The following is a 144,179-nucleotide window of genomic DNA, read 5'->3' as shown; positions in this document are numbered from 1 at the left end:
AGATCATTGACAATTCTTATACCAACACTTTTATTTATCCAGTAGCTGTTGTGTTATGTAATTTGAAATAACACAAACTGCCACGTGATGCAGTTTTGAGTAAAAGATGCTCCAGACTTTGAAGTGAGTTCAATGTGTTTTATTGAACTATTAGCACAGTTGAAATTGAAAAATTGAAAATCGCTTATTGTCACAAGTAGGCTTCAATGAAGTTACTGTGAAAAGCCCCTAGTCACCACATTCCGGAGGCTGGTACGGGAATTGAACCGTGCTGCTGGCCTGCTTGGTCTGCTTTAAAAGCCAGCGATTTAGCTCAGTGTGCTAAACCAGCCACTTTCAATGAGTTCCACTGCTCATCTAAATGTAGTAACTCAGTCTGAGTTACCAGCCTTGCTCTAAGCCACATGCTGAGGTGCGATGCTGAGGATACACCCTGTCTCACTCTGTAGATGTTGGTCTGTGGAAAGAGGCGGGGTGTGAGACATCAAAACTAATATCTTGTTTTAAATTAGTAGTTGCAAAATGTGAGAGGAATTTTTTACTGTGCAGTTATAATTTTTGTTAATTACAATGAAACATAATTTATTAATTGCACACTTAACAAACAGCCATGAAGGTAGACATACCTTTATGTCATTCCTCTGGTCTGTTCCAAATCAAAAGCATTATAGTGAGAAGAAAATGGTAATGGAAAGGAAGAAGATGACTTCATGATAAAAATGCAGGAAAATGCCTAATTTCTAAAAAGCTGAAATACATGTACAATCAGGTAAAACTTTCCTCATGCAGAGGTATCTGTGCTATTCCATAGTTAACTACTATCACATAGGTGGTTCTAGATAAGATGCTGCCACTGGTGCTTGGAACCTTGGAAGAAAAATTTGAGTACTCCTGTTTTCAAGTACAGCGGTCCTGATCATAAGAAACCTGCTCCTAGTGTTGTTGAGGCAGCTAGTCGTAAAACTTTGTGCAGCCTTCTCTTTTCAATGAATTTGACATTCTGTAGCACCAAACCTGCTGCTAGCTGGCTGACTGCATGCTTAGCAAGGGTTCAAGGAGCATCGTGATTAGCACGTAGTACAGCGAGCCTACATGTCTGAGAGGCAAACTGTTCCTCTTAAACGGAAGATGCACTCATTATACCCGAGCTGCTGTGGAAGAATTGGCTACAAGGAGAATCATGGAAAATAGAGGACCAGGCAAGAGAGAGAGAACCCTCAGGTTTTCTGATACAGCATAAGAGGCATTCCTACACGAGGTCAAGGGAGGAGGTTTCACCAGGGGACCAGAAGGCCCACAAGGTACAACCTTAGAAAGGAATGACAAGAAGCGAGCAGAGAGATAAATTCCCATTCTGGCCCTGAAGATCTGGCAGTAGTGCCACAAGATGGTCACTGACCTCATGCAGGTGACCAAGGTTAGTGAATGCAATTTCAGATGACATCATGTACCCACCATACCATCAATGTCTCCCACTGCTCAATGTATCACAGCCCCATCACTCATCAATCAATAATCAGGATTCAGGCCTAAAACTTAAACACTGCAAATCACCCTTACATGCCTTCCATGCTGGCAGCCTCCGAGCCCTTGTTGCTGCTTCCACAAACCACCAGCTATTCAACCATGACAGGGACATCACCCAAACACATTGCAACATCATCATTGTCATATTTTTCTCTGTCTTGCATGACAAAATGTCCATTAACGGAGGAAGCCAAATTCGTAAGAGACTGGCATGCTTGTATCATCTTAACCCTCTGGAGGAGCTGGTGTTCAACATCAAGGGACTTGCTGTGATCGATCAGGATATTCCTCCCTTATTTCTCTTCTCAACTTTCACCTCACGCTCACCTTGCTTTCGGCCGTTCAGTGAAAATTTTAGATGCTGCAACCATGGATCTATCACCTGCCTACTACTCCATTCCATTCATCCCAATAACTCCCCTTCTGCATTTTTGCTTTTAGATATTAAGCATTGCCACCTCATCAGCCATTGCAGCTTCATTAGGAAGGATGAGACCAGCACCAGACTTCTGACGAAGAAAAACCATCTTGTGATTTGATACCCACACCACCAGCTCAGATTATGGTGCTGCACTTGCTTGAGAGGAACCTTTGCTTTGGAATCAGCATCTAAGTGGTTTAGCGATTCCCAATGTGGAGAGCTGTCGAGGACTTTGGCTCCAACTTGGCACAGGGCTCCACACAGCTTTGTATCCCATCCTTTCCACCATGGAAATGCTGATTAAATCCATACCAGCACCTGTGGATCAAGCAGTGTTGGAATATCTGGCGGCTGGTATCTCAGCTTCCATTGTAACATCGGTGGAAGCCACCCAATCTTTCAACGTTGTAGGGGAAGCTCAGACTAAGGTCATGAGATCCATACTGGTGCCCATTACAGGCTCAGACTGCTGCTGTCTGAGCTGCAGATCTCAGTGCTCCACGCAACATGCAGCCCAACAGACTACACTGATTGCTGAGGCACAGCCCTGGAGAGTGGCAGTGGCTTCATGGACAGGAAACCTGCTGTTGCCTCCCACAATCACCGCATTCATGTTCCTACCACTCTGCCAATGTTTTCATTGTTGCCTTTCAGTCAGCTAGCCCAGACAGGTGCTACCCAGGCTGAGGCGGTACATTGTGAAGGTGAACCCTGAAGGACCAGAGCTGCTCAATGACATCCTGCAAGGCTGACTGCAAAATTAGCAGTATTCCACCAGCTGTGCTGTAGCAACTGACATACAATGAAAACTGCAGATCGTACAAACATTGATGTTTTGATTGGGCCTGCAGCCTCTGGATCACACAAAGGATGACACGGGATATAAGGCACAGGAAAAGGAAATTTGCCCAATCCAGTCCACATTTATGTTAAACCTAAGCCTCCTTCCATCTTCCTTCATCGAAATCAACCATTGAAACCATCCGTTCCTTTCACCCTCAGATACTTGTTCAGTTTCCCCTGAAATACATTGGGCGGCATGGTAGCACAGTGGTTAGCACAGTTGCTTCACAGCTCCAGGTTCGATTCCCTGCTTGGGTCTCTGTCTGTGCGGAATCTGCACGCTCTCCCCGTGTCTGCAGGGGTTTCCTCCGGGTACACCGGTTTCCTCCCACAGTCCAAAGATGTGCAGATTAAGTGGATTGGCCATGATAAATTGCCCTTAGTGACCAAAAAGGTTAAGTGGGGTTACGGGGATAGGGTGGAGGCGTGGGCTAAAGTAGGGTGCTCTTTCCAAGGGCCGGTGCTGACTCGATGGGCTGAATAGCTTCTTTCTGCACTGTAAATTCAATGATACTATTCACTTCAACCACTCCCTGTGGTAGCCAGTTCCACATTCTCACCACTTTTTGAGTAAAGGAGGTTCTATCTGATTTCTTGGTGATGACTCCAGTTTTGCTCTTCCCCACAAGAGGAAAATATTTCTCTGTAACCATTCTACCAAAATCTTCCACCATTTTAAAGATCTCTCTTAGGTCACCCTCGGCCGTTTTCATAGAAATAAGAAAGCCAGTCTATTCACCCTTTCTTGAAATGTATGTCCAGGCATTTTTGGTATCAAACTTGTAAATCTTCTCTGCACACTCTCCAGTGCCTCGATTGGTGACGAGAACTGTGAACTTGGATTCAATGTATGTTTAGCATAACTGACCTATTTTTCAATTCTATCCCTCTAGGAATAAAACCTTGTGCCTGGTTTGGTTTTGTAATGGCCTTGCTAACCTACGGTACAACATTTTGCTGATTGCTGTATTTGACCTCTGGGATCCTTTTGTTCCTCTGCACCATTCAGACTTACAGCTTTTAAGTAACATGTACTATAGTTATCGCTGTTGAACTCTGTTTTCCAATTATTTATGCCTTCTGAAAGTTTATTAATGCCCTCCTGTAATTTGTTGCAGGTCTCCTTAGAATTGACTATTCCCCCTCAATTTGGAATCATCCACAAGTTTAAAAATTGTGCTTTCGGTTTGAAAGTCCAAGGGCACGACTCTGCCAAAATTGTAATTTTCGGCGTAATTGGCGGGGTGTTTCTCGACGGCTACATTGGTGAGATCGAACTTTTGCCGAAAATGAGACCCCCACAAGCACCTCGTCTGATTCGCCAGAATCGCACTTCAGCATCTCGCCACTAACATGGGGGAGTTGCTTTTAAACACTCCCTCATCATCCATTCTCAGTCAATGCACAAGCATGGCAGCGCACAGACCTGCTCCTCGCTTTGGGGATGCCGAACTGGACAGGATTTGCGATGCTGTGAATGAGAGGCAGGGCATCCTGTTCACTCGAAGAGGTTAGAAGACCAACAGGAGGGCCACCAATACGGCTTGAGAGGCAGTGGTAGCGGCTATTAGTGCGGGCAGCATGACCAGCATCCATATCGGAAGACCAACAACCCCCACCGAGCTGCAAGGGTAAGTTACCACCTGTCTCTTGACATCAGTTCCACCTGCCACCCCTCAAATTCCCCCCCGGCCGTACTCCTCTCTCCCGTCCCCACAAATCACTGGCTCACACTTTGCACCCTCCCCACAATTGATCTTCGTGCTTGTTCCTCAGCACTCCCTGGCACCCACCAGCTCAACTCATTCATATTCAGTTCGATGCCCACATATGCCACCTACTATAGACCCCTCCTGTTTCATCAAGCATGTGGCTCACAAAGCCCTCACTTTGTCCCCGCAGGAGAGGATAGCCCATAATAACGGGGAAAGGATAAAATGTGGGCAGAGTTTCAGAAATCAGAGTCCTCGTTCCCGATAAGGAACGGGCCCTGGAAATCATGGGGTTATCCGAGGAGAGCCCAGTCACCGGAAGCGAGGTCAGCCTGAGCTGCAGAGGTCAGGAACCACTTCCCCTTCACCCGATTGGCCTGTCTCAAGTGAAATGTTCATGTGAGACAAAATGATCCTTCCCCTTCACTGACCACATGTCCATTATCTCGCAGGATCTCTATCTGATGGGGTCAGGTCATGAGGAGCTGTCATCCGCACCAACACCTGCCACCCAGGAGACAACATTGAAGGAGACCTCCAAGGAATCCACCATTGAGCAAAGACAGCTATCACCTCCCACCTTCCACCAGTGTAGAGACACACACTTTGGTGGGCAACATCAGTGGACAGGCTTCTGGAGCTCACTCTGGTGAGCACCACATAGATGCACATCAGGTGGAGGCAGGAACATCCAGGGCTGTCAGAAGTTGGAGTTCTGCTGGATCCCAGGACTTTTCTAAGTCCCAGTCAGATGCCGATGCTCTGGCGATCATCACAGAGCTGATGCAAATGATAGGACACCGCTGTGAGATTCAGAAGCGGATGTCGGCAGCATTCTAAGGTGTGCATAACCAAATGGAGGAATACCAAAGGCTAGAGGCGCATAGGGGGTGGGGGATGCTGACAATGTGTTGCACCAAGGCCAACACTGCTAGGGTGGTGGCCGCAGTGGAAAGTCCGCAACATGAGATTAGCATCTTGAATGGTGGTGCACAAGACATGGCTCAGTCTGTGACGACCATGGCTGACGGCCTCAACATCATGTCCCAGTCGCTGATGGACATGTTTCATATGCAGGTGGACATTGCTAAGGCACTGCATAACATGTCCCAGTTACTGAGGGATGTGCCCCAGATGCAGATAGACATTACTGGGGCACCGCAGAGAGTGGCCCAGTCACTGAGAGGATTGCTGCTAGCATTGACACCATGGTGCAGACAACGGGGAGGCGCCAGGACTGGCACAGCCAGATCACGCAGAGGCGTCTGGAGCTCAGTCCAGCTGCCCTTTTGTCCCGTGGAGACCCCTCTGTGCCCTACAGTTACCCTCAGGGAGGAGGAAAGGCTGGAGGCCAAACCAGGGCCTGCCACCAAGGAGACAAGGGTGGTCTCCAGTTCTTCCAAATCCACCTTCCTGACACCGACGCATCTCAGGGGCAGAAGACAGAACGGAGTGGCATGGCAATGCCAGTGACATCGTGGGCCGGTGCCTTGTGGCTCCAGGACCTCCAGAGGCGGTCCACCAAGGGCATCAAACGCCACAGGGGACAAAAGGCAGCAGGTTGCTTCCACCTCCGATGTGTATTCTGGGGGCACAACTAGACATAGCAGTAGACCACATAAGATCAAGAAGATTGAGGGGCACTGAATGGGCACAGGGAGTCATGGGGGGAGGAGGGGGTGGGGGCACTATGCGCAGCGAGGGGGAACGGAAATGTCCAATGTTCACGATTAAAACATGTTACACCTGATACATGTGGAGTCTCTGTCACGTTAATCTTCACAGCAAGCCTGCCAGCACCGCCATCCACTGTTGCCCTCCACTGCTCCCTCTCTCCAGTGTGCAGAAGAGGTCCTTTGGCCCATCCAGTCTGCACCAACACATGAAAGACCTGACCTGCCTATCTAATCCCATTTGCCAGCACTTGGCCCATAGCCTTGCATGTTATTATGTGCCAATTGCTCATTCAGGTTCTTTTTAAAGGATGTGAGGCATTCCGCCTCTACCCCCATCCCAGGCAGTGCATTCCATACCGTCACCACCCTCTGGGTAAAAACGTTTTTCCTCAAATCCCCTCTAAACCTCCTGCCCCTCATCTTGAACTTAAGTGCAGAAGAGGGCACCCAGGTTGATAGGGTTGTGAAGAAGGCCTATGGAGTGTTGGCCTTTATTGGTAGAGGGATTGAGTTCCGGAGTCAGGAGGTCATGTTGCAGCTGTACAGAACTCTGGTACGGCCGCATTTGGAGTATTGCGTACAGTTCTGGTCACCGCATTATAGGAAGGACGTGGAGGCTTTGGAGCGGATGCAGAGGAGATTTACCAGGATGTTGCCTGGTATGGAGGGAAAATCTTATGAGGAAAGGCTGATGGACTTGAGGTTGTTTTCAAGAGAGAAGAAGGTTAAGAGGAGACTTAATAGAGGCATACAAAATGATCAGGGGGTTAGATAGGGTGGACAGTGAGAGCCTTCTCCCGCAGATGGAAATGGCTAGCACGAGGGGACATAGCCTTAAACTGAGGGGTAATAGATATAGGACAGAGGTCAGAGGTAGGTTCTTTACGCAAAGAGTGGTGAGGCCGTGGAATGCCCTACCTGCTACAGTAGTGAACTCGCCAACATTGAGGGCATTTAAAAGTTTATTGGATAAACATATGGATGATAATGGTATAGTGTAGGTTAGATGGCTTTTGTTTCGGTGCAACATCGTGGGCCGAAGGGCCTGTACTGCGCTGTATTGTTCTATGTTCTAACTTGTGTCCCCTTGGAACAGGCCCTTCAACTAAGGGGAACAGCTGCTCCCTATCCACCCTGTCCATGCCCCTCATAATCTTGTACACCTCAATCAGGCCACCCCTCAGTTTTCTCTGCTCCAGGAAAAACAACCCAAGCCTATCCCACCTTTCTTCATGACTTTTTAAAAAATACATTTCGAATACCCAATTAATTTTTTCCAATTAAGGGACAATTTAGCATGGCCAATCCACCTACCCTGCACATCTTTGGGTTGTGGGGACAAAACCCTCGCAAGCACAGGGAGAATGTGCAAACTCCACACGGACAGTGACCCAGAACCGGGATCGAACCTGGGACCTCAGCGCCGTGAGGCAGCAGTGCTAACCACTGTGCCACTGTGCTGCCCTACTTGATCTCACGGTTAACCACTCGGCCACTCTTTGTATCATCCGCAAACTTACTGATCCTACCCTTCACATAGTCATCTTAATAAATGACAAACAATAGGGGAGCCATCACAGATCCTTGTGGTGCGCCACTGGACACTGCCTTCCAGTCATAAAGCAGCTGTCTATCATCACCTTCCATCTCCTACAGCTAAGTAAATTTTGAATCCACGTTATCAAGTTACCCTGCATGTGCCTTCTATATAAGCCTCCCATGTGGAACCTTGTCAAAGGCTTTGCTGAAATCCTTGTAATCTGCATCAACTGTACTACCCTCATCTCCAGACTGGTTACTTCCTAAAAAATTCAATCAAATTTGTTCGGCATGACCTCCCTCTGACAAAGCCATGCTGACTATTCCTAATCAAACCTTGCCTCCCCAAGTGGAGGTACATTATCTCCTTCAGCATTTTCTCCAATAATTTCCCTACCACTGATTTGAGAGTCACTGGTTTGTAGTTCCCTGGCTTATCTCTACGACTTTCTTAAATAGTTGTTCTGCAGTCCTCTGACACCTCCTCCGAGGCCAGAGAGGAATTACCAATTTGGGTCAGAGCCCCTGCAGTCTCCTCCCTCACCTCACCCAGCATCCTGAGACACAACTCATCCGGAGACTTGTCCACTTTTAAGCCTGCCAACACCTCCAATGCCTTGTCACTCCCTATGACAATTTGCTCAAGAACCTCAGTGTCTCTCCATGAGTTCCTTATCTACATCCACATTCTCTTGTGTGAAGACAGATGTGCAGTATAACACAAACATATAAGATGCCCATGATGCAGAGTCTGTTCAGAGAATGGGTGTGCGCACGGTGTGAGAGAAAAGACAGGAGTCAGACTTTGGCATAATCTGAGGAGCATCAGAGCTAACCTCACAGTGAGTTGTCATCACTGCCTGCCTTGTATATTGTGTGGATAAGTGAAGGGCATCTGAGCACAGCTGCCTGATGTTCCCGGCAGAGGTCTGGGATCTGGGTTTTAGGGGCTCCTGATCTGACCAGGGGTGAGTGGGTAGAGCAAGGTTTGCGAGCACAAGAGGCTCACTGGATGGTTCTCTGAGAGAAGGCAGGACATTCATGACAAGGGTGGGGAGGCTTGGGGAAGTTGAGGGTCCTGGGATGGAAGCCCTAACTGATTGTTGCTCTCTCTCCTTCACCAATTTTTTCCAAATCTAACTTTTTTTGCTGGAGTTAATCCCGTGGAGGCTGCCCTCATATTTCTTATGGCAGCTGAGGCATGGAGAGGCCATAGAAGGCAACAGCAACAACAAAGTCTGGAGGCGGCACCCCATGGGCATACCCTGAAGACCCGGCTCCCCATCAGGTTGAGCAGGGACCCAGAAGGATCCCAGTAACTTCCCGAGGTTGGTCATTCAACTGACGGGGACTGTGTGTTGCAGAAGACTGCAACTCAGCAGAGAGGCAGTGCAGCACTTGTGCCACGTCCTCACAGCCTTGGCACCCCCTGGAGGAGGAAGATACCTTTTGTGTTTGGTCCCTTGTACTTTTGAAGTAACTCACCAAACACTTCGATATGTTCAAACCAGGATCCTTCTGTTGTGTCTCGTGTGGTAAGATGGCAATTTGTTGCAGAGCACGTTATCATGGAGTCTTGCTACTCCTCTGGAACTGACACAGAACGCTGACCAACTGCATATATGTCACTCAATCTTCTTCTGAAGATGGCCGGATGTGTCTCAATTTATATCCGGGTCCCAAGTCACATGACCTTGGTCTGGAGACCGCATGGTGTGCCTGTATCGGCACCTGCTGGCTGGAGGTTGCACACCATCCAATTACGATTTAGTCCATAGGCATATCACCACAACACCATCTCCCGGTGGCATTGAAGATCATCAGCAATCACCATCTCCAACAATCTGTCCTGGTCCACCCACATCGATGCTACGACTAAGAAAGCACAACAGCGCCTATACCTTCTCAGGAAACTAAGTAAATTTGGCATGTCCACACTAACTCTTACCAATTTTTACAGGTGCACCATAGAAAGCATCCTATCTGGCTGCACCAGAGCCTGGTATGGCAACTGCTCAGCCCAAGACCGGGACAAACTACAGAGAGTTGTGAATACCGCCCAGTCCATCACACAACCCCACCTCCCATCCATTGTCTACACCTCCTGCTGCCTTGGGAAAGTGGGCAACATAATCAAAGACCCCTTCCACCTGGCTTATTCACTCTTCCAACTTCTTCCATCGGGCAGGAGATACAAAAGTCTGAGAATGTTGTGGAGGAGAATGCTGAGACCCAGGCTATTAGAATAGATGGCATTGAGGTACGAAGGGAAGAGGTGTTGGCAATTCTGGACAGGCTGAAAATAGATAAGTCCCCGGGGCCTGATGGGACTTATCCTAGGATTCTCTGGGAAGCCAGGGAAGAGATTGCTGAGCCTTTGGCCATGATTTTTATGACATCATTGGCTACAGGAATAGTGCCAGAGGACTGGAGGATAGCAAATGTGGTCCCTTTGTTCAAGAAAGGGAGTAGAGACAACCCCGGCAACTATAGACCGGTGAGCCTCCGTCTGTTGTGGGTAAAGTCTTGGAGGGGATTATAAGAGACAAGATTTATAATCATCTAGATAGGAATAATATGATTCGGGATAGTCAGCATGGCTTTGTGAAGGGTAGGTCATGCCTCACAAACTTAATCGAGTTCTTTGAGAAGGTGACTGAACAGGTAGACGAGGGTACAAAGAACAAAGAACAAAGAAATGTACAGCACAGGAACAGGCCCTTCGGCCCTCCAAGCCCGTGCCGACCATACTGCCCGACTAAACTACAATCTTCTACACTTCCTGCGTCCGTATCCTTCTATTCCCATCCTATTCATATATTTGTCAAGATGCCCCTTAAATGTCCCTATCGTCCCTGCTTCCACTACCTCCTCCGGTAGCGAGTTCCAGGCACCCACTACCCTCTGCGTAAAAAACTTGCCTCGTACATCTTCTCTAAAACTTGCCCCTCTCACGTTAAACCTATTCCCCCTAGTAATTGACCCCTCTACCCTGGGGAAATGCCTCTGACTATCCACTCTGTCTATGCCCCTCATAATTTTGTATACCTCTATCAGGTCGCCCCTCAACCTCCTTCGTTCCAGTGAGAACAAACCGAGTTTATTCAATCGCTCCTCATAGCTTATGCCCTCCATACCAGGCAACATTCTGGTAAATCTCTTCTGCACCCTCTCTAAAGCCTCCACATCCTTCTGGTAGCGTGGCGACCAGAATTGAACACTATACTCCAAGTGTGGCCTAACTAAGGTTCTATACAGCTGCAACATGACTTGCCAATTCTTATACTCAATGCCCCGGCCAATGAAGGCAAGCATGCCGTATGCCTTCTTGACTACCTTCTCCACCTGTGTAGCCCCTTTCAGTGATCTGTGGACCTGTACTCCTAGATCTCTTTGACTTTCAATACTCTTGAGCGTTCTACCATTGACTGTATATTCCCTACCTGCATTAGCCCTTCCAAAATGCATTACCTCACATTTGTCCAGGTTAAACTCCATCTGCCATCTCTCCGCCCAAGTCTCCAGACAATCTAAATCCTGCTGTATCCTCAGACAGTCCTCATCGCTATCCGCAATTCCACCAACCTTTGTGTCGTCTGCAAACTTACTCATCAGACCAGTTACATTTTCCTCCAAATCATTTCTATATACTACAAAGAGCAAAGGTCCCAGCACTGATCCCTGTGGAACACCACTGGTCACAGCCCTCCAATTAGAAAAGCATCCCTCCATTGCTACCCTCTGCCTTCTGTGGCCTAGCCAGTTCTGTATCCACCTTGCCAGTTCACCCCTGATCCCGTGTGACTTCACCTTTTGTACTAGTCTACCATGAGGGACCTTGACAAAGGCCTTACTGAAGTCCATATAGACAACATCTACTGCCCTACCTGCATCAATCATCTTAGTGACCTCCTCGAAAAATTCTATCAAGTTAGTGAGACACGACCTCCCCTTCACAAAACCGTGCTGCCTCTCACTAATACGTCCATTTGCTTCCAAATGGGAGTAGATCCTGTCTCGAAGAATTCTCTCCAGTAATTTCCCTACCACTGAAGTAAGGCTCACCGGCCTGTAGTTCCCGGGATTATCCTTGCTACCCTTCTTAAACAGAGGAACAACATTGGCTATTCTCCAGTCCTCCGGGACATCCCCTGAAGACAGCGAGGATCCAAAGATTTCTGTCAAGGCCACAGCAATTTCCTCTCCAGCCTCCTTCAGTATTCTGGGGTAGATCCCATCAGGCCCTGGGGACTTATCTACCTTAATATTTTTTAAGACACCCAACACCTCGTCTTTTTGGATCACAATGTGACCCAGGCTATCTACACCCCCTTCTCCAGACTCAACATCTACCAATTCCTTCTCTTTGGTGAATACTGATGCAAAGTATTCATTTAGTACCTCGCCCATTTCCTCTGGCTCCGCACATAGATTCCCTTGCCTATCCTTCAGTGGGCCAACCCTTTCTCTGGCTACCCTCTTGCTTTTTATGTACGTGTAAAAAGCCTTGGGATTTTCCTTAACCCTATTTGCCAATGACTTTTCATGACCCCTTCTAGCCCTCCTGACTCCTTGCTTAAGTTCCTTCCTACTTTCCTTATATGCCACACAGGCTTCGTCTGTTCCCAGCCTTTTAGCCCTGACAAATGCCTCCTTTTTCTTTTTGACGAGGCCTACAATATCACTCGTCATCCAAGGTTCCCGAAAATTGCCGTATTTATCTTTCTTCCTCACAGGAACATGCCTGTCCTGTATTCCTTTCAACTGACACTTGAAAGCCTCCCACATGTCAGATGTTGATTTGCCCTCAAACATCCGCCCCCAATCTATGTTCTTCAGTTCTCGCCTAATATTGTTATAATTAGCCTTCCCCCAATTTAGCACATTCATCCTCGGACCACTCTTATCCTTGTCCACCAGTACTTTAAAACTTACTGAATTGTGGTCACTGTTACCAAAATGCTCCCCTACTGAAACATCTACCACCTGGCCGGGCTCATTCCCCAATACCAGGTCCAGTACCGCCCCTTCCCTAGTTGGACTGTTTACATATTGTTTTAAGAAGCCCTCCTGGATTTCCCTACCACTGAAGTAAGGCTCACCGGCCTGTAGTTCCCGGGATTATCCTTGCTACCCTTCTTAAACAGAGGAACAACATTGGCTATTCTCCAGTCCTCCGGGACATCCCCTGAAGACAGCGAGGATCCAAAGATTTCTGTCAAGGCCACAGCAATTTCCTCTCCAGCCTCCTTCAGTATTCTGGGGTAGATCCCATCAGGCCCTGGGGACTTATCTACCTTAATATTTTTTAAGACACCCAACACCTCGTCTTTTTGGATCACAATGTGACCCAGGCTATCTACACCCCCTTCTCCAGACTCAACATCTACCAATTCCTTCTCTTTGGTGAATACTGATGCAAAGTATTCATTTAGTACCTCGCCCATTTCCTCTGGCTCCGCACATAGATTCCCTTGCCTATCCTTCAGTGGGCCAACCCTTTCTCTGGCTACCCTCTTGCTTTTTATGTACGTGTAAAAAGCCTTGGGATTTTCCTTAACCCTATTTGCCAATGACTTTTCATGACCCCTTCTAGCCCTCCTGACTCCTTGCTTAAGTTCCTTCCTACTTTCCTTATATGCCACACAGGCTTCGTCTGTTCCCAGCCTTTTAGCCCTGACAAATGCCTCCTTTTTCTTTTTGACGAGGCCTACAATATCACTCGTCATCCAAGGTTCCCGAAAATTGCCGTATTTATCTTTCTTCCTCACAGGAACATGCCTGTCCTGTATTCCTTTCAACTGACACTTGAAAGCCTCCCACATGTCAGATGTTGATTTGCCCTCAAACATCCGCCCCCAATCTATGTTCTTCAGTTCTCGCCTAATATTGTTATAATTAGCCTTCCCCCAATTTAGCACATTCATCCTCGGACCACTCTTATCCTTGTCCACCAGTACTTTAAAACTTACTGAATTGTGGTCACTGTTACCAAAATGCTCCCCTACTGAAACATCTACCACCTGGCCGGGCTCATTCCCCAATACCAGGTCCAGTACCGCCCCTTCCCTAGTTGGACTGTTTACATATTGTTTTAAGAAGCCCTCCTGGATGCTGCTTACAAACTCCGCCCCGTCTAAGCCCCTGGCACTAATGAGTCCCAGTCAATATTGGGGAAGTTGAAGTCTCCCATCACCACAACCCTGTTGTTTTTACTCTTTTCCAAAATCTGTCTACCTATCTGCTCCTCTATCTCCCGCTGGCTGTTGGGAGGCCTGTAGTATACCCCCAACATTGTGACTGCACCCTTCTTATTCCTGATCTCTACCCATATAGCCTCACTGCCCTCTGAGGTGTCCTCTCGCAGTATAGCTGTGATATTCTCCCGAACAGGTAGCGCAACTCCGCCTCCCCTTTTACATCCCCCTCTATCCCGCCTGAAACATCTAAATCCTGGAATGTTTAGCTGCCAATCCTGCCCTTCCCTCAACCAGGTCTCTGTAATGGCAACAACATCATAGTTCCAAGTAGTAATCCAAGCTCTAAGTTCATCTGCCTTACCCGTAATGCTCCTTGCATTAAAACATATGCACTTCAGGCCACCAGACCCGCTGTGTTCAGCAACTTCTCCCCGTCTGCTCTGCCTCAGAGCCACACTGTCCCTATTCCTAGTTCTCCCTCAATGCTCTCACCTTCTGACCTATTGCTCCCGTGCCCACCCCCCTGCCATACTAGTTTAAACCCTCCCGTGTGACACTAGCAAACCTCGCGGCCAGGATATTTATGCCTCTCCGGTTTAGATGCAACCCGTCCATCTTATACAGGTCACACCTGCCCCGGAAGAGCTCCCAGTGGTCCAGATAACGGAAACCCTCCCTCCTACACCAGCTGTTTAGCCACGTGTTTGTCTGCTCTATCTTCCTATTTCTAGCCTCACTGGCACGTGGCACAGGGAGTAATCCCGAGATTACAACCCTCGAGGTCCTGTCTTTTAACTTTCTGCCTAGCTCCCTGAACTCCTGCTGCAGGACCTCATGCCCCTTCCTGCCTATGTCGTTAGTACCAATATGTACAACGACCTCTGCCTGTTTGCCCTCCCCCTTCAGGATTCCCTCTACCCGTTCGGAGACATCCTGGACCCTGGCACCAGGGAGGCAACATACCATCCTGGAGTCTCTTTCACGTCCACAGAAGCGCCTATCTGCACTTTGACCCTCCCTTCTGAACATCAGAGCCAGCCGTGGTGCCACTGCTCTGGCTGCTGCTGTTTTCCCCTGATAGGCTATCCCCCCCGACAGTATCCAAAGGGGTATATCTGTTCGAGAGGGGGACAACCACAGGGGATTCCTGCACTGACTGCCTGCCCTTTCTGGTGGTCACCCATTTCTCTGCCTGCACCTTGGGTGTGACCACATTTACATAACTGCGATCTATGACGCTTTCCGCCACCTGCATGCTCCTAAGTGCATCCAATTGCTGCTCCAACCGAACCATGCGGTCTGTGAGGAGCTGCAGTTGGGTACACTTTCTGCAGATGAAGCCATCCGGGACGCTGGAAGCCTGGTAGAGCAGTTGATATGGTGTATATGGATTTCAGTAAAGCGTTTGATAAGGTTCCCCACGGTAGGCTAGTGCAGAAAATACGGAGGCTGGGGTTTGAGGGTGATTTAGAGATGTGGATCAGAAATTGGCTAGCTGAAAGAAGACAGAGGGTGGTGGTTGATGGGAAATGTTCAGAATGGAGTTCAGTTACAAGTGGCGTACCACAAGGATCTGTTCTGGGGCCGTTGCTGTTTGTAATTTTTATAAATGACCTAGAGGAGGGCGCAGAAGGGTGGGTGAATAAATTTGCAGACGACACTAAAGTCGGTGGTGTTGTCGACAGTGCGGAAGGATGTTGCAGGTTACAGAGGGACATAGATAAGCTGCAGAGCTGGGCTGAGAGGTGGCAAATGGAGTTTAATGTAGAGAAGTGTGAGGTGATTCACTTTGGAAGGAATAACAGGAATGCGGAATATTTGGCTAACGGTAAAGTTCTTGGAAGTGTGGATGAGCAGAGGGATCTCGGTGTCCATGTACATAGATCCCTGAAAGTTGCCACCCAGGTTGATAGGGTTGTGAAGAAGGCCTATGGAGTGTTGGCCTTTATTGGTAGAGGGATTGAGTTCCGGAGCCATGAGGTCATGTTGCAGCTGTACAAAACTCTGGTACGGCCGCATTTGGAGTATTGCGTACAGTTCTGGTCACCTCATTATAGGAAGGACGTGGAAGCTTTGGAGCAGGTGCAGAGGAGATTTACCAGGATGTTGCCTGGTATGGAGGGAAAATCTTATGAGGAAAGGCTGATGGACTTGAGGTTGTTTTTGAGAGAGAAGAAGTTAAGAGGAGACTTAATAGAGGCATACAAAATGATCAGGGGGTTAGATAGGGTGGACAGTGAGAGCCTTCTCCCGCAGATGGAAACGGCTAGCATGAGGGGACATAGCCTTAAACTGAGGGGTAAAAGATATAGGACAGAGGTCAGAGGTAGGTTCTTTACGCAAAGAGTGGTGAGGCCGTGGAATGCCCTACCTGCAACAGTCGTGAACTCGCCAACATTGAGGGCATTTAAAAGTTTATTGGATAAGCATATGGATGCTAATGGCATAGTGTAGGTTAGATGGCTTTTGTTTTTTGACTTCCCATGTCGGTGCAACATCGTGGGCCGAAGGGCCTGTACTGCGCTGTATCGTTCTATGTTCTAACACGCATTAGCATATTCAAAAACAGCTTCTTTCCCACTGTTACCTCCTAAACGACCCTCTTATGGACCGATCTGATCTCTTCACACATCTTCTTTACTAAATAATGTCATGATATGCAAACATGCAACCAATGAACACTCTGGATAGGACACAACCAATGGGCAGTCAGGACACTCAGAGGTGGCATCACCACAAGGGGGCATGACATAAACACTATAAAAGGGATGAGGCATTCACACCCTGCCTCTTTCCACAGACAGACATCTAGAGAGTTAGACAGGGTTGATCAGCAGCATCACACCCCAGCACGTGGCTTAGAGCAAGTTGGGACAGTTAAATTGAGTTACTACAGTTAGATTAGCAGAGAGTCAAACTCATTTGAGAACTGTGTTAATAGTTCAATAAACACGTTGAACTCATTTCAGAGTCTGGAGCATCCTTTAGTTAAGACTGCATCAAGTAGCAGCCTGTGTTATCCGAAGCAGCATAACACAAGTAGTACTACACTCCTCAATGCTTCACCTGATGCCTGTGTCTTTGTATTTAATTTTGTGATGGGAGACAAGGAAATAGCTGAGGAACTAAATAAGTACTTTGCGTCAGTCTTCACAGTAGAAGACATGAATAATATCCCAACAATTCCGGAGAGTCAGGGGGCAGAGTTGAATATGGTAGCCATCACAAAGGAGAAAGTGCTAGAGAAACTAAGAGGTCTAAAAATTGATAAATCTCCGGGCCCAGATGGACTACATCCTAGAGTTCCAAAGGAGATAGCTGAAGAAATAGTGGAGGCGTTAGTTATGATCTTTCAAAAGTCACTGGAGTCCGGGAAAGTCCCAGAGGATTGGAAAATCGCTGTTGTAACCCCTCTGTTCAAGAAGGGAACAAGGAAAAAGATGGAAAATTATAGGCCAATTAGCCTAACCTCGGTTGTTGGCAAGATTCTAGAATCCATTGTTAAGGATGAGATTTCTAAATTCTTGGAAGTGCAGGGTCGGATTAGGACAAGTCAGCATGGATTTAGTAAGGGGAGGTCGTGCCTGACAAACCTGTTAGAGTTCTTTGAAGAGATAACAAATAGGTTAGACCAAGGAGAGCCAATGGATGTTATCTATCTTGACTTCCAAAAGGCCTTTGATAAGGTGCCTCACGGGAGACCGCTGAGTAAAATAAGGGCCCATGGTATTCGAGGCACGGTACTAACATGGATTGACGATTGGCTGTCAGGCAGAAGGCAGAGAGTTGGGATAAAAGGTTCTTTTTCGGAATGGCAACCGGTGACGAGTGGTGTCCCACAGGGTTCAGTGTTGGGGCCACAGCTGTTCTTTTTATATATTAACGATCTCGATGACGGGACTGGGGGCATTCTGGCTAAGTTTGCCGATGATACAAAGATAGGTGGAGGGGCAGGTAGTATGGAGGAGGTGGGGAGGCTGCAGAAAGATTTAGACAGTTTAGGAGAGTGGTCCAAGAAATGGCTGATGAAATTCAACGTGGGCAAGTGCGAGGTCTTGCACTTTGGAAAAAAGAATAGAGGCATGGACTATTTTCTAATCGGTGACAAAATTCATAATGCTGAAGTGCAAAGGGACTTGGGAGTCCTAGTCCAGGGTTCTCTAAAGGTAAACTTGCAGGTTGAGTCCGTAATTAAGAAAGCAAATGCAATGTTGTCATTCATCTCAAGAGGCTTGGAATATAAAAGCAGGGATGTACTTCTGAAGCTTTATAAAGCATTAGTTAGGCCCCATTTAGAATACTGTGAGCAATTTTGGGCCCCACACCTCAGGAAGGACATACTGGCACTGGAGCGGGTCCAGCGGAGATTCACACGGATGATCCCAGGAATGGTAGGCCTAACATACGATGAACGTCTGAGGATCCTGGGATTATATTCATTGGAGTTTAGGAGGTTGAGGGGAGATCTAATAGAAACTTACAAGATAATGAATGGCTTAGATAGGGTGGATGTAGGGAAGTTGTTTCCATTAGCAGGGGAGACTAGGACCCGGGGGCACAGCCTTAGAATAAAAGGGAGTCACTTTAGATCAGAGATGAGGAGAAATTTCTTCGGCCAGAGAGTGGTGGGTCTGTGGAATTCATTGCCACAGAGGGCGGTGGAGGCCGGGACGTTGAGTGTCTTTAAGACAGAAGTTGATAAATTCTTGATTTCTCGAGGAATTAAGGGCTATGGAGAGAGAGCGGGTAAATGGAGTTGAAATCAGCCATGATTGAATGGCGGAGTGGACTCGATGGGCCGAATGGCCTTACTTCCGCTCCTATGTCTTATGGTCTTATGGTCTTATTTACACTGTGTACTTTTTGTACATTGTGTATTTTATATACATTGTGTATTTTATGTTTGCCCTGTGTATTTTCTTTCCCTGTACGAATGATCTGTCTGAGCTGCACGCAGAATAATACTTTTCACTGTACCTCGGTACACGTGACAATATCCAGATCCAAACCTGATGCACAATCAATGACTACTAAAGCGAGGTTGTAGTCCAAATGAGGCTTTAATAAGCTAGATTTTCCCCCAGCAGCTCAGGTACAGAAAGAAGGCTGCTGGGGCGGCACAGGCTTTATACCCCGCCTTGCAGGGCGGAGCTACCATACAGCTTGACCAATGGGAAACATACAATATCTACCAATGGTGTTCCAGCATTACTAGGTACCATAATACCTCTACACAGACTACCACAAAACCCAAATCCAAATCCAAGATCACCACAGCCTTCAACATCTATGCCATTGGGTCATTCCAGGGTTTGAGCGGAGCCCTGTGCAGCATTTCCCAATCTTCAGCCCACAGTTGCAACCGGGAGGTTAAAGAGGCTCTGTATGACCGGGCATCAGACTATATCACCTTCGAGCTGTAATAGGCCCATCAAGAGGCCCGGGCTGTAGGATCTGCTGCCATCGCCGGGATACCCCAGATCCAGAGGAGATCAATGGCACGCATTTTGCACTGTGAGCACCTGGGCATAGGGGAATGTCCTATATTAACAGGGAGCAATTCCACACTGAACATTCAGATGATGTGCGACCACCGCCTCTGAATTATGCACTTGTGTGCTCGCTACCCCAGGAGCGTGCATGTCAGCTACATTCTGGGGGCACTCAGAGATCCCTGGTGTCTTCGAGGACCACTCCATGATTGTGGGTTGGCTTGTAGGGGACAAGGGACACCGGCTAAGGTCATGGCTGATGAGGCATAAGCCCAAGGCTGAGACCCGTTATCTATTTTTTTAATTTAGAGTAGGCAATTATTTTTTTTCCCAATTAAGGAGCAATTTAGCGTGGCCAATCCACCTAACCTGCACATCTTTGGGTTGTGGGGATGAAACCCACACAGACATGGGGAGAATGTGGAAACTCCACACGGACAGTGACCCAGGGCCGGGATTCGAACCCGGGTCCTCAGCGCCGCAGTCCCAATGCTATCCACTACGCCGTATGCCACCCTTACCCGTTATAATGAGGACCACAGTGCCACCAGTGCTGTCATTGAGCAGTGCACCAGGCTGTTGAAAATGCGATTCCGATAACTTGACCTCTCTGGCGGGTGCCTTGCAGTACACCCCGCAGAGCGTCTCCCGCTCTGTGGTGGCCTGCTGTGCCCTCCACAATCTGACACACCAGTGGGGCGATATGTTGGAGAAGGAGCAGGATGAGCAGGAGCGACATGCGGCCTCGTCCGTTGTAGAGGGTGCCATCTCCGCTACTCCACTACTGGGCCGATATCTGGGGTTTGAATGTCTGTGTGTGTCTCTCTCCAGCTGGCACTGAAACTTCAGAGGCCAGGGGATGTCGCACTGGGACACTTCCACTGAAGAGAGCACTGATTCAAGCCTGCCGTTTATTCCTAACCGACAGCCTGAGACTTATATCACACAGATCTCCAGACCCCTACCAATACCCAGGTGATTCTCTCTCTTGCCGGTGGTGCAACACCCACCCGGTTCCTACTCCACTAGAGTAGCTTTCCCAAGAGAGAGAATAGGACACTGCTGTTTATTTCCTAACCAGCAGTCTGTCCTGAGTGAATCGCTCAAGATGACCCTCGATTCTTGAACCCGGAATTAAGGTGAGGAGTATTTTAACAATGACTTGGTCAGAGATCGCTGGTGAAAGATTGAAGAATTTAAACGACTCCAATTATCATCAAATCAAGGTTTATTGCAAAACCCAGGTCAAAATCATCAACAGAAGAAACACAATAAAATCTTATGCTCTAATACAAACTAAGTCTATTCAAAAGTAATATAGCGGACACAACGAAAATTCTTATGATTACACAGTTTTTAGCAATATCACAAGGCACAAAACAAGTTCCCTTCCCCAAAGCCTCAACCACTATTAAAGTCAAGGGAGTTTCGCAAGCTGCTGCAGGGTACTTACGGTCACAGGCTGCAGAGGTCAAGTCAGGGGTGCAGAGGTCGAGCCAAGAACGAAGAGCCCCCCAATCGAAAACACAGCCCCTTTTATATTGTTTTACCTGGCTTTGTTCTGTGATCGGCCAGCCCCTTTTGCATTGAAAAAGGTAAGATTTAAAGTTCCCGCTGGTCCCGCCCCCTTTGAGCCGGTCAGAGCTGTATGTTTCCGGGTATTCCTCGCAGGTCCGCCCCTTCCAGCTAGGCAGACCTGCGCGATTTGAATTTGGCGCTGGCTCCGCCCCCTCCTTCCAGTGAGTTTCTGCCGGTAGCTTCTGTCAAGATTGGAGTACCTCCCCCAGGTCCGCCTCCAACTTGGTTTTTTCAGACCTGCGCGATTTGAATTTGGCGCTGGCTCCGCCCCCCTCCTCCCAGTGAGTTTCTGCCGGTAGCTCCTGTCAAGATTGGAGTACCTCCCCCAGGTCCGCCTCCAACTTGGTTTTTCTCTACCGCTGATCTTACAGGGGCTTTTCCAGCGCAATATGCTGAACCCAGACAGTCTGTTTCCTAGGATAACGAGGTTAAGCTCTCTTGTGAAGAATTTCAGTGTCTTCCAGCTGCTCCGGAGATGGCTGCTATTCTCACCTCGCTATGTTGATGGGGTGTTAATTGGATTCTGCTCTGGTGGAGGCCAGGTCATTTACATTTGCATGGGGCTATGACCATCCCATTGTCCTGCTTGCATGCAAGCCTCCTGTGTATTCCCGTGCCCCTTTGTCTGTGTTTTGATGTTATCTTGTTGTCTGGCTCCTTCTTCCTTGTAGCTCCTAGGGGGGTGTTTGTAAATATTTATGTACTTATGTCCCTACTCAGCTCAGCGGACCAAGCCTGCTGGGAAAACTGGTTCTGTTCTCTTGGCTGAAAAGTCAGTTTACAGTCTCTGAGTTTTTCCAAAAGGGCCGAATTGCCCGAAAACCTTACACCGTGGTGGAGGATGAGGCAATCCAGCATGGACAAGATGGGGAACAGGCAGTGTTAAAGGTCTGACATGCCAGGCGGACCAGCGTGGGCCTCATTGACTGCAGATTCGCCTAGGACGAGGCTGTGTCCATCAGATCAACATCCCACCCATTTCCCTCCCTCCTCCCAAGCCCCCCTCCCCCCTCATACCCTACCCCTCTTCCCCAACCCCCTCAGAACACCGCCGTCTCCCTGACCACCTGTTCACGCCTTCAAAGGTCTCTGTAACATCATCCCAGTGAGATGGGCCTGCATCAACACTGTCAGTGGGCCATCATACAAGGCAGGAGAATGATGGTCACTCACTGTGAGGGAAGTTCTGGTGCTCCTCAGTTTCTGCTAAAGTCTGACTCCTGTCTTTCTGCTGACAGCGAGCTCACACCCATCCTCTGAACAAGGCCTGCATTGGGGGTGTTTGATCTTGGACCAGTCCCTGGGGGGCAGGGGAAGGGGGTTTAGTGAGGGAAGGGCAATAGGGAGTGCAGGCAGGCCCACTATGAAGATTAATGTGAGAGGCTTCACACATATCAGGTGTAACATGTTTTAATAGTGAACATTTGACATTTGGCAGTACATCCCGCAGAGAGTCTCCCGCTCTGTGGTGGCCTGCTGTGGTAGTATGTATTGGGGTTCATGTGGGACTGGAAGCCCTAATGTCATTGGCTGACAGATCCCGGGTCCTGGTTGGCCGTTGACCTCATGCTCCGCCCTGAAGGCGAAGTATAAGAAGCCGGTGCCTTCCCCCACAGGCCAGTTTACTATCGGGCTGCTGGGGAACAGACACGCTTAATAAAGCCTCATCGACATCACTCTATTCGTCTCACGGAGTCTTTGTGCGCTACAATTTATTAAGCGTGCCTAAAAAGGACTATGGAGCTCAGGATCATTCCAGAATGCCTGAGGATCAGCCCCCACACAGTGAATGCGGCAGCAGCCTTCAAACACTGGCAGACTTGCTTCGAGGCCTACATCAGATCAACCACAGGCCGAGTCTCAGACGAACAAAAACTGCAGGTCTTGCACTCGAGGGTGAGCACGGAGATTTTCACCCTCATTGAAGACACCGACGATTTCCAGACGGCGTTCACAGCACTGAGAAGTCTCTACATTCGCCCAGTTAACCAAATCTATGCTCGCTACCAGCTCGCGACAAGACGGCAAGCTCCCGGAGAATCGATGGACGAGTTCTACGCCGCGCTGCTGATTTTGGGACGAGCCTGCAGCTGCCCGTCGGTGAATGCAAACGAACATACGGACATGTTAATGCGCGACGCTTTTGTGGCAGGTATGCAATCCTCCCAAATCCGCCAAAGACTTCTCGAAAAAGAGTCGCTAGGACTCTCAGAGGCACGGGCCCTAGCAGACTCCCTAGACGTCGCCGCGCGTAATGCCCGCGCCTACGGTCCCGACCGCGTGGCAGGCCATTGGGCCCCGTACGTACCCGTCGCGGCAAACCCCCTACCCCCCCCCCCCCCCGGACACCCCACAGGCTTGCGCAGTCCAAATGCCGAGTCGCACCGGGGGCGCCCGCTGTTATTTCTGCGGCCAGGCGAAACACCCCCGACAGCGCTGCCCGGCCCGCGCAGCCATCTGCAAAAGCTGCGGGAAAAAGGGCCACTATGCGGTGGTGTGCCGATCCCGCGAGGTCGCCGCCGTCCCGGGGCCACAGGGAGCCCTACAAGCAGTCTATGCCTCCCAACCCCCCCAGCACGCCATGTGAGACCCGCAGACGCCGCCATTTTGGGTCCCAACCAACGCGGCTCCGGAAGAACTGGGAGCCCTGCACGCCGCCTACGCTCCCCAACCCCCCTCCCCGCAGTCCATGTACGACCCGCCGCCGGCTCTCCCGATTTGGGTGCCGGCCAACACTCTCCATGGAGAGGAAGGGGTTTTTCGCGTCCCGAACGCCACCCTCACCCCCCTCCCGCGCCCCACGCCTGACACGCCGGCGCAACCTACCTGGACCCCGACCACCGCTGTCCCTGGCGAGGGAGCTCCGCACGGTCCCAGCGCTCGCGGCCCCACGGCTGACCCGCCGGCGCCGCTGACCTGGGCCCCGACCACCGCTGTCCCCGGCGAGGGAGCTCCGCGCGGTCCTAGTGCCCGCGGCCCTGGCGCTCGCAGTGAAGGAACTCCGCGCGGTCCTAGCGCCCGCGGCCCTGGCGCTCGCAGTGCAGGAACTCCGCGCGGTCCTAGCGCTCCCCAGACCCCCCAGCACACCATGTGCGACCCGCAGACGCCGCCATTTTGGGTCCCAACCACCACGAGGGGAGGAGGGGCGCCGTTGTGCGACCCGCAGACGCCGCCATTTTGGGTCCCGACCACCACAAGGGGAGGAGGCGCGCCGCCATCTTGGACCGCCCCCGACCTGTACGACGCATGGTGGCGGCCATTTTGTCCACCCCCGACGCCATCTTGTGACCCCTCAGCCACGTGCGATGTATGGGGGCGGCCATTTTGTCCATCCCCGACGCCATCTTGGACGGCAACAACGGACCCCACCCCACTACTACAACCACGGCTCACTTCGGTTACGCTCGATCAGGCTCGGCCCCGGACTCTCCAGACGACGACGACAACGGTCCTAATTAACGGCCACGAGACGCCATGCCTAGTCGACTCCGGGAGCACGGAAAGTTTTATACATCCCGACACGGTAAGACGCTGTTCCTTAACTACCTACCCCAACGCACAAAAGATTTGCCTAGCTGCAGGATCCCACTCCGTACAGATCCAGGGATTCTGCATGGTTACCCTAACGGTACAGGGGAGGGAGTTCAAAAACTACAAACTTAACGTCCTTCCCCAACTCTGTGCCCCCACCTTGCTGGGCTTAGATTTCCAATGTAATCTACAGAGCCTTACGTTTAAATTCGGCGGCCCCATACCCCCACTCACTATCTGCGGCCTCGCCACCCTCAAGGTGCAACCCCCGTCCTTGTTTGCGAACCTCACCCCGGATTGCAAACCCATCGCCACTAGGAGCAGACGGTACAGCGCCCAGGACCGGACCTTCATTCGCTCCGAAGTCCAGCGGCTTCTAAAAGAGGGCATAATCCAGGCCAGCAATAGTCCCTGGAGAGCGCAGGTGGTAGTAGTGAAGACAGGGGAGAAACAAAGGATGGTCATTGACTATAGCCAGACAATCAACAGGTACACACAACTAGACGCGTACCCTCTCCCCCGCATATCCGACATGGTCAATCGGATTGCCCAGTATAAAGTCTTCTCCACCGTGGACCTCAAGTCCGCCTACCATCAGCTCCCCATCCGCCCAAGTGACCGCAAGTACACAGCCTTCGAGGCAGACGGGCGATTATACCATTTCCTACGGGTCCCTTTTGGCGTCACAAACGGGGTCTCGGTCTTCCAACGGGAGATGGACCGAATGGTTGATCAACATGGGTTACGGGCCACGTTCCCGTACCTCGACAATGTAACCATCTGCGGCCACGATCAGCAGGACCACGACGCCAACCTCCAAAAATTCCTCCAGACCGCCAAAGCCTTGAACCTCACGTACAACGAGGACAAGTGCGTTTTTAGCACCAATCGGCTAGCCATTCTGGGCTACATAGTGCGCAATGGGATAATAGGCCCCGACCCCGAACGTGTGCGCGCACTCATGGAATTTCCCCTCCCGCACTGCCCAAAAGCCCTGAAATGCTGCCTGGGGTTCTTTTCGTACTACGCCCAGTGGGTCCCCCAGTACGCAGACAAGGCCCGCCCCCTAATACAGACCACGACCTTCCCTCTGTCGACAGAGGCTTGCCAGGCCTTCAGCCGCATCAAAGCGGACATCGCAAAGGCCACGATGCGCGCCATCGACGAGTCCCTCCCCTTCCAGGTCGAGAGCGACGCCTCCGACGTAGCTCTAGCGGCTACCCTTAACCAAGCGAGCAGACCCGTGACCTTCTTCTCCCGAACCCTCCACGCCTCAGAAATCCGCCACTCCTCAGTGGAAAAGGAAGCCCAAGCCATAGTGGAAGCTGTGCGACATTGGAGGCATTACCTGGCCGGCAGGAGATGCACTCTCCTCACTGACCAATGGTCGGTAGCCTTCATGTTCGATAATGCACAGCGGGGCAAGATTAAAAATGACAAGATCTTAAGGTGGAGGATCGAGCTCTCCACCTTCAACTATGAGATCTTGTACCGGCCCGGAAAGCTGAACGAGCCGTCCGATGCCCTATCCCGCGGCACATGTGCCAACACACAAATTGACCGCCTCCAAGCCCTCCACGAGGACCTCTGCCACCCGGGGGTCACTCGGTTTTACCACTTCATCAAGTCCCGCAATCTCCCATACTCTTTAGAGGAGGTCCGTACAGTCACAAGGGACTGCCACATCTGCGCGGAATGCAAACCGCATTTTTTCAGGCCAGATGGAGCGCACCTGATTTAGGCTTCCCGCCCCTTTGAACGCCTCAGTCTCGATTTCAAAGGGCCCCTCCCCTCCACCGACCGCAACGCGTATTTCCTTAATGTAGTGGACGAATACTCCCGCTTCCCTTTTGCCATTCCCTGCTCCGACATGACCGCGGCCACAGTCATTAAAGCCCTGAACAGCATCTTCACGCTGTTCGGTTACCCCGCATACGTCCACAGCGACAGGGGGTCCTCTTTCATGAGTGACGAGCTGCGCCAGTTCCTGCTCAGCAAGGGCATAGCTTCAAGCAGGACGACCAGCTACAACCCCCGGGGGAACGGGCAAGTAGAAAGGGAGAACGGCACGGTCTGGAAGGCCGTCCTACTGGCCCTACGGTCCAGGGATCTCCCAGACGCTCTCCATAAGGAGCAGGATGAGGAGGAGCGACATGCGGCCTACAGATAGTGACCCCCCAGTGCCCATGCAGTACTCCACACTCTTCTTGATCTTTCATGGCCCACTGCTACGTTGAGGTGTGACCCCAGGATCCACAGGAGAGATGGAGGCACCCTGCTGCTTTCCGAGCCCTGTGGCATTTGATGATCTTGGTGGATGTCTTTAGAAGGGCCTGGATTCAGGGGGCTCTGGTCAACTTACCAGTGTCACAGGCATCACCATGCCACCCTGCTCTGCCTGCTGTCCTTGAGATGCACTGGTATCGGGTGGGGGGAGGATGATTCGGAATAACTCCAGACCGCCGTAGTCTCCTTGGTGGCAGGCTTGTTAAGAAGCTGAATTGGCCTTTCATTAATTTTTTTTAAAAACGACAGGCGGATCGACTTGCATATTATGGAGACTGGTGTGATGACATCGCATTGATGACACATCTTTACGCTGGATTTTACGTTAAATTTGAGTCAATATGCCCGATTTCTGAATGGAAAATTCATCGCATGAAGTCCCACTCGTGTTTAGTTTGTTCTTTCCCTTCAACAGAATATTTTTTCCTATGAGCTTTGTGGGTGTGCCTATATCACATGGGCTGCAGTGGTTTAAGAAAGCAGCTTATCACCATCCTCTCAAGGGCAATTAGGAATGGTCTCTCAATACTGGCCTAGCCAGTGATGCCTGCATTCCTTGAAGTCATTTAAAAAAAATTATTTTCGACCCCCACATCTGAGCCCACCTTCAAAGAAGCTGAAAAATTGCAGCCGTAGTTTTTAATCTTTGGCTTGACTGTGTGATCAGATTTACTTATAGTTTCTATTCCTTTAATGCTCCAGTTTTACTTGCTAAAAACAAAAATTGAAGTTTTAATCCTGAACATACATTCCTGCAAATTCACTGACAAGACATTAGGGTGAATAATGGTTTGTTTATTGTTTGAAAAGGTAAAAATGTGAACCATTAACCTGACTGATAGTTTGAGAACTTGAATATAAACGCAGAAAGCCACAAGCTAAAAAATATTTATAGAGTAATTATTTCTTCACAACCTGAAATGCTAATTATAGAATGGACTGTTGCCTAACACAGTGTTTCAACAGCGAAAGGAAAATAGACCTTATTATTAAAGGTAAATAAGCCGAAAGGACCAAAAGTCTTAGGTGTGATGGAAGGCGTAAACAAATTTGATGTGTACCTCAATTCATTAACTAGCCAACCTGGGGGATCAGGGTTTATGGGGAGAAGGCAGGAGAATGGGGATGAAAAACATATCAGCCATGATTGAATGGCAGAGCAGACTCGATGGGCTGAATGGCTGAATTCTGCTCCAATGTCTTATGGTTTAAATTGTGCCTAAATTCTCCCCTCTATCTTGGGAACATGGGCTGGATTCTCCCACCCCGCCCAACTCAAGGACGCTACGGACGAGCCCCATACAATGGAGAACTCCATTGACCTCGGGCGTGATTCTTCAGTTACCGGGCGAACGCGGACAGAGAATCCCGCCCCATGTCTGAGAGAGTTATAGGTCACAATTCTTTGAAGAAGCAATGAGGTTTGTACAATAGGTTTATCCTGATTGACATTGGCACATAGATTAGTTGCCATTGTGTCCATTTATAGCAGAGCAACGCACAATGCCCCAAGACCAGACTTAGGATTTGATTTCCTTAACTTTGTTGTACTTCCAGCATTTGTTGAACCTCCACGAGCAGCTCACCATATTGCGAGAACAGTTCAGATGGCCTGCCTCAACAGTGAGCTCTGAGGGGAAGGTGGGAGAGGCAGTGCAGGGATTGATTGCAGCCAAATATGACTTGCAGTGTGAATGGGAGGAACATTCTAGCTCCTTCTGGTTCCACCTGAAATTCTAAGAGCTCCAGGTCAGTCAGTCGGTAGCACGGTTACCTCTGAATAAGAAGGCCATTGTTTCAACCCCACCCCAGAGACAAGAGGGGGCAGCACGGTAGCAGAGTGGTTAGCACAATTGCTTCACAGCTCCAGGGTCCCAGGTTCGATTCCCGGCTTGGGTCACTGTCTGTGCGGAGTCTGCACGTTCTCCCCGTGTGTGCGTGGGTTTCCTCCGGGTGCTTCAGTTTCCTCCCACAGTCCAAAGATGTGCAGGTTAGGTCGATTGGCCATGCTAAATTGTCCTTAGTGTCCAAAATTGCCCTTAGTGTTGGGTGGGGTTACTGGGTTATGGGGATAGGGTGGAAGTGTGGGCTTGGGTAGGGTGCGCTTTCCAAAAGCCGGTGCAGACTCGATGTGCCGAATGGCCTCCTTCTGCACTGTAAATTCTGTGAAAAAATGAGCATAAAGATCTGGGCTAGTACTTCAGTGTCATGCTGAGGGAATGCTACACCACCAAGATCCTGTTTGTTCTCTCAGGTGGTTGTTAGAAATTCCAGGGAGAGGGCAGCACGGCAGTGCAGTTGTTAGCACTGCTGCCTCACGGCTCCGAAATCCCAGGTTCGATCCCGGCTCTGGGTCACTGTCCGTGTGGAGTTTGCACATTCTCCCTGTGTTTGCGTGGGTTTTACCCCCACCAGCCAAATATGTGCAGGATAGTTAATTCAAAAATAAAAATGAATTGGGTACTCTAAATTTATAGAAAAATAAATAAATTCCAGGGACAATGCAGAAGAGTTGTAAGGATGAGAAACTACAGTTATGAGGATCATCACTTGTTTCATGTGCTTTTTCATTTCCCCTCTGAACCTTCTGTATTCCTTTTGATTAACTGTATTCTTACCTAACACCTGTCATAAGCAAACTTTTTCTTCCTTATCTTAATTTCTATCTAAATATAGTTGTGGGGACTGGTCTGCAAGTTCACAGAGGATACAAACATTTCCATTGATAAACCCAGTAGAACTGCTGCAATGGGTTAGCGTACAAGGACCAACTGGAAGCTCCAAAACCGGGACAATGTATCTCCTCTCAGGATCAAAAGGACATATAACTTCCCTTTTCTTCATTTCTTTCTGGCTCTGTCACCACAATCATAGAAGCATGCGCTGCTCTGCTTTACCTGCCTGTTGATGTGAATTTCTTTACTCCATCCCTATCCTCCTTCTTCAGCAATCCTGCAGGATCAAGGATAATTTTGATTTGGTTTGATGGGTTCTGAGAGAACTGGTAAGTCCAATGCGTGATCTGAAGACTCTGCCACAAGTGGGCAGGTGAGGTTTGAAGGGTTAGGTGGATGGGTTGTTTGGAGGTTTATGTACTCCCTCTAGCACAACTGCACTCGGTCTCTGCACGTCTGCATGCCTGGCAAAGTCTCTCAATGTGTTTGATGCCTACTTGAATAAACCTTCTCGATTTTGGTCAGTCACAAGCCAGGGACTCCGTGAGATGGTGGTATGTTTAACGTCTTCGCTCTTCTCTCTGTTGGGTCGGGGTGGCTACTTAAATGATCCTGCCCCTTTGATTTTGGTTAGATTCTCTTGTGTTTCTCCCAGCAAAGTGGGATCCCTGAAATTTCAGACCTACATTGACTTGCCTTTAACCCATTCTTATAAACCATGCTTTTGTGCCTCTCAGAGCCCAATTTGATCGTTCCTACAGCTGTGTTATACATTACTTTGTGCTCTTGGTGATTCTGGTGTTTGCTGTTTGCATTGCTGGTACATTCAGGCACTGGCTTATTCAATGATGATACTGGTAACTTATTAACTAATTCAGAGCAGCTAAACACCCCATTTCTTGTCACAAAGAAGGACAGTAGCTGCTGAGTAACCCACTCGAGAATGATCACAACTGACACAATTGTACTGATGCTCTGAGAAGTTCAGGTTCTATAAAATTGCCTTGAAGATTGAAATTCATGGATGAGATGCCCCATGATATTTAGTGATTCAAAATGTGGTTTGGAGTTCCTTCACTGTGAATTATGTGGTGTCATCGGTGGCAGCGAGCAACAGGACTGGATATGTCAAAAATGCCCTTATAGATGTATGTACAGGAAAGGTTTCTACTTATTAAATCTAAGAATCATACTGTATTTGAGAATGTTTGGTAGGTGTGGTAGTTATCCAAGTTGCAGCAGTCCAATTGATCAGTACCAGGAACTGGAAAAACCAATCCCTCCACCACCAGCACACTGTGGCTGCCAGCTAGATTATCAATGAAAAAACAACACGACAAACTAAATCTTCTTTGACAGCATCTCCTCTGAGAAAGACAAGGGCAGCAGGGACATAGAAACACATCACTTTCAAGTTGCTTTCGAGTCAGATGACACCCTGACTTGGACATATATTGCCATACCTCCAAAAGGGTGCGTCAAAATACAAGCACCGAACAGCATTGTGGGAGTTTCACCACCACACGTACTGCAATAGTTCAGAAAGAAAGCCAGTTGCCATTGTTTCAAGGATATCTCGAGATAGACACGAAATGCAGCCTCTGCCCCAGATGTCCATGTCCCAACAGTAAATTGCAAAGAACTCATTAAATTATCATGCACATTTATGGGAGGGAGTATTGCCTTGTGGCTACCAGAAATGCAATTGTGTGGTGGCGAGTAGTGGAGTGGGGTATACTTAGATCTGGATTTTACGCTGAAGGATGATCCCCGGGCCATAATGTAAATTTTGAGAGGGTGTCCACCTCCTCTTAGTTGCTTTAATTTCTCAGGGATTGGCTCTTTAATTGTTCGGAAGTGGGACTTCCCTCTAACTCCAGAAGAAAGTACTGCCTTAAGGGCAGCACGGTAGCATTGTGGATAGCACAATTGCTTCACAGCTCCAGGGTCCCAGGTTCGATTCCTGGCTTGGGTCACTGTCTGGGCGGAGTCTGCACGTTCTCCCCGTGTGTGCGTGGGTTTCCTCCGGGTGCTTCGGTTTCCTCCCACAGTCCAAAGATGTGCAGGTTAGGTGGATTGGCCATGATACATTTCCCTTAGTGTCCAAAATTGCCCTTAGTGTTGGGTGGGGTTACTGGGTTATGGGGATAGGGTGGAGGTGTGGACCTTGGGTAGGGTGCTCTTTCCAGGAGCCGGTGTAGACTCGATAGGCCGAATGGCCTCCTTCTGCACTGTAAATTCTATGAAATTCTATGAGCTACTGGCCAATTAGAGGCCAGCAACTCTGCACACCTACAGTGCTGGTGCATCGTGTAGGGCAGTTTTTGATGTTCAGTGATGGGCCCAGGACAAAGATCAAAGAATAATACAGCACAGGAACAGGCCTTTCGGTCCTCCAAGCTTGTAACGACCATGATACCACCCTTGACCAAAACCATCACACTTCTGAGTGCCTTATCCCTCTATGCCCATCCTATCAATGTATTTGTCGAGATGCCTTTTGAACGTCGTTACTTCTTCCATCGGGCAGGAGATACAAAAGTCTGAGAACATGCATGAACAGACGCAAAAACAGCTTCTTCCCCACTGTTACCAGACTCCTAAGCGAACCTCTTATGGACTGACCTCATTAACACTGCACCCCTATATGCTTCACCTGATGCCGGTGTTTATGTAGTTACATTGTGTACCTTGTGTTGCCTTATTATGTATTTTCTTTTCTTTTCATGTACTTAAAGATCTGTTGAGTTGCTTGCAAAAAAAGTATTTTTCACTGTACCTCGGTACACATGACAATAAACAAAATCCAAATCCAATTCAATTAATGTATCTGCATCCACAACCTCCCCTGGCAACGCATTCACCACCCTCTGTGTAAAAATCCTGCCTCACACATCTCCTCTAAACTTTGCCCCATGGACCTTAAACCTATGCCCCTTAATGACTGGCCTCTCAACCCTGGGAAAGTGTGCGTGCCGATCCACTCGATCTATGCACCTCATAATCTTGTAGACCTCTATCAGGTCTCTCCTCAGCGTCTGTAATTATAATGAAAACAGTCTGAGTCTATTCAGCCTCTCTGCGTAGCTAACAAATTCCAGACCAGAAAACCAGACATTGAGTTAAGTCCCAGATCTGTCTGGGACCTGGCTGACAAGGTCCAGCAAGGGAATGTAGAAGTTTGTTAGACATGACGGGGTGATAGATGTGCGAGGAGACAAAACGTTGGGAGGTGGGCTTACAATTTACACAAGGAGCCTAGAATGAAGGCTCCTCTAGGGAACAGGGTTTCACTGATCAGCAGCAAACATGATTAAACCTGCCAAGCTACATGTTGGGCACAGGCCTCCCTCACCAGCCATTAGATAAACAAGGAAAAAAGGACACATTCACAAATTAACAGAAAGTCGAACGAACTAATGGAAGTGGATAACCCCTGAGAACGGCACAACAACTGAAGAACAGAATTAAAAGAAACTTCCAAAAGTTCAAATTAAAATTTGTTTGTGGCGGTCTATAATGCCCCCTCGCCCCGGTGATGCCCACCAGATATGTGGGCATATCTGTCAATGGCAAAAATGGCCAGGTCCAGGAGCAGGCTCACGAGGAGGTGCACCTCCCTCCGTGCTCCCATCCGCTGCCCCTTATATCAAAATGGTGGTAGGATGATGCCCTTAATTCAGCATTAATTGCCCAGTTAAGTGCCTCAGTTGGGGCAAAAGTGGGTGACTTTCCTGACAACTTCTCCTGTGGGAAAATTGGCCAGTTGGATAACGAACTGGCTAACCGATAGAAGTCAGAGAGTGGTGGTGGATGGCAAATATTCAGCCTGGATCCCAGTTACCAGTGGCGTACCGCAGGGATCAGTTCTGGGTCCTCTGCTGTTTGTGATTTTCATTAATGACTTGGATGAGGGACTGGAAGGGTGGGTCAGTACATTTGCAGACAATACGAAGATTGGTGGAGTTGTGGATAGTGAGGAGGGCTGTTGTCGGCTGCAAAGAGACATAGATAGGATGCAGAGCTGGGCTGAGAAGTGGCAGATGGAGTATAACCCTGAAAAGTGTGAGGTTGTCCATTTTGGAAGGGCAAATATGAATACGGAATACAGGGTTAACTGTAGGGTTCTTGACAATGTGGAAGAGCAGCGAGATCTCGGGGTCGATGTTCAGAGATCTTTGAAAGTTGCCACTCAAGTGGATAGAACTGTGCAGAAGGCCTATGGTGTGCTAGCGTTCATTAGCAGAGGGATTGAATTTAAGAGTCGTGAAGTGATGATGCACCTGTACAAAACCTTGGTAAGGCCACATTTGGAGTACTATGTGCATTTCTGGTCGCCTCATTTTAGGAAGGATGTGGAAGCTTTGGAAAAGGTGCAAAGGAGATTTACCAGGATGTTGCCTGGAATGGAGAGTAGGTCTTATGAGGGAATGGAATGGAGAGTAGGTCTTATGAGGGAAGGTTGAGGGTGCTAGGCCTTTTCTCATTAGAACGGAGAAGGATGAGGGGTGACTTGATAGAGGTTTATAAGATGATCAGGGGAATAGACAGAGTAGACAGTCCGAGACTTTTTCCTCGGGTGGAACAAACCATTACAAGGGGACATAAATTTAAGGGGGATGTCAGAGGTAGGTTCTTTACCCAGAGGGTAGTGGGGGCATGGAATGCATTGCCTGTGGAAGTAGTTGAGTCAGAAAAATGAGGGACCTTCAAGCGGCTATTGGATAGGTACATGGATTACGGTAGAATGCTCGGGTGCAGATTGATTTGTTCTTAATCTAGGACAAAAGTTCGGCACAACATCGTGGGCCGAAGGGCCTGTTCTGTGCTGTATTTTCTATGTTCTATGTTCTGTAAAGTCAGGCTAGGAATGGGGGTGGGGTGGATCAGTAGCACATTTACCACCGATGGCACTTTGCCCTAATTTACATGTCCACCCATCTCTTTCATGTCCTGTGTGTGGCTGATAATGATGTTCAACCTTTAATGTTCGTCAAACTACCTCAAGTGACAGAGGTTATAGTCTGAAGGTGCTGCAACCTTCAAAGACACACCAATTAGAAGAGATGTGGAACTCAGTCACACATGATGTTTGAATAATGATGAAATCACCACAGCTGCACTACAAGCTGGGCTGGCTTCTCCTTACCCATGTGTACATTTAGGGGCTAAGTCCACCTGTACTCACTCACCTCACTTTAATTTTCTCGGGGGTCAGGCTGTTAGGCCACTATGTGTGGCGATGTGGGATGGCGGGGGTCAGGTTGGGTAAGGTAGGGGGAGGATGGCTACGGAAAGGCAAAACTACAGGGATGACCTCTGATTGGCACTGGAGGCCGAGGAAGGGAGAACACTTCTCCGCACCCCCCCTCCCAACCATCCTTTGATTAAACCTGCCGTACTGCACTTTGCCCTTAACCCTTTATAGTGAGGCCTTTAATTGGGTATTAATTGCTCACTTAAGAGCTTCAACTAGGCCAGGCAAGGGTGACCCACCTTACTCTTCATCAATTGCCATGTATTGTGGTGTGGTGGAATGGGGGTGCTGGACTGCCAGCGAGTACACTGCCAATGGCGCGGCACCCTAAGTTACAGGTCTACCGACTTGTTTTCCGACTGCAGGTGCCCCCTAAAATTAAGCAGCGTATTTATGTTCCTTAAAATTAACTTTTCCTCTACATTCTTTGAAAATCAGTAAATTATAACCTCATTGCAACCTCAGCCCAGGTCTTCTCCCAGGATTCTACATGCAGAAGTGAAGTGTGTGGGCTCGGTAAGATCCTGTGGAACTCCTTTGGGAATTATTTCTGGTAACGTGGGTGATATTTATTCCTTAACTAATATCACTAACACCGATTATGTGGATACTGTCGGATCTTGTTGCTGACATTTAAACAATGACGACTCTTCAAACCCTGTTTCATTGGAGATAAAGAGCTTTGGGATGTTCTGAGATTATGAAAGATGCTAGATAAAAACATTTTTCTAACAGTGTAAGTACAGAAATACACTTTTTGTGAAGGCACAGTGTGCCTTGCACAGTGTTTGTTTTAGGTATTTTATGCATACATCAAGAAAATAACATGCATTCAAAAAACTTAACGCCGTGTTAGTTTTTAAGCTCACTGTTGTTGAGTAGCAGTTTTAAAAATTATTCCTCACTTCAGAACATTAAGATATTTTTTAGGATACCTTGGGTGAAAGGTGTTTACTTTCTCTTCCTCTGATAAAAATACCTTGCAGCAAGTTATGATCTGTTGCTATGTGTTTGAAGTTGCTTTCAAAGGACAACTAATGGATAAAATGAAAGATTGGAACATAGAAAAAACAGTAGGCTAATTATCTCCTCAAGTCTGTTCCATGATTCAATGAGATCATGGTTGACCTATGTCCAAATTCCATGGCCAGGATTCTCTGGATCCGTCTGCTAAAATTGGTATTAGCAATAGGGCAGAGAATAGCGCACCAGCCCAAAATCGGGATGCACGCTGGGCGTCAAACACATTGTGAGTTTCCATATCTACCCTGCTAGTCATAACAGGATTCCTGCCCAGAGATTTGAAAAGAGGAATTGAAAGCACCTAGCTGCTGTGAAGTTGCCTGCAGCTGTCAATCAGAACAAGGATGTTTCTAAACATTGTGGTTAGGAATAATGGGCTGTACTTCAGATGCATTCAACCCTGAAGGGAAAAATAAATAAACAAAGTCCCTGCCACTGTGTTAAAACTATTAAGCTGTCAATCAATCAAAGGCTAGTCAAAGGTACTGAGTCGTGAAATTGCATGAAAACCAAGGTTTTCAAAGGTTTTGAACTTTCTAGGAAAGCTCCAGATGCTTGAAAAAAAGGCAGTGTCAAAAGCATGGGATTTAGTAAGCAGCTGTGAGGATGGGAAAGTACTTGAGGTTTCCTGGCTTGTATCAACAGTGAACCGTTTAATCTGCTCTGCAGCTGTCAAGCAGTGCAGTTCAAAGTGGCTCGGCTGCAGCAGCTCACACAGGCTACAGAAGGAATCCTCCCTAGTGAAACGGACTTCTCCTGTCAGTCTTGGACTTCAAAGGGGGTCTTCTGACACCTTCAACTTCTGAGAGCGAGAAAGGGATATCCCTTGTGCAGAATGTAGAGATGCTGTGATTTGGAAACCTTCCAGGTATTCTGGGTGACATGGGTATTAAAGTGACCAGGCCACTTCACAGTTACACAAATAAGAATGAACATTTTGATCAGAGAGCTGACTGAGATCACCATGATCTTCAGTTTTCCCAGGACTAGAAGGGTAAGGCCAGTCATGAGATCCCCATCCCTGTGGAGAGTCAAGAGATCAACCCCTTGCCCCCAGCCCAAGTCCATACAACCTCCAAGGACCATTGGGGGACCCGTCCTCTGCCGCAGTGCAGCAGCAGAGGGCTACATGGGCACGGGTTTTACCTCCTTGACTCCACCCCTCTCGTGGTCCAACATGTCAGGCTAGGGTGGCAGTGCCAGGGGGAAGTGCATCGTTGGCGCTGCCCAGGGATGGGTTCTGAAGGGGGCGCCTGAGGGAAGGAGGATTGCCATGTAACATTTTCTATGTCACCTTTTCTGTGTGGGGAGGGCGAATCGCTTGTCTGTGAATGCTGGGGTGCCAAGTGAAGGCGGCTGGCTGTCATGCTTCCTGATATGCATATTTTTAAATAATAAATATAGGTTAATCCCACCTGGGAGGTGCTTCCAGCACCAATGGGAATCACTCTGGTTTTCCCACTGATAGGGGCACTTAGTCTGAAAATGGGAGAATCACGCCCCACAAATCCTTCTTTTGACCCATATATGTTCATGCTTTGTTTCAAAAAATCTATCGAACCCAGGTATAAAATTGATAATTGATGCAGCATCTACTGTTGCCTGCAAGACCAGGTTTCAAACTGTGTATTAATATTTCCTAACTTCAATTCTAGGTTCTCTATGTGCTGGATTCCCCAAACAATGGAAATAATTTCCCTCTATTTACCGGAATAGTTCTCCTTGTCAAGGACTTAATTTGTGTGCTTCCTTCTATTTCCCATGATCAGAGTGTTTGTCTAAGCGGTGAGTGTGTTCTTACCCTCAAATTGAGTGTTTTAATTAAAGAAACCCAGCAGCAAGCTTTTTGGAGCTTAAAAATAAAGAAGGTTAGTTATTACCACAGACTTACCTCAAAATGACATACTGTTGCACTCACTTGGCTTATGCACACTCCAACATGTAATAGGTACAGATGAAGAAAATATATTGTTATAGATTTGTCTCTTTTGTGTCAGGCCTGTACTTTCTTCGATGAAATTGACATTCAAAGTGAAGGTCCTGTAAAGCGAAAGATTCTCAGTAAGCTGAAATGTTTCTGCTAATCAAATTTCTAGAAGGTTGATTCTCAGGTGAACTTTAATAAGAACAGGTTGGAGAATCCTTCTCTTGGGTAGAATTTCCTGCTTTCAAGTTATTGCTGTTTATTCTCTTGGCTACTTGATGGTGTGCAGCTGATTCAATGGTTTCTGGTTGAACTCTCTGTCTGTAGCATCTCCTTACTGATTTAAAAGCAGACAACAAAACCTGATCTCCACATGTTCAAAGACCCTTTTACAAAAGAAAGGTGGTTATATTGAGTACACATCCTGTGTTGTGATTGTAATGCCTCGAGGATTTGAGACAGCCAGATTCTTTGATTGAGATTTTCCGGCCCTGTCATTGTAGGACCGGCCATGGGAGACTCTTTGTCTTTGAATGACCCATTCAATTTGGCAATCCCCTTTTTTAATTGTTTCAGGTAAAGGAATTGATTCAATATCATTCTGGACTGATCCTTTAGTTCCCTCTTGAGATGGGGGAGTGGTGACAATTGGGTGACCTTCTTTGGTAGCCTGTGTTGAGCTTTAAAATACAAAAAATAATTTGGAATTCAGAGCACACACAGAGCATACATCCTTAATATATTGGAAAATTATTGATTGATAACAAATGTTTGCACTGTTTGTAGGCTATAATCTACTCCTAGATGTCAAACTATGTAATTAAAGACAATGGGCGCGATTCTCCACTCCCACGCCGAAGTGGCCGCGCCGTCGTGAACGCCGTCGAGGTTCACAACGGCGCGGAACGCCCCAATCCCGACCGATTCAGGGCCCGACAAAGGGCTAGGATTGGGGCCGCGAGAACCTCGGGGGGGCGTTCCGCAAAGGCCGCGTCGTCACCGTGCGACGCCCGAATGACGCACCGCTGCGTCATAAAATGCGCGCACCGTGCACAGAGGACCCGGAGGAGAATTGAGGAGATGGCTGAGCCCCGAAGAGCCGCACCGAGGTTCCGGGATACGGACCTGGACACCCTGGTGGATAAGGTGGAACGGAGAAGGGACACCCTCTGCCCAAGACGTGGGCATCGCCAGCCATCCAGCGCGGTGAGGCGCGGCTGGCGGGAGGTGGGCACTGCAGTCAGTGCTGTGGGGCAGACCCGCCGGACGGGGGAGCAGTGCCGCAAGAAGCTGCACGACCTCACCCGGGCTGCCAGGGTAAGTGCCATGAGGGTGCCCCCAGGCTCCACCCCCCACCCCCCCCGGCACGGGGGTGGGGGGAGGTGGGGTTGGGGGTGGGGCGTTGGGAGTGTTGGGGGGGACTGGGGCATTAGGGGCGATGTTGGGGGGGGTCAGGGGGTTTGGGGGGTGTCACGGTGCCCAACTATCTACTCGATCCACATGAGCCCTGGGACCCCCCTGGAGCGGACCCATGGTGTGCTGTCTCCTGAACCAGCAACAATGTTGTCAATATCTGCATGCCCTGATGATACCCGCCTAATGGTGATGCTTTATCCAACCCACCCCCCCCCCCCCCCCAACCTCCCCCCCAGGACAAGACAGCACATAACCAGCGTGAGCGCATGAGAACCGGAGGGGGTTCTCCGGTCCTGCACCCCCTAACCATTCACGAGCAGAGGGCCCTGGACCTCACTGGGGGATCCGCCACCCGGGAGATCGCGCCATGCCAGGTCGGAGGCGCAGAAGCAAGTGAGAGAACCCTGCATGTCCTCTCCACCCCCAACCCGTCATCGCCCCCCTCACACTCTGGCCACTGCACCCCAGATCCCATCCCCCCTCACACTCTGGCCACTGAACCCCAGATCCCATCCCCCCTCTCTGGCCACTGCACCCCAGATCCCATCCCCCCTCACACTCTGGCCACTGAACCCAGATCCCATCCCCCCTCACACTCTGGCCACTGCACCCCAGATCCCATCCCCCCTCACACTCTGGCCACTGAACCCCAGATCCCATCCCCCCTCACACTCTGGCCACTGCACCCCAGATCCCATCCCCCCTCACACTCTGGCCACTGAACCCCAGATCCCATCCCCCCTCTCTGGCCACTGCACCCCAGATCCCATCCCCCCTCACACTCTGGCCACTGCACCCCGGATCTCATCCCCCTCACACTCTGGCCACTGAACCCCAGATTGCATCCCCCCTCACACTCTGGCCACTGCACCCCAGATCCCATCCCCCCTCACACTCTGGCCACTGCACCCCAGATCCCATCCCCCCTCACACTCTGGCCACTGCACCCCAGATCCCATCCCCCCTCACACTGTGCACCCACCGCCACTATACACCTGTTCCACCGTGTCTAACGAACCCCGAATCTTTTATGTTCCCCAGGGCCATCCGCAGAACCTTCAGGGACATCTCGCCCAGGAAGCAGCGCAACGCCACCCACCGCAACGGCACCCAGGGACGCACGCCAGAGGTTGGCAGTTGGTCGGACAGGAGGGCAGACCTCACAGTCAGGGGCACAGGATGGACAGTAATGCCGAAGCCCACATCACGGCCACACACCCGCTGGATCGAACTGGAGGTCAAGATGACATGGCCCGCATGGAGCTTGCGCCTGGCCATGAGGGGGAACAATACACACCAGACTTCTTGACGGATGATGACCTCGAGCTTGCGGCACTGCTGTCTCCCACACCGTTCACCATCGCAGAGACACTCACCTCGGTTGGGCATATAAGTGATGAGGCTCCCAGGTCATGGTCTGGTGCGTACCCCACAGCCGAGCCGGTACAGCAGGTGGAGTTTGGAGCATCCGAGGGGCTGGACAGTCGGAGGGCAGCCCAGGCCCAGCAACCAGCTGCCACCCAGACGGCTCCCGGGTTCCTGGATGTAATTGACCCACCCGGACAACCGATGCGTATGGACACCCAGGGACTGAGTAACGGGATGAGGGCCATCTTCCAGGACCTGCACGCGCAGCTGGAGGAGTCTATCCGCGTCCAGGAGCAGGGAGTGGTGCCGCTCATCGCAGCCACCCAGGCCAACACCGCACGGGTGGCGTCCGCGGTGGAGGCAATGGGTGAAGGCCATGGGTCAGGTTCTGCAAGGCGTTGGGCTTCACGTGCACGCGTCATCCATGGCCCAGGAGAGGGCTGCCCTCTCACAGGTAGCCATGCGCCAGAGCCAACACGACATTGCCGCCGCTCTCCGGGCCCTGGCTGAGTCTCACCATGCCATGGCCCGGTCCCAGCAAGCGATGACTCAGTCCCAGCAGTCAGTCGCTGAGAGCATAGAATGCCTGGCACACGTGATGGATGGCGTTGCGCACTCACAGGTTGAGATAGCACAGACCTTGGCAGGAATGTGGCACTCCCTGGGCCCCGTCTCGGCGAACATTCGGACTGTGGTCGATACTGCTGCAGGCCTCCAGGACTGGCAGCGCCAGGTGTCGGGGGTGCGACGGGGCATGTCTCCAAGCGCATCTCCGTCCCACAGTGAGGCCGGGGGCCACCGGGCTCCCCGAGGGAGGAGGAGGTTCTGGGGCCCATCCCGGTAGCTCCACCAAGGGACGTCCCGGTACACTCGGCCTCCCCCCGTTCCGTCCCTGGCGCATCTGATGGGGAGCGGGCAGGTCAGGGTGGCACCACGCCATCCAGCATGCCCGCAGAGCAGCCTGGCCCATCGAAGCCGGGCCGCCCCAGGAAACGTGTGCCGAAGGGGAGCCATGTCGAAGGGCGTGATTCACAGCAGTCCACCTCCACTCCTGCTGTACCATCTGGGAACACACCTAGACGTAGTGGTAAAGCAAAGTCGTTAGGCACATAAGAAGTTGGCACGGGTGCAGGGCACAGTCTAGTTGTAGTGGGTAGGGCACCTATGTTCACCACACGAATAAACGCACTGTTAAATTTGACTTGTAAGACTGTGTGCTATGTCCGGTGCCAGGGGGCTCGGGGGGGTGCCCGATTGGCGTCGTGGTATACGAGCCGTTCAAGGTCTGTTCCGGATGTGGTGACCCTTTCCCCCCCCCGTCCCCCCCCCATAATCGGACACCGTTGTCCTCAGTACACCGACGCCAGCCACCCCACACGGGCATGTGGTGAAATATCCTTCAGGAAGGCTGTGACCACCAGAGTGCATGGTTCAACTATAGCCATGAGTCAGACCTTGGCGGCGAATCTGAGCACACAGCTCATCGCAGAGCGGGCTGTCATCATTCAACATGGCAATGATCACACCCGCTTACACAATCATCAATGTTGTGCAATCCCGTCGTGCCGCACTGGTAAGGTGATGTGGAATTGTTGCCGTGAACGCCGTGCGGGGGTGCGGGGGGGGTTGCTGTGTGGTGCCCGTGTGCAGGACTGATGGTGCAAGTGGCAGTGTTCAGCGAATCCCACCCCCATAGTGCGTGAACCGTGCGGCCACCAACGCATCGCGTGCCCGCTGTCCGCGGCGGTGCCGTCGCACAGCCTCCTGGACGTAACGAGCAGCCGGGCAGTGTCTGCGTCCTGCGCCCCTCCCCCCACCCTGATGCGCCCCATCATCCTCCTCTTCCCCATCCCCCTCATTTGCGTTGGCTCCGGTGCCGTCGAGTACTCCCTCCGGCTCCTCCACCAGGTCATCTCCCCTCTGCATGGCAATGTTATGCAGCGCACAGCAGACCTCAACTATGCGACCGACCCTGTTGGGCCGGTACTGCAGGGCCCCTCCTGATCGGTCCAGGCATCTGAAGCGCATCTTCAGCAGCCCGAAGCACCGCTCCACCACACCCCTGGTTGCTGCATGTGCCTCGTTGTATAGGCTCACCGCGTTGGTCTGAGGCCTCCGTATTGGCGTCATCAGCCATGACCTCAATGGATAGCCCTTGTCGCCCTGCAACCAGCCCCTCAGCTGGGGGGGGGCATCCATCGAACATTGCGGGGATGAACGACTGTGCCAGAATGTAGGCGTCATGCACACTGCCGGGGTATTTTGCACACATGTGCATGACCTTCATGTGGGGGTCGCACACCACCTGAATGTTCATGGAGTACGCGCCCTTCCTGTTCATGAACACGTCCCTGCTGTCTGCAGGCGGGCGCATGGGGACGTGCACACCATCGATGACACCCTGGACCATCGGTATCCCGGCCACCTTGGCGAATCCACGTGCCCGGGCTTCCTGCTGTGCTCGGTCCTCGGGGAATTGAATGTACCTGTCCGCGATGGCGTACAAGGCGTCGGTGACGACCCTGATGCACCTGTGGACCGATGCCTGTGAGATCCCGGATAGGTCCCCGCTCGGCGCCTGGAAGGAACCGGTAGCGTAAAAGTTCAGTGCCACCGTCACCTTGACGGAGACTGGTATCGCGTGTCCTCCTCCCATTCCACGTGGTGCGAGGCGCGCCACGAGCTGGCATATATGTGCGACCGTCTCCCTGCTGAACCGTAGTCTCCTCCTGCATGTGATGTCCGGTAGGGCCTCGAACGACATTCTGTCACGGTACACCCTCGGCCTTGCTGGACGCCTGTGGCGCCCTGGCACCACCATCAGTGGATCCTCGTGCTCCACCTGCTCCTCCTCCTCCTCCTGCTCCCCCCCAAGCACTTCCTCTGCATTCCTCGCCGTCTGGCGGTCAATGTTCCCCTCGGCATCCCCCTGTACATTCGGGTCCTGAGCGTCTGCGGCCTGCGTGTCGACGACGGGCCACTCCGCGGCCATCTCCTCTGCTGCACCGGCAACTGCTGCATCAGCAGCCACTGTGGGCCGTCTGACTCTACGCTGCCGGATGGCAAACTCCAGAACTGCGGCTCCAACCATGGCAGTGAACATCGCTGTCTGGTTGGCATACATGGTGACCTGCAGGAGGGTGGTGGGAGGCAGAGAAACAACATGTTACACGGAGGTTCTTCCACACCTTGTCAGCCGGTCTGCAGGGGATACTTGTGTGCCCCGGTGGCCTGGTCGCGCTGCAGATACGCAGCCAGCCTAACACATGGTCACTGTCTGCGCCCAACGGTCACTTCACACCGTACTGCTCACCAGTGTGCCACTCGCCTGTGCCCATCAGCCACACGCACCCTGCGGCCGTGTCCTCGTCACCGTCCTGCCATATCAGGTCGGCTGACATGTGGCATCCGCGGATGGACAATACCATCCACACTCTCCCTCACCCCCTTCCCACCTGCACACTCTCACTCACCCCCCCCAACCTGCACACTCTCCCGCACCCCCCCCAACCTGCACACTCTCCCTCAACCCCTCCCCCAAACTGCATACTCTCCCGCACCCCCCCCCAACCTGCACACTCTCCCTCACCCCCCCAACCTGCACACTCTCCCGCAACCCCCCCAACCTGCACACTCTCCCTCACTCCCCTCCCACCTGCACACTCTCCCTCCCCCCCACCTGCACACTCTCCCTCACCCTCCTCCCACCTGCACACTCTCCCTCTCCCCCCCCCACCTGCACACTCTCCCTCACCCCCCTCCCACCTTCACACTCTCCCTCACCCCCCCCCCCCCAACGCACGCTCTCCCGCACCTCCCTCCCACCTGCACACTCTCCTGCACCCCCCCCCCCCTTTGGCCGCAGCCTTCTCAGGTAAGCCGACCCGGTCTCCGGGCGCTGCGCTACAGTCCGCTCACCTCCTCCCTGCTCAGCGTCAGCCAGCACGACTGGCTGACGACTTTAAATAGCAGGTGTGAATGGCGACGGCGTGAACTGGGGTCACGCCCTCGGGACTTCGGCCCATCCGGGCCTGAGAATAGCAGGGGTGCCAGAGAATCGCCGTTTTGGGTGTCTCGGGCGATTCTCTGGCCTGCGGCCCGCGAAACTCGACCGTGCCATTCCCGCCTCTTAGGAGAATCGCGGGAGGGCGTCGGACCGGCGATTCTCCCAACCGGCGTGGGAGTGGAGAATCGCGCCCCATACATACAAACAAGAAGCAGGAGGAGGCTATTCGGCCCCTTGAGTCTGCTCTGCCATTTGATAAGATCATGGCTAATCTGGCAGTAACCGTAGATCTGCATCCCGCCTACCCCCGATAACATAACATGATGAAAAATATAGAGGTTTGATCAATGTCTGTGACTGTGCTGTTCCACATCATCGAGGCTTTGGTTCCAAGCCAGTTAGAGATAATTGCAGGCCCTGGTAGGCTTATCCAAGTTCTCAATGGATTTGACATCTGGAAAAGCACACAGTTTTGGATGAGGGTGGCTGATTAAACTGGGAAATATCTGAGTGCATTGGGAAGCTAACTCCAACCAATTGATTTTCAGATTTCACCAAAGTGCGTTTGGCACCTCTTATGCAACTTCCTCAGGAGAGGTTTGTTACTTATTAACAGACGGTAATTACTAAATTAGTGTGATATTTCAGCACATTTTCAAATATAATACCACATTACAGATTTCCCGGGCTTCCTCAAATTCTCCAGTGAACGCAAGGCAGGAGCACAGCAGCAATTGAGCAGGTTGAATAAAACCTATGCACATACTGCAATAACTACTCAGTGCACACAACTGTTTTTTTTACTGATCATGGGAAAGGGTACATTCACAGCACTTTCGCGGAGAGTTTAGTTTCTCGACTTTGGAAAATTCCTTAAACACGGGAGATTGGGTGGCACTTTGTGTGCCTTAGATTGGACCTCAGATGAGGGCCAAATTTACGACTATCAGCACCAGCAGCAGCCTACTGCTCCGAGACAGGTAACTTGGCAGCTGAGGTGAGCAGAAAACAGAAGCAGCAGAGAGGGAGTTGCAGAAAGGAACACAACAGATCAGGACAGAAAGAAAGTAAGACATGAAATCACAAAGCACTATACAGTTTCTAAAGTACTTTTGAATTATAGTCACTGTTAATGCAGCAACCATTTTGTCCACAGCAAACTGCCACAAACAACAATCTGACCAGAAAATCTGTATCTGTGATGTGGATTGTCAGATAAATATTGGCCAAGACATCATTGCTAATTCCACTGTTCCTCTTCAAAATGTGGGATATTGAAAATCCTATATCTTAAGAGTGCAGGCAGTGCTTTGGTTTAATGCCTCACCAAGAAGATGGCATTTCCGACAGTGCAGCACTCCAATACATCATCAGGCTTGATTGTGTGCCCAAGACCTGGAGCAGGATTTGAACCGACAACTTTCTGACCAAGAGGTGAGCGTTCTACCAAATGAGCTACTATTAAAGTGAACAAAGTAGTGCATGGCTCAATGAAGGTAGCAGCATGGTAGCATTGTGGATAGCACAATTGCTTCACAGCTCCAGGGTCCCAGGTTCGATTCCGGCTTGGGTCACTGTCTGTGCAGAGTTTACACATCCTCCCCGGGTGCTCCGGTTTCCTCCCACAGTCCAAAGATGTGCAGGTTAGGTGGATTGGCCATGATAAATTGCCCTTAGTGTCCAAAATTGCCTTCGTGTTGGGTGGGGTTACTGGGTTATGGGGATAGGGTGGAGGTGTGGACCTTGGGTGGGGTGCTCTTTCCAGGAGCCGGTGTAGACTCGATAGGCCGAATGGCCTCCTTCTGCACTGTAAATTCTATGATGAAGCAGGCTGTATAGGCAGAAACACAACATTCTTGATTTGGCTGAACAGTAGTCTCAAAGGTGCAATTTAACCACCATGTTACACTGGGCGCATCAGTTAAATAGCGGGAAAGGCCAAAATCGAGATCCACAGTGGCCGAGAATCAGTTTGCTCTCAGATCAGCTGTTCCCGATGAGGAGTTCCGAATCTCACCTAAATATGCCGAGTATATCATTAACCCTTATTTGCATTCAATTCTATCCCATTAGCGAGGTGGAAGTCGAATGCAACGGCCTCCTGGGAATTAACAGGCTGCACAGTGAGAAATCTCGTGGGCGTCGTTTATTACTCCTTTTTAAAAATGTGAAGCTGATGCAATGGCTGCTGAGGGGAATTGAGGAGGTGAGTAGCCATTTCCATTTTCAGTCATAAGCTCAGTGGGCACAGGAGCTGCTGCCCGAGTACTTGGGGGTGGGAGGGAGGGGGGGGGGGGCTGGGGAGAACACCACAGAGGGGTTGGGCCTGGGCATGGGGCTGAAGAGTTCCAGGTTGGGCGTCACCCCTGAGTCGAGGGGAGGGGGGGGGAGTTGAGGGGCTTTGCGCCTATGAGGCCTTCAAGCCATCTTTAAATATTGTGGAGACCCATAACAGGGACAACTACAGCTGCTGCCCGTCTAACACTCTAAGACAGAACCTTGCTGTGGCTTCTATCCTGAATGTCAATTTCACCCCTTTGACTGTGCACAGCCTCTAGCTTCACAGCTGAAGGCTATTGCTAATGTGGAATTGGCCTTGTTAGTTGTGAGAACACTTCATGACTGCATATTGTGTTTGGTGCAGATGCCTGGGGGCTGCTGTTGCTGTTTCCTTCCTTTTCCTTCGCCGGAAAGAAAGACAATTCTTTCTAAGATACCTGTGCCCTGGAATACAAGGCTCAGGGGGAGGCATGAGTCGAGAAGGCAATTTGTTTTGAAGCAAGAAGATGCTGTGGGTCTTTTTGCGCGACATTGTTCCAAATGGGTCACCTGATGATGCCGTTGAAGAAATGCTTTTGCAGATTGCTGATGCTTTTGTTGCTGGTGTCGTGAGTTCTGCATGAAACTGGCACATCACTGCGGGTTAAACACGTTGGAAGCCAAGGATGTTCAACTGCACCTTGAGCGCCAGTGGAATATGTGGGTTCCAGGATTTGGTTCCGGTGAGATTGGGCCGTGTGGGAGGGCCTGCACAGCTGGGGCTCCTGGATGAAGAATGGCACTGATACATGGAACACGTCACACTCTGATGGACAGAACATTTTGATGACAAAGGTCTGGACATGATAATACATTCTCAAGCTTATCCTCCATTTCTGTTGTAGCCATGTAAAATGGTTACCTACAAAGGACCATGGGAATTGTGGTCAATTTGGGACACAGACAGGTACACAGCCTCTAGCCCAAAGAAACCATTCTTGGCTGAAACTTGTATCCATTAAGAGTCAATCACCATTTCCCCCTGGACAATAGAGTTTGAATCAAGGAGTTACAACAGTAGCAGACTAACCGGCACCCCCCCCCCACCCCGTATTTGGAAAGGCCTACGTGCCTGGGACAATGATAGCTAGGACCTGCCCAGCTACCAAGGTATCCATCCCCTAATTGACTGAGATTGATGAGGGGGTGATCGAAAACCTATCGATCCATTGGACCTGGAGTAAGGGCTGCCCAAAAGGGCGCGAAAGAGACGAAGGATAAAAAGCCCTGCGCACTAGAATCTTAGAATTTCATAGAACTTACAGTGCAAAAGGAGGCCATTCGGCCCATCAAGTCTGCACCGGCTCTTGGAAAGGGCACCCTACTTAAGCCCACACCTACACCCTATCCCCGTAACCCCAAAACCCCATCTAACCTAAGGGCAATTTAGCATGGCAAATCCACCTAACCTGCACATCTTTGGACTGTGGGGGGAACCGGAACACCCGGAGGAAACCCATGCAGACACAAGGTGAACATGCAGACTCCGCACAGACAGTGGCCCAAGCGGAAATCGAACCTGGGATCCTGGCGCTGTGAAGCCATATTGCTAACCACTATGCTACCGTGCTGCCCTTAGAGATCGATCTCTTTTGGGACCGGCCTGTGTGCGACCAACTGCAGCAGAACAACCAAGTTCAAGGACCCGCGACCATTCCTGAAGGACGAGCCCAGCTGAGACGAACCCAACAACTTCCAAACCGACCACGTGGACCCTGATAAAGGCCTTATCTGTCACAGTGCCGGTCACTCAAAGTTAAGTCAAGGGCATCTTAGTTATTCGGTGTAGTTTAGTACGGAGCCGCGTGTATTATTGCATAGAGATACAAGTCTTGTGTTATTCATGAACAGTGTTTTTGAGCTACACTGGTTGTGTGGTCATTTGGTCGATATAAGAAACAGCTTATGGTTCACCCCAAAGTAAAGAAGGCAACATTTATTGGCGACTCCGCCGGAACCTCGATTAGAAGTGACTCTGTTACTCCGAGGGATCCCACAACTTTGAATTAAATTGGGAAAGAGAACGAACCACAAGAGTAAGTTTCATATCGGCCAAATAACCGATTTTCGGAAGTGTGCACTAAACCACATGCGTAACAGGGAAGGGAAACAGTAAAGAAAGTGAGAACATTATTGAGGAACTCCGGGAAAAGTTAGCTGCTAAAGTCAGGGAAATCGCTGATGTTAAACGTGCCCACCAGTCATGCATAGTATACCTTAGCAGCTTTCAGACCCAGTACGACAAGGCCTATCAAGATACACAGCGCGCAGTCTTGGTAAGAGAGGAGACTGAACACCAGATCACCCAATTAACAAAGAAATGCGGCGATTTACAGGCAGCTTTAAGAGCTCCACCAGTCCACTAAAGAACAAAGACAGAGCACCGTTGACCACGTTAAATGCCAGCGGAAGATAGATAAGCTCCAGTCGTTACTTTCAGTTCAGAATGGTTTCATGTGTGCCTTTGGGACAGATGAGACAGATGAAATGAATGAAATAAAATGAAATGAAAATCGCTTATTGTCACGAGTAGGCTTCAATGAAGTTACTGTGAAAAGCCCCTAGTCACCACATTCCGGCGCCTGTTCGGGGAGGCTGGTATGGGATGAGGAACAGATGGCAGACTGGGAAGAGTTAACTGAAAGCGCGCAAATGTACGTTAAAGGAATGGAAAGTCAAAAGCAGCCGCCACGCATCCCAAAACGAAAGACACCGGCAGCACCGGCTGCACAGGTCGCACCAATGCCCACAGCTGCCCCGACACCCATGAATCCGGTCACGACAGAAAGAAGGATAAGGGATCAGACAGGTCCCGATATCACCTCCATCACCCCACTTTCGGTAGCTCAGTGAAGGGATGCTTGCAGTAAAACTACTCCATTTCAGCCCACCGCAGACCTGCTTTGTCCTGATTAAATGAGAAGGAGGTAGTAAAATTGATAGTAATGAGCCCCAGCCAGTCGGTAAGGTCAGCTTTGCCAGACCCCCAAAACGTAGGAGGAGGAGCGCTAGAGGAAATGAAGGCCGCAATATTAGATGCTATCGGATACAACAAAGGGGATCCGGTAGAGGGTTTGAACAAATGCAGGCAAAAGAAAAGGGAACACCTGACCGCCTTTGCCGGTCGCCTCTGGATACATTTCAAGCTCGTATACGGAAACTTAGACCGCGCTCACCTCGATGAGGAAGACACTACTAAATGGTCCCGTACCTTAGTTTCACATGCCACTGAAGCAGGAAAAAGGGCTTGCGTGAATTATGACCCGGCAGATACCACGCATAATGAGATTTGGGTACTAAGACACCTATCCAGGGCATGGGAACAGTCCTTCAGATGGACCAGGACGGATTAGAAGCCACAATGTACCCAGTCAGAACTAGCCAGGAACCCGCATGGATAAATGAGGGCAGAAGAGAGGAAAATTTCCCCCGAGAACAGTACCCCAGAGCACAAGCCCCAGCCCACACACCACGAGGTCTATGTTACACTTGTGGACAAGTAGGACATATTGCCCGCGATTGCAGACAAAATCCCCCACACCACCAATGACCCCAACAGCTCAACCCCCCCACCCAGAAACAATAGGCCAGACCATGATCGTCAGCCGCAACAGCTAGGAGGCAACGCTCGCCCCATGCATAACGTAAACTCCCGTTCAGACAACCTCGCTTATAACTCCTCAGATTGACGGTGTCCAGAGTCTCCAGCATGGGTCTGTGACACGCGCTGGGACAACTTAGGAAGACCGGTAGTCACAGGCACAGTCCCGGGGACAAGCAGTTGATTTTCTTTGGGACACAGGAGGATCTCGAACCACACTAAACTCTGCGAACCTATTCCAAAAAACACCCTGGCCCACCAGATACCATCACACTCAGTGGATTCACAGGCCACATGCAAGAGGGATACATCACAGCCCCTATATCTGTCCAAATAAGAAACGTAACCACTACCCACCCCGTTGTTCTAATAGACCTACCCCGACTGTGAAACACATCCTAGGCATAGACTTTATGACCTCACATAATCTCTCCTTCGACCCCGTAAACAAGTGTGTCTGGCAAATGTCCAAGACAGCAAGAGCCCCAGCCAAGCTCCCAGTGGGAGATTACGAAAACAGGATTTGCTCAGTAGTGGACTATTGGTTTAACCCTTCGACAATTAGACAACACCATTAAACGGGTATTAGCCACACACAAAGGTGCGTTTGCCCAACACAAGCATGACGGCGGGCACATTCCTAGTATGATTATGATCTCAGGTCCCGACCCCGAACCACAGAAACAGTGTGGATTTCCACAGCAGGCTGAGGGAGAAATCTTAAAGGTAATTAACAGTCTGTTAAAACAAGGAGCGATTCGACCCATAGCTTCCACTAATAATGCCCCGATTTGGCCCGTAAAAAAACCAGACGGTTCATGGCGACTCACCATTGACTACCGCGAACTAAACTAAGTTACCACTTTCACAGCCCCCACCATTGCCACGAGGACCGCAACCATGCTTAAGCAGGGAGTGCAAGCAAAGTATTTCACCGTGCTGGATATCAGCAATGGTTTTTGTTCCATTCCCCTGGATCGAGCTTGCCAGTACAAATTCGCATTCACTTTTCAAGGACAACAGTACACGTGGACGTGTCTCCCCACAAGGCTTCCATAATTTCCCCTCCATTTTCCACAGACAGTTAGCTGCTGGTCTTTCCTAAATCAGTATGTAGACGACCTGCTCCTGCAAACCGATACCAGGGAAGAGCACGTGGCTCTATTGGCCGAATTACTAACCCTGCTCCAGTCCATCGGATGTAAGGTAAACCCCAAAAAGGCACAGATATTGTGGGAAAAGGTACTTTATTTCGGCACCACTATTACACATGGTAAACGTGAAATTGAACAAAAACGCATTGACTCCATTGTGAACTTGCCCCTGCCTCATAATGTAAATGCACTCCACTCATTTTTAGGTTTAGTGGGATACTGTAGGAATTACCAAGGCCACCAAGGCCGCCCCGCTCTCAGGCCTTCTGAAAAAGAACACCCCATGGAATTGGCTTCCTCAGCACACAGACGCCATAGACGATTTAAAACTCGCCAGCGGTACAGCTCCCGCTTTACAAGTTCCCAACCCCGCGTTGCCCTATGCCATAGAGGTAGCAACCACTGACCGAACACTCTCAGCAGTGCTCCTACCGGAACGCCATGACCGATAGGCCCGGTAGCCTATGCCTCTGGAGTTTTAGACCCCGTAGAACAAGGATTTTCTGCCTGTGAACGACACTTGCTTGGGGCAAGTCTTCTGGGCAGTATAGTACTTTGCCTACATTACAGGCCACACAACCCAGTCACGATATTAACCGAGCACAACCCCACCCAACTGTTGTTAGACGGCAAACAAAAGGATGGTTCAGTTAGCCAGATCAGAGCAACTCGCTGGACACTCTGATTACAAGGCAGGGATATTTCTGTGAAACGCACCAAGACCCACACATTCTTAGCAGACAATTTACAATATGCAGGGAATTCCACACGAATGCCAGATAATTGCAGCCACGCACCCCACAGGATCCTTTGTTCCCAAATTGTTACAACCACGTGTAAACGGTGAGACACAAAGTTCTCAAGACACGGGGGACACAGTAAAGATCTACGTAGATGGCTCCTCCACTGTTGAGGATGGAGTAAGAATCACAGGATGTGGGATTTACATGGAGGACTCACAGGGACGCCCACTAGAAGAGGTAGCTTTAAAATTACCCGTCCACTTGGGTTTGCAGGCAGCCGAACTGGCAGCCATAGCTTATGTAATTGACCACCCAGACTCCTTTCCAACACCTGTGGACATACACTCTGACAGCTTGTATGTCTGCAACAGTCTAACAGAATTCCTTCCCCTGTGGGAATCTCGAGGTTTTGTATCTGCCGACGGAAAACCCCTTCTCCTGAAACATATTCTTAAGAAAGTCACCGGCCGCATATACGGCATCATTAAAGTAAAGAGCCATCACCACACCTACAGCCCACCCACCCACCCCCCCTCCCCCAACCGGGAAACGCAAGGCCGAGCCTTAGCTAAAGCTGGATCACGCAGTGGTCACTTCTGGCAACCCCGAGTGTGAACAGATACATTCAATCCAGGTCTCCCAAACCAATATTGAGGATTTATCTCAGGCACAAAAAGCAGATGACTCCCTTAAACAGGTATTGAACGGCACCAACCTAGCCCCCTGTGATAAATGGAAGGGCACACTTACATTACAGGACGGAATAGTGTTGAAGGACGGAATTTATGTGGTCCCCACCCAAGACAGAAACCAGTTAATCTACCAATTCCATGACGGACATCAGGGAATAGACACAACCATTGCCCATTTAAGACGCTTGTGCTGGTGGCCCAATTTAAAAAGCGATGTCACACATTATGTCAACAATTGCCTCATTTGCGCCCAGAACAATTCAAAACATTATGCAAAGTAGAGACAATCAAGTCACACCCGACCTGCGGAAGGCCCCTGGACAAATCTGCAAATTGATTACATTGGTCCCCTCCCCCCTGCAGAAATAGCTTCAAGTACGTGCTAGTCGTCATTGATACATTTACAAAATGGGTCGAAGCATTCCCCATTTTCGGTATCAAACAAAAATTCCACACAGCCTACCACCCCCAGTCTGCAGAACATGAGAGGATCTGGGGTCTAGGGACTCCTGCTGTGGCCTGGGGTGAGTGTGCATAGCAAGGTATGCATGCACAACTGGCTCGCTGGATGGCACACTTAGAGAAGGTAGGACATGTAAGTAGGAGAGGCTTGGGTGATTTGAGGGTCCCGGGGAGGAAGCCGTGACTGATCTTCAGTCTCTCTCCTTCCCCAATTCCTTAAAGATATAACAATATGGCTGGGTCTGCCAGACCTGCAGAGGCTTCCCTCACGGTGCTGGTGGCAGCGCAGGTGGCCAGACGGCAGAGCAGGCAGCAGTGTCGATGCAGGTGCAGGGGGCCACCGCACACCCTATAGACCCGGCCGTCCATCAGGCTGTGTAGTAGCCTAAAGGGGAACACCAGCGAAGGCCCAAGGTTTAGTTGGTATTTCGAGAGGATTACGGACAGCATGTGGCAAGGACACTCTGTCTCAACCAAATCCCAACAGAATGGGCACCGCATTGATAAGACTTGTGCGGCATTTCCTAAGCTCCAGCCGACAAGTGCATCCGTGAGATCACAGGTGCTCTATATGCCTGGACATTAGATTTTATCAACTTTGAGCTGGATCAGGCCCACCAAGATGCCCCGGCTGAAGGATTCTCCACTATCGCCATGATACACCAGGTCTAGAGGGTAACTGATGGCATGTATGTCCCTTTGCACGCACCGGGGCATCAGGGAGTGCCTTTTAATAACAGGAAAAGGTTCCACTCCCTGAATATGTGTGCTATGACACCCTGGACAAGTGCGCGGCCAATTCCAGCCCCATTCATCCAGGAGTCACAACACATGTGATTTAATCAATAATTCTTATAAAAATTCCAGACCTCTTGGTTGCCCAGTAATTACAGTCACCAGGTGTGTAAGTTGAAAAACAATTATTGTTTCTTCATAACAAGAATAACTGAAATATGCAATAAATACAACAGAATAAGAAGCTAAACTCCTACCCCTTTTTACTGTCTGATCCTCTGCCCACACACACACACACATGACAGACAAACAGACCCGGGAGCGGTGGGGGGGGGGGGGGGGGAAATAATAAGGATGAAAGTCAAAAGAGAAGAGTCTTTGCTTCCAATGGTGGTTCGTTAGCACATTTTCCTCACAGCAAGCTTGTAGTTTAAAGGCCTTGGTTTGTAGCCTATAAAGATCTTTGCTGTAGTTTATAAATGTATTACTCACATCTTTTCCCTTTGCTTCACATCAAGCTTTGGTTTATTTCCTCTTACTTTCCTGGAGAAAGAGTTTGTTGGTTTACATCAGCTTTTTCTGCAGAGAGAGTTGCTCCATTCTGGACCCTGCTGGCACATAGATTCTCCTGCACATAGATTCATCCAGGCTATTGTAGAGAGAAACGGAGTGGGGAGAGAACAGCAGCCCTTCCTCTGAGCAGCCAGGAATCAAACTAAAACAAAAACCTCGGCCCTTGAATCTCTGAAATATTCCATTTGGATCAGGTCCAATCACTGCCTGTTACCGGGTGCAGCACAGCCTTTTGGGCCAATAGGGCACTGCAGTGCACCCCCCAAAGGGTATACCACTTTGTAGTGGTTACTGTGCCCTCCACAACCTGGCACAGCAGAGGGGTAGCATGCTGAAGGAGGAGGGACATGTGGCCTCATCTGAGGAGGAGGCGGACCAGGAGGGAATGGACGACGAACCTGGGGATGATGCTCAGGATGAGCAGGAGGATGGAGGCCAGGTGGTGGCAAGAATCCAGCATGCCTGGAGAGCCAGGGAGACCCCCATCCTTACCCAATTCTCATCGGACCATGCTATTTCCGTCAGTTAAATCTCTCCCCAAGCCCTCATTCCCCCCAAAACCCCAATCCCACCTATCCCTCTCCCTCCCATTCCCCTCCTACACACCCCTTTGCCTCCTTTACTCCAGTCCTTCCTTCCCCCCAAAGTCTCCTCGCCCCCTATTCCTCAACCCCCCACACCCACCCCTTCCTCCCCGACTCCCCTGTTCCACCCTTCAAGGGTCTGTGAAACATCACCCTAGAGTGATGTCGACACTGTCAGACATTCAATATACTCGAGGCAGGAGAGTGATGATAACTCACTGTGAGGGAAGCTCTGGTGCTCCTCAGTTTATGCCACAGTCTGACTCCTGTCTTTCTGCTGACAGCAAGCTCACACCCATCCACTGAACGGGGTCTGCATCGATGGCATTTGATCTTGGACCACTGTGATGGTGGGGGGTGGGGGGAGGAAAAGGGCAACAGTCGTTGGGGGTGCTGCCGGACCTGCTGTGAAGATTAAGGTGATCAAGACTTCACATGTATCAGCATTCGATAGTGCCCCCCCCCCCACCCCACCCCCCGCCCCACAGTGCCTACTCAGTGATCCTCTCTCTTCTTGATCTTGCCTGGTCTACTGCTACGTCTAGGTGTGTCCCCAGGATGCACATCAAAGTTGGAGGTGGCTTGCTGCTTTCCATGCCCTCCAGCAGTTGATGGTCTTGGCAGACGCCCTCTGGAGGGCCTGGTGCCGGAGGGCTCCGGTCGACTTACCATGCCACTCTGTTTTGCCCGCAGCCCTTGAGATGAGCCAGTGTCAGGAGGGGGGATTCAGAAGAACTGGAGAAAGCGTTGTCGCCTTGGTGACAGGCCCCGGGTTGACCTCCAACACTTCCTCCCCTGATGGTGCCTGTAGGCCCTGGCAATCCCCATGGGATGGAGGAGCAACAGGAATGAGCATGAGCTCCAGAGGACTGTGAGTCATCTCGCTCTGCCAGTCCTCGTGGCTCCCCATTGCCTGCAGCACAGTGTAGACGCCCTCAGCAATAGTCCTCAGTGACTTTACCTTGCTCTGCAGTGCTTTGGCAAACTCCACCTGCATCTGGGACATGTCCCTCAGTGACTGGAACATGATATTGAGGCCCTCAGCCATGGTCGTAACAGACTGAACCATTCCTTGGGCACCACTCAAGATGCGGACGTCATGCTCCAGGCCTTCCATTGCGGTCGCCACTCGAGCAGTGTTGACCTCGGAGCCACACATTCTCGGCATCATCTCCAGTGCCGATAGCTTTTGAGACTTCTCCAATCAGCTATGCAGTCATAGAAAGTCGCTTACATCACCTCCTGAATGTCACGGCCATGTGCTATCATCTGCATCAGCTCTGGGACAACCTGATCCAGAGGCTCGTCATCTGACTGCGACCCAGCTGAGTCCCGATATCCAGCAGATCTCCATCTGTTGATTCCCTTGGATGTTCCTGCAGCCACCTGATGTGCATCAGCAACTCTGTGGTGCTCACCTGATTATGCCCCAGAAACCTGTCCACTAATGTTGCCCACCGAGGTGTGTGTCTCTGAGCTGGTGAAGGGTGCAGGTGATAGCTATGACAGGTCGCTGATGGTCTCCTTGGAGCTATCCTCCGAAGTGGTTTCACAGGTGGCAGGGAGGGGGGGTAACGAATCTGGATGGCCGTGCCCCATCAATTGGAGATCCTGTGAGACAATGGACATCTGGTCAGTGAGAGGGAAGGACCATTTTGTCTGACATGATCAACTCACTAGAGACATGTCATCTGGGTAAAGGAGCAGTGGACCCTCACCTCTACAGCACAGGCCAACCTCACTGTCGGTCACTGCTCTGTCCTCGGTGAATCCTGCGATCTCCTGGGCCCGTTCCACATAGGAGGTGAGGACTCAGATCTGGTACTCCTCCCCCTTCTTAATCCTTTCTCTCTTATTATGGGCTATCTTCTCCAGCGGAGACAAAGAGAGGGCATGGTGAGCCGCACACTTGATGGGTGAGGAGGGGTCTATGGCAGGTGGCATGTGTAGGCACTGCACTTGGACATGAAAAGATCATGCTTGCTCCACAGAACCCACGGGCACCCACCAGCACAATCAGGAGGTCGGTGGTCGTTGGTCTTCTTCCGCACTGATAGTTGCTGCCTCCCAGGCAGTGTCAATGACCCTGCTGCTCGTGCTCCGACCCCCCCGGAGGAATATGGGGCGGAATTCACCGCAATCGGCGCGATGTCCGCCGATCGGCGCCAAAAACGGCGTGAATCAGTCCGGCATCGCGCCGTCCCAAAGGTGCGCCCCGCCAGCTGGCGAGAAAATCCTTTGGTGCCCCGCCAGCTGGCGCAAAACTGACTTTGCAGGGCGGCGCATGCGCGGGAGCGTCCCCGCGCATGCGCAGTGGAGGGGGTCTCTTCCGCCTCCGTCATAGTGGAGACCATGACGAAGGCGGAAGGAAAAGAGTGCCCCCACGGCACAGGCCCGCCCGCGGATCGGTGGGCCCCGATCGGGGGCCAGGCCACCGTGGGGGCACCCCCCAGTGCCAGATCGCCCCGCGACCTCCAAGAACCCCGGAGCCCGCCCGCGCCGCCTTGTCCCGCCGGTAAGAGAGGTGATTTAATCCACGCCGGCGGGACAGGCATTCCAGCAGCAGGACTTCGGCCCATCCGGGCCGGAGAATCGCCGGGGGGGGGCCCGCCAACCAGCGCGGCGCGATTCCCGCCCTCACCGAATATCCGGTGCCGGAGAATTCGGCAACCGGTGGGAGTGGGATTCACGCCAGACCCCGACGATTCTCCGACCCGACGGGGGGTGGGAGAATCCCGCCCATGATGTCCCTTCTCGCATCTACAGCGTCGAGAATCCTGTCCAGGTCGATATCCCCAAAGTGAGGAGCAGGTGTGCGCGCTGCCATGCTTGTGTGTTGACTAGGAGTGAGTGGTGAGGGAGCATTTAAAAGCAACTCCCTCCTGTTAGCGGCGAGACACCGAGGCGCTACTCTGGCAAATCAGACAGTGAGACAGTCACCGTGGTGTCTGTAATGGTGAGAAGACTGTGGGGGATAATTTCCGGCACTAAGTGCAGTTAAATATGGGCCACGCACTCGCCAACCCAGCTGTCGAGAAGCTCCCGACCAACCGTGCCCAAAATGTTCCAGTTGTCATGTCAAATCGTGGCAAACACCTGTAACCTCACCTTGTCTCCTGGTCATTTGAAGAATATAACTGAACTAACTTTGTGCCTTTTTGTAAAATACTGAATGTCAATCTGCGCTTTTGCTCAAACTTGGCAAATGCCTCCACAATATCATCAGCCTCCCAATTCATTATCGGCTGCATTCTGTGCTGGGTGACATCTCGTTTTTCATTTTCATATGATGCACGCAGATTTTCTTCCGGCACTAATGTGAGTCAATTTTCCAAATTACCAGTAAATTAATCTAAACTGAACTGATTCCATTGCACATCACATAACTCTCGAATGCAGCTGTGAAAAGTACTCCCCTGAACACGTACTCTTGTAACCCTACAGGAGGCCCTGGGATCTGCAACCTCAAGAGCCCCTGTGGCCTCATCGGAATACAACTTACCCAGATGAGGGACAGGGCTACCCCCTCTTTCCTAGGACTGCTGGGACATAAATATACCAGCCCAGATGTGGGCCGAGCACGGGAGTAGGGGGTGTAAATTGTGAGGAGAATAAATCAAAACTTTCCTGCAGTGGTCCGAGTGGTCGCTTGCCTGTGACTTTACTCTTACACATAACAATTAGTTCTAGGACAATTAGATATTGCCAGATAATACACCAAAATATAACACAAGTGATGCTGACGGGTTTATTTTAATATCACCTGTGATTCCTCCCGTCAGAATGAGCTGTCTCTATATTTAGCAGCACTCACAGAGATCCCACAGATTCAGGGCGATATCCACTGCACACAAAAAATAATGCATGAACCTCAGAGCACCAGGAGTGTTTGTCAACCACAAGAGCCTCCACTCCAGCAGTCTGTTGCTAGTGCATATCCACAAAACAATATTTCTGCTGGTATGCATCAGATTCCCAACAAGAGTGTTTTTATAGGTTACTTTGCATTTTAACCTCCAACATGACCCCAGCACATCCGTTTTTGGGAGTTAAGATTCAGCTCCATGTTTCTATTACTGTGGTATCATCAAATGGTTATAGCACAGCTGAGGGCCATTCAGACCATTCTGTCTGTGCTGACTTTCTGAAGGACCAATCCACCTAGTCCCTCTACCCCCACTTTCTCCCTGCAGCCCTGCAAAACGCCGGCATGGTGGCACAGTGGTTAACACCGCTGCCTCAGAGCTCCAGGGTCCCAGGGTCAATTCCGGGCTCAGTGACTGTCTGTGTGGAGTTTGCACTTTCTCCCCGTGTGTGCGTGCGTTTCCTCTGGGTGCTCCGGTTTCCTCTCACAGTCCAAAGAAGTGCGAGTTAGGTGGATTAGCCATGATAAATTGCCCATTAGTGTCCAAAAGGTTAGGTGGTGTTACTGGATTATGGGGATAGGGTGGAGGTGCGTTTTCCAAGGGCTGGTGCAGACTCGATGGGCCGAATGGACTTCTTCTGCACTGTAAATTCTATGATTCTGTGAAATTCTTTGTTTTCAGACAATAACCAACTCTCAATTAAACCTGCTTCCACCCCACACTCCCAGGCAGTGCATTTCAGACCCAAACCATTCAGTGACAGTGAAGGATTTTGTAGTTGTCATATTCTTTGACTTTTCAGGGTCTGCCATATCAATGCTAGCACATATGCCCATGTCACTGCTGTGGCACAAACTCAGTACTAGCAAAGGCTTATTATTTTCTTTTCATAGTCATTGAAGTCGACAACTGGGAAGAAAAATTCCAATCAACCTTTCGCCAGTCAATGAAATTTCGGTCCTAATTTGTTCCTGATCATTTGATGGCTCCGGAAACAGTTTGGAAATGAAGCGAGTGTTCTTGACCCACATTTTTGCACGTTGTTGAAAATTGAAACTTCAAAAGATTACCAATATTCTTCATGATTTACTTATTTTCAATATCAATTATTCTCAGCAACTGTCAGGTCAGGTCAGACCATCCTGCAAGGAAGCTGGATGGTGAGCCTTCTAACATCTGATAACACCTTTGGTCAGCTTGCTGTCTAACACACACAGGAATACTCAACACTATATTTAACAGTGTCAAAATGAAGCTGCTGTGACATCCAAAATAATGTTTGTTTATATTATTATGGTGAGCAGCTTTCCATCAGAAAAGAAAGTTGAGGCTGAAGTTGGCACAGCTAATCTTCAGGCATTCAGTGTCCTTAAATCATCACTAAACTGTGACGATAGGCTTCTTTCTGATGAATCCAGCAGAAGTGAAAGCTCCCATGTTGTGATTTATTTTATTAAATGGGATGTGGGCTTGGCCAGTTAGTCTAGCATTTGTTGTCCATTCCTAATTGCCCTTGAGAAGGTGGTGATGAGTTGCCTTCTTGAACTGCTGCAGTCTAAATGCTGATAGGGTGGGAGTTCCAGGAATTGACCCAGAGATAGGGGGGAACATAGAGAAGAACATAGAAAACACAGCACAGAACAGGCCCTTCGGCCCACGATGTTGTGCCGAACCTTTGTCCTAGATTAATCATAGATTATCATTGAATTTACAGTGCAGAAGGAGGCCATTCGGCCCCTTGAGTCTGCACCAGCTCTTGGAAAGAGCACCCTACCCAAACTCAACACCTCCACCCACCACCAAGGGCAATTTGGACATTAAGGGCAATTTATCATTGGCCAATTCACCTAACCCGCACATCTTTGGACTGTGGGAGGAAACCGGAGCACCCGGAGGAAACCCACGCAGACACGGGGAGGACGTGCAGACTCCGCACAGACAATGACCCAAGCTGGAATCGAACCTGGGACCATGGATCTGTGAAGCAATTGTGCTATCCACAATGCTACCGTGCTGCCCTTAAGAACAAATAAATCTACACTATATCATTTTCCCGTAATCCATGTACCTATCCAACAGCTGCTTGAAGGTCCCTAATGTTTCCGACTCAACTACTTCCACAGGCAGTGCATTCCATGCCCCCACTACTCTCTGGGTAAAGAACCTACCTCTGATATCCCTCCTATATCTTCCACCTTTCACCTTAAATTTATGTCCCCTTGTAATGGTATGTTCCACCTGGGGAAAAAGTCTCTGACTGTCTACTCTATCTATTCCCCTGATCATCTTATAAACCTCTATCAAGTCGCCCCTCATCCTTCTCCGCTCTAATGAGAAAAGGCCTAGCACCCTCAACCTTTCCTCGTAAGACCTACTCTCCATTCCAGGCAACATCCTGGTAAATCTTCTTTGCACCTTTTCCAGAGCTTCCACATCCTTCCTAAAATGAGGCGACCAGAACTGTACACAGTACTCCAAATGTGGCCTCACCAAGGTTCTGTACAGCTGCATCATTACCTCATGGCTCTTAAATTCAATCCCTCTGTGAATGAACGCGAGCACACCATAGGCCTTCTTCACAGCTCTATCCACTTGAGTGGCAACTTTCAAAGATGTATGAACATAGACCCCAAGGTCTCTCTGCTCCTCCACAATGCCAAGAACTCTACCGTTAACCCTGTATTCCGCATTCATATTTGTCCTTCCAAAATGGACAACCTCACACTTTTCAGGGTTAAACTCCATCTGCCACTTCTCAGCCCAGCTCTGCATCCTATCTATGTCTCTTTGCAGCCGACAACAGCCCTCCTTACTATCCACAACTCCACCAATCTTCGTATCGTCTGCAAATTTACTGACCCACCCTTCAACTCCCTCATCCAAGTCATTAATGAAAATCACAAACAGCAGAGGACCCAGAACTGATCCCTGCGGTACACCACTGGTAACTGGGATCCAGGCTGAATATTTGCCATCCACCACCACTCTCTGACTTCGATCGGTTAGCCAGTTCGTTATCCAACTGGCCAAATTTCCCACTATCCCATGCCTCCTTACTTTGTGCAGAAGCCTACCATGGGGAACTTTATCAAATGCCTTACTAAAATCCATGTACACTACATCCACTGCTTTACCTTCATCCACATGCTTGGTCACCTCCTCAAAGAATTCAATAAGATTTGTAAGGCAAGACCTACCCCTCACAAATCCGTGCTGACTATCCCTAATCAAGCAGTGTCTTTCCAGATGCTCAGAAATCCTATCCTTCAGTACCCTTTCCATTACTTTGCCTACCACCGAAGTAAGACTAACTGGCCTGTAATTCCCAGGGTTATCCCTAGTTCCTTTTTTGAACAGGGGCACGAGATTCGCCACTCTCCAATCCCCTGGTACCACCCCTGTTGACAGTGAGGACGAAAAGATAATTGCCAACGGCTCTGCAATTTCATCTCTTGCTTCCCATAGAATCCTTGGATATATCCCGTCAGGCCCGGGGGACTTGTCTATCCTCAAGTTTTTCAAAATGCCCAACACATCTTCCTTCCTAACAAGTATTTCCTCGAGCTTACCAATCTGTTTCACACTGTCCTCTCCAACAATATCGCCCCTCTCATTTGTAAATACAGAAGAAAAGTACTCATTCAAGACCTCTCCTATCTCTTCAGACTCAATACACAATCTCCCGCTACCGTCCTTGATCGGACCTACCCTCGCTCTAGTCATTCTCATATTTCTCACATATGTGTAAAAGGCCTTGGGGTTTTCCTTGATCCTACCCGCCAAAGATTGCTCATGCCCTCTCTTAGCTCTCCTAATCCCTTTCGACGATATAGTTCCAAGTCAGGATGGTAAATGATTTGGAGGGAACTTCCATCTGGTGGTGTTCCCATGCCTCTGCTGCCCTTGTCGTTCTGGATGGTAACAATCGTTGGTTTAGATGGTGTTGGTTATGGAGCCTTGGTGAGTTCCTGCAGTTTATCTTGCAGATGGTGCACACTACTGCCACTGTGCTTCAGTGGTGAAGGGAGTGAATGTTCATGGAAGGGGTGCCAACCAAGTGGATTGCCTTGTCCTGGATGGTGTCAAACCTCTTTTTTTTTAAATATAAATTTTGAATTCCCAATTCATTTTTCCAATTAAGGAGCAATTTAGCGTGGCCAATCCATCTACCCTGCACATCTTTTGGGTTGTGGAGGTGAAACCTTTGCAAACACGGGGAAAATGTGCAAACTCCACACGGACAGTGACCCAGAATCGAACCTGGGACCTCAGCACTTTGAGGCTACAGTGCTACCCACTGCGCCACTGTGCTGCTTTGGTGTCACACCTCTTGAGTGTTGTTGGGCATGCAGTCGTCCAAGCAAGTGGAGAGTATTTCATTACATTACTGACTTGTGTCTTGTTGAGTTTGAACTGGCTTTGGGGGGTCAAAAGGTCATTGGGGGGTCATTGCAGGATTCCTAGCCTCTCAACTGTTCCTTTAGCCACAGTATTTATATTGGCTAGTTCAGTTTAGTGTCTGGTAACCCCCATCCTGATGATAGTGGGGGTTCTGCAATGATTAGTGTAATATCCCGCATGGAACTTACGGGATGGGAATGATTATCTTCCATGTTTTCAGCAGAATACGAGCTACCCCACTGGGGAGGCCGGGGAACTCCATTTAGTATTGTGTAAAAGGTCGGCCAATAAGGCACCGACCATCAAAGGTATCATTTTAATACAGTGGAGAGGTCCCCCGTGAGTCAGTCACCGAGCTCATATCACAGCTCGGGAAGATCGCTGAGTTTTGTGAGTACAGAACTGCTTTATTGGATATGCAATTATTTGGTCTCGGGTATAAATAATATGGAAACATAGAAAGAATGTTTGGGCAAAACCTCCCTGACTTGTCAACAGGCGCTGCAGATCTCTTTGTCCCGCGAGAATGTGGATCGCGGTGTCCAAGAAATACTGTGGGTGGAGGTGAATGTTTTGGTATCCCCAAGACCCGGACCGACCCCAGTGACTCCGGCCTCTGAGCGGAGGGCCGGCCATCAAGACGTGGGATGTCCCCAGACTCGGCTGAAGGAAATTCTGGCCCATGTGGGCGCCAGTCTAGGCAAAGCCGCAGGCAGCAGGAGGGCCAGCGCTTCAGGCGCCCCGGTCGAGGTGGGCGTGAGCCCCAGGGCCAGGCCTTGCATCTGGTTTACCCAAAAGAAACAAGAGGATGAGGTTGAGATGCATATAAACTGTTTGACAGCACCCCGTGTGGCCCCTATTCATGTTCCGATACAGGTCAAAGGCCAAATTCTCCAGATGGAATTGGACACGGGAGCTGCCGTTTCTGTGGTGGCGCAGAGTACCTTTGATCTTATTAAACGGGGTGTGCACACTTTGACTTTGACTGACATGGCATCTCGTTTGGCCAATTATACAAGGGAACGACTGAATATTCGGCGAAGGACGCTTTCTCCGGTATTTTGTGTGGTGATATGCATAGGCATAACAATGTACATAGTTGGATGTACGAACTCTGACCTTTGATCTGGACGATCCACCATGTGACTCCACAGATCAGGAGTTGGCAGTAAGCTGTACTAGAGAACAGTCACATTAGAAGTAGCTCCAGGAGAATTCACTTAATTGCTACCGTTTGTATTATAGTTCGTTAGTTATCTGTCCATGTGTTCATTTTGCTAATAAACTATCTTACTAGTCAAAGAACTAGGTGTTCTGTGAGCATCTTTACCACGGCCACAACACAAAACATAACAGTTATTGGTGCCAATCAGCTCGCTTTCCCCTCACAGTCGTGAAAGGAAGTGGACCTCATGTGTTGGGCTCTGATTGGCTATACCAACTGCAGTTGGATTGTCAACATATCCTCCAAGTGGGATCTGCCGGTCTGTGTGCAATACTGTGCAAATTCCCCAAGGTTTTTCTGCCAGGCTTGGGTAAAATTAAAGGGACCACGGCCAATGTTCAGGTGGAATATTTTTGTGCCCACCGGGTTCCCTACGCTTTGGTGGAGAAAGTTGAGACCAAACTTTGTCGCTTGGAAATTTTGGACATCATTAAGCCTGTGTGCTTCATCAGTTGGGTGGCACCGATGGACCCTGTCATGAAGCAGGATAAGACAGTCCGCCTCTGCAATGACTACAAATTGATGGTGAACACGGATTCAAGGTTAGACCAGTATCTTTTACCCCGCATCGAGGATCTTTATGCTACATTGGACATTGTTATGGGCCAGGGTTTAGAGAACCCCAAAGTGTATCATGGCGTTCACCTGACCCATAACCTTTAATAGATTGTGGTATGGGGAGCACACAGCCCACTCTACAGGTGTGGTGCAGCAGGCATCTAACAGTATTTTTTAAAGCAAAACAATGTTTATTCTATGAATTCAAGTTAACCCTTTCAAAACATACAGTGAACATCTTAGCAACCATCAATACAAATACAACCCCCAAAGAATATAACACTAAGTAATCCTTACTTTCCTTTCAACATCCATAAGACTTTAAAAAAACCTTTTAACAGAAGCACATCAGGTTTAAATTCACTGCTGAGAACAGTTATCACTCTGAATTCACCAAATGATCAAGAGATAGTCTTTACATGACAGAGAGAATAACATTACACATTCTCTGGCTGGCTGCAGCTCCAACACTAAAACGAAACCAAAAAACACAGGCACACCCAAGCTTTTCTCAAAGTGTAACTAAAAAACAGAGCCAGAGCTCAGTTCCACCCATTCTCTTACACCACTGCAGTAACTTTAGCAGACTACCATTTCTTAAAGTGACATTCTCATGCCAACGTGAACAATGCTTCTCTACAGCTGGTGCTCAAAATGTCCTCACGGACTTAGGTCACGATCAAAATGCACCAGAGTTTCTATGAGTACACCCATTTGGAGTGGCCTGGGCATGCTCAGTCTTCCAGTGCATCATGGAAAACATCCTGCGTGGATTGCTGTGCGTTGCGGTTTACTTGGTCGATGAGCTAGTCACAGGTACCACGGTTCAGGAACATTTATAGAACCTCAAAGAGATGTTGAAGCGCTTTTTCAAGTATGGGGTCTGCCTGTGCCCGTGTTTCATTCGAAATAAATCATCTATTTGGGGTATCACGGGGGACCAGGATGGCCTGCACCCAGTCGCCAAGAAAGAGAGACTAATCAAGTTGACCTCATTTAAACGCTGTTCGATAACTTTCGACCTGTTCCTGACAGAAAGTTGATGGAAAATTGTCATGCTTAGCTGCCGCCCTCCAACAGTCGTGGGAGGAGCTGCTGAGTGCTGTCCCATGGGGGATGTGAATTGCAGCTCACAGTGTATCTACTCTACATTGGAGAGACTAAACACAGACTAGGTGACTGTTCTGCATGACACCTCCGATCCGTCCGCAAGCTGGACCCAGACCTTCCTGTTGCTTGCCATTTCAACTCAGCATCCTGCCCTCAAGATCACATGTCCCTCTTCAGCCAGAGGGTGGTGAATCTGTGTAACGTTTTGCTGCAGAAGGCTGTGGAGGCCAAATCACTTGAGTGTCTTTAAGACAGAGATAGATAGGATCTTGATTAATAAGGGGATCAGGGGTTATGGGGAGAAGGCAGGAGAATGGAGATAGGAAAAATATCAGCCATGATTGAATGGCGGAGCAGGCCCGATGGGCCGAGTGGCCTAATTCTGCTCCTATGTCTTATGGTCTTATGGTCCATCCTTGGCCTGCTGCAATGTTCCAGTGAAGCCCAGTGCAGACTGGAGGATTAGCACCTTACCTTCTGATTAGGTGCGTTACAACATAGAACATAGGACATAGAACATAGAAAAATACAGCACAGAACAGGCCCTTCGGCCCACGATGTAGTGCCGAACCTTTGTCCCAGATTAATTTTAGATTATCATAGAATTTACAGTGCAGAAGGAAGCCATTCGGCCCATTGAGTCTGCACCGGCTCTTGGAAAGAGCACCCTACCCAAGGTCAACACCTCCACCCAACACTAAGGGCAATTTTGGACACTAAGGGCAATTTATCATGGCCAATCCACCTAACCTGCGCATCTTTGGACTGTGGGAGGAAACCGGAGGAAACCCATGCACACACGGGGAGGATGTGCAGACTCCACACAGACAGTGACCCAAGCCGGAATCGAACCTGGGACCCTGGAGCTGAGAAGCAATTGTGCTATCCACAATGCTACCGTGCTGCCCTTAAGAACAAATTAATCTACACTATATTATTTTACCGTAATCCATGTACCTATCCAATAGCTGCTTGAAGGTCCCTAATGTTTCCGACTCAACTACTTCCACAGGCAGTGCATTCCATGCTTCCACTACTCTCTGGGTAAAGAACCTACCTCTGACATCCCCCCTATATCTTCCACCATTTACCTTAAATTTATGTCCCCTTGTAATGGTTTGTTCCACCCGGGGAAAAAGTCTCTGACTGTCTACTCTATCGATTCCCCTGATCATCTTATAAACCTCTATCAAGTTGCCCCTCATCCTTCTTCGTTCTAATGAGAAAAGGCCTCGCACCCTCAATCTTTCCTCGTAAGACCTCCTCTCCATTCCAGGCAACATCCTGGTAAATCTCCTTTGCACCTTTTCCAAAGCTTCCACATCCTTCCTAAAATGAGGCGACCAGAACTGTACACAGTACTCCAAATGTGGCCTTACCAAAGTTTTGCACAGCTGCATCATCACCTCACGGTTCTTAAATTCAATTCCTCTGTTAATGAACACTAGCACACCATAGGCCTTCTTCACAGCTCTTCCGACTTAACATTGAGTTCAACAACTGCAGACGGAGAACTCTCTCTTCCACCTTCCAGCCACTTGTCTCTATTAATTTATTTCATTTCTTCCGTTTATCGGTTTTTCCCTCACCAATGTTCCCCCACATCCCCCACCCCACTTGGGCCAACTGTTCCTAGTTATCCTTTAACACACTGCTCATCTTTGTTCTGCCCGCCACCCCCCCCCCCCCCCTTCACCGCAACAATATAAATCTCACCCTATTTCAAGCTCTCTCTATTATTTTATATCTGAATGAAATTGCTCGGCAAAATCAGAAATATGGTGCATCTTTGTTTTGGGGTTGGGCAATTCCACTTGGCAGCCAAACTACAGTGACTTACTTTCAAGTTTTGAATACCTGAAAATCAAATTAAGTAAAATATATATGTTTGTCTCTCCACCTTCATTTGATTGAAAACTAGGTTGGCATTAGCATCCAGAAGGTGAACAAGAAAATCAATTGCTTTTTGCCTCAAGCTACAGCCATGTGAAGAGCTCAGTTCTGAGCCCCTGTAGTTCACATTGCACATAAACAATGTATTTTTAATGCATTTCTAAAATTAGCTGATAGCATCAAGCTAATCAAGGGTATGATAAGCTTAATACAGATTGATAGCATTCAAGGTGATCTGAACCAGTTCAGCAGATGGACTATGGAGGAGCAGATGGATTTTAATGTGGATAGATGTAAGGCAATGCAAATTAGTACAGAAAACATGTAACAGGACGTTATGAGAATGAATGGGTGTCTGTTTGCAAAATTGAAAAGGAAAGAATTCATGTGTTATTATTGCCTACTTACTGAAAGTATTTTGTTATTGTGATGTTGCAATCAATTGTCATCATCAAGACTAATCAAGCATCAGGAAGCTTTATGAGAGCCTTTGGTTAGAAACTGAAAGAGGCTGTTTTAGTCCTGAACCAGTTAAAATCGCATTTAAACCAGGGAAAATTATGCACGGTCAATAAGGAGCACGATCTAACAGCTTCGTCGCATCAACTCGGTGACATGACAGGGTGCCAGGGTGCTCGGTGGCACTGCCAGGCTGGGAGGGGCACTGCCAGCGTGCCAGGCTGGCAGTGACAAGGTGCCCGGGTGTCCGTGCCAGTGATCAGTCCCTTGAGCAGTGGGGTGAGGGGGGCCTTAAGCACCCCCCTAAGAGGTTAGTTGGGGCAATGGAGCGTCCAGAGGCCATGGTGTGGTGTCGAATGGGGGGGTTGAGTGATCGGGGCAGCATTTTAAAATGGCGCACCGATTTCTTCCTGCACTTACGAGCTGAGCACATGTTATTTTGGAAAGGAAAAAGTCTTCCATTTCTAGGATCATGGTGAATTCAGGGTTAATACTGTGAGAGGAACTATTGGAAACGCTGGTGCCCATTTAACTCCATGATGAACCTCTGACTCTGTATCGTCTCTAAATTGAAGGGTTCCCATGTTCTCCCACATAGCATTGTCTGTCTTCATCTGTGAATCATAGAAATATAAAATTTACAGTGCAGAAGGAGGCCATTGGGCCCATCGAGTCTCCGCCGGTCCTTGGGAATAGCACCCTACTTAAGCCCAAGCCTCCACCCAATCCCTGTAACCCAGTACCCCCACTGAACCTTTTTGTGGACACTAAGGGGCAAAGTAGCATGGCCAATCCACCTAACTTGCACGTCTTTGGACTGTGGGGGGAAACCGGAGCATCCTGAGGAATCCCACGCAGACAAGGGGAGAAAGTGCTAACTCCACACGGACAGACACTCAAGGCCGGAATTGAACCCGGGTCCCTGCCGCTGTGAGGCAGCAGTGCTAACCAGCGTGCCATGCTTCAACAAAACTGCTGCTAAAGCTTCATCAGTGACTTTATTATCTCGGACACAACTATTTCAATAGCTGGCCAGCAACCCCCTCATATCTGCCACAAATTGATATCGTCTGAAATTCTGCTGCCCACAGTGTAACTCATATCAAATCCTGTTCGCTCATCACTCCTTTGCTCGCTCACCTACCTTGTGCCCCAATCTGACAATATCTCAGTTTTAAAATTCTGGTCATTGGTTCAAACATCGCTATGATCTTGTCCCACCTTGTCTTTTCTTAAGTTCTTTCATAGGATGAGAGCATCATTAACAAGGTCAACGTGTGTTCTAGGTGTAGATTGGGTGATGACATAAATGCTTGGATTATGTGGGGACATGAGGGATCGTGTGTTGGTAGCGTGAGGGTTCTCCCCGGAGCGTGGGAATACACACCGTGTGGAAAGGCTGCCCAGAGCATTCACTAAACTGTTATTATTCGAAACAGTCAAAGTACTTTTACATGGTGTCAGGAGTTGGCAGAATGACACAAGGACTTTGCCGCATTGACCAGCTTGTGTCGAAAAAAATATCGCGAAAAACTGTGCAAAGTTTGAAAAAGAGTGACGTGTCTACTGAATTGCCAGTCTATCACACAAATCCAAGAAGGTATTGGCATACATTTTACTAAATTTAGTCGGCCCCGAGGCCATCGAAAAGTTTGAATCTTTTGTTTGAAGAGGGCCCTGAGATATTGGTAAAAAGTTTAGAAAATATTTGCTTGCCAGAAAAGCACATCAGACGCGATAGGGAAATGATTAAAACTACTTCTCCTTAGCCTTTTCACTCCTTGATGTGGCATAGGCTGCAGCAAATTCTCTTCATCTAATCTCGTCTTGGGTCAAACACACCAGCTGTTGCCATGATTAGCCTCATCGCCTTTTCGTGTATCCCACTTCCATGTGTTTCTTGGTCTGCCCTGCTTTCTGATGTGTTGGGTGTTCTGGATCACAAACAGGTCACCAACACTGGAAGTGGTGCAATTCTATTTTATTATAAGGCTAACTATATTAACATACTTGAACTGTCGGTAAATGCAATACCAGCTTTAACTGTTGACTCTTGCCTAGTCCTAACCAGGTGATGCACTCAGCACATGGTGAATGTCTGTGTTGCAGACTGTGAGCTCTGTGCTCTGAGCTGGCTGCTACTAGAATGAGCGGGAACTCTCCTGTCCCCTGTCTTTATAGTGCATGTGCTCTCACTGGTGATTGGCTGCGGTGTTGTGTTATGCTGATTGGTCCCACTGCATGTCCATCAGTGTTCGTGTGTGTGTCTGCACCATAATATACTGGTATATATTATGACATCCCCCCTTTTATATAAAAAACATGTGCCTGCGTGACAATAAATATCGTGTAGTGAATGTACCTGACTATGTGTGTGCGTGCTATTTACTATGTACATGAGGCTAATCTATTCACATGGGAAGGTGCTTGGTGCAGAGAAATAGGGTGTCACACCAACAACAAAATGAACATTATATACAAACTACTGGAACGATGAAACAGGATAACAGAACAGATCAAAGAGTCCAACATTGTAAAACTCATGAGTCAAGTCTCTGAGGTGGGCGACGAATTCTGGTTGACCGCCTCAAAGGTGGGTCAGGAGTCACCGGCTGAGGAATGGGCTGGGCCACGGCAGAGTGAGGAGGATGCAGAGTATTCGGAATCTCCACATAGTCCAGGTTGGGGACAACAGGAGGGCGTGGCACCGATGGAGGATCACGTAGCGAGCATGGAACGAGACGAAGGGCACGCCAATTGCGGCGGTGAATGGAACCATCTGGCAGATGAACCAGGAACGAGCGGGGAGACACCTGCCGAAGAACCACAGCAGTTGCAGACCAGCCACCCTCCGGAAGATGGATGTGGACGTTGTCATCCGGTGCCAGAGCAGGGAGATCAGTCGCCCGAGCGTCATGCACCGCCTTGTGTTGTGCACGAGACTGTTGCATCCGCTGAAGGACCAGAACGTTGTCGAGGTCTGGGACGTGAATGGACGGCACCGTGGTCCTGAGGGTGCGATCCATGAGCAGCTGGGCTGGCGACAGGCCCGTGGAGAGTGGGGCCGAATGACAGGCCAGCAAGGCAAGGTAGAAGTCGGATCCTGCATCGGCAGCCTTGCAGAGGAGCCGTTTGACGATGTGGATGCCCTTTTCCGTTTTGCCATTGCATTGGGGCTGCAGGGGACTGGATGTCACATGCACAAAGTTGTACCTGCTGGCAAAGTTGGACCATTCCTGGCTCGCGAAGCAGGGGCCAGTGTCCGACATCACAGTGAGTGGGATGCCGTGACGAGCAAAGGTCTCCTTGCAGGCACGGATGACCGCCGATGATGTGATGTCGTGCAGGCATACGACCTCCGGGTAGGCTACAATAGGCTACAGTCAGAACATAGTCCCTGCCGAGCGCATGGAACAGGTCAGCGCCTACCTTAGACCAAGGGGACATGACCAACTCATGTGGCTGTAGGGTCTCACGTGGTTGGGCCGGCTGGAACCGCTGACAGGTGGGGCAGTTGAGCACTGTGTTGGCGATCTCCTCATTGATGCAGGGCCAGTACACAGCTTCTCGGGCCCTCCATCGGCACTTCTCCATGCTAAGATGGCCCTCGTGTAGCTGTTCCAAAACGAGCTGGCGCATGCTGTGCGGGATCACGATGCGTTCCAGCTTCAGGAGGACACCATCGACCACTGCCAGATCGTCCCTGATATTGTAGAACTGCGGGCATTGGCCCTTGAGCCACCCGTCCGTCATGTGGCGCATGACACGCTGTAGGAGGGGGTCAGCCGCAGTCTCGCGGCGAATGTGGATAAGGCGTTCATCCATGGCCAGCAGATTGGAGGCCATGAAGGCCACATGGGCGTCAACCTGGCACACGAACCCCTCTAGGTCACATGGGGTGTTGACTGCCCTGGACAGAGCGTCAGCTATGATCAGGTGTCCTTGCCCGGGGTGTATAGGAGCTGGAAATCATACCGCCGGAGTTTAAGCAGAATGTGCTGGAGACGAGGGGTCATATCATTCAGGTCTTTTTGTATAATGTTGACCCGCGGGCGATGGTCGGTCTCGACAGTGAATTGGGGGAGGCCGTAATCATGAAATTTGTCGACCCCAGTCAACAGGCACGCGTTTTTGACCTGCGCGTAGCGCTGTTCCGTGGGGGTCATGGCACGTGATGCATATGCAACGGGGGCCCATGATGAGGCCTCATCGTGTTGCAGGAGCACCGCCCCAATGCCGGATTGGCTGGCATCCGTTGAAATTTTTGTTTCCTTCGTGGGATAAAAAAATGCCAATACCGGGGCCGTGGTAAGCTTGGTCTTGAGCTCCTGCCATTCACGCTCGTGGGCAGGAAGCCATTGAAAGTCTGTCGTCTTCCTGAACAGGTTCCGGAGAGCTGTGGTATGGGAGGCGAGGTTGGGGATGAACTTCCCCAGGAAGTTGACCATGCCCAAAAATCGGAGGAACCCCTTCTTATCCGCTGGCTTCTGCATGGCCGTGATGGCTGCCACCTTCTCCTCATCTGGCCGCACACCCAACCAGGAGATGTTGAGTTCCGTCTGGCCGAAGGAACATTTGGCTCTGTTGAGGCGAAGGCCTTGGTCCCGTATTCGTTTGAAAACGCGCTGGAGGCGACTGATATGCTCCTGCGGGGTGGTGGACCAAATGATGATGGCGTCAACATAGACGCGCACACCCTCAATGCCCTCCACCATTTGCTCCATGATCCGGTGGAATACTTCTGATGCCGATATAATCCCAAATGGCATCCTGTTGTAGCAGTATTTGCCAAACGGGGTATTAAAGGTACACAGCTTTCTGCTGGACCTGTCTAGTTGAATTTGCCAGAATCCTTTCAAGGCGTCAAGTTTGGTGAAGATGTTGGCATGAGCCATCTCGCACGTGATCTCCTCGCGCTTGGGGATAGGGTCTGCTCCCTCATTATGTTGCGATTCAGATCCTTTTGGTCAATGCAGATCTGGAGCTCGCCGGAAGGCTTCTTTACGCACATCATGGAACTGACCCAGTCGGTTGGTTCCGTCACTCTGGAGAGCACTCCTTGGTCCTGGAGGTCCTGCAGCTGCTGCTTGAGGCGGTCCTTGAGGGGTCCTGGGACTCTGCGAGGTTCATGAACCACAGGCGTGGCGTCTTGTTTGAGCAAGATTTTGTAAGTGCATGGAAGCGTGCCCATGCCTTCAAAAACGTTGCGGTGCTGGTCGATGATGGCATTGAGTTGCGCCCTGAAGTCCGCATCCTGGAAGGCAGATGTGTCCTCTGGAGAAAGAGAGTGCACTCGTTGGACGAGGTTTAGAAGTTTGCACGCCTGTGCGCCTAGCAGAGAGTCCTTCGAGGAGCCCACGACCTCAAAGGGAAGGATGGCTTTTTGCGAGTTGTGCGACACTTCGAGTTGGCATGAACCAGTAGCAGGAATGACGTTGCCATAGTAGTCCACTAGTTGGCAGGTCGACGGAAGAATGGTTGGTTTAACCCCAAGGGTCTGAAAGTCTGACCACGCTAGGAGAATAGCGGAAGCACCAGTGTCCAGTCGCAATCGTATCTGGGATCAGTTGACCGTCAGGGTGGCACACCACTCGTCGTCTGGATCAATGCTGTGCACCGACAGCGGCTGGTGGTTTTGATTCGGGGACAGCCTGTTCTTTGTTATAACAGCGACTCGAAAAGGCTCCCTCGGGTCCTCGGTGTCACTGATCTGCGGGAAGTCAGAATCGGACTCGGTGAACGTGGGTTGAATTGCCCGAACGTTACTGCGAGGCTGGCTGAAGCGATGCGAATTGTCAGGCTGAGCTGTTCGACAGCAGGCAGCGTAGTGGCCAAGTCTGGTACATCGTAGGCATTGTCGTGATTTTGCAGGACATTGCCGCTTTAAATGGGCGGAGCCACAGTTGCCGCATGGCGTGACGTCAGTACGCTCGTTGCGCCACCGCGCATGCACGGTGCGGTCCTGCGTGGTGCGCGCCTGCGCATCAGGTTCCTCCACGTCACCGTCCCCTCGTTTGGCGCTTACAAGCGTGGGAGGCCGCGAAAAGTGCACAAAATGGCCGCCCTCATCCAGGCTGCAGCCTTGGAAGTGTTCAATTGTTTGGACCCGTTCCACCTCGTGGGGACCTTGCCGTGCCGTTTCAGCCGCCTGTATGTGGATGTACCGGCTGGTGGCATTTTCATGCAGGACACAGGTCTCGATGGCAGTCGCTAGGGTGAGTTGCTTAATTTTGAGGAGCTGCTGACGCAGGGGGTCCGACAGAACACCAAATATGATCTGGTCGCGTATCATATAGTTGGAGGTGGGCCCGTAGCCGCAGGACTGCGCAAGGATGCGGAGGTGTGTTAAAAAGGATTGGAAAGGCTCGTCCTTACCCTGCAAGCGCTGCTGGAACAGGTATCTTTCGAAGCTTTCATCGACCTTTATGCTGAAGTGGGTATCGAGTTTGAGGAGAACCGTCTGGTACTTTGTCTTGTCCTCGTCGTCTGCGAATGTGAGGGAGTTGAAGATGTGGATGGCGTGTTGCCCGGCCGTGGAGAGGAGCAGAGCAATCTTCCTGGTGTCCGAGGCGTTATTCCTGTCCGTGGCTTCGAGGAAGAGCTGGAAGCGCTGTTTAAAAATCTTCCAATTGACCCCGAGATTGCCAGCGATGCGGAGCGGCGGTGGCGGGTTGATGTTCTCCATACTTCAGGATGCCGGAATGCTGATCAGTTGAGGTGGGCCTCAGAAGTGCTAGTATGCAACCACTCCTTGTACCATGATGTGTTGGGTGTTCTGGATCACAAACAGGTCACCAACACTGGAAGTGGTGCAACTCTATTTTATTATAAGGTTAACTATATTAACATACTTGAACTATGGGTCAAGTGATGCACTCAGCACATGGTGAATGTCTGTGTTGCAGGCTGTGAGCTCTGTACTCCGAGCTGGCTGCTACTAGAATGAGCGGGAACTCTCCTGTCCCCTGTCTTTATAGTGCGTGTGCTCTCACTGGTGATTGGCTGTGGTGTTGTGTATGCTGATTGGTCCCACTGCATGTCCATCAGTGTGTGTGTGTCTGCACCATAATATACTGGTGTATATTATGACACTTGCCCTTTCCTTGCGGGTTCCATGTGAGAGTTGCTGTGCAATATTGCTCGTGGCTTCTCAAAGTATTGGCCTATCCAATTCCACTTTCCCTTTTTGATTTGGTCTTGTCTCCACCCGTAGCCTAATATTATTGGTGGTATTTGGCCAATGTATTCTGAGGCATTTGATGATGAAGGATTGGGATTTTCGTCAGCATTGTTTTGGTCGTCCTCCATGTTTCAGAGCGATAAAGGGGAAGGAACTTTACATTGGAGTTGAAGATCTTTAGCTTTGTGGCCTTGGTGATCTCTCCAGACTTCCTACTACTGACCAAAAATCTGATGAATTGGTTCAGTCCTAGACCACGACTAAAAAATCCTAGCAAACACATGTGCGTTTGGCATCTTCACCGATGAGCTTGTCAAGGATCGCATTGTGCGCGGGGTCCATGGCGATCTTGTCCACGAGCAGCTTCTTTGCGACAACTATTTAACATTGCAATCAACCATCAGCATCTTTATGCTGAATGAGCAGTCAGAAAAAAGCAGCAAGGAGTTAAGGTGGGAAACGGAGGTCCATTTAACAACAAGAGGGTGGGAGGAGGAGACGTAATAGGCTATGCATGAACTGCCGAAGCCCAATCCGTGTTTTGCATATTTATTTTATTTGTTCATGGGATGTGGGCATCGCAGGCTGTGCCAGCATTTATTGCCCATCGCTAATTGCCGTTAAGGCGCAGTTAAGAGTCAACCGCATTGCTGTGGGTCTAGACTCATAGAGGCCAGATCAGATATGGATGGCAGATTTCCTTCCCTCAAGGATATTAGTGTGGCTGATATAATTTCATAGTAATCATTCGCCTTTTAATTACAGATTTTTATTCAATTCAAATTTCACCATCTGCAGTGGCTACACTGAGAGAGAATTCAGAATGTCCAATTCACCTAACAAGCACGTCGTTCAGGACCTGTGGGAAGAAATCAGAGTTCCCAGAGGAAACCCACGTAGACACGGGGAGAACGTGCAGACTCCGCACAGACAGTGACCCAAGCCGGGAATCGAACCCGTGCCCCTGAAGATGTGAAGCAACTGTGCTAACCACTGTACTACCATGCCATCCTAATGGCTAGTCCAGTTCAGTTTCTGATCAATGGTAACCCGCAGTATGTTGATTGTGGGGGATTCTGCGGTAGTAATGCCATTGAATGTCAAGGGGCGGTGGTTAGATTCTCTCTTGTTGGCGATGGTCATTGCCTGGCACTTGTGTGGAGTGAATGTAACTTGCCACTTGTTAGCCCAAACCTGGATATTGCCCAGGTCTTGCTGCATTTGGACATGGACTGCTTCAGTTTTCTGAGGAGTAGTGAATAGTGCTGAACATTGTGCAGTCATCCGCAAACATCCCCACTTCTGACCTTATGGTGGAAGGGAGGACATTGATGAAGCAGTTGAAGATGGTTCCGTCTAGGACACTACTGAGGAACTCCTGCAGTGATTTTCTGGAGCTGAGATGATTGACCTCCAACCACCAAAACCATCTACCTTTGTGCCAGGTATGACTCCAACCAGCAGAGTTTTCCCCCTAATTCCCATTAATTCCAGTTTATCTAAGGCTTCTTGATGCCATACTCGGTCAAATGCTGCCTTGATGTTAAGGGCAGTCACTCTCACCTCATCTCTGGCATTCAGCTCTTTTGTTCATGTTTGAACCAAGGCTGTAATGAGGTCAGGAGCTGAGTGACCCTGGTGGAACCCAAACTGAGTGTCCGTGAGCAGGTTATTGCTAAATGCCGCTCGATAGCACTGTTGATGACTCCTTCCATCACTTTGCTGATGGAGAGTAGACTGAGCGGGCGATAATTGGCTGTGTTACGCTTGTCCTGTTTCTCATGTACAGGACACACCCGGGCAATTTAACACATTGCTGGGTTAGTGCCAGTGTTGTAGCTGTATTGGAACAGCATAGCTAGTGGTATGGCAAACTCTGGAGCACAAATCTTCAGTACTATTGCCAGGGCCCATTTGCAGTATCCAGTGCCTTCAGCTATTTTTCACATCACGTTGAGTGAATTGAACTGGCTGAAGACTGACATCCGTGATGCTGGGGGCCTCTGGAGGAGACCGAGATGGATCATCCACTCGACACGTCTCGCTGAAGATTGTTGTAAATGCCTCAGGGTTGTCTTTTGCACATATGTGCTGGGCTCCTCCATCATTGAGCATGGGGATATTTGTGGGGCCTCCCCCTCCAGTAAGTTGTTTAATTGTCCACCACCATTCACGACTGGATGTGGCAGGCCTGCAGATCTTAGATCTGATGTGTGTATTGTGGAATCGCTTAGCTCTTCCTATTTCTTGCTGCTTATGCTGGTTGGCACACTAATCCTGTGTTGTATCTTCACGAGGTTGACGCCTCATTTTTCGGTATGCCTGATGTTGCTTCTGTCATGCTCTCCTGCACTCTTCGTTGAACCGGGGTTTATCCACTGGCTTGGTGGTAATGGTAGAGTGGGGATATGCTGAGGCATGAGGTTTCAGATTGTGGGTAAATACAATTCTTCTGCTGCTGAGGGCCCATAGCGCCTCATGGATGCCCAGTCTTGAATTTCTGGATCTGTTTGAAGTCTATCTCATTTAGCATAGTGGCAGTGCCACACAACACGATGGAGGGCATCCTCAATGCGATGAGGGGACTTTGTCTCCACAAAGATTGTGTTGTGGTTACGTCTACTGATACTGTCATGGACCGATGCATCTGCAGCAAGCAGATTGGTGAGGAAGAGGTCAAGCATATTTTTCCCTGTTGTTAATTCACATCCAACAACGACAACCTTTGTGTGAGTTTTGACTCCAGCAGTTGAGGGTTTTCCCTTGATTCCCACTGACATCAGCTTTGCTACTGCTCATTGATACCATACTTCTGCCTTGATGTCAAGCACAGGAACTCTCAACTCACCTCACCTGCGCTTGGCCAATGTGCACCAAAGCCCACCTGGTGTATTTGTCGTTATGGGGTTTGGGGCATCATGGTGGGGAGTTGAGAGATTGTGCTTCCAGCCCTTACATTCTTATGCATGTTTATCCTCAATTCGCATTTTCCCGCCAGCATGTGGAGGGTAGCGTGCTACGGCTGGCAGCAGGGGAGCGGAGAATGGAAATGGGTCTGGGGACTGGCGGCAAACCTGTTTTTCTCGACTCACTCCATTCTTCGCCCGACTGGGTTTCCCAATCGCAGCGGAAAGCAGCGAATGGAAAATCCCAGTCCTAATCTTCAATTGTCTAACTAACCCATTAAGGGATATCATGCTGGTCAGAAATTACAAACAGCTTTGTTTCATTGCCGAACAAGTAAATATCACACCAGACAGTGATGGAATTGTTATTCACATCTCTATTCATTTGGATTAAATAAATAATTCAGATTATAATTCCCAGCCTGTTAAGAAAATACCAGAGGCTTCTTCAAAGAGACAAGCTGAGAGTGAAGTTTTCTTCGATCTGGCTTGACTGACAACTTTGTTCTCAAAAGACTGTTAGTCTGGTATTTATTTTGCAAACAGTTGGCTACTCTTTAGTTCAGTTTTAATTGCAGCTAAGGAAACACACAGAGTGCCAGGAGGACAGCGTATTCCATGCATACATGTATTGTAATTGATGTGATTCATGTGATTTCTTTAGAGTTATGCTTGGGAGAAAAAGTTTAAATTCTTGTAAACGCATCCAAAACTTTATTGAACTTCTAAGTTTTGACCAATTCCTCACTAGTCTCCTTTCCTTCTGTACATATTCAACCATAGTATTAAATCTAATTTGTAATTTAAGCTTGGACAGTGTGGATTGACACAGTAGTTGCTTATCCTAAATTACATTATTCACATTTGCAGTGTACCCAACTTTGTAGGATTCAGTTACTATGACCATGGTCAACTTACAAAGATTGCAATTGGTCATGAACAAAAATAAAAGTGATTTCTAAATCACTTCAGACTTAAAGTAATCACTCCTTTTTGATGCAAGTCTTTAAGGCAGGCAGGATCACGATACATTCATGTGAGTGAACTGGACAAGATTGAGATTAATATTTGGAGTTAGTACATGGAAGGATCAAGTGCCTTAAATTGAATTTGATCATGTTGATCTCTAAGTGTGAATCTAATGCATTAATGCATCTAATGCATTAATTCCATCAATGCAGAGAAGCTGATCAATCTTGGCCTGTACCTACACTGGGAGTCCATGAGGAGAGAATGGGTGTAGGGCATCTGTCAAAGTAACAATCAAAGCACAAATCAGTATCTGTGAAATAAATTTATTGAACAACCTTATCAGATCTGGTAGGGTTCCAGCCACGGGATAGGAGCTGGTAGGGTTCCAGTCTCGGGAAAAGAGCTGGTGGGGTTCCAGCTTGGAATAGGAGCTGGTGGGGTTCCAGTCTCGGGAAAAGAGCTGGTGGGGTTCCAGCTCGGAATAGGAGGTGGTCTGGTTCGGGCCTCAGGAATGGAGAGGTGGGATTCCAGCCTCAGGATAGGAGCTGGTGGGGTCCCAGCCTCGGGATAGGGGCTGGTGGGATTCCAGCCTCGGGATAGGGGCTGGTAGGGTTCTAGCCTCGGGGTGGGGGCTGGTGGGATCAGGCCTTGGGGTAGGGGCTGGTGGGGTTCAGGCCTTGGGGTCTGGGCTGGTGGGGTTCAGGCCTCGGGAAAGAAGCTGGTGGGGTTCAGGCCTCGGGTAGGGGCTGGTTGGGTTCAGGTCTCGGGAAAGAAGCTGGTGGGGTTCAGGCCTTGGGGTAGGGGCTGGTGGGGTTCAGGCCTCAGGAAAGAAGCTGGTGGGGTTCAGGCCTCGGGGTAGGGGCTGGTGGGGTTCAGGCCTCGGGTAAGGAGCTGGTGGGGTTCAGGCCTTGGGGTAGGGGCTGGTGGGGTTCAGGCCTCGGGGTAGGGGCTGGTGGGGTTCAGGCCTCGGGGTAGTGGCTGGTGGGGTTCAGGTCTCGGGAAAGAAGCTGGTGGGGTTCAGGCCTCGGGGTAGGGGCTGGTGGGGTTCAGGCCTCGGGTAAGGAGCTGGTGGGGTTCAGGCCTCGGGGTAGGGGCTGGTGGGTTTCAGGCCTCGGGTAAGGAGGTGGTGGGGTACAGGCCTCGGGGTTGGGGCTGGTGGAGTTCAGGCCTCGGGAAAGGTGCTGGTGAGGTTTGTGTCTCAGGAAAGGAGCTGGTAGCGTTCAGACCTTGGGAATGGAGGGGTGTGGTTTGGGCCTCGGGAAAGGAGCTGGTGGGGTTCAGGAATGGAGCAGAGAGAGTGGAATCAGATGTCATGATCTTTGTTGTAGCCACAAAGAGAAAGAATCAGAGGTGACCCTCATTGTGTGTGTATAACATAGCACAAGGGATGTATTTACAAAATGTTGCTCAAACAGGGTACAATGATGAACTCCACAAAAACTTGTGACACGCTCCGATGACATTACACCAGTCAATGGCATTACTCTGATACATAACTTTCCTCTCTCCTTACTCCTTTAGTGTCCCTGGCATTTTTACTTAATAAAACACTTTAACACAGATACAACACATTATGCCATAACTAACATGGTTATGGTATGGAGACATAGTACATTAGTATGACTAATCTCTTGAATGGACTTCTGTCTCTTTTTGACAGAACACAACGTTAAGGAACTTGGCTCTTAAGGGTATTCAGAATATCTTCCTGTACACTGGCTGGTGTTATATCTGGCAAAACAAACTCAGGAATTGCCTCTGGCTGTGTGGATTATTCGATCATAACAGATTCTGTAATTTCAGTGGTAGTGGTCCTCAAATTGGGCATGTCGCTTTCAATACTCTCTGTGGTGTAAATGTCTGTTACAGATTCTGTATACTCACTGTGTGTAAATAATAATTAGTCAACCTGCCAACGCCAAATTCGTTCATAGTCAGATTGTACAGTGTATGAAATCTGACCCGTTTCAGCTGATATAATTGTTGGAGTCCATTTTGCATCTGAGGGATAATTTCTCACAAGAACACGTTCCTCACTGTCAAGGACTCAGCTTTTGGAATGTTGCTCTCTTCTCACCACTTGTTTCTGATATTGTCGCCTATCTCTGAAGTTGAAGAGGGAGTCAAAAGGTTGAACTGTGTGCATAGTTTCCTTTTGAACATCAGTGTAGCCAGTGAGCTTTGTGTTCTTGAATGCACAGTGTTTCTATGTGTCATTAAAAAGCTATTGACACATTTGGGTCGAGAACCTTTATCCTTCGAAACTTTCACGGCATGCTTGAGTGACTGTACAAAGTGTTCAGCTAAGCCGTGGGTAGCTGGATGGTAGGGGCAAATTTGACATGACAGGTGTCATAACCCTTCAAGTCAAATTCTCATGATGTGAAGTGAATACCATTTTCACTCAAATTATTCAGGTTGCCCGAATCTTGCAAATACCTAGTCAAGCCTTTCTCTGGTCTGCTTTGTAGTTTTCAATTCATGACGGCAACCTGCGGCCACTTGGAATGCACGCCAACCATGACCAAATACATGTGTCCTTCGACATAATCAACATGGATTCTTTGCCATGGCCTGGCAGGCCATTCCCATGGATAGAAAGGTTGTAGTGGAATTATATTTCTCAACACAGCACAAGATTGGCATAATCCCATCCTCTCCTCTATTTGGACATCCAATCCACCAGAAGTAGCTCTCACCAACTCCTTCATTCCATCTACACCGGGATGGCACTCGTGCAACAGTTCCAGGGTTCTACTTTGTAGACACGATGGAATGATTACTCTAATACCACACAAGAATACTCCATTTTGTACTGTCAACACAAGATGCCTAATAAGCTGGCGTGTAAGGTCTGTATTCTTTCAGTGCTCTTGTGTTAGTGTGCCTTTTTGAATTATGTCTAACACCTTCCCCATCACCAAATCTGTACCTAAAAAGACTTACCAGAACATTTTCCACATGAGAAAGGTAGAATATGCCATTGTGCATATTTTTTTGGTCTAGTTGATCTTGCAACTCTAGTCTAGACAAAGCATCTGCATTTGCGTGCTGTTCAGAGCTATGCAGCTGGATTCTCTGCTGGCTGGATTTTCTATTGCGCCAGCAGCGTACCCACGCCCGTGAGTTTCCCGGTGACATGGGGTTGCCACAATGGGAAATCCCATTGGATGTTGGCCAGAACGGAGTATCCACCCAGGAAAGTTCGGCTGGCTGACCAGGGAATCCCGCAATATAATCACGTGCCAACAAAACGCCCAACATTGTAATTGAATAGCAGCGAGTGAAGGGATCCCCTTATCTGGTCTAATGTTTGTTGTTAAGGGATGATGGTCGGTCAATAGAATAAATTGACAGCCAAATAAATAATGGTGAGTCTTCAATTGGATCATTTAACTAGTAAACTCACGCAAAATTTATAGTGCAGAAGGAGGCCATGTGGCCCATTGAGTCTGCACCAGCCCTTGGAAAGAGCACCCGACCTAAGGTCCACACCTCCACCCTATCCCCTTTATCCCCGTAACCCAGTAACCCCACCTAACCGTTTTTGAACACAAAGGGCAATTTAGAATGGCCCGTCCACCTAACCTGCACATCTTTAGACTGTGGGAGGAAACCGGAGCACCCGGAGAAAACCCACGCACACACGGGAAGAAAGTGCAGACTCCGCACAGACAGTGACCCAAGCTGGAATCGAACCTGGGACCCTGGAGCTGTGAAGCAACTGTGCTAACCACTATGCTACTCTGCTACCCACTAAGAATTTGCTACCAAGTAGAATTTGCAGTATTTATCTTGGCACACTTCTTTTGTGCTGAGGAACGTTGACGTGACTAACGTCTTGGCAATGCGACCAACTTTACCACAATTTTTGCATTGGTTCTCCTTGCTCCAACAATCTCCAGTCATATCTCCCACTTGGTTACATGTTATTACATGGCAAGTTCTTGGTGGACTCCATCTTATAGACTTTAGTTTGAAATCCAATCAGCAAACCTTCCCTTGCAGCAAGTTTCATAGAACTTGTGATTTCTTCAGCAGATTTTAGGGTTAATGCACCTTCAATCAACAATTTCCTTTGGATGGCTTCATTACTGAGGCCACAAACTAATCGGTCTCGAAATGTAGTTTCCAAAGTCTGGCTAAATTTGCAGGACTTTGCTAGCTTCCACAGTGATGCAACAACTTGTGAAATCTTTCCCCTTCCTCCTGTGCATGACAGTGAAAGCGGAATCTTTCAGCAGTGGACGGGGAGAGAAATATTCTGGCAATATAGTCATTGACTCATCATAAGAATGTTTCCAGGTTTACCTGGGTCTACTAAATTCTGTAGGAACATGAATAACCTGTACCTGCTTCAAGAAGACAACCATCATCTCTGTACCAAAGAAAAGCCAGGCAGCATGCCTTAATGACTATCATCCTGTGGCTCTGACATCCATCATTATTAAGTGCTTCGAAAGGTTAGTCATGGCACGAATCAACTCCAGCCTCCCGGATTGCCTTGATCCACTACGGTTCTCCTGCTCCTGCAACAGGTCCGCAGCAGACGCAATCTCCATGGCCCTGCACTCAACACTGGAACACCTAGATAACAAAGACACCTATGTCAGACTCCTATTTATTGACTACAGCTCAGCCTTCAACAGCATTATTCCTACGAAACGTATCTCCAAACTCCGTGGCCTGGGCCTCGGCTCCTCCCTCTGCGACTGGATCCTGAACTTCCTAACCCACAGACCACAATCAGTAAGGATAAGCAACAAACCTCCTCCACGATCATCCTCAACACCGGTGCCCCATAAGGTGTGTCCTCAGCGCCCTTCTATACTCTTTATACACCTATGACTGTGTGGCCAAATTCCCCTCCGACTTGATTTTCAAATTTGCTGATGACACCACCGTAGTGGGTCGGATTTCAAACAATGATGAGACAGAGTACAGGGATGAGATAGAGAATCTGGTGAACTGGTGCAACGACAATAATCTCTCCCTCAACGTCAACAAAATGAAGGAGATTGTCATCGACTTCAGGAAGTGTAGAGGAGAACATGCCCCTGTCTACATCAATGGGAACAAAGTAGAAAGTCGAGAATTTCATGTTTTTAGGTGTCCAGATTACCAATAACCCGTCCTGGTCCCCCCATACTAATACTATAGTTAAGAAAGCCCACCAACGACTCTACTTTCTCAAAAGGCTAAGGAAATTTGGCATGTCAGCTACGACTCTCACCAACGTTTACAGATGCACCAGAGAAAGCATTCTTTCTGGTTGTATCGCAGCTTGGTATGGAGCCTGCTCTGCCCAAGACCGCTGGAAACTACAAAAGGTTGTGAATGTAGCCCAGTCCATCACGCAAATCAGCCTCTCATCCATTGACTCTGTCTACAATTCCCGCTGCCTCGGAAAGGCAACCAGCATAATTAAGGACGCCTTCACCCCGGACATACTCTCTTCCACCTTCTTCCATCAGGAAAAAGATACAAAAGTTTGAGGTCACGTACCAACCGACTCAAGAACAGCTTCTTCCCGACTGCCATCAGCCCTTTGAATGAACCTACCTCGTATTAAGTTCACCTTTTCACTACACCCTAGATATGACTGTAACATTACATTCTGTAGTCTCTCCTTTCTTCCCTATGTACGGTATACGTTGTCTCCACAGCATGCAAGAAAAAATACTTTTCACTGTATACTAATACATGTACTTAGACAGTGAGAGCCTTTTTCCTCAGATGGTGATGTCTAGCATGTGGGGACATAGCTTTAAATTGAGGGGAGATAGATATAGGACAGATGTCAGAGGTAGGTTCTTTACTCAGAGAGTAGTAGGGGCATGGAATGCCCTGCCTGCAACAGTAGTGGACTCGCCAACATTAAGGGCATTTAAATGGTCATTGGATAAACATATGGATGGTAAGGGAATAGTGTAGATGGGCTTTAGATTGGTTTCACAGGTCGGCGCAACATAGAGGGCCGAAGGGCCTGTACTGCGCTGTAATGTTCTAATGTAATGTCTAATGTGACAATAATAAATCAAATCAAATCAAATGTAACCTTCCAACAGAGCTGGGAAAGGTTGCAGATTGCAGGTCTGTTGGTGTCTGATTGGCTTTAAGGAATAACTGGAACCTTACTTTATAAGAGTTCCTTGTCTCCTCCTCTTTAAATGCATCCATTACGTCTTTGCCTCCTGCCATTTTTAGATTGCAGCTCCCTGATCTGTGCTACCCAGCCTTCAGCCTGTCTTCCCTGCCATTTATTTTGTCTTTGTTTAAAGCAGACAAACTCGCAGTGCACAAGCAGGCCAGCTGTTCTGTGTCCCGTTAGATTCCCGGGCAGTAGGTTACAGAATCGGCAGCTCCATAGGTTTACGTTACCGCGGCCTGTTTCAGTGCTTTTTGCACGGTTTCCACAGCTCTACCTGCTACAGCAGTAAGTGTACTGAAAACTTCAATCTTCTGTTGGAAAAAGGCCCTCAGTAATTCGTAGTTGTCCAATAGCTTTTCTTGCATTGCGGCTGTTGTGATTGACCGGACGATTCACTGACCCCCGCTCCAATTTGTACGATGTCCAAATATTTACTTGCGAGTTGTTTTTATTTACTACAATGATAATTTCACCTTGGAAGTTGAAGATATTTCTCCTGACCTAACTCCCGATGATGCATTGGCCTGGATCTCTGTCGATGATTCCTTCTTCTGGCTTACAAATCGTTGTTGAAAGTTGTTTTTCTCTTTTTTTTTGTTTAAGGCCCAGATCTCGTCTCTAGTTTCTCTTGTTGGATTGGATTTGGATTGGTTTATTGTCACGGGTACCGAGGTACAGTGAAAAGTATTTTTCTGCGAGAAGCTCAACAGATCATTAAGTACATGAAAGGAAAAGGAAAAAAAAAGAAAATATATAATAGGGCAACACAAGGTCCACAATGTAACTACATAACACTGGCATTGGGTGAAGCATACAGGGATGTAGTGTTAATCAGGTAAGTACATAAGAGGGGCTTTTAGGAGTCTGGTAACAACGAGGAAGAAGCTGTTTTTGAGTCTGTTTGTGCGTGTTCTCAGACTTTTGTATCTCCTGCCCGATGGAAGAAGTTGGCCTGGGTCGCTGGCAGGGGCTTCCTGAGGCAGGTTGGGCTGGGTCCCGTGTTCTGTACCCTCCTTGGGCGCTCCTGGGATCGGGTCTTGGAGTAGGCCCGGTCGGGCCTTCGTGTGCATTTTGTTTCCTCCATCTTCAGGTAGGTCGGGTCGCTGGGCGGGCCTCTCCGGGCCGAGTCGGGCCGGGTCTCGTGGTTGGAGGCCGGGTCGGGATCTGGTGTCGGTACCTAGGCCGGGTCAGGTCGGTTTCAAATCAAGGTCGGGGCCACACTTCCGGTGTGAGCCTCATCCGCTGCCAGGTCGGGTTGGGTGATCTGCAGCCAGGTCAGGTCGAGTCGGGTCAAAAGGTCTCCACAGGCTCTCGCTCACAGTCGCCTCTCGCAACGTACAGGCATATGCCCCCGACCGCACGGCCACCCCATCGTGGACTGTCATGACATTCAAACACACACATCATGATAGACAGACCAACAAACCAATTAGCACACATAACACGACAGCCAATCACAGACAAGGGCAGAGACAGTATAAGACAAGAAACACGACACCTGGTGGTCAGTCCATCTGGTGACAAGGACAAGGACAGGACCTGATTCGGTACCTAGCTTCGGAGGAGGAGGAGCAGTCTCTCTCAGGGAGAGCACCTGAGAACATCTAAGACACTCAGAGGGTAAGAAGGTAAATAAGTGATTTTTACTCATTTTTACTTTTATACCTTTTTCAAATTGTGTGTGTCGGGAGGAAACTGAAGTGACATCACAGAAAAGCTGTGGCCTGAGTGGCTGGTTGGGAATCTACACTAAATTTAAAAATTAAGCATTGGTAACTAATTAAACATAATTATTTAATTATAATTTAGAGGGATATCTAAGCCAGAGATTGGAGAGTACTATATTTAGCTTTCGCATTTCTATTAGAAATCTAGTGCTAGGAAACAGATAGTTAACAGTAACTTTGAAATTTAAAAAAAAAATTTAAAATTTTTTAAAAAAAATTTACATTTTAATTTTAATTAATTGACGCAATGTCAGTTAGAGGGGTGCAGTGCTCTGACTGTGAGATGTGGCAGGTCCGGGAGGCTTCCAGCATCCCGGATGGCTTCATCTGCAGAAAGTGCACCCAACTGGAGCTCCTCACAGACCGCATGGTTCGGTTGGAGCAGCAATTGGATGCACTTAGGAGCATGCAGGTGGCGGAAAGCGTCATAGATCGCAGTTATGTAAATGTGGTCACACCCAAGGTGCAGGCAGAGAAATGGGTGACCACCAGAAAGGGCAGGCAGTCAGTGCAGGAATCCCCTGTGGTTGTCCCCCTCTCGAACAGGTATACCCCTTTGGATACTGTCGGGGGGGATAGCCTATCAGGGGAAAACAGCAGCAGCCAGAGCAGTGGCACCACGGTTGGCTCTGATGTTCAGAAGGGAGGGTCAAAGCGCAGAAGAGTAATAGTAATAGGGGACTCCAAAGCCAGGGGCACAGATAGGCGCTGCTGTGGACGTGAAAGAGACTCCAGGATGGTATTTTGCCTCCCTGGTGCCAGGGTCCAGGATGTCTCCGAACGGGTAGAGGGCATCCTGAAGGGGGAGGGCAAACAGGCAGAGGTCGATGTACATATTGGTACTAACGACATAGGCAGGAAGGGGCATGAGGTCCTGCAGCAGGAGTTCAGGGAGCTAGGCAGAAAGTTAAAAGACAGGACCTTGAGGGTTGTAATCTCGGGATTACTCCCTGTGCCACGTGCCAGTGAGGCTAGAAATAGGAAGATAGAGCAGCTAAACACGTGGCTAAACAGCTGGTGTAGGAGGGAGGGTTTCCGTTATCTGGGCCACTGGGAGCTCTTCCGGGGCAGGTGTGACCTGTATAAGAAGGACGGGTTGCATCTAAACCAGAGAGGCATAAATATCCTGGCCGCGAGGTTTGCTAGTGTCACACGGGAGGGTTTAAACTAGTATGGCAGCGGGGTGGGCACGGGAGCAATAGGTCAGAAGGTGAGAGCATTGAGGGAGAACTAGGGAATAGGGACAGTGTGGCTCTGAGGCAGAGCAGACAGGGAGAAGTTGCTGAACACAGCGGGTCTGGTGGCCTGAAGTGCATATGTTTTAATGCAAGAAGTATTACGGGTAAGGCAGATGAACTTAGAGCTTGGATTAGTACTTGGAACTATGATGTTGTTGCCATTACAGAGACCTGGTTGAGGGAAGGGCAGGATTGGCAGCTAAACGTTCCAGGATTTAGATGTTTCAGGCGGGATAGCGGGGGATGTAAAAGGGGAGGCGGAGTTGCGCTCCTGGTTCGGGAGAATATCACAGCTGTGCTGCGGGAGGACACCTCAGAGGGCAGTGAGGCTATATGGGTAGAGATCAGGAATAAGAAGGGTGCAGTCACAATGTTGGGGGTTTACTACAGGCCTCCCAACAGCCAGCGGGAGATAGAGGAGCAGATAGGTAGACAGATTTTGGAAAAGAGTAAAAACAACAGGGTTGTGGTGATGGGAGACTTCAACTTCCCCAATGTTGACTGGGACTCACTTAGTGCCAGGTGCTTAGACGGGGCGGAGTTTGTAAGGAGCATCCAGGGGGGCTTCTTAAAACAATATGTAGACAGTCCAACTAGGGAAGAGGCGGTACTGGACCTGGTATTGGGGAATGAGCCCGGCCAGGTGGTAGATGTTTCAGTAGGGGAGCATTTCGGTAGCAGTGACCACAATTCAGTAAGTTTTAAAGTACTGGTGGACAAGGATAAGAGTGGTCCTAGGATGAATGTGCTAAATTGGGGGAAGGCTAATTCTAACAATATTAGGCGGGAACTGAAGAACATAGATTGGGGGCGGATGTTTGAGGGCAAATCAACATCTGACATGTGGGAGGCTTTCAAGTGGCAGTTGAAAGGAATTCAGGACCGGCATGTTCCTGTGAGGAAGAAGGATAAATATGGCAATTTTCGGGAACCTTGGATGACGAGAGATATTGTAGGCCTCGTCAAAAAGAAAAAGGAGGCATTTGTCAGGGCTAAAAGGCTGGGAACAGACGAAGCCTGCGTGGAATATAAGGAAAATAGGAAGGAACTTAAGCAAGGAATCAGGAGGGCTAGAAGGGGTCACGAAAAGTCATTGGCAAATAGGGTTAAGGAAAATCCCAAGGCTTTTTACACGTTCATAAAAAGCAAGAGGGTAGCCAGGGAAAGGGTTGGCCCACTGAAGGATAGGCAAGGGAATCTATGTGTGGAGCCAGAGGAAATGGGCGCGGTACTAAATGAATACTTTGCATCAGTATTCACCAAAGAGAAGAAATTGGTAGATGTTGAGTCTGGAGAAGGGTGTGTAGATGGCCTGGGTCACATTGAGATCCAAAAAGACGAGGTGTTGGGTGTCTTAAAAAATATTTCGGTAGATAAGTCCCCAGGGCCTGATGGGATCTACCCCAGAATACTGAAGGAGGCTGGAGAGGAAATTGCTGAGGCCTTGACAGAAATCTTTGGATCCTCGCTGTCTTCAGGGGATGTCCCGGAGGACTGGAGAATAGCCAATGTTGTTCCTCTGTTTAAGAAGGGTAGCAAGCATAATCCCGGGAACTACAGGCCGGTGAGCCTTACTTCAGTGGTAGGGAAATTACTGGAGAGAATTCTTCGAGACAGGATCTACTCCCATTTGGAAGCAAATGGACGTATTAGTGAGAGGCAGCACGGTTTTGTGAAGGGAAGATCATGTCTCACTAACTTAATAGAGTTTTTCGAGGATGTCACTAAGATGATTGATGCAGGTAGGGCAGTGGATGTTGTCTATATGGACTTCAGTAAGGCCTTTGACAAGGTCCCTCATGGTAGACTAGTACAAAAGGTGAAGTCACACGGGATCAGGGGTGAGCTGGCAAGGTGGATACAGAACTGGCTAGGCCATAGAACGCAGAGAGTAGCAATGGAAGGATGCTTTTCTAATTGGAGGGCTGTGACCAGTGGTGTTCCACAGGGATCAGTGCTGGGATCTTTTCTCTTTGTAGTATATATAAATGATTTGGAGGAAAATGTAACTGGTCTGATTAGTAAGTTTGCAGACGACACAAAGGTTGGTGGAATTGCGGATAGCGATGAGGACTGTCGGAGGATACAGCAGGATTCAGATTGTTTGGAGACTTGGGCGGAGAGATGGCAGATGGAGTTTAATCCGGACAAACGTGAGGTAATGCATTTTGGAAGGTCTAATGCAGGTAGGGAATATACAATGAATGGTAGAACGCTCAAGAGTATTGAAAGTCAAAGAGATCTAGGAGTACAGGTCCACAGGTCATTGAAAGGGGCAACACAGGTGGAGAAGGTAGTCAAGAAGGCATACGGCATGCTTGCCTTCATTGGCCGGGGCATTGAGTATAAGAATTGGCAAGTCATGTTGCAGCTGTATAGAACCTTAGTTAGGCCATACTTGGAGTATAGTGTTCAATTCTGGTCGCCACACTACCAGAAGGATGTGGAGGCTTTAGAGAGGGTGCAGAAGAGATTTACCAGAATGTTGCCTGGTATGGAGGGCATTAGCTATGAGGAGCGGTTGAATAAACTCGGTTTGTTCTCACTGGAACGAAGGAGGTTGAGGGGAGACCTGATAGAGGTATACAAAATTATGAGGGGCATAGACAGAGTGGATAGTCAGAGGCTTTTCCCCAGGGTAGAGGGGTCAATTACTAGGGGGCATAGGTTTAAGGTGAGAGGGGCAACGTTTAGAGTAGATGTACGAGGCAAGTTTTTTACGCAGAGGGTAGTGGGTGCCTGGAACTCGCTACCGGAGGAGGTGGTGGAAGCAGGGACGATGGTGACATTTAAGGGGCATCTTGACAAATACATGAATAGGATGGGAATAGAGGGATACGGACCCAGGAAATGTAGAAGATTGTAGTTTAGTCGGGCAGCATGGTCGGCACGGGCTTGGAGGGCCGAAGGGCCTGTTCCTGTGCTGTACATTTCTTTGTTCTTTGTTTGTTCTTTGATTAACAAGACACTCAGAGAGTCACCACGTGCTGAGTACCAAGACAGATGTGTAAATAACAAGTTGGAATAAAACTGCGTTGTACCAATCGCAACCGTGTTGGTTCATCTGTACCTCAGAGCACCCAACACCACATTGGACCACATCAGCGACTGCCCCCAGCCAACCCCATGCCTGCGCCGCGCGGCAGCCAACCAACCCCGGGGGACCCACGTGTTACTTCTGTGGACAGACAAAACACCCCCGGCAGTGCAGCCCGGCGCGGAGCGCGCTCTGCAAGGCCTGCGGCAAGAAAGGACATTTAGCTGCAGTGTGCCAGGCCCGCTCAATCGGCGCTATTGTCCCTGCACCCCTTGAGTGCGGCCAATGGGCGCTGCCATCTTCCTCGCAGCAGACCACGTGCAGCCCGTGGGCGCCGCCATCTTGCTCCCCTCACAACACATGCGGCCTGTGTGCACCGCCATCTTGCTTGCCTCACAACCAATGACGGAGCCATCTTGCCTGCGCCAGGACATGTGCGGCCCGAGGGCGCCGCCATCTTGCCTGCCCCAGGACACGTGCGGCCCGAGGGAGCCGCCATCTTGTCTGCCTCAGGACACGTGCGTCCCGTGTGTGCCGCCATCTTCCCCGCCTCAAGGGCCCTGCCCGTCGGGCATCTCATCCGGCCGCTCATCGCCTGCAACTGCCGACAACCAGCCGTGTCTCGCCTCCGTCACGATGACCAGTCCCGACCGCACAACCTCACGGCCACATCGACAAAGGTGAAGGTCGATGGGCATGAGACAACCTGCCTTCTGGACTCCGGGAGCACTGAGAGCTTCATCCACCCCGATACGGTAAGGCGCTGCTCCCTCGCGGTACATCCCATTAACCAAAGTATCTCCCTGGCCTCCTGGTCCCACTCCGTGGCGATCCGGGGGTACTGCATCGCCACCCTCACCATCCAGGGGGTAGAGTTCTGCGGCTTCCAGCTCTACGTCCTCCCCAACCTCTGTGCTGCCTTGCTACTCGGCCTGGACTTCCAGTGCAACCTCCAGAGCCTAACCCTGAAATTTGGCGGGCCCCTACCACCCCTTACAGTATGCGGCCTCACGACCCTTAAGGTCGACCCACCTTCTCTGTTTGCAAATTTCACCCTGGATTGCAAACCTGTCGCCACCAGGAGCAGGTGGTACAGCGCCCAGGACAGGACCTTCATCAGGGCTGAGGTACAGTAGCTGCTGTGGGAAGGTATGATCGAGGCCAGCAACAGTCCCTGGAGGGCCCAAGTGGTAGTGGTGAAAACGGGGGAGAAAAACAGGATGGTCGGTGACTACAGTCAGACCATCAATCGGTACACGCAGCTCGACGCATACCCCCTCCCATGCATATCTGATATGGTCAATCAGATTGCACAGTACCGTGTCTTCTCGACAGTGGACCTGAAATCTGCCTACCACACCAGCCCCCCATTGGCAAGGCAGACCGCCCGTACACCGCGTTTTAAGCGGACGGCTGCCTTGACCATTTCCTTAGGGTTCCCTTCAGCGTCACTAACTAGGTCTCGGTCTTCCAACGGGAGATGGACCGAATGGTTGACCGGTACGGACTGCGGGCCACTTTCCCATACCTGGATAACATCACCATCTGCGGCCACGACCAGCAGGAACACGACGCTAACCTTTCCAAATTTCTCCACACCGCCAAACTCCTCAACCTAACCTACAACAAGGAGAAGTGTGTGTTCAGCACGAACCGATTAGCCATCCTCGGCTATGTGGTTCAGAACGGAGTTCTAGGCCCCGGCCCCGATCGCATGCGCCCCCTCATGGATCTCCCCCGTCCCCACTGCCCCAAGGTCCTCAAACGAAGCCTGGGGTTCTTTCCGTACTACGCCCAGTGGGTCCCTATCTATGCGGACAAGGCCCGCACACTCATCCACTTCACTGGTTTCCCACTGACGGCCGAGGCCCACCAGGCCTTCAACCGTATCAAGGCCGACATCGCCAAGGCCGCGATGCACATGGTCGACGGGATGCTCCCCTTCCAAGTCGAGAGCGATGCATCAGGCGTCGCTCTGGCCGCCACCCTCAACCAGGCAAGCAGGCCCATGGCATTCATTTCCCGCACCCTCCATGCCTTCGAAATTCGGCACTCCTCCGTCGAAAAGGAGGCCCAAGCTATCGTTGAAGCTGTGCGGCACTGAAGGCATTACCTGGCTGGCAGGAGATTCACTCTCCTCACATACCAACGGTCGGTTGCCTTCATGTTTAACAACACACAGCGGGGTAAGATCAAATCCGTCCTCCGCTTGGTCCCACCCGGGGATGAAGAGAATGTCGACACGCTCCCGGAGTCACCGATGACCGAGCCGATGCCTGACTCGTCACGAGCACTGTGGCGCTCTCAACGACGGATCAAGGCGCCTGACCGTCTAAATTTGTAACCTTCTCTGAAATTTTAATGACAACCTTTATATAAATAGTTTTCCACCACTCCCACTGGACTCATTTTTAACAGGGGGTGAATGTGGTAGTCACCACTGTTGTATTATATTGTATATACTGCACTGCATACAAGGGTATTACGGTAAGGCTCCTGTACTACAGGTACGGGGGTATATCCCTGCCTGCTGGCTCCGCCCAATAGGCGGAGTATAAATGTGTGTGCTCTCCGAACGGCAGCCATTTCGGCTGCAGCTGTCGGGGGCCACACATCTCTGTGCAATAAAGCCTCGATTACTCTCCACTCTCGTCTCGTCGTAATTGATAGTGCATCATCCTTCTCTGTTGTTGCAGCTACTGGAGGCACTGATGTCACTGGTTAAGAGGCTGAGAAGTCGCTGTTCACATCCAGAGAGCCCTGAGAGTGTACCTCCCCGCTGAGAAGCCGAAACACTGGAGTGTATTCCAGATGCCTGGGGCGGGATTCTCTGATCTTGAGGCTAAGTGTTGTCGCCGTCGGAAACGGCGTCGCGTTTCTCGACGGCATCAACACGGCCCCAGGATCAGCAATTCTGCCCTATGCTGGAGCGGTTCACACCGCACCAGCTGCTGATCCGGCTGTGGAATGGGCGCCGGGGGATGCGCGCATGCGCAGTGGGTCCGGCGTGAACGCGCCCCCCCCCCCCATGATTCTCCGGTCCGACTGGGCCGAGCGACCGTAAAACACAAACCAGTCCCGCCGGCGCCGTTCTAACCAGCTCTGAGCCGGCAGGACCTCAGCATTGAACGGTCCGGCGGCGGCCTGTGGGGGGGGCCTCCGATCGGCTTCTCTATATCCCGGCCTCCTTTCCTCCGCGCCGGCACCTGTACACCTGCGCCATGCTGAGTCGAGGCCTGCGCAGATAAGGGACATGTGCTCTTTGGCCATTTTTGTTTATTTTGTTCTTAAGTGCTATACTCAGCTTCATATCCTTCCCCCCCACCTCAATGATTTTCTGGGCTTGACACGATGCTGAACTCTTCTTCCACTGCCTATGTCTCCATGCTCACTTCTTCAGGCAGGAGTCTTTCCCCCCACTATTCAACAGATCCTTTTACCTGCCTCCAGCAATCTCCCTCCACCTGGACCCCTCCCTCCAGCCGCTTACCTGCTCTTGATCTTCTCATTCAGACTGTCAGTGTGTCATTGACCGTCTCAATTTCTCTGCTCCTCTCATCCACTCTAATCTGTCGCCTTCTAAACTTGCTGCACTCTGCTGTCTCAAGTTAAACCCTGACCTTGTCATCAAACCCACCGACAAGGCTGGGGCTGTTGTTGTCTGCTGTACTGTCCTCTGCCTCACAAAAGCTGAACGGCAACTCTCAGACACTTTCTCCTACCTCACCCTGGATCATGAGCATTAAACCATTGTCTCGAGGACTATCATTGACCTCATCTCCTCTGGAGATCTTTCCTCCACAGCTTCCAACCTCAATCTTCCCACCCTGGACAGCCCACTTCTACCTCCTCCCCAAATTCCACAAACAGGACTGTCCCGGTCGGCCCATCGTGTCAGCCTGTTCCTGCCCTTCCAAATTAATTTCTTCCTATCCTGACTCCATACTCTCTCCTCTTGTCCAGTCCCTTCCCACGTATATTCATGATTCCTCCAATGCCCTATATCATATCAATAACTTCCAGTTCCCCGGCCTTAACCGCCTCCTCTGTACCATGGAAGCCCAATCCCTCTATACCTCAATTCCCCACCAGGATGGTCGGATGCTTCTTCCTCGCACAAAGGCCTGAACAATCCCCATCCACCACCACTCTGCTCCATCTGCCCGAACTTATCCTCTCACTCAACAATTTCTCCTTTAACATGTCTCATTTCCTCCAAACCAAAGGTATGACTATGGGTACCCGCATGGGTCCCAGTTTTGCCTGTCCCTTTATGGGGTATGTGGAACATTCCTTGTTCTCCCGTCCTACTCTGGCCCTATCCACAACTTTTTTATCGGTACATTGACGACTGTTTTAGTGCCACTTCATGTTTCCATCTGGATCTGAAAAGATTTTTAAAAACAAAAGTTTTGTATGAATAAAATATTAAACTCTTCACAACTGAAATGAATAACTTACAATTACCCCATAAACATGACTACTCAAATCCCCTTTAAACAGCCAGAAAAGGAACATACAGCTCTCAATCCATCTTAAAATCAGCATGACACAGAGCAACACTTGCTTTACTGACAAATTTTGGCTCCTGTTAGAACCCCTTCAGAGTTAAGGGGACAGACAGGTGTTTCGTAACCATGATTGTGGGTCTTGCATGGCGTGTGGTCTCCCTGGTGCCAGGCTAAAATATATGGGGAAGGTATGCAATATTCTGCAGGAAGTGAATCAGAATTTGCAGGATCACAAAGGTACCAATCTCTGGATTATTCCAGAAACTGCCTGTTGGCAAGTGTACACATAGAAAAGGAAGGAGGATTAAGACTTGATGCAAGAAAGAGTGTTTCAAGATTACGATTAGTTCTGGGACAGGAGACACCTAATCAAAACAAACGGATTGAATTTTAACAGGACTGAGACCAATGCCCTCATGGTGAGGTTCATTAATTGTGGATTGGGTTTAAACTAAATTGCCAGGGGGATGGGAAGCAACAGATAGAAGTAGAAAAAAGTAAGAAGGTGAAGAATGGAGCAATGTTTTGGATAGAATTAGAAATAGAAGCAGTAACATACTAAATGGACTATAAGGAATACAAAGACAGGTTTAGAACGCATGCATGTAAAAACAGGGTGCTGAATAAAATTGGTGAGCAACAAGCAAAATAGCCATCTAAGAATATGATGTAATGAGAGTAACAAAATGTGGTTTAAAAACAGCGAAGACCGAGCACTTGTTACAATGTGTTCAGAAAAGAAAGGAAGTTATTGATGTGTTGGAAAGAAAGGATGCCCTTGAGGGGCAAAGGACAAATCCATTTGGTTAAATTTGAGAAGCAAAACAAGTATAATCAAGCTACTGGCATGAACCTGGGGCGAGATTCTCCGACCCCCCGCCGGGTCGGAGAATCGCCAGGGGCTGGCGTGAATCCCGCCCCCGCCGGTTGCAGAAGTCTCCGGCACCGGAGATTCGGCGGGGGCGGGAATCGGGCCGCGACGGTTGGCAGGCCCTCCCGCTCGATTCTCCGGCCCGGATGGGCCGAAGTCCCGCCGCTAAAATGCCTGTCCCGCCGGCGTAAATTAAACCACCTACCTTACCGGCGGGACAAGGCGGCGTGGGCGGGCTCCGGGGTCCTGGGGGGCGATCTGGCCCCGGGGGGTGCCCCCACGGTGGCCTGGCCCGCGATTGGGGCCCACCGATCCGCGGACGGGCCTGTGCGATGGGGGCACTCTTTCCCTTCCGCCTCCGCCACGGTCTCCACCATGGCGGAGGCAGAAGAGGCTCCCTCCACTGCGCATGAGCCGCACGGAGATGTCATTTCCGCGCCAGCTGGCGGGGCACCAAAGGCCTTTTCCGCCAGCTGGCGGGGCGGAAATTCGTCCGGCGCCGACCTAGCCCCTTAAGGTTGGGGCTCGGCCCCCAAAGATGTGGAGCATTCCGCACCTTTGGGGCGGCGCGATGCCCCTCTGATTTGCGCCGTTTTGGGCGCCAGTCGGCGGACATCGCGCCGTTTCCGGAGAATTTCACCCCAGATTAGAGTATTCAAATCCCCATTTAAATATGCAGGATCTATTTGAAACTGGATTCTCCCAGCTCCTTCAGTTCTCCCATTCGCTGGCACATCATGAAGCCAGCGTGAATCACTGCTGGTCTCCACAAACTGAGACCAGGTGCGATGACCTTGCAGGGGGGCCTCAGAGGCCATTGTAACCCCCGGGTGATCGGGGACATGACAGTGCCTGGGTACCAGGGCGCAGTGCAAAAGGGCACTTCCAAGGGGCGAGGGCGTGATGGGCTTGGCGTGGTAAGGAATGAAGGGGACAGGGCCTGAAAGAGGCAGTGCATAAGGGGACAGGGCCTAAAAGTGGCAGGGTATGAGGGGGCGGGCATTTGGAGACCCCATAGGGGCTGTCACTCATCTTTTTTGGGGGGAGGGGGCCTTGATGCTAGCAATGGCGGGGGAGGGAGGGGCTGTAGCATTATTCTGAGTGTGCCACGATCTTTGGGGAGCAAGACCTGACGGCGTGTTTAGGCCCCCCTACTATTCCAGTGAAAATAATGCCCCCCTCCATAAAAATGACAAAGTGCAAGAGGATCGCAATCGGAATCATGCCGGAACAGTGGGCGTGATTTGCACCGATTTTCATGCCAAAATTAAACTGAGTCATTATTTGGGGAAATTACGCCCAACGTATTTATTTATTCAAGAAAACCTAGTAACTACAGGCTCTAGTTTAATATCAGTGACGGGTATGTTTTTAGAAACAGCTATTTGGGGAAAGAAATAAGCAGGTTTAAGTTACTTAACCCAGCACAGGGTTGTAAAAGACAGATTGTGCTTAAGAAATCAAACTGAATTTTTCAATGAAGTAACAGACGGTTGATGAAGGGAGGACAATGGTAGTTGTCAGTAAGGATTTTAAGAAAGCCTTGGACAAAATATCACACATAAGTTGGTTAACAAAATTGAAGCTCATCGAGGACCATTGTCAGCTTGAATAAAACATTGGTTCAAGTCCAGAAAACATTGAGTCATATTGTAAATGATTGTTTTCCACATTGGAGGATGTAGACATTGTGGGCGGAATTCCCCCAGCCTGCGGCAGAGTGTCCACGCCGTCGTAAGCGCCGTTGCGTTTTACGACAGCGTGAACGAGCCGCTGCCAGGAGTAACTCTGGCCCCTACAGGGGGTCAGCATGGCGCTGGAGTGGTTCACGCCTCTCCAGCTGCCGATCCCGGTGCGAACTGGGCGCTGCGGGATCAGCGCATGTACAGTGGCGCCGGTGCCAACACACGTATGCACAATGGCCTCCTTCAACGCGCCGGCCCCGACGCATCATGGCGTACGAATACAGGGGCACGGTGCGTAGGAAAAGAGGCCGGGGACAGAGAGGCCAGCCCGCCAATTGATGGGCCCCGATCGCGGGCCAGGCCGCATCGGAGGGCCCCCCCCCCCCCGTGATCGCCCCCCCCTCCCCCTCCCCCCATAGGCCGCCACCTGACCCTTGCACGCAGAGTTCCCGCCGATTGCAAGCAGGTGTGGATGGCGCTGGCAGGACTCAGCGTTTTAACTGCGGCTGCTCGGCCCATCCCGGGCCTAGAATCGGCGTGGCCCGATCGCGGGGATTCTCCGGCCTTGCCCCAGGCTGAGATAATCCTGCCCTGTATTTGCCAAATATCAATGCTAGGACTACTATTTTATTTATATATTTGACTTGGATGTTGAAATTTCAAAATTTGCCAATTATTGCAAAGTTGGAGGTTTGGCTGACAATTCAGATGATATCAATTGATTGTAAAGGACATCGGCTGTCAGGGAGGACAAAAAGTGGTCAATGGAATTTAATACAGAATGTGAAATGGTTCAAATTGATAGAAGGAATATGGAGAAAGTATAGACTATATGGCAGAGCTCTAAAAGGTGTAAAGGGACAGAAGTACCTTGAGGTTCATGTGAAAATGAAAATTGTTTATTGTCACAAGTAGGCTTCAAATGAAGTTAATGTGAAAAGCCCCTAGTCACCACATTCCGACGCCTGTTCGGGGAGGCTGGTATGGGAATTGAACCGTTCTGCTGGCCTGCCTTGGTCTGTTTTCAAAGGCAGCGATTTAGCCCTGTGCTAAACCAGCCCCTGCTTCGATCTTTGAAGGTGGCAGAACATATGAGAGCAGAGAGCAAAGCATCTCGGACTTTATCTATAGAGATATTGAGTACAAAAGCAGGGAAGATGTGCTGAACATTTATAAAGCTCTGGTTAGACGCCCAACTAGAGAATTTTATCCAGTTCTGGTTACAAGTACCTGACATGCCTGTGGGGAAGACATTCCGAGTAGGAAGAACTCTGATCGGGCAGAGAGCATGCTTCAAACTTCTCAGTAGCAGAACTATCCATGAGTAGTTAGGAGGCCCTTCAGACAAACTCGGAGAAGGAAATGGAACAAATAGCTGTTGTGGTCAGTGCAAGCTGTGTAGACTTGAGGGCCTGGACCTGCTGTGGAGTTTAATATCCTCACATGAGTGGTCAAGGTCAGTGAAATAATTGTCAAATGCAATATCCTCACAATGGAACCACGAGCCTCAGACACATACAAGGAAAATAAATAGAAGCAGCAGAGGCCATATGGCTAATTCATTATGATCATGGCTGAAGTTCAGCTTCAACTCCATGCCTTAATGCATGGAGCATTTGCAATAAAGTGGATGAACTAATCGCGCAGATAGATATAAATGGGTATGATTTAACTGGGATTACGGAGACTGCAGGGTGAACAGGGATGGGAACTGAATGTCCCAGTGTTCTCAGTATTTAGGAAGGACAGGCATAAAAGAAAAGGTGGTGGCGTGGCACTGCTGGTTAAAGTGGAAATTAACACAATAGTGAGGAAGGATAATGGGTGGGATTCTCCCATCGTGCCTACACCGGAGTAAAAACGGGAGTGTTTTACTCCAGTGTCGGCGCCCATTCCGGGACCCCATTCTGCGGCCCACAGGGGGCTAGGACGGTGCCGATCCCGGGCTGAACCCAGCGCCAACTAGCGCATGCGCAATGTCCTTCTTCCCCGTGCCGGACCCGACACCAAATGGCACAGGTCTACAGGAGCCGACGTGGAGGAAAGGAGGCCGGGGGGCAAAGAGGCCGGACCGCCGATCGGTGGGCCGCAATTGCGGGTCAGGCCACTACGGAGGCACGCCCCGGGGTCGGCCCTCCCCTCCACCCCCCACACACCTCACCCCCCCCCACAGGCCATCCCCGGACCCTTCAACGCCGAGGTCCCGCCGTCTCAGAGGATATTAGAACGGTGCCAGCGGGACTTGGCTTTTTGATGACAGCCGCTCGGCTCATTTGGGCCGGAGAATCGGCGTGCCAGCCCGTGCCGGAGAGTCGGCGCATACCCCGACCGGCGCCGACCACGCCGGTGCCATTGGCACTGATTCTCTGCACTGCGGAGAATTGTGTCCTGCCGTCGGGGCGGCGTGGCGGGATTCGCGCAGTGCCGATTCTCCGACCCCGAATTCCGCCCATTAGTTCCGACAATGTGGAATCTGTAAGGGTAGAGTTGAGAAATACCAAGGGATAAAAAACATTAGTAGGTGTCATATATAGACCACTAAATTGCACTGGTGAGGTTGGGAATGGCATTAAACAAGAAATTAGAGATGCATGCAACCCCGGCAACTATAGACCGGTGAGCCTCACGTCTGTAGTGGGTAAAGTCTTGGAGGGGATTACAAGAGACAAGATTTATAATCATCTAGATAGGAATAATATGATCAGGGATAGTCAGCATGGCTTTGTGAAGGGTAGGTCATGCCTCACAAACCTTATCGAGTTCTTTGAGAAGGTGACTGAACAGGTAGACGAGGGTAGAGCAGTTGATGTGGTGTATATGGATTTCAGTAAAGCGTTTGATAAGGTTCCCCACGGTAGGCTATTGCAGAAAATACGGAGGCTGGGGATTGAGGGTGATTTAGAGATGTGGATCAGAAATTGGCTAGCTGAAAGAAGACAGAGGGTGGTGGTTGATGGGAAATGTTCAGAATGGAGTTCAGTTACAAGTGGAGTACCACAAGGATCTGTTCTGGGGCCGTTGCTGTTTGTCATTTTTATCAATGACCTAGAGGAAGGCGCAGAAGGGTGGGTGAGTAAATTTGCAGACGACACTAAAGTCGGTGGTGTTGTCGACAGTGAGGAACGATGTAGCAGGTTACAGAGGGACATAGATAAGCTGCAGAGCTGGGCTGAGAGGTGGCAAATGGAGTTTAATGTAGAGAAGTGTGAGGTGATTCACTTTGGAAGGAATAACAGGAATGCGGAATATTTGGCTAATGGTAAAGTTCTTGGAAGTGTGGATGAGCAGAGGGATCTATGTCCATGTACATAGATCCCTGAAAGTTGCCACCCAGGTTGATAGGGTTGTGAAGAAGGCCTATGGAGTCTTGGCCTTTATTGGTAGAGGGATTGAGTTCCGGAGTCAGGAGGTCATGTTGCAGATGTACAAAACTCTGGTACGGCCGCATTTGGAGTATTGCGTACAGTTCTGGTCACTGCATTATAGGAAGGACGTGGAGGCTTTGGAGCGGGTGCAGAGGAGATTTACCAGGATGTTGCCTGGTATTGAGGGAAAATCTTATGAGGAAAGGCTGATGGACTTGTTTTCGTTGGAGAGAAGAAGGTTAAGAGGAGACTTAATAGAGGCATACAAAATGACCAGGGGGTTAGATAGGGTGGACAGTGAGAGCCTTCTCCCGCGGATGGAAATGGCTGGCACGAGGGGACATAGCTTTAAACTGAGGGGTAATAGATATAGGACAGAGGTCAGAGGTAGGTTCTTTACGCAAAGAGTGGTGAGGCCGTGGAATGCCCTACCGGCAACAGTAGTGAACTCGCCAACATTGAGGGCATTTAAAAGTTTATTGGATAAGCATATGGATGATAATGGCATAGTGTAGGTTAGATGGCTTTTGTTTCGGTGCAACATCGTGGGCCGAAGGGCCTGTACTGCGCTGTATCGTTCTATGTTCTATGTAATAAAGGAATATCGGTGATCATGGGTGATTTTAATTTTCACATCGATTGGGCAAATTAAATTAGCCACAATGCCGTAGAGGAGGAATTCCTGGAGTGTATACGTGATGGTTTTCTTGACCAATGCCTGGAGGAATATGTGGAGGAACCAACTAGAGAGCAGGCCATCTTAGACTGGGTACTGTGTAATGAGAAGGGAATCATTGCCAATCTGGCTGTACGAGACCCTTTGGGGATGAGCGATCATATCATGATGGAATTATTTTATCAAGATGGAGAGTGAAGTAGTTGATTCGGAGACTAGGGTGCTGAATGTTAATAAAGGGAACTATGAGGATGTGAGGCATGAGTTGGCCTTGATAGATTGTGGAGAGTTACTTAAAGGGATGGCAGTGGATAGACAATGGCAAACATTCAAGGAACGCATGGAGAAACTACAGCAACTGTTCATTCCTGTCTGGCACAAAAGCAAAGGGGGTAAGAGGGCCAATCCATGGCTTACAAAGGAAATCAGAAATAGTATCCGATACAAGGAAGAAGCATACAGATTGGCCAAGAAAAATAATAGGTCTGAGGATTGGGAGCAGTTTAGAATTCAGCAAAGAAGGACAAAGGGATTGATAAAGAAGGGGAAAGTTACAGTACGAAAGGAAGCTTGCAGGGAACATAAAGACTGACACTAAGAGTTTCTACAGATATGTGAAGAGAAAGAGATCGGTAAAGAGAAATGTAGGCCCACTGCAGACAGAAACAGGGGAATGCATAATAAGGGACAAAGAAATGGCTGAGCAATTGGAATACGTACTTTGGTTCTGTCTTCACAAATGAGGACACAAATCAGATCCCAGAAATGTTGGAGAATGAAAGGTTAGTGAGAGGGAAGAACTGAGGGAGATCAACATTAGTAGAGAAATGGTGCTGGGAAAACTGATGGGATTCAAGGCACATAAATCCCCAGGACCTGAGAATCTGCATCCCAGAGTGCTTAAGAAGGTAGCTCTGGAAATAGTGTCAGCTTCCAGGATTCTATAGACTCTGGAACTGTCCCTGCAGATTGGAGGGATGGCTCATGTCACTCCGATATTCAAAAAGGGAGGTAGAGAGAAAGCAGGGAATTATAGCCCAGTAAGCCTAACATCGGTAGTGGGAAAAATGCTCGAATACATTATCAAGGAATTTATAGTGGAACATTTAGAAAGCAGTGGCAAGATCAGTCAGTCAGCATGGATTTATGAAGGGGAAATCATGCTTGACAAATCTGTTGGAATTCTTTGAAGAGGTAACCAGTACAGTCGATAAGGGTGAGCCAGTCGATGTGGTATATTCGGACTTTCAGAAGGCATTTGACAAAGTTCCGCATAGGAGATGATTGTGCAAAATTAAAGCACATGGGATTGGGGAAAATGTATTGAGGTGGATAGAAAACTGGTTGGCAGAGAGGAAACAAAGAATAGGGATTAATGGGTCTTTTTCAAATTGGCAGGCAGTAACTAGTGGTGTACCACAGGGATCGGTGTTGGGACCCCAGCTATTTATAATATATATTAATTATTTGGATGAGGGAACAAAATGTAGCATCTCAAAGTTTGCAGATGATACCAAATTATGCAGGAGAGTGAATTGTGACGAGGATGCAGGGATCCTACAGCAAGATCTAGACAGGTTGGGCGAGTGGGCAAACCAATGCCAGTTGCAGTATAATTTGGATAAGTGTGAGGTTATTCATTTTGGAAGCAAAAACAGGAAGGCAGATTACTACCTGATTGGTTGTAAATTGGGAGAGGAGAGTGTGCAGCGGGTCCTGGGTGTCCTTGTGCACCATTCGTTAAAGGTAAGCATGCAGGTGCAGCAGGCGGTAAAGAAGGCTCATGGTATGTTGGCCTTCATTGCAAGTGGTTTCGAGTATAGAAGCAGGGATGTGTTGCTGCAATTGTACAGGGCCTTGGTGGGGCCACACTTGGAGTATTGTGTGCAGTTTTGGTCTCCTTCTCTGAGGAAGGATGTTCTTGCTCTCGAGGGAGTGCAGCGAAGGTTTACCAGACTGATTCCACGGATGGCGGGACTGTCATATGAGGAGAGATTGACTAGGATGGCATTGTTCTCGCTGGAGTTCAGAAGAATGAGGCGGGATCTCATAGAGACTTATAAAATTCTAACAGGACTAGAGAGGGTAGATGCAGGGAAGATGTTACCAATGATGGGTGTGTCCAGAGCCAGGGGTCACAGCCTGAGGATTCAGGGTAAACCATTTCGGACAGAGCTAAGGAGACATTTCTTCACACAAAGAATGGTGAGCCTGTGGAATTCATTACCACAGGAAGTAGTAGATACTAAAACTCTGAATATATTCAAGGGTCGGCTGGATATAGCACTTGGGGAGAATGGGATCAAAGGCTATGGGAAGAAAGCAGGATTAGGCTATTGAGTTGGATGATCAGCCATGATCGTGATGAATGGCGGAACAGGCTCGAAGGACCAAAAGGCCTCCTCCTGATCCTATCTTCTATGTATCTAACTATCTATGTACCTTCTATCTGCAATCCCATGATTCTTTGAGAGACGAAAAACCTGTCTATCCCAGCCTTAATGATGGAACATTGCAAACCGTCTGGGGCAGAGAATTCCGAAGATTCACGTACTTTTGTGCGAAGAAATTTCTCCTCATCACAGTCTTAATGATGGGCCACTTATCATTATACTTGTCCCACTAGGTTCTAGATTCCGCAGCCAGGGGAGCACCTCTCAGTGCCTAGCTCATATCAAGTCCCTTTGCAATCTTGTACGTTTCAATGAGACCACCTCTCATTCCTCCAAAGTTCAGAGAATATAGACCCAATATACTCAGCCTCTCACCATAAGCAAACCGTTCATTCCACAAACCAACAGTCAATATTTTGATTTAGCTTTAGATTTATTGTCACGTGCACCGAGGTACAATGAAAAGTATTGTTCTGCGTACAGTCCATGCGGATCGTTCCTGACATGAAAAACATAGGACATATGCTAACTTATGACGTACACAATATAAATACATAGACATAGACATTGGGTGAAGCATACGGAGTTTAGTACTACCCAATAGAGAAAGTGTGTGGAGAGATCAGTTCAGTCCATGAGAGGGTCGGTTAAGAGTCTGATAACAGTGGGGAAGAAGGTGTTTTTGAATCTATTAATGAGTGTTCGTAGACTTTTGTATCTTCTTCCTGATGGAAGAGGTTGGAAAATACCTTGGATAACCTGAATGGGAAGTCTTTGATTATGCTGCCCACTTTCCTAAGGCAGCGGGAGGTTTAGACAGAGTCAATGGATGGGAGGTGGGTTCACGTGATGGACTGGGCTGTGTTAATGACTCTAGTTTCTTATGGTCTTGGGCCGAGCAGTTGCCATACCAGATTGTGATGCCGCCAGATAGGATACTTTCCATGTTTCATCTGTAAAAATTAGTGAGAGTCAATGTGGACATGCCAAGTTTCCTTAGTTTCCTGAGGAAGTTTAGGCGCTGTTGTGCTTTCTTGGTCGTAGCATTGTCATGGGTGGACCAGGACAGATTGTTGGTGATGTGCACACCTAGGAATTTGGAACTGTCAACCACCTCTCGGCACCATTGATGCAAACAGGTGCGTGTATGACACGTCACTTCCTAAGTCAATCACCAGCTCCTTAGTTTTGCTGACATTGAGGGAGAGGTTGTTGTCATTGCACCATGCCACTAAGTTCTATATCTCCCTCCTGTCCTGTGAATCATCATTTGAAACCCGACCTACGTGTCGTCAGCAAACTTGTCGATGGAGTTGGAGCCAAATTTTATCACAGTCATGGGTGTATAGGGAGTATAGTAGGGGGCTAAGTATGCAGCCTTGTGGTGCTCTAGTATTAAGGACTATCGTGGAGGAGTTGTACCACTTCTAATGCAAGTAGATATTGCCCTAATAATAAAGACCCAGTGCTCCAGATGTGGCCTCACCGAAACCCTGCAAGACTTCTTTACTCTTGTACTCCATTTCCCTGTAATAAAGCTGGAAAACATGCCTTTGGCCTTTCTAATTACCTGCTGTACCTCCATACTTACTGTTTTAGTTCCTTGTCTGAGTCCATGCAAGTACTTCTGGACTTCAACATTTACAAGTTTTGTATCTTTTAAAAATTATTCTGCTTTTCTACTCCCATGGTTAAAGTGAATAGCCTCGAACGTCTCCATATCATAATCCATCTTGCACCTTGCCGTCCACTTACTTAACGGCTGTAATTAACTCACCCATGTTGGCAGGTTTGAAGAGGGGTCATACCCAGTCAGCAGTCTACCCATCGCCTGCCTGCCCGTCTCTGCCCACACTGCAATTTTACCAGTGGTGAGTGGTGTGGGGCCAAATGAGGCCCTTAAGTGGCCAATTAATGCCCACTTAATGGCCTCACCCCAATGTCACTGATCACAACAGTATTGGGAGAGGCCCATGCCAAGTGCCCAGTCCAGCAAGTTTCCCTGTGTGAGCTGGTGGCTGGTAGCGTGGGTCCATCATTAAGTGAAGTATCTCCCCCCCGCCCCCCCATCCCCATCCCCACCCCACCATGCCCATCAGTGTTATCTTCCCAGGTTCCACTGCACTTAATCCTGGTCCCAACCCCCTCACTGAAACACTTATGAAGTTCTGATCCATTGCTGAACACCTCGTCAAGACTGTGCAGTACCGGTAGTGGCCATGGTGGCACTGTTGGTACTTGACGGCTGCTGGCCTTTGATTGGCCAGAAGTTCTACGAGACAGAACCTTATATCGGTGAGAAGTAGAAAACTCGCCTCCGTCCAATTAAAGGCCAATTGACTGTGGGGAAGTTTGAACAGGCTCCTATTACAGTTCTTATTGCAGAAGTCCCTCGACAGAGTTGGGAGCAGGGACCTTGTATAATTTAGACCAACCTGTCTGTATCTCGTTTCACCCTCTTTGTGTCCTCACCACAACTTGCATTTCCACCTAACTTTGTATTGTCAGCAAACTAATAATACATTGGTCTCGGTCTCTTCAACTAATTCATTCATATAGATTTTAATGACTGAGGCCTCAACATTGATCTTTGTGGCACTTCATGTATTACAGCCTTTTGTTTCAAAAATGCTCAATTCCCTACTTGCTGCTTCCTTTCCGTTAACTAATCCTTGATCTATGTTCATATATTACCCCATCTCTGTGACCACTTATCTTTCACAGTAGCCTTTTACTTGCCACCTTATTGAATGACTTTTGGAAAACCAAGTATACTGAATCTACTGTCTCCCTTTATCTACCCTACTGATTACATACTCAGAAAGCTCTCATAAATTTTTCATGCATGATGATTTCCCTTTCCCAAACCATTTTGACTTTGCCAGATCTGGGACGAAATTCTCCCGAAACGGCGCGATGTCCGCCGACTGGCGCCCAAAACGGCGCCAATCAGACGGGCATCGCGCCGCCCCAAAGGTGCGGAATGCTCTGCATCTTTGGGGGCCGAGCTCCAACATTGAGGGGCTAGGCCGGCGCCGGAGGAAATGGCCTTTGTTGCCCCGCCAGCTGGCGTGGAAATGACATCCCCAGGGCGGCGCATGCGCGGGAGCGTCAGCGGCCGCTGACAGTTTCCCACGCATGCGCAGTGGAGGGAGTCTCTTCCGCCTCCGCCATGGTGGAGACCGTGGCGGAGGCGGAAGGGAAAGAGTGCCCCCACGGCACAGGCCCGCCCGCGGATCGTTGGGCCCCGATCGCGGGCCAGGCCACCGTGGGGGCACCCCCCGGGGCCAGATCGCCCCGCGCCCCCCCCAGGACCCCGGAGCCCGCCCACGCCACCTTGTCCCGCCGTTCAAAAGGTGGTTTAATCCACGAAGGCGGGACAGGCAATTTATCGGCGGGACTTCGGCCCATCTGGGCCGGAGAATCGAGCGGGGGGGCCCGCCAACCGGCACAGCGCGATTCCCGCCCCCGCCGAATCTCCGGTGCCGGAGACTTCGGCAACCGGTAGGGGCGGGATTCACGCCAGCCCCCGCCGATTCTCCGACCCGGCGGGGGGTCGGAGAATGACGCCCCATATTATGATTTTCTAACTTCATTGTTAAGCCTTCTTTAATAATGATTTCTAAAACTTGACCAATGTCTAATACCAGGTTAACTGGCTTGTAGACCATAATTTCTCTCTTCCTCCATTCTTGAACAACAGTGTTACATCTTTTACTTCCAATCCACCCGATTCAGCACAGCCACTTTACTCACTTATCTGCAATCTGTCAATCATGATCCAAACCTCACATTCCGAGCTTCACCTCATGCTCCCACATACTCCCACATGATCCCTCATACTCCCACATGATCCCTCATACTCCCATATACCATTGGGAGGCCGTACCAGCCTCCCCGAACAGGCGCCGGAATGTGGCAACTAGGGGCTTTTCACAGTAACTTCCTTGAAGCCTACTTGTGACAATAAGCAATTTTCATTTCATTTCATTAATCCCTTATACTCCCACATAATCCCTCATACTCCCACATAATCCCTCGTACTCTCGCATACTCTAAGCCTCACATCTTGAACACTCGCAGTTATTCAACCGAGACATGCAACATCACCCAGATTGTACGACACACATTGACACACTTCCCTTTCTCGTGCATAAAAAGTTTGTGCATAACATGAGACACTGGCAGCGGACAGGAGGCACTGGCAGCGGACAAACAAGAATGTATGTCTTTATGTTGTCTATAACATGAGACATTTCGACCAGTTGATACTAAAACTCATTTACCCAAACGCTCTTGCGCATGAGAAAAACAAAGGGCAAGAGTTGATTTATGATTCAACTTGACTTAATTAAAGAACCTTAATATCAAAGCTCTATTAAAAAAACAACTCTTAACCCTTAGTAGAACTTATTAACACACTGTACTATCTATCTGAGACTCTGATACTACCTGAGGTTGGTCAGGCTGCTCCTCCGAGAACAACTCTTTGTCTTCGCTGAGCTCTGCCGATTCCGATGATCTTGCTTCTGAACTCAAGGTCTTCTTCATAAAGGTTATTCTCGCAAAACCCTCTTCCATTGTCACCATATCTTTGTTAGGTGGTTGAGTCTTCGCTGGGGGTGGCTTCCAGGTGTTTCTTCTTATCTTTAGCCTCCTCCACCCCTTAACCCCCTTCTGGAAAGTTCTCTGGTTTCCAGCCAATGAGGTTACCGAGCGAGGGGTTGCAGCACTCAATGCGATTGCTGATCCTATATCTGAAAGATGCCAGGATTACCCCAGTTGTCCATCCTCAGGTGCACGGAGTGCACCTAGCCCTTTCCAATTAGGTAATTGAAGTGCCAGTAAGTCTGGCCGATACTGACAAATACACAACGCAAAACAATGTCCTTATTTGGTCAAGGTCGAGCACCTCCGGTCCCAGCTTCCAGGCTTTGGGTGAGGTCCACCTTTGACAGAGGGTCATCTGGACTCGAAACGTTAGCTCTTTTCTCTCCCTACAGATGCTGCCAGACCTGCTGAGATTTTCCAGCATTTTCTCTTTGGTTCCAGACCAAGCCCTGCCTTGGCCTCTGGCCAGTGTCTGTGCTTAAACTTGGCCTGTCCAATTTTCCATCAGGCCTGGCTGCCAAGCTGTTGGCTCTTTTTTAATTTAGATTGTCCAATACCGTATTTGGATTAGCTTTTCAGGCTTTGGGCACTTGGCAACACTTGTTTCCATGGAAGAGATATTGTTGGTCATCATTGGACATAAGTGGCTGAGACCATGTCAGTGGTAGGAAAAAAAAACATTAAGAACGACCATCTGCTGATCCCCAATTCTCCTTCACACATTGTGCTCCCTGCTCATCGCACAATTTCTTATGTACAAGCCGCAGGTGGTTTCTGCATACGCCTTTTACTTTCCCCTTTCGCTCTCACATCACCTCAACCCCACCTTTGTGCCTTTCCTCTTTCAGATACCCAAATCGGTCATCTGAGCAGCAATCGTGAAAGAGGATGAGAGTGAAGAGCAGGAAGACACTGATGATGAAAAAACCCACCATCTCTTGTTCTCAAGTTCACAGCACTCTCTCAGAACCTCAGATTTTAAAGGAGAGGTCAGAGCCAGCACCTGCAATTGGGGAGATAGCAAGAATGAGTGACTTGCAGCCAGAGAAGGGGTAAAGGCTAGTGAAGGGAACATCTATGATGGATATGCACACTCAAATGCTTAGCGCATTGGCAGGCATGCTAGAAAGCCTACAATCCATCCCAACATGCTACGCCACCCACAGTTTGGACAGCACCCTTTCCATCTGGAAGTGTTGGCCAACTCCATGAGAACAATTATGGGCAAGAATAAAAAACAGCCTCTAATGTTCGATCTCTCGGCTTCAATTGTCGCACAAGCGGAGGCTGCAAGGTGCCCCAGTGAAAGCTTAGATTGAAATTATGCAAGGTCAGCTTGCTGCCATGAGAGCTGCTGTTACCACGGCTCAAAGAAGCTTGCAGAATGTTACAGCAGTCAAGCATGCTGACCCCAAACTCATAGTAGGATTGCTAAGATGCTGCTGCAGAGGAGTGAATAGGGTTTACCTTGCATATGAACCTGCTGTCCAATCTCAGACTGACAGCATTTGTCCTCCCAGCAATCACCGTGCATTGCTCTTGCCTGTGACAAGGTATGCTGATCCCTCCATAAAAGCCCACCATACTCAGAGTGTATGTCACAATTTGCCATGGCCTGCTACATGCAGCACCACTCTGCCATCATGATTTGTGGAGGAGCTGTTGTCAAGTGACAGTTAAACCCCAAACACTTCTTCAGTGTTTCCCTCTCTACCTCCTCCTCTAACCAAAAAAAACCAATCACTGTAAGGATCCCAGCTGAGTAAAGATCAAGAGGGAGGCTCGAGGTAGAAAGAAGTTGAATCGTGACATAACAGCCTGCAGGTAAGTGATTGGCTGGTGACTGGAAAGTAGTTTTTCTTTTTCCTGAGGTGTTATCGTGCGGGGAGCAGTGGTTGCTGAGTGAGTGCTTGCTGAGAAGGGGAGTAAATTTTAAAAAAACTTACTGTTGGGAGTTTCCAGCTGAATCCGGTCGGAGTGAGGACAGAGTGGCTGCTGGGTAAGTAGTAAAGATTTAAATTGTTTGTGCGGGCCCATAAAAGCTGATTGCTGTTCTCGTGTGGGGCGCAGTGGTTGCTGAGTGAGTGCTTGCTGAGAAGGGGAGTACATTTTTAAAAAACTTACTGTTGGGAGTTTCCAGCTGAATCCGGTCAGAGTGAGGACAGAGTGACTGCTGGGTAAGTAGTAAAGATTTAAATTGTTTGCGCGGGCCCATAACATCTGATTGCTGTTCTCGCGCGGGGCACAGTGGTTGCTGGTGAAGTGCTTTATTTTTACCTGTATTTAACTTGGGAGGTTCCTAAACCCTAGACACTACACATGTAGTGCCCCCCCTTCCTCCTCCTCTAACCTAAGGGGTTGAGTGAATAACAGGTAAGCTCTTTCTTTCTTTCTTTTTCTTGTTTTATCTCGAGGGGATGGCAGGGAAGGCAATGCAATGTTCCTCCTGTAGAATGTTTGAGGTGAGGGCCATCAGTGGCCCTGCTGATTTCACCTGTGGGAAGTGCACCTATCTCCAGCTCCTTAGAAACCGCATTAGGGAACTGGAGCTGGAGCTGGATGAACTTCGGATCACTCAGGAGGCAGAGGTGGTCATAGATAGTAGCTTCAGGGATGTAGTTACTCCGAAGAATCAAGATAGATGGGTGACGGTGAGAGGGGCTGGGAGGAAGCAGTCAGTGCAGGGATCCTCTGTGGTTGTTCCCCTCAGTAATAAGTATACTGCTTTGGATATAGTTGAGGGGGACAACCTACCAGAGGTAAGCCATGGTTATCGGATCTCCAGCACTGAGTCTGTCCCTGTGGCTCAGAAGGAAAGGAGGGAGAGCAGGAGAGCAATAGTTATTGGCGACTTGATAGTTAGAGGGACAGATAGATGGGTCTGTGGCAACGAAAGAGACTCACGGATGGTATGTTGCCTCCCGGGTGCCAGGGTCCGTGACGTCTCGGACCGTGTTTTCAGAATCCTGAAGGGGGAGGGGGAACAGTCACAAGTCGTGGTACACATCAGTACCAACGACATAGGTAAGAGTAGGGACGGGGATTTAAAACAGGAATTTAGGGAGCTAGGGTAGAAGCTGAGAGCCAGGACAAACCATGTTGTCATCTCTAGTTTGTTGCCGGTGCCACGTGCTAGCGAGGTGAGGAACAGGGAGAGAGTGCAGATAAACACGTGGCTGCAGGGATGGTGCAAGAGGGAGGGTTTCAGTTATGTGGATAATTGGAACACATTCTGGGGAAAGTGGTACCTGTACAGACAGGACGGGTTACACCTGAACTAGAGGGGCACCGATATCTTGGGAGGGAAATTTGCTACGGCTCTTCGGGGGGGTTTAAACTAATTTGTCAGGGGGATGGGAAAACAAGCTGTAGTCCAGAAGCCAGTGTTGAGAGTAGTGAGGTAGTGAGGAGGGTATCAAGGTCGCAGGAGTGTACCGGCAGACAGAAAGGTGGGTTGAAGTGTGTCTACTTCAAAGCAAGGAGCATCCGGAATAAGGTAGGTGAACTTGGAGCGTGGATTGGTACTTGGGACTACGATGTTGTGGACATTACAGTGTCATGGTTAGAACAGGGACAGGAATGGTTGTTGGAAGATCCGGGGTATAGATGTTTCAGTAAGAGTAGGGAAGGTGGTAAAAGAGGTGGAGGAGTAGCATTGTTAAACAAGGATAGTTTAACGGCTGCAGAAAGGCAGTTCGAAGGGGATCTGCCTACTGAGGTAATATGGGCTGAAATTAGAAATAGGAAAGGAGCGGTCACGTTGTTAGGAGTTTTCTATAGGCCCCCAAATAGTAATAGAGATGTGGAGGAAGCAATTGCAAAACAGATTATGGATAGGTGTGGAGGTCTCAGGGTAGTTGTCATGGGTGACTTTAACTTTCCAAATATTGATTGGAACCTCCATAGGTCGAACAGTTCGGATGGGTCAGTTTTTGTACAGTGTGTGCAGGAGGGTTTCCTGACACAATATGTGGATAGGTCGACAAGAGGTGGGGCCACATTGTAATTGGTTCTGGGTAATGAACCGGGCCAAGTGTTAGATTAGTTTGTGGGAGAGCACTTTGGAGATAGTGACCACAGTTTGGTGTCTTTCACTATTGTAATGGAAAGGGTTAGGGCCATACGGCAGGGCAAGGTCTATAATTGGGGGTGGGGTAATTGTGATGCAATTAGGCAAGAATTAGGGAGCATAAGATGGGGACAGAAACTGTCAGGGAAAGGCACAAATGAAAAGTAGAGCTTGTTCAAGGAACAAATACTGCGTGTCCTTGATAGGTATGTCCCTGTCAGGCAGGGAGGAAATGGCCGTGTGAGGGAACCATGGTTCACAAAAGAGGTTGAATGTCTTGTCAAGAGGAAGAAGGGGGCTTATGTAAGGATGAAAAAACAAGGTTTAGTTAGGGCACTTGAGGGATACAAGATAGCTAGGAAGGAGCTCAAGGAAGGGCGTAGGAGAGCTAGGAGGGGGCATGAGAAATCCTTGGCGGGTCGGATCAAGGAAAACCCCAAGGCTTTTTACTCTTATGTGGGAAATAAAAGAATGGCCAGGGTGAGGTTAGGGCCGGTCAAGGACAGTAGTGGGAACTTGTGCATAGAGTCAGAAGAAATAGGCGAGGCGTTGAATGAATACTTTTCTTCAGTGTTCACCAAGGAGAGGGGCCATGTTTTTGAGGATGAGAGTGTGATACAGGCTGGAGGAGGTAGATGTTCTGAGGAAGGATGTATTAGCAATTTTGAAAAACCTTAGGGTCGACAAGTCCCCTGGGCCAGATGGGATATATCCAAGGATTCTTTGGGAGGCAAGGGATGAGATTGCAGAGCCTTTGGATTTGATCTTTGGGTCCTCACTGTCCACAGGGATAGTGCCAGAGGACTGGAGAGTGGTGAATGGTGTTCCTCTGTTCAAGAAAGGGAATAGGAATGAACCTGGTAATTATAGGCTGGTTAGTCTTACTTCGGAGATCGTTAAGTTAATGGAAAAGGCCCTGAAGGATAGGATTTATGACCATTTGGAAAGATGCAGATTAATCCGGGATAGTCAACACGGATTTGTGAAGGGTAAGTCTTGCCTCACAAATTTGATTGAATTCTTTGAGGAGGTAACTAAGTGTAGGTAGAGCAGTTGATGTCACATACATGGATTTTAGTAAGGCATTTGATAAGGTTCCCCATGGTCGGCTCATGAAGAAAGTAAGGAGGTGTGGGATAGAGGGAAATTTGGCCAATTGGATAAGTAACTGGCTATCACATAGAAGACAGAGGGTGGTGGTGGATGGAAATTTTTCAGATTGGAGACCAGTTACCAGCGGTGTACCACAGGGATCAGTGCTGGGTCCTCTGCTATTTGTGATTTTTATCAATGACTTGGAGGAGGGGGCTGAAGGGTGGGTCAGTAAATTTTCTGATGACACCAAGATTGGTGGAGCAGTGGATGAGGTTGAGGGCTGTTGTAGGCTGCAAAGAGACATTGATAGGTTGCAGAGCTGGGCTGAAAAATGGCAGATGGAGTTTAACCATGTCAAGTGCGAGGTGATTCATTTTTGGTCGAAAAAAATTTGAATGCGGATTACAGGGTCAACGGTAGGGTTCTATGGAATGTGGAGGAACAGCGAGATCTTGGGGTTCAACAAAGAACAAAGAACAAAGAAATGTACAGCACAGGAACAGGCCCTTCGGCCCTCCACGCCCGTGCCGACCATGCTGCCCGACTAAACTACAATCTTCTACACTTCCTGGGTCCGTATCCCTCTGTTCCCATCCTATTCATGTATTTGTCAAGATGCCCCTTAAATGTCACTATCGTCCCTGCTTCCACCACCTCCTCCGGTAGCGAGTTCCAGGCACCCACTACCCTCTGCGTAAAAAACTTGCCTCGTACATCTACTCTAAACCTTGCCCCTCTCACCTTAAAACTATGCCCCCTAGTAATTGACCCCTCTACCCAGGGGAAAAGCCTCTGACTATCCACTCTGTCTATGCCCCTCATAATTTTGTAGACCTCTATCAGTTCGCCCCTCAACCTCCTTCGTTCCAGTGAGAACAAACCGAGTTTATTCAACCGCTCCTCATAGCTAATGCCCTCCATACCAGGCAACATTCTGGTAAATCTCTTCTGCACCCTCTCTAAAGCCTCCACATCCTTCTGGTAGTGTGGCGACCAGAATTGAACACTATACTCCAAGTGTGGCGTAACTAAGGTTCTATACAGCTGCAACATGACTTGCCAATTCTTATACTCAATGCCCCGGCCAATGAAGGCAAGCATGCCGTATGCCTTCTTGACTACCTTCTCCACCTGTGTTGCCCCTTTCAATGACCTGTGGACCTGTACTCCTAGATCTCTTTGACTTTCAATACTCTTGAGGGTTCTACCATTCACTGTATATTCCCTACCTGCATTAGACCTTCCAAAATGCATTACCTCACATTTTTCCAGATTAAACTCCATCTGCCATCTCTCCGTCCAAGTCTCCAAACAATCTAAATCCTGCTGTATCCTCTGACAGTCCTCATCGCTATCCGCAATTCCACCAACCTTTGTGTCGTCTGCAAACTTACTAATCAGACCAGTTACATTTTCCTCCAAATCACTTATATATACTACAAAGAGCAAAGGTCCCAGCACTGATCCCTGTGGAACACCACTGGTCACAGACCTCCAATTAGAAAAGCATCCTTCCATTGCTACTCTCTGCCTTCTATGACCTAGCTAGTTCTGTATCCACCTTGCCAGCTCACCCCTGATCCCGTGTGACTTCACCTTTTGTACTAGTCTACCATGAGGGACCTTGTCAAAGGCCTTACTGAAGTCCATATAGACAACATCCGCTGCCCTACCTGCATCAATCATCTTAGTGACCTCCTCGAAAAACTCTATACATCTTAGGTTGTATCTTAGGTCCAATCACCTTTAGAAGATTCATCAATGACCTTCCCTCAGGGCGGCACAGTGATTAGCACTGCTGCCTACGGTGCTGAGGACCCGGGTTCGAATCCCGGCCCTGGGTCACTGTCCGTGTGGAGTTTGCACATTCTCCCCATGTCTGCGTGGGTTTCACCCCCACAACCCAAAAAGATGTGCAGGTTAGGTCGATTGGCCACACTAAATTGCTGAACCAGTCTGCGTCCATATGTAGCAAGACCGGTAAAACATTCCATCTTGGGCTGACAAGTGGCAAGTAACATTCATGTCATCAAGTACCAATGACCATCTCCAAAATTAGAACACAATCATTTCTGCTTGACAGTAAATGACATGATTATCACTGAATCCCCCATTTCAACATACTGGGATTTCCATTGGTCAGAAACTGAACTGAACTAGTTATATAAATACTGTGGCTACAAAAGCAGGTCATAAGCTGGGAATTCAGTGGCGAGTAACTTACCTCCTGACTCCACAAAACCTGTCCACTATTCATCAGGCATGCATCAGGAGTGTTGTGGAATACTCTCCACTTGCCTGGATGAGTACAACTCCAACACTCAAGGAGCTCAACCCCATCCAGGACAAAGCACCTCATCCACCAATTTAAACATTCGCTCCCTCTACAACAGGTTGCACAGTGACAGTGGTTGTACCATCTACAAGATGCACTGCAGCAATTTGTGAAGCTCCTTCGCTGTCACATCCCAAACTTGTGGACTCTATCAACTAGAAGGACAAGACCAGCAGATGCATGAGAACACCAACACCTGCATGTTCCCCTCCAAGCTACACACCACCCTGTCTTGGAACGACGTCGCGGTTCCTTCACTGTTTCTGGGAGAAATTCCTGGAACTCTCTTCCTAACAGCATTGTAGGTATAGCTACACCAGGGAGATTCAAGAAGACAGTGGTTTAAGAAGGCAACTCACCGCCAACTTCTCAAGGGCTATTAAATACTGGCCTGCCAGAGACACCCACATCATTGAAAAGAAAAACATTTCCTTTTAAAACCATCAACCAAAATATGGTTGTGGACTTTTTGAAACTCACCCAAGCATTTATAATGGGATCAGCTACAAAAGCAAACCCTGGAAAATATAAACCATCGTGTCTATTGAAATTGAAACAACGAGATATCCTGTCAATCAAAGTAGCCCAGCAGCAGGTGGGGGCTTTTATTTCTCCAAACAATGCTATTGAAAGTCTCTTTTATTTTGAAAGAAAGAAGTCTTACAGCACCAGATTAAAGTCCAACAGGTTTGTTTCGAATCACTAGCTTTCGGAGCGCAGCTCCTTCGTCAGCTACCATTCATCTGAGGAAGGAGCGATGCTCCAAGAGCTAGTGATTTGAACCAAACCTGTTGGACTTCAACCTGGTGTTGTAAGACTTCTTACTGTGCTCACCCCAGTCCAAAGCCGGCATCTCCACATCATTGTTTTAAAAGGACTTGGGTATTTAAGGCATTTCAGGATATTCTGCAAGAGAGCCCAAGAAATGTTTTCTTCAATTTTGAATGCATAAAAGCACTTTTCCCAAAAGTACTCTCTACAATTATACAACGTGGTCAACTTACTTCAGCACAACAGAGCCCTATAATTAATCATTACAATAAAAATGTATCTGGAATAGAATACAGTGTCTAACTATTGAAATTCAAATGTCGACATGAGTGCAAAATCTCACAGGGATCAAAAAACAAGAATCTTGCCAGGGAGATCTCATTGTGCATTTCCACCCACTCCTCGCCATTGAGGTAACGAGGCTCACACCCTGGAAGCTCAGGAGCCTTATTTAAATAGATGAACATTTAATTATCGGACTTCCCTGCTATGTCATCCTCCCACATTGTGATCTCCCACGTCGGCGAGGTTTACAACAGGTAAGAACAGCGCCCAGGGAGGAGGCACATGCCATGGCACTGCCAAGCGGCAGTGCCAGGGTGCCTTCTGGGAAGTGCTATGGGGTGGTGGTTCCCCATGTGCACAGTGGGAGAGGTCTCCATGGCGGGGGGGGGGTTGCCCATTTGCCTGTGGGGAGGGATCTCTGTGTACATGGGCTGTTCTTTTTTTTAAACGGTGATCCCGGGAATATCTGTGTTGCCAGCTTTTACCGGCCCCACCCAGCTAGTGTTATGGCTTGGGCCACGCCTCCACTTTTATTTCTTCCAAGTACGGCACAATTTGATGAGAAAAGCAGAGGTGCAGCCTGAGCCAGCACTTGGGAGAAAAAAGGGAAAACTCTGCCCCATGGGTTTTGTTTTATATTACAAAGCCCACCATGAGAGACATTCAGCAGCAGCTCAGTGTTTTGTTTTGGTTCCCCACTTGCGGCTGGGGTTCTCCTGTTTTTGTGTCCTCTGACAGGCCAAGAACCCATCTACTTACTGAAGGGGACCAACTCTACTTAAATTGTGGTGGTGGGTATGTGAGGGGTGGTGGGGGGGGGTGGGGAGCTATTTTAAACTCTGTATCCTTGAAGCATAGTTGAAAAGAGTAGGAATGTTGTGGGTGCGCTATGTACCTGAACCCTTATTCTGTGCCAGTGATAATTGGCACAAACGGGACTGGAACTGGAACTCCACAATTGGGTCTCTCCAGCAATTTCTAAAAGGGACACAAATCATCCCAACTTGATGAATGTCTGAACCATGCATTTTTGTAGGAAGAACAATAAGAGGCAATATAAATTAAAGGATACAATTCCAAAGTGGATGCAGAAGCATGGGTAAACACGTATAAATCATTGATGCTGGCAGGGCAGATGGAGAAAGCATTTAATAAAGTCCAAGGGATTCTGGGCTTTATAAATAGAAGCACAAAGTACAAAGCAAGGAAGTTATGGTGAAACTTTATAAAACACTGGTTTGACCTTAACTGGAGTATTGTGTCCAATTCTGGGCACCAAACTTTATGGAGGATGTGAAGTGACCAGAGAGGATGTGGAAAAGAACAAAGTGGTTAGGATCTGGAATGCACTTCCTGAGAGCATGGTGGTGGCAGATTTGCTCATGGCTGTCAGAAGGGAATTGGATAAGCAACTGTAGAGAAAAGGATTTTCGGGGCTTCAGGAAATGGCAGGGGAGTGAGACTCGCTAAGTGTTCCTACAGATAGACGACATAGACATAAAAGTCCTGTGCTATCACCATTTTATAATTCTATGATTCTATATATATATAATTTAACGCACGCTTGCTTGATGGCTGCAATTCTCCGGCCTTTCACTGGCGTTGGGATTCTCTGGCCCCACCGGCAATGCACCCCTGCCACCGGGTTTCCCAGCGATGTGGGGCGGCTTTAATGGGAAATCCCATTGACAGCAACGGGAGCAGTGATTCCCGCCGCCAGCGAATGGTGCGCTGTCTCCCGCCGCCATGAAACACGTGGTTGGGAGGCTGATGAACCCCACACGATATCTTTAAAGGCAGATAATTTTGTCTTTGTTTTATAGCAGCAGACAACATCAGTTAAACAAATGTCTGATCACAAACTTAGTGAGTGGTTTTCTTCCATTAGCCCAGGAGTCAAATGTTCATCGCATTTAGAACAAAACATTAATGCTAACTTTTATCACTATAATACTGCACTTTACAGGACCAAAAGTCACCTCGCTCCAGGCTGGAGTTCTGGAGCGTGCTCCTCACAATCTCACAAAAATGTGAAAGCACTAAGCTTTCGGACTTTCCGTGGCTGAGCAGCCAATAATGCTAGTTGGAGTGTGCACTGCACTCCACTTCCTCAGTTCAGTCCAGAAACGGCAGTTAGGCCTGTCATGATATTCAGGTAAACATCATGGTACAAACATACAGACATATTGATGGACAGATCAACGGACCAATCAAAACACACACACCACAGCCAATCACAGGCAAGAGCATACACACTACAAAACAGGGAACACGACACTTCCCGGGCATTCCAGCAGGAGACAGCTCAGGGCACAGAGCTCACAGCAAGCCACTCAGACATCCACCATGTGCTGAGTGCCACTCCAAGATAGTATTAGGAATAGGTCCACAGATTCAAGGGTTATGATCGAACCTCAGTAACCAGTTTACCATTGTAAATAAATGTTCGTAATAAAACTGAGTTGTACCATTCGCAACCGTGTTGGTTCGTCGTGTGTATCAGAGTACCCAACACATCATAGTACCAGGATTGGAACCCGGTAACTGTGGGACCTACCTACAAATCCTCCGGAATGTGCCATCCTGCGCCATGGACACCGGCAGCATGCCGCAGCCGCTACAAGTCACTGGAAACCTCGGCGTCAATTGGAAGCTGTTCAAACAGCGCTTCCAGCTCTTCCTGGAAGACAACGAAAAGGAGAGTGCTTCGGACACCAGAAAGATCGCCATCCTCCTCTCCACGGCAGGTCAACATGCCATCCATGTCTACAACTCCCTGATATTCGCGGAAGGTGAGGACAGGACCAAGTACAAGACGGTTCTTCTCAAACTCGACCAACACTTCAACGGCGAGGTCAACGAGAGTTTTGAGAGGTATCTCTTCCAGCAGCGCCTGAAGGGCAAGGATGAGCCCTTTCAATCCTTCCTTACGCACCTCCGTATCCTCGCGCAGTCCTGCGGTTACGACACCACCTCCGATTCAATGATTCGGGACCAGATTGTTTTTGGGGTCACCTCGGGCACCCTATGCCAGCAGCTCTTAAAAATTAAAGGCCTCACCCTAGCCTCCGCAATCGAAGCCTGTGTCCTGCATGACAACGCGACAAGCCGCTACTCCCAATTTCAAGCGAACGAATCGGCGCGGCAGGGGTCCTATGCGGCCGGATCGGCGAGGCAGGGGTCCTACGAGGCCGAACGGGTCCAGGCGGTCGAGTTCCTCCCGGCCCGCGGCCGGGACGAGGGCAGCCATTTCGCCCGCTTTCCGGGGCCTCCCACGTTTGTGCGCGCCAAAAAAAGATGCAGACACAGTGGGACGTGATGCGCAGGCGCGCGCGACGCAAGACCAAACTGTGCATGCGCGGTGGCGCAACGAACGCCATGACATCAGGACGTGCGGCAACTGTGGAGCTGCACATTTAAAGCGGCAATGTCCGGCAAGAAACTGACAATGCCTCCGCTGTGGCAAGATTGGCCATTACGCTGCCTGCTGTCGAGCAGCTCAACCTGCCAATGTTCCCCAATTCCGACAACCTCACAGGGACGTGCGGACCATTCAGCCTCTTTACTACAAGTCGTGCCCAGACGATATTCAGACCAGTGACACAGACGACCGGGACGCCTTCCATGTTGCGGTCATTGATGGGAACCGGATGTCTCAAGCCAGGACCCACCAGCCGTTGCAAGTGAACACTGTCAATCCGGGTGATGAATGGTGTGCCACCCTAACGGTCAACCCAAATTCGCCACCCACCGACTAGACTGGACTTATTAGCCTGCTTGTACATTGAACTCATTATACCACTGTGTCAATAGGTTTCTGTTCTTCCTTGTCGTTACAGGAGTTTGTTTTGTCGTTCAACATTTCCCCGTTCTTTGTTTATAGTACAACTTCGTTGCTATGTCGCACCCGACATCTCCCCTTGCATATAGTTTAGCCTCATGTACATGCTGTAGATATTGCACACACACACATCCAGCTGCACTCAGTACACATCTCTATTTATAACCACATAGGCACATGTTCTTGTAAAAAAGGGGGGATGTCATGATATTCAGGTAAACATCCTGGTACAAACATACATACAGACTGATGGACAGATTAACGGACCAATCAACACACACACAACACCACAGCCAATCACAGGCAAGAGCATACACACTACAAAACAGGGAACACGACACTTCCCGGGCATTCCAGCAGGAGACAGCTCAGGGCACAGAGCTCACAGCAAGCCACTCAGACATCCACCATGTGCTGAGTGCCACTCCAAGATGGTATTAGGAATAGGTCCACAGATTCAAGGATTATGATCGAACCTCAGTAACCAGTTTACCATTATAAATAAATGTTCGTAATAAAACTGAGTTGTACCATTTGCAACCATGTTGGTTCGTCTGTGTAGCAGAGTACCCAACACATCAAGGCCCTTCTAAGATCACAATTAGCTTGTTAAACAACCTGACCATTGGGCTCAGAGGGCCAAACTGGCCATCCAGGGGTAGGCTTGGCAGAGTTGTTACAACAACAATGCCAATGATGCACTAGGCCATTAACTAGCAGTATTTCCAAGGTCATATTATTCAATTTATGACAGGCATGATGTCATGAGTTATGGGAGACTCTATAGTTAGAGCTACAGATAGGCGGTTCTGTGGCAACGATAGAGGCTCACGGTAGTGAACTCGCCAACATTGAGGGCATTTAAAAGTTTATTGGATAAACATATGGATGATAATGGTATAGTGTAGGTTAGATGGCTTTTGTTTCGGTGCAACATCGTGGGCCGAAGGGCCTGTACTGCGCTGTATTGTTCTATGTTCTATGTTTTATGCTGTGTTGCCTCCCAGGTGCCAAGGTCCGTAACGTCACTGATCGTCTTTTCAGGATCCTTAAGGGGAGGGGGAGTAGCCATAAGCCGTGGTACACATCGGTACCAACGACATAGGTAGGAAAAGGGATAGGGATGTAAAACAGGAATTCAGGGAGCTAGGGTGGAAGCTGAGAGCCAGGACAGACCGTGTTGTCATCTCTGGTTTGCTGCCAGTGCCACGTGCTTGCAAGGTGAGGAACAGGGAGAGAGTGCAGTTAAACACGTGGCTACAGGGATGGTGTAGGAGGGAGGATGTCAGTTACTTGGATAATTGGAGCACATTCTGGGGAAGGTGGGACCTGTGCAAACAGGACGGGTTACACCTGAACCAGAGGGGCACCAATACCTGATAGGGAAATTCGCTACAGCTCTTCGGCGGGGGGGGGGGGGGGGGGGGGGGTTTAAACTAATTTGGCAGGGAGATGGGAAACTGATTTGTAGTCCAGGAGATAGCGTTGCTGGAGTTCAGGAAGTTGAGGGTAGTGCAGTACTAAGGAAGCTACCAAGGTCACATGAGTGGACCTGAAGACATGAATGTGGTTTGAAGTGTGTCTACTTCAATGCGAGGAGCATCAGGAATAAGGTTGATGAGCTTGAAGCATGGATTGGTACCTGGGACTACGATGTTGTGGCCATTACGGAGACGCGGATAAAACAAGGGCAGGAATGGTTGTTGGAGGGTCTGGGGTTTAGATGTTTCAGTAAGATTTTGGGAAGGTGGTAAAAGAGGTGGAGGAGTAGCATTGTTAAACAAGGATAGTTTAACGGCTGCAGAAAGGCAGTTCGAAGGGGATCTGCCTACTGAGGTAATATGGGCTGAAGTTAGAAATAGGAAAGGAGCGGTCACGTTGTTAGGAGTTTTCTATAGGCCCCCAAATAGTAATAGAGATGTGGAGGAAGCAATTGCAAAACAGATTATGGATAGGTGTGGAGGTCTCAGGGTAGTTGCCATGGGTGACTTTAACTTTCCAAATATTGATTGGAACCACTATAATTCAAATAGTTTGGATGGGGCTGTTTATATCCAGTGTGTGCAGGAGGGTTTCCTCACACAATATGTGGATAGACCGACAAGATGCAGGGCCACATTGGACTTAGTACTGGGTAATGAACCGGGCCAAGTTTTAGATTTGATTGTGGGAGAGCACTTTGGAGATAGTGACCAGAATTCGGTGACTTTCACTATAGCAATGGAGAGGGATAGGAACATACGGCAGGGCAAGGTTTATAACCGGGGGAAGGGTAATTACGACACGATTAGGCAAGATTTGGGGAGCATAATATGGAAACAGGAACTGTCAGGGATAAGCACAATTGAGATGTGGAGCTTATTCAAGGAGCAAATACTCCGTCTCCTTGATATGTCTGTCCCTGTCAGGCTGGGAGGAAATGGTCGAGTGAGGGAACCATGGTTTACAAAAGAGGTTGAATGTCTTGTCAAGAGGAATAAGGGGGCTTATGTAAGGATGAGAAAACAAGGTTTTGTTCGGGCACTTGAGGGATACAAGATAGCTAGGAAGGAGCTCAAGAAAGGGCTTAGGAGAGCTAGGAGGGGGCATGAGACGTCCTTGGCGGGTAGGATCAAGGAAAACCCCAAGGCTTTTTACACTTATGTGAGGAATAAAAGAATGACCAAGGTGAAGTTTGGGCCAGTCAAGGACAGTAGTGGGAACGTGTGCATGGAGTCGGAAGATATAGGAGAGGCCCTAAATGAATATTTTTCTTCAGTGTTCACAAAGGAGAGGGCCCACGTTGTTGAGGAGGATAGTGCAATACAGGCTGGTAGGCTGGAGGAGGTAGATATTCGGAAGGAAGTTGTGTTAGAAATTTTGAGAAGCCTGAGGATAGATAAGTCCCCTGGGCCTGATGGGATATATCCTAGGATTCTTTGGGAGGCGAGGGATGAGATTGCAGAGCCTTTGGCTTTGATCATTTATGTCCGCACTGTCTACAGGAATAGTGCCAGAAGACTGGAGAGAGGCAAATGTTGTCCCCTTGTTCAAGAAAGGGAATAGGTACAACCCTGGGAATTCTAGGCCGGTTAGTCTCACTTCGGTCATAAGTAAATTATTGGAAAGGGTCCTGAGGGATAGGATTTATGATCATTTGGAAAGATACGGCTATTCAGGATAGCCAGCATGGATTTGTGAGGGGTAAGTCTTGCCTCACAAGTTTGATTTAATTCTTTGAGGAGGTAACTAAGGACATAGATGACGGTAGAGCAGTTGATGTCGTATACATGGATTTTAGTAAGGCATTTGCCCCATGGTCAGCTCACGCAGAAAGTAAGGAGGCATGGCATAGAGGTAAATTTGGCCGATTGGATCAGTAACTGGCTATCACATGGAAGACACAGGGTGGTGGTAGATGGTAAATTTTCATTCTGGAGCCCAGTCACCAGCGATTGACCACAGGGATCAGTGCTGGGTCCTCTATTTATGATTTTTATCAATGACTTGGATGATGGAGTTGAAGGTTGGGTTAGTAAATTTGCTGATGACACCAAGATTGGTGGAGTAGTGAATAATGTGGAGGGCCGTTGTAGGCTGCAAAGAGATATTGATAGGATGCAGAGCTGGGCTAAAAGTGGCAGATGGAGTTTAACCCTGATAAGTGTGAGGTGATTCATTTTGGTAGGACAAATTTGAATGCGGATTACAGGGTTAACGGCAGGGTTCTGAAGAATGTGGAGGAGCAGAGAGATCTCGGAGTTCATGTCCATAGATCTCTGAAAGTGCCACCCAAGTGGATAGAGCCGTGAAGAAAGCCTATAGTGTGTTAGCATTTATTAACAGGGGGATTGAGTTTAAGAGCCATGAGGTTATGCTGCAACTGTACAAGACCTTGGTTAGATCACATTTGGAGTATTGTGTGCAGTTCTGGTCACCTCATTATCAGAAGGATGTGGAAGCATTGGAAAGGGTGCAAGGGAGATTTACCAGGATGTTTCCTGGATTGGAGGGTAGATCTTATGAGGAAAGGTTGAAGAAATAGGGCTTTTCTCATTGGAGTGAAGGAGGATGAGAGGTGGCTTAATTAAGGTGTATAAGATGATGAGGGGGATAGATAGAGTGGACGTTCAGTGACTGTTCCTCGGGTGGATGTAACTGTTACAAGGTGCATAACTATAAAGTTCATGGTGGAAGATATAGGAGGGATGTCAGAGGTAGGTTCTTTACTCAGAGAGTGGTTGGGGTGTGGAACGCACTCCCCGCTATGGTAGTGGAGTCGGACACTTTAGGAACTTTCAAGCAGTTATTGGATAGGCATATGGAGTGCACTAGAATGATTGGGCGTAGGTTGATTTGATCTTAATTTCAGACTAGTTCGGCACAACATCGTGGGCAGAAGGGCATGTACTGTATTGCACAGTTCTATGTTCTATGATGTATTGGTAGTAAAAGATAAAGTCGCCACAGTCCAAGGTGACCATAGGTTGCTTTTCCCTTTGAGGGGGAGAGCTGACTGGTGGTGATTTAACCTGAGGGTCAACATACTTCAGGCGAGGGGCAAGGTTGAGAAGACAGGTCTCCATGAATAACCTCAGCCGGTACAGGAATTGAACCTCTTTGCTGGCCTCACTCTGCATCACAAACGAGCTGCCTAGCCAAGTGAGCTAAACCAGCAATGTAGCAATGATTTAGGATGGCAGATATTTTGTCATTCTAGCCCCATTCCAAATCTGGAGTACATAATTTACACTGACACTCGAGACCGGAGGAAGCATTATATTTGTTAGAGGGGCTGCCTTCTGGGTGAGATTTTAAAGCAAGATTGATTCAGGTGAATTGAAATATCCCATGATGCTATTCGAAGAAATGTCTGGTGTCCCAGAGAACATTTTTCTCTTCATGAACACGATTAAAAACAAATTTACTGGCCATTCAACAATGATCTGGGGATGATTTAAAAGTGTGTGTGGGTCGTTGAATCTTAGATTAGAAAAACAAATTACACAAGCATATCTAGGGGGAATGGGCCTACTTCCAGCAGTTATCATAGATAAATGCACAATATCACAGATAAATGCTCTATAATACACATGGGGACCGTCAACATGAAGTATGTGAACACCATAAATGCTTACAAACTTAAAACTGTTGAGTAGGTTGAAGATCAAAATGACATTTAACATGAATCTCTGAAGGTTTGCAATCGGTACTGCAGGTCATTAGAGAAGCAAGTAAGATATTAGAATGTATCATCAGACTTATTAAGTACAATTCAAGAATTACTCTGCTGTTCCTTGTGTACGATTTTGATTCGGACTGTAAGAATACTTGGGTCTAAAATTAATATTGTTCCACACAGTTTTGGGTTGAAAATTGGAGCAACAATAACCAATTTAGCACTGAGTCAGATTTGTATGGGATCTTCTTCTTCTTCCATTCTCAGCCCAAAGACAGGCCTGACTCACAGCACCACAGCCTCCTCCACAGATAGGGCAAGGGGACAAGTCCAAATCCACCTAGCCAGAATGGGGATTGAATCCCATGCTGCTGGCATCAATCTGATCTGCAGCAGCCATCCAGCCAACTATGCCACCCCCACTCCACCCCCAAGGAGTCCAAGTTGCTGTGGCAACACACATTTTTATGTGAATGTTCTAGTTATGGATAGTGATGGCAGAGTCTTCAATTCCTATCATCACATGGTTGACCAGGAATCTCTCCCATTTTTACCATGTGCTATTGGTGTATGTTGGGAGGATTAACAAGTTGTCATTCGACTTGTTTGGCTACATTGTTCCTTGATGATCTGGTTGGAGCTTTCTTGTATGTGACAAGGGCAGCTGTCTGAAATGAGCACTGATGTAATTTCAACCCAAAAACCTGGTTTTTGGATTTATCAGAGACCGAGGCCGAAATTTCCAGGCCCTTCTTGCCAGCAAGATGTTCTGATCCAGCCGATGGTAACCACCGTGGCATGTGTCTCGGCAGCAGAGGATGCGGGGCATGTGAAAACCCATAGGCATCGGAGGGACCAAGAGGTTATACCATTGATGGGCCACCTCTGCCACTGGAAAATACACCATGGGGTTGGGGGGGATGGGAGTTGTTATTTGCCCAAATTGGAACTTGCGATGATGAGTAACATTTAGTTAGCATTTATAAAAGTTGAGCAACCTTAAAAGAGTTCTACGGTTTGAAGAATAGAAGATTCAAAAAAAGTCAGATTATGACAGTTATCCACTTTTGAAGAGCTTTCACATCTACTCCATAAATTAATGACTCCCATGTTGCATGTTAATGCTCTTGCAACAGAGGACATGAGGTATGTTTGACTTCAGCACTGAGCACCCCCATCAGAGACCCCCCCCCCCCCCATATGAGATCCCCACCAGAGACCCCCATAAAAGAAACCCCACCAGAGACCCCCCATTACAGAGACCCACCAGAGACCCCCAAAAGAGACACCGCCACTAAAGACCCCCATGATAAGAGCCCAATACCCCCCATGCCCCCAATTACAGAGACCCCTGCCTGGAAGCAAGAGATCAGTCCCAACAGAGACAGTAAAATAAATCACTGCTTTAAAACTCACCTGTGCCCGACACCTGCTGCCTCAGACAGAGAAAGCAGGACCTGTAAATTCCGAGAAAGCGAAAACTACATCACCTGGGTTCAAACTCCCTCAGATCTTTGATATTAATTCATATCAATGTGAAATTGATTTTACTAGGCTGTGATTGCCAGCCAGGTGTCTGGATTGTTCCATTTAATTTCCCATCACGCTTGAATAGATCTCAAATACCCAGCTGTAAAACTAACCGCAATGTTTATAAACATCTAGCTATGATTGACGGTTTTTGGACCACATCTAAAGTAGTTAGGTGCTCTCACATCCGCTTTTTCTTTGCAGAACGGACTTAACTCCAGCCAACTATGCTTACTATCTACCTGGCCACTACTGCAGTTGCGGATGCACGGAGGCTAGAGCACCAGGATCAGCCCAGGGCGGCCCCTGCACAAGAGGAACCTGCCCCAGAAGAACTGGGACAAGTCGGTGAGGCACAAGTGCCGGCCGTGTAATAGGCCTCGGAGGAAGTATGAAGAAGGCTCCACATCAGGGCAGGTGTATACCGATGGCGCTTGTCTTTCAAGGAGCTGCCGGACCGCATGTTCTGCCAACAACTCTGGCTCACCAGGGAGACCATGTGCTACCTGTGCCAGGTGATGGTGAATCTGGCATGGTCGGGGCTTGGAGGAGTAAGCCTCTGGTTCATTCCAGGGCTCCACTTGGGACTTGTGTGGGATCTCGCAAACATCTGCACATAGGTGCATCCACATTGTTGCAGACGTCCTACGCTCCTGGGCATCAGACTACATCACCTTGAATGTGGACCAGGCCCAACAAGATGGCCAGGCAGCAGGATTTGCCACTATCGCTGGCATGACCCACGTCCAGAGGGTGCTCAGAGGCATGCATGTTTCCCTCTGAGCACCAGCTCATCAGGGGGTGCCCTTCATCAGTAGGAGAGACTTCCACTCCCTGAATGGGCAGTTTGTGTGTTACCACCAGATGTGCACATCATGCACACCTGCGCCCCATATCCAGGCAGCATGCACGATGCTTATATCCTGGTGAACTTATCAGTTCCCATCGTATTCAAGGTGTTCCTTTGTGTGAGGGTTGGCGATTGGGTGACAAGGGTTACCCACTGAGGTCATGGCTAATGATGCCTGTCCAGAGGCCCCAGACTGACATGGAGATCCATTATAACGATGGCCATACAGAAATAAGGAGCATCATCGAGCGGTGTATCGGTATCCTCAAGATGCGTTTCCGCTGCCTGAACTGCACTGGTGGTGCTCTCCAATATAGCCTTGAGAGGGCCCCAAACATCGTGGTGGCCTGCTGCATCCTGCACAACATTGTGCAGCAGAGGGGTGACAAACTGGAGGAGGAGGAAGAATGGGAGGAATGAGAAGAAAGAGGAATGTGTCCAGGAGGATCCGGGCATTGAGCCGGAGCTGGATTGGCAGGCCACCCAACTTGTGACCCAGGGCTGTCGCACACAAAATAACTTCATCACCTCCCGATTGACCAACTAGGAAGCCTGGCTCCGGGCAGCTGTGCTCCCGCCTGTCCCAAATCCACTCCTCCACCTCACCCCCAACTTTATTTCCCCCAGCACACAGAATCCCCTTTCCCCGGAACCTCTCACCCCTTCCGTGTCCCTCAGTCCTTCACCCTCCCGCGGTCCTTCACTCCACCTTCCCCCGAGGCTCACAATCCTTCCCACTACCACAGATCTCACCGAGGATCCTACCAGAATCACCACAGGGTGTTAGTCTTGGGTTGGCAGCATCTGTGGGTCTTGTCCATGGGACTGAAGATAATGATGACTTGTTGCGAGATGAAATCTGGTGCTCCTCATTGTTTGACAGTCTGACTCCTGCCTTCAGGATCACATTGCACTGACTGCCCGGGTGATCCCTGCATGTGTGCTGGCCATTCCCTCTCATGGACCCATGTGGAGGAGTCAGTCACCAGGGGCCACAGGTTTAAGGTTCGTGGGGCAAAGTTTAGAGGGGATGTACGAGGCAGGAGCTTTACGCAGAGGGTGGTGAGTGCCTGGAACGCGTTGCTGGGGGAGTTGTGGAAGCAGATACATTAGCGGCGTTCAAAGGGCATCTTGACAAACACATGGATTGGGTGGTATAGAGGGATATGGCACTAGGATGTGCTGAGGGTTTTGGCCAAGGGTGGTATCATAACTGGTACTTGGAAGGCCGAAGGGCCTGTTCCCATGCTGTATTGTTCTTTGCTCTCTCTAGCCTGTACCACACTGGCCAGCTGTAATTATACAGTTGCACTGCTAAACATTACCCCACCCCCTCATTGTGGGGAGGTCATATTCCGCAGGGAACATGGGCTAACCAATTGTCCCCAGCCAATAGGATCCAGGCCGGTTGGAACAAAGGGCAAACTGAGACTGGGACAAATTCCTCCACGAATGAGAATGCCCCTCAGTGCCTTGGTCATGTCCCTCTGTGACTGGCCAAATAAAATAGTACCCATCCAATGCTTAGTTTGTTCTCAGTCATGGCCCTTTGTAAATGGGCCTAGCTCTGGAGCACCGCAGCAATGTTCATTTGCACCCAGGACATGCCTGTCTGTGACTGGGGTCCCCTGTTCTGTGCCTCAGCCATAGACAGCACAGTGTGCCCCAAGCCTTGGACGTCATGACACTTGGCTCTGACTACTTGCCCCAGGCCTTCCATTGCGAACGTCATCTTTTCAGTATTGGCCTGGGCACCACGCATCTCCTGCGCCTGAAGGCAGATGGACTTCTACAGCTGGACTTGCAGGTACTGGAAAGTTGCTGACACCCCCTCCTATAAATCCTTGCTCTACATCCAATGATGTGTAGGTTAGGTGGATTGGCCATGCTAAATTGTCAAAAATGTGTCCAAATGTTTAGATGGAGTTATGGGGATAGGGTGGGGAGGTGGACCTAAGTAGGGTGCCCTTTCAGAGAGTCAGTGCAAACTTGCAGGGCCGAATAGCCTCCTTCTGCACTGTAGGGATTCCATGATACGTCTGCATCTGTACCTGGTGCGTGTTGGGGATCTGGCTGGGGGGCTGGGGAGAGGGGGGGGGGGGAGAGGGGGGGGAGGGGGGTGGCGGCGGGGGAGTGACCCCAGACAGCCCAGCCTCATCTGATGGTGATCCTGTGAGACTAAAGTCATGGAGTGAGATTTTTGGAAGAACTGTTCTGTGGGAGAGGGATGAATCACTTGATATTGGGATATGAACTTTGCATTGGTCTCTCATTTATTTACCACAGGGGTTTGGTAGGGATGGGGGGGTGGTAGGAGTTGCAAGGGAAATGCAGACAGGTGGGGTGTTGTTGGCCTAGAGGCGATTGGGATTGGGGTGTGATGTGAGGACTGAGGGACACGAGTGATACCAAGGGCACAGACATGGTGACTCGCCTGAGCTTCCCCAAGGAGGTCATTCATCTTCTTGTGGCATTGCATGCTGATCCTCCTCGTCACGCTGGTTGCACTTGACTGTGCCCCTGCGACCTCTTCCAGGTGCTGTTCAGGAATCTGGGCTTTGGTGTCCCTCCTCTCCTCGATGGCATTCTGTCCACCCGGAATCACGAAGTCTGGGGGCAGGTCTTCTCACAGCTATTTTCTTGGCTGGAATGATAGTGTGTGCTGAATGGAGCACTTATAAGCAGCTCCAACTTGTCAGCTCTTCACATGGGCAGAATGCTAACCAATTAGCATCTCCATAATTTGCCCTGAACAGCGCTCCCAGCTGGAACAAAAATTCCACGCGATTTAGTTACGGCAAGAGATCATAGGGCGGGATTCTCCAGTCTCCGACACCGAAATCGCGTTTGGCGATCGGCCGCAGAATCCCCATTTGCGCCGAAATCGCTTTTGCGATGCTCCGCCCCATCAAAAGCGGCATACTCGCAGAGTACGCCACATGCCATCAGGATGGCCTCAGGACGTCACCCGTGGCCCTCCCTCAATGGATCCAAGTTCCCGACGGCGTGGAACACTTATCCTATTTATTTTTGTGAACCCGGCTTGGCGGCTGCGGACTGAGTCCAGCGCTGCCACAGTGGGGTGGGAACCGTTCGGCGGGAAGGGGGGGCTTTGGCGGGGGTGGCAGGCCTGGTCAAAGGGAGGCAGTTTTTGGCAGGCCGGGTCCGTGTGTGCCGGTGCCATGTTGCATGGCGCGGCTGCTGCAAGCTGCTGCTGTGCGCATGTGTGTTCATGGACCTGGCAATTCTCCGGTCGTATCCGCAGGTAAAGCCGGGGGCTTTACGCTGCGTGCCTGCTAGCCCTCCACCAGATGAAGGATTGGTGCAGCTTTTGAAAAACGCCACTGTTCCCATGCCGGTGTCAGCATTTAGCCTCAAAATCAGAGAATCCAGCCCATAGTCGCCCAAATGGAGAATCCAGCCCAGGACATTAGCATGGATAATATTAATAATAATCTTTATTAATGCCACAAGTAGACTTACAGTAACACCGCAGTGAAGTCACTGTGAAAATGCCCGAGCCGCCAGACTCCGGTGCCTGTTCGGGTACACAGAGGGAGAATTCGGAATGTCCAATTCACCTAACAGCACGTCTTTCGGGATTTGTGGGAGCACTTGGAGGAAACCCACACACACACACAGGGTGAATGTGCAGACTCCGCACAGACAGTGACCCAAGCCAGGAATTGAACCTGGGACCCAGGCGCTCTAAAGCAACAGTGCTAACCACTGTGCTACCGTGCCACCCACGGATAGAGGATTGGCTAACTAATAGAGGACAAACAGTTGGGATATAAGTTGCATTTTCAAGTTGAAAACCTGTAACTAGTGGAGATAGTTAGGAAACAGTCCTGTATATTTACAATATATTGGAAGAGTGAAGAGAATGTACATTGCCAAGTTTGGGATAGATTTTTAATCAGGAAGGAAACCAAGGGTTCTGGCAATAAGACAGGAAAGTGGAATTGAGGATTATCATATAAAATCAGTCATGATCTCATGGATTGGTGGAGCAGACTGGATGGGCAGAATGCTCTATAATAATAATAATCACTTATTGTAACAAGTAGGCTTCAATGAAGTTATTGTGAAAAACCCCTAGTTGCCACATTCTGGCACCAGTTCGGGGAGGCTGGTACGGGAATTGAACCCGCACTGCTGGCATTGTTCTGCATTACAAGCCAGCTGTTTAGCCCACTGTGCTAAACCAGTCCCTGTCTATTTCGGATCCTTTATCTTGTGCTCTTATAGTATGTCTGAATTTGCTCTGTGGTGCACCATAGTGTACCATAGTTGATGCACCATTTTATTGTGCATCTCATGATAACAATTATTCTTAGAGTCAGACATGATATAAATGAAACTTATTTCAGAAAATATTTGTGCAGAAAATGATATAACATATTAAATTGAATTACCCTCTGGAGAAATTTGAAGAACACGAGCACACATTGGCAAACCCTTTCATACGGATGCATCAGTTCTGAATATTAATACACATATCCCCCCTGTGTTTGATCGAATGGGTCCTCTCCAATTTGTTGACTGATCATTGTCTTCAGCAACATCATTAGCAAGCATGGGGGTCAGGGTCAACCTATACCCCTGGCTGAAAACCAGCTTCATCTCTCCACCACCACCACTGAGTTCACCCCTGTTGCTGTATATTTCTCAGGTGTGTCTCTGCAATACCAATGCTCAAACTGTTTGATCAAATCAATGTCCTCTCTCCAGCAAGGTTGTCCACACAACATACTTGTTTCCTTTAGAAATCGTCAAAATTCGGCAGAAATTGGATCTGTACCTACACCAGCAAGGATCCGAATCTGCTCTGGAGTTTCGAACTAGCTTAGCGAACAGAAGAAGACCATTGTAGTGCTATCTAATACCATCCAATTCCTCTCGCCCAGCTCCATCTCTGGCTTCATATTCCTGCAAAATTTCCGTTTCTGATACATATCCAATTCCTTTTTTCAAGATTAATTTTAAAATTGATTCCAGCACCCTTTGATTCAAACAATCTTTGTGAATTTGTTTTACTAAACAAGCAAAGCATGATGTATGCTTGCTGGCAAGGATTACTTTGAACATCAGACCATGATAGATGCTCTGAGCCAATGTTAAAGCCTATTAACCAACTTTGGTTTCATTATTCCTATCTAATGCTGTAAATCAACAAAGCTTTTTATAATATATGATATTTTATGGCAATTTCATTTTTATCTCACCACTTGCATTCTTGCACTTGATGCATTTTAATCTATTCCCAGTTTGGCAATAATCTTTGTATTAGCACAAAGTCACACACTAATGAGTATTTTGTCAATGGCATTTTAATTTCCACGCATTAGTCTTTCCATCATCGTGTCCCTGTGGACATACTTTCATACTTCCTCTGTGGTGTGTAAATATTATTTTGAATAGATGTATTCAGGTACAGATTTGTTACTACGTTTTCCCATTGAACTGATGATAAGAGAAAATGACACACATTCATTTGTTTTCTGACAACAATTTGTAAGGGAAATGTTTATAATCATAGCTCCCTGCCCATGACAGTGCTTGGCATTTGTGTATGCAATAGCTGTATCTGTAATAGAGATTATTTCCTTGTTCAGTGTGTGTTTTTATCTGTTGATAAATAGCAGTTGCTGGTGTAGTTTGGAGAATTCATAGAACATAGAACATAGAACGATACAGCGCAGTACAGGCCCTTCGGCCCATGATGTTGCACCGAAACAAAAGCCATCTAACCTACACTATGCCATTATCATCCATATGCTTATCCAATAAACTTTTAAATGCCCTCAATGTTGGTGAGTTCACTACTGTTGCAGGTAGGGCATTCCACGGCCTCACCACTCTTTGCGTAAAGAACCTACCTCTGACCTCTGTCCTATATCTATTACCCCTCAGTTTAAAGCTATGTCCCCTCGTGCCAGCCATTTCCATCCGCGGTAGAAGGCTCTCACTGTCCACCCTATCTAACCCCCTGATCATTTTGTATGCCTCTATTAAGTCTCCTCTTAACCTTCTTCTCTCCAACGAAAACGACCTCAAGTCCATCAGCCTTTCCTCATAAGATTTTCCCTCCATACCAGGCAACATCCTGGTAAATCTCCTCTGCACCCGCTCCAAAGCCTCCACGTCCTTCCTATAATGCGGTGACCAGAACTGTACGCAATACTCCAAATGCGGCCGTACCAGAGTTCTGTACAGCTGCAACATGACCTCCTGACTCCGGAACTCAATCCCTCTACCAATAAAGGCCAACACTCAATAGGCCTTCTTCACAACCCTATCAACCTGGGTGGCAACTTTCAGGGATCTATGGACATGGACACCTCGATCCCTCTGCTCATCCACACTTCCAAGAACTTTACCATTAGCCAAATGTTCCGCATTCCTGTTATTCCTTCCAAAGTGAATCACCTCACACTTCTCTACATTAAACTCCATTTGCCACCTCTCAGCCCAGCTCTGCAGCTTATCTATGTCCCTCTGTAACCTGGTACATTCTTCCACACTGTCGACAACACCACCGACTTTAGTGTCGGCTGCAAATTTACTCACCCACCCTTCTGCGCCTTCCTCTAGGTCATTGATAAAAATGACAAACAGCAACGGCCCCAGAACAGATCCTTGTGGTACGCCACTTGTAACTGAACTCCATTCTGAACATTTCCCATCAACCACCACCCTCTGTCTTCTTTCAGCTAGCCAATTTCTGATCCACATCTCTAAATCACCCTCAATCCCCAGCCTCCGTATTTTCTGCAATAGCCTACCGTGGGGAACCTTATCAAACGCTTTACTGAAATCCATATACACCACATCAACTGCTCTACCCTCGTCTACCTGTTCAGTCACCTTCTTCGATGATGCTTTAGTCTGTTGTGGCACTGAAATTATGTTCCCTCTCACTATTGTTCGGATATTAGAGCAGTGGTAGTTTGGTTGCAAAATGCATCGACTAGAATTTTATACTCACTATTTTTACTGCAAACATCTGGAATGTTGATTTGATAATGGCACAGTCATAGAATTGTCACATCTGGGACCTAATGAATATTTTAAACAATAAATTTAGAATACCCAATTCTTTATTTTCCAATTAAGAGACAATTTAGCATGATCAATTCACCTACCCTACACATCTTTTTGGCTTGTGGGGGTGAGGCCCACGCGGACACGGGGAGAATGTGAAAACTCCATGTGATCTTGGCCGGGATCAAACATGTTCCTCGGCATCGTGAGGCAACAGTGCTGACCACAGTGACACTGTGTCGCTCTTGGAACCTAATGCCTTTTAATCCAATTGCACAGGCATGATGGGCTGAATGGCCTCCTTCTGTACTGTAAACACACAATGATCCTAAAATGATAGAGAAAGAACCAGAGAAAGATGAAAAACAAAATCGGATAGAGCATATAGAAACAAAGAGGAATAAAGTCAATGAAAGAAAGTGAGTGGACTAAGAGAGAGCAAGAAGAGACAGATAGAAAATGAAGGAATTCCAATGGTTATTGACCTGAAACGCAAACGCTGGTCCAGATTTTCACCATGACGGACGCACTTGGAAATTCTAAGCCCTGTCTCTGAACACTGCACTTCCTATTTTTGCAGAGGTGGGAGTGGAGTCAGGCTGGTCTTCGCGTATTCACACTTTTCGGAAAAAGTTGGGCATTTAAACCACCGGCTGTCTCGACTGAAATGGGATTTTGATGGGCCAGGTTCAAGCTGCTACAGACCTCTGGTGGAAGAAACAGCAGCATTTGATCTGACACTCACAACCATCAGCTCCGATATTAATACTGTGCATACCTCACAGTGTACAGAGTTAGGATTGGCATGTGGTGATTCACACAGATGAGATCTGCTGCAGGGGACTTTGATGGGGCGGCCTGCAAAATAAAGCTATCTACGACTTTGGTGCACTGTCAGGTCTGCCGGAAGTATGAAGAGCTTGAACATAGCACAAGGCATCGTTCAGATCCTAGAGCCCATAATTTCAATTGAAGGACTGTTGGTCAACTCTGTGATAAGTACTAGTGCACATACTCATGATGCAATGTCTACTGTCCCAGTTTCCACTGTGACACAGGCAGAGGCCAGCCATTGTAATAGTGCTGCAGCCCTGTGGAAACTCAGATTAAGATCTTAAGAGTCATGCTTGCTCCCATTCAGCCCCAGACGACTGCCATCATGGTTGCAGGTACAAGTGCTCAAAGGTTCAGATATCTATCCTCCAACAGTTTGCTAGGACGGCTGGGGCAAAACCTCAGGGATTGACAGTGGCTCCCTGGAACACAAACCTCAAGTGCTTCCTCACATTGACAGAGACTGCAACTCTGCCATTGCCTTGCTGTTGATTCTCAGCCAATAGTCCAGACTAATGTTACCGATACCAAAGTGGTTAAGTCTAAAGTTGTATCCTCCTGGCCAAGAGTTACTGGAGGCCATTTATAATTTCCTATAATAAACATGAGGGGGGCTCTCACCAGGCAGGCTGCAGGTCTTGGCTGAGCGCTGCATAAGAAGCACTAGGCCAAACAAAAGCACTGACATGGCTGGGACTAAGAATATTCACCGGAGTGAATAGTTCTGTTTTGCATGCATAATTGTTGCTGGATAAATTGCTATTGAAAGTTTTTTTTAAATTAGTGGCTTTACTGCAGGATTCCAGCCAAAAGGACCGTTATGAAGATAGTTTATTTCAATATTAATTTATAATGTAATTGGTTGGACATATATTTATAAAATAATCATGTGAACAAACATTTTTGAAAAGAATACTTTTCAAAGCAAAGAACACTGGCTACAGCAGCAACATTTGTGAAGCACACAAACTGATTTAATGGAGATGATGGGCGAGATCTTCCAGCTGTTCATGCCAGCTGAATCTTCCGGTCCCATTTCCATGGGTTTCTCGGGGACAAGGGACGGATTAAATGTGAAATTCAAATTGATAGCAGGGCAGGGGGGGGGGGAACAGAAGATCCCAAGACCGGCCAATGGTGGCCCATCTCCCACCGCCGAGAAACACGCAGTGGGGAGACCAGAAAATCTTACCCGCTGAGTCCATGGAGTTCTCAGAAGTCACAAAATCCAGATCTTGGGTGAAATGATACTGGATTTAGAAGCGTAGGATATGGGGAACAATTCAGAGGACCAAAGTTAAAGTCCATTTTTGAATAAGTCTGGCAGAGAGTTTTGCAATGGCTGCATGGGCGAGATCTTGGCTGTCAGTGCGGGCAGCGTGACAAGGAGCACCACCGTCCAATGTCGGAAGAAGACCAACGAGCTGCAAGGGTATGTTACCACCTCTCCCCTCGCATTAGTTGTACCTGCCACCCTTCAGATTCCCAAACACTGTCCCCCCCATCCACCAGCTGACACCTCGCACACTCCCCACATCTGACCTTCAAGCTTGTTTCTCAGAGCCCCCACACATGCCACCTGCTAGAAACCCCAAAGACCCACAAGCGTGTGGCTCACAATGCACACTCTTTGTCCCCGCAGGAGAAGAAGCCCATAATAAACGGGAAAGGACCAAGATGGAGGGAGAAATCCCAGAGATTCGAATCCTCACCTACTATGAGGAACAGACCCTGGAAACCACAGAGTTGCCTGAGGAGAGAGCAAAGTTGACACTGACAGCAAAGTTGGCCTGCGCCAGAGAGATGAGGATTCATTGGCTCTTCACCCAGATGATATGCCTCAAGTGAGTTGTTCAATTCAGACAAAATTATTCACCCCTCTTAGTGACCAGGGGCATCATTCTCCGACCCCCCGCCGGGTCGGAGAATGGCCGTTGGCCGCCGTGAATCCCGCCCCCGCCCCCGCCGAAGTCTCCGAAGGGAGAAAAGTCGGCGGGGCGTTAATGGCGCCGCTGCCGCGGAGAATGTCACAGGTCTGCGCAAGGCAGCCGATTTTTGGCCTGCCGATATTCTCCCTCCCGGATGGGCCGAAGTCCCGTCGACGTGATGACCGTTCACGTCGACGTGAATCAAACCTCCTTTTCATCGGCGTGACCCGGTGCTCCAGGCTCACGCTGACCAGCGAGGAGGTGAGTGACGGCCTGGGGGGTTGGCTCTGGGCAGGAAATGGCGTGGCCGCAGGCTGATTGCGTGAGGAGAGGTGTGTCTCGGCTTGTGTGTGTGTGTGTGTGTGCGCGGCGGGGGGGGGGTGGTTAGAGTAGGCTGGGCTCCGGGGGAGTGCCGGGAGGGGGTCCGTGCCGGGGTGGAGGTTTTGGGTTGGGGGGGTCCGTGCTGGGGTGGAGGTTGGGGAGGGGGTCCGTGCCGGGGTGGAGGTTGGGGGTTGGGGGGGGTCCGTGCTGGGGTGGAGGTTGGGGAGGGGGTCCATGCCGGGGTGGAGGTTGGGGGTTGGGGGGGGGTCCGTGCTGGGGTGGAGGTTGGGGAGGGGGTCCGTGCCGGGGTGGAGGTTGGGGAGGGGGTCCGTGCCGGGGTGGAGGTTGGGGGGGGTCCGTGCTGGGGTGGAGGTTGGGGAGGGGGTCCATGCCGGGGTGGAGGTTGGGGGTTGGGGGGGTCCGTGCTGGGGTGGAGGTTGGGGAGGGGGTCCGTGCGGGGTGGAGATTGGGGGTTGGGGGGGTCCGTGCTGGGGTGGAGGTTGGGGAGGGGGTCCGTGCCGGGGTGGAGGTTGGGGGTTGGGGGGGGTCCGTGCTGGGGTGGAGGTTGGGGAGGGGGTCCGTGCCGGGGTGGAGGTTGGGGGTTGGGGGGGGTCCGTGCTGGGGTGGAGGTTGGGGAGGGGGTCCGTGCCGGGGTGGAGGTTGGGGGTTGGGGGGGGTCCGTGCTGGGGTGAAGGTTGGGGAGGGGGTCCGTGCCGGGGTGGAAGTTGGGGAGGGGGTCCGTGCCGGGGTGGAGGTTGGGGGTTGGGGGGGGTCCGTGCTGGGGTGGAGGTTGGGGAGGGGGTCCGTGCCGGGGTGGAGGTTGGGGTTGGGGTGGGTCCGTGCTGGGGTGGAGGTTGGGGAGGGGATCCGTGCCGGGGTGGAGGTTGGGGAGGGGGTCCGTGCTGGGGTGGAGGTTGGGGAGGGGGTCCGTGCTGGGGTGGAGGTTGGGGAGGGGGTCCGTGCCGGGGTGGAGGTTGGGGAGGGGGTCCGTGCCGGGGTGGAGGTTGGGGGTTGGGGGTTGGGGGAGGGGTCCGTGCTGGGGTGGAGGTTGGGAAGGGGGTCCGTGCCGGGGTGGAGGTTGGGGAGGGGGTCCGTGCTGGGGTGGAGGTTGAGGGTTGGGGGGGGTCCCTGTTGGGGTGGAGGTTGGGGAGGGGGTCCGTGCCGGGGTGGAGGTTGGGGAGGGGGTCCGTGCCGAGGAGGGTGATGGGAGGGCAAATGAGTTGGTCCACCTGGCCAGGTGCCAGCCTCCAACAGTTGGACCCATGCGGTCCATGCCACCTGGCTGGGGGGAGGAGGGGATATGGGCAATGATGACATGTCGTCGTTCCCCTCCCCCCCACCAGGCCGTCATGTTTTCAGATCATCCAGCGATATTGGCCGCCGTGGTGGCAGCCGCTCATGTCTATGTTGCCCTGGATGAGGAGGAGGAGGAGCGTGCCAGAGAGGCGGCGCAGGCTGCCGCAGAGGGGCAGGCGGCAGCCGCCCAGGCTGGAGGGACACCTGACCGACAGGACGAGGAGGGGGAGGAGGATGTCGCGGCCCCACGGCAACGGAGGCACCCCAGGGCGCCCCGTGTGTACCGGCCCCGCCAGTCATACCAGGACCTCACGGACCGGGAATGCAGGAGGAGACTCCGGATGAGCCGGGAAACCGTGGCACACATCTGCCACCTGCTGGCACACCTGTCACCGCGTGGCACTGGCGGGGGACACCCTCTCCCCGTGTCCGTCAAGGTTACGGTGGCCCTGAACTTTTATGCAACGGGGTCATTCCAGGCACCGAGTGGGGACCTGTCCGGCATTTCTCAGACATCGGTGCACCGGTGCATCCGGGCAGTGACAGATGCCCTTTATGCCATGGCGCACCGCTACATCCGCTTCCCCGTGGACCGGGGTTCAGCCAAGATGCCCGGGCCGTGGGCTTCTCTGCCGTGGCCGGGTTCCCCTTGGTCCAGGGCGCGATCGATGGGATGCACGTCGCCGTGCGGCCACCTGCAGATAACAGGGCCGTGTTCACTAATAGGAAGGGGACCTATTCGATGAACGTACAGGTCGTCTGCGACCACCGCATGATGATCCTGCACGTCTGCGCCCGTCACCCAGGCAGTGTACACGACTCATTCGTGTTGTCGCGGTCATCCATCCCCGGCATGTACGAGGGACGCCATCCCCGGCTGACGGGCTGGTTGCTGGACGACAGGGGCTACCCATTGCGATCGTGGCTGATGACGCCTATACGGAGGCCACGCAATGAGGCGGAGAACCGCTACAATGATGCCCATGTAGCGACAAGGGGAGTGATAGAGAGGTGCTTTGGCGTGCTGAAGATGCGTTTCAGGTGCCTGGACCCCTCTGGGGGCGCCCTCCAGTATCGGTCAGATAGGGTCGGCCGCATCATTGTGGTGTGCTGCGTCCTGCACAACATAGCCCAGCAGAGGGGCGATGTGCCGCAGGCAGAGGAGGGCGGAGTGGAGGAGCAGCAGGAAGAGGCACAGTCCTCCCCAGATGAGGGGGATGGGGGCAATGGTCAGGGCAGACGGGGTAGACACAGGCGGGTGACTGTCCACCGTTACCGGCTGGCACAGCGGGCACGGGACAGACTGATAGCCGCCCGCTTCACTGACTAGATGGGCGTGGGAATCGGGTAGTATGGCCACAGACCGCACACCATGGCAACAGCCGACCACCCACACCCCACACCCATCCACCCACCCAGCACCCTCACCACCCTCCCCAACCCCACCCACCCCACCCGCATGCACATCACCGCCCCCCCCATTGCCGATCCACCGGCGGCACAACGGGCCGGGCTCACACAGTTGCGGGTGGACGCATGTCTATCGCAGGCCAAGGAGGATGATGACAATCCACCCTGCGATGAGCTCCTGGCTCTACATCGTTGGACTATGTCTGACCCATGGCCACAGTACCACCATCCACCCGGACCATCCCTGCATGCGGCTGTGACACTGCAGCGCACGGTCCTGTCCTCTGCCCGGGGGGATGTTGATGGCGGCCCAGGGGGAAGGGGGAAGACTCACCTGGGGCTGAGGTAAGACCACCCCTCACACACACACTTGCGCTCAACGTACATGACACGCCCGCACACTTTGGACAGAGCACAAAGGCAGCTTCGGTAGGTGTAACATTGACTTTAATAACCAAAGGAGTTCATGCACGTGCCCTAGCCCCTAAAACTCATCTGTGCCCTGCACCCGTGCCAACTTACTCAGTGTCTAATTGTTTGGCCTTACGGGCCCTTTGACTACGTCTACGTGGTTCCCCAGACGGTACAGCAGAACTGGAGGTGGACTCCTGTGATTCCTGCCCTCTGACACTGGATCCCTTTGGCGGCCGTTTCCTGGGGCATCCTGGCCTAGATGGGCCAGGCTACGGCCCGGGCGACTGGGATGGCGAGCTGCCAGCCTGTCCTGCCCGTTGCCCACCCGATGCACCTGGGACGGAAGGGGGGGAGTCCGAGGTGTCGCGGTGTACCGGGACCTCCCCTGCAGAGGGAGCCGGGACGGACCACACCACCTCCTCCTCCCTCGGGGTGCCCGATGGCCCCCAGGCCTCTGCATGGGTGGGGGATGCGAACGGACTGGCCATCCGACGCCCCCCCGACATCTGGCGCTGCCAGTCCTGGAGGCCCGTGCTGGTATCGACAGGGGTCTGCAGGTTTGCAGCCATGGAGCCCAGGGTGTTGGCCAACCCTGTCTGTGACAGTGCGACGCCGGCTCGCACATGGCCACTGGCGCCGATGCCCTCAGCGATGGCCTGCTGAGACTGGGCCATGGCCTGCAGAGACTGGGCGATGGCCTGCTGAGACTGGGCCATGGCCTGCAGAGACTGGGCTATGGCGTTGAGCGCCTCTGCCATCTGGCGCTGGCACTGGCTCATGGCCTCCTGTGAGAGGGCAGCCATTTCCTGGGCCACAGACGCCG

The sequence above is a fragment of the Scyliorhinus torazame genome, chromosome 9, assembly GCF_047496885.1.
Source record: "Scyliorhinus torazame isolate Kashiwa2021f chromosome 9, sScyTor2.1, whole genome shotgun sequence".
Taxonomy (NCBI): domain Eukaryota; kingdom Metazoa; phylum Chordata; class Chondrichthyes; order Carcharhiniformes; family Scyliorhinidae; genus Scyliorhinus; species Scyliorhinus torazame.
This window is presented reverse-complemented; position numbering follows the sequence as displayed.